General features: G+C 39.5%; 6 protein-coding genes across 13 annotated transcripts; 4 read left to right on the top strand and 2 right to left on the bottom strand.

Moving 5' to 3' along the window:
* Positions 1-23,554: 23,554 nt before the first annotated feature.
* On the bottom strand, positions 23,555-27,202 carry LOC109175453. The gene is made up of 3 exons (XM_019324714.1): positions 26,756-27,202; positions 23,811-25,858; positions 23,555-23,720 (listed from the first exon to the last, which is right to left on the bottom strand). The coding sequence occupies exons 1-3, from the start codon at positions 27,200-27,202 to the stop codon at positions 23,555-23,557; spliced, it is 2,661 nt and encodes an 886-aa protein (XP_019180259.1).
* A 9,575-nt stretch (positions 27,203-36,777) lies between these two features.
* Positions 36,778-43,178, top strand: LOC109174991 (PTI1-like tyrosine-protein kinase 1). 5 transcript variants are annotated; one of them, XM_019324260.1, is made up of 9 exons: positions 36,787-36,888; positions 37,272-37,342; positions 38,361-38,543; positions 40,883-41,136; positions 41,237-41,363; positions 41,477-41,750; positions 42,163-42,295; positions 42,418-42,504; positions 42,613-43,178. In XM_019324260.1, exons 3-9 carry the CDS (start codon positions 38,438-38,440, stop codon positions 42,739-42,741), a joined length of 1,110 nt encoding a protein of 369 aa, XP_019179805.1. In that variant the 5' UTR covers positions 36,787-36,888; positions 37,272-37,342; positions 38,361-38,437; the 3' UTR covers positions 42,742-43,178. The 5 variants fall into 5 exon arrangements, with proteins under 5 accessions (XP_019179814.1, XP_019179787.1, XP_019179805.1 ...); XM_019324252.1 differs by having other exon boundaries at positions 37,272-37,360; XM_019324279.1 differs by having other exon boundaries at positions 36,791-36,888; positions 38,361-38,531.
* An 8,604-nt stretch (positions 43,179-51,782) lies between these two features.
* On the top strand, positions 51,783-56,710 carry LOC109174977 (U3 snoRNP-associated protein-like EMB2271). Of its 2 annotated transcripts, none has more exons than XM_019324231.1 (7): positions 51,783-52,287; positions 52,984-53,326; positions 54,300-54,524; positions 54,839-55,052; positions 55,150-55,325; positions 55,880-55,945; positions 56,290-56,710. In XM_019324231.1, exons 1-7 carry the CDS (start codon positions 51,875-51,877, stop codon positions 56,365-56,367), a joined length of 1,515 nt encoding a protein of 504 aa, XP_019179776.1. In that variant the 5' UTR covers positions 51,783-51,874; the 3' UTR covers positions 56,368-56,710. The 2 variants fall into 2 exon arrangements, with proteins under 2 accessions (XP_019179776.1, XP_019179770.1); XM_019324225.1 differs by having other exon boundaries at positions 55,132-55,325.
* A 13,746-nt stretch (positions 56,711-70,456) lies between these two features.
* Positions 70,457-76,010, top strand: LOC109174966. Its single transcript, XM_019324217.1, has 7 exons — positions 70,457-70,530; positions 70,901-71,906; positions 72,423-72,607; positions 72,795-73,018; positions 73,583-73,913; positions 74,630-75,366; positions 75,948-76,010. The coding sequence occupies exons 2-6, from the start codon at positions 71,108-71,110 to the stop codon at positions 75,071-75,073; spliced, it is 1,983 nt and encodes a 660-aa protein (XP_019179762.1). The 5' UTR covers positions 70,457-70,530; positions 70,901-71,107; the 3' UTR covers positions 75,074-75,366; positions 75,948-76,010.
* Positions 76,011-76,070: 60 nt separating this feature from the next.
* On the bottom strand, positions 76,071-89,997 carry LOC109174949 (ABC transporter C family member 2-like). 3 transcript variants are annotated; one of them, XM_019324205.1, is made up of 28 exons: positions 89,903-89,997; positions 88,925-89,168; positions 88,764-88,786; positions 87,169-87,347; positions 86,208-86,247; positions 85,878-86,034; positions 85,610-85,724; positions 85,395-85,475; positions 85,230-85,254; positions 85,056-85,112; positions 84,332-84,397; positions 84,077-84,151; positions 83,881-83,988; positions 83,621-83,755; positions 82,803-82,909; positions 82,612-82,705; positions 81,939-82,106; positions 81,560-81,700; positions 81,246-81,446; positions 80,760-80,858; positions 80,115-80,656; positions 79,689-79,869; positions 79,234-79,557; positions 78,266-79,022; positions 78,052-78,173; positions 77,353-77,598; positions 76,575-76,992; positions 76,071-76,421 (listed from the first exon to the last, which is right to left on the bottom strand). In XM_019324205.1, exons 2-28 carry the CDS (start codon positions 89,094-89,096, stop codon positions 76,324-76,326), a joined length of 4,731 nt encoding a protein of 1,576 aa, XP_019179750.1. In that variant the 5' UTR covers positions 89,097-89,168; positions 89,903-89,997; the 3' UTR covers positions 76,071-76,323. The 3 variants fall into 3 exon arrangements, with proteins under 3 accessions (XP_019179750.1, XP_019179733.1, XP_019179741.1); XM_019324188.1 differs by having other exon boundaries at positions 88,764-89,168; XM_019324196.1 differs by lacking the exon at positions 89,903-89,997 and adding an exon at positions 89,800-89,817 and having other exon boundaries at positions 88,764-89,168.
* Positions 89,998-104,925: 14,928 nt separating this feature from the next.
* LOC109175444 lies at positions 104,926-107,920 on the top strand. Its single transcript, XM_019324706.1, has 5 exons — positions 104,926-105,322; positions 105,413-105,970; positions 106,294-106,620; positions 106,705-106,906; positions 107,053-107,920. The coding sequence occupies exons 1-5, from the start codon at positions 104,926-104,928 to the stop codon at positions 107,918-107,920; spliced, it is 2,352 nt and encodes a 783-aa protein (XP_019180251.1).
* Positions 107,921-144,179: the final 36,259 nt, after the last annotated feature.

Genomic DNA, 144,179 nt, shown 5'->3' with positions numbered 1-144,179 from the left:
GATGCGGTATGGCCCTTCCCACTTGACCGCGAGCTTGCCTCCTTCGGTAGGCTGGCTGGCTTGTCGATCCCGTAGCACCAGGTCGCCAACCTGGAAGGTTCGCGGGCGAGTTCTACGGTCGCAGTATCTTTTTACTGCCTGCTGGTACTCAGCCATTCGCGCACTCGCGGCTTCCCTTCTTTCTTCTAGAAAATTTTTCTCAATCTGCAGGCTCTCCTCATTTGCTGCGTCCGAGTAGGTGCGAACCCGGTGGGTGGGTTCGACCACTTCGACAGGAACCTTGGCCTCAAAGCCGTATGCGAGCGAGAACGGACTCTCTCCCGTCGCTCGCCGCTGGGTAGTGCGATAGGCCCATAGGACTCGATCAAGCTCGTCCGCCCAGTTTCCTCGGACGTCTTCGAGTTTCTTCCGGATCCCATCGACCAAGGTTCGGTTCACATTCTCAACCTGCCCATTTGCTTGGGGGTAGGCCACCGACACCTTGGTATGCTTAATGCCGTGTCGGCGGCAGAATTCGGCGAATGCCTGGCAATCAAACTGTCGCCCGTTATCGCTGACGATGTGCTCGGGCAAACCGAAGCGACAGATCACCTTTTTCCACAGAAAACGTCGACACTGGTACTCGGTGATGGTAGCCAAGGGTTCCGCCTCGACCCACTTTGGTGAAGTAATCGATGGCCACGACGCAAAACTTCAATCCTCCCGGGGCGACGGGTAATGGTCCCAACAGGTCTATTCCCCATTTGGCGAAGGGAATGGCAGTGGTGACCGGTGTATAGAAGGTGGCTGGCCGAGTGTCTTTCCTGGCAAATGCCTGACAAACGCCACATTTGGACATCCGTTCAACACAATCTCGCATCATGGTCGGCCAGTAATACCCTTGAACGACCAATTTTTGGGCGAGCGTGTGAGCACCCTGGTGCGCAGCGCAAATGCCTCTATGAGCTTCATCCATTACCTTCTCGGCCTCAGGCTTAAGTAGGCATTTCAACAGGGGTCCTCCGAACGACTGTTTATATAGGTCTCCGTCAACGATCCGGAAGGAGGGGGCTTTCCGCTGAATCCTCGCTGCGACTGCTGGGTCAGTTGGCAACTCGCCCGTTTCCTTGAATCGCCGGATGTCATCTATCCAGAACATCTCTGGGTTTTCCTCTCGATCCCACCCTTCGACGTTTACTTGCTGGACATCTAGCGGCGCCTCTTCGACACTCGGTCGACTTAGCTCCTCCTTCTGGCAAATCTTTATTAAGCGGTCAGGCACCCCTTCCAGGGCGATTTTAGACAAGATGTCGGCCTCTACATTGTCCGCCCGGGATATGTATTCGATTTCATAAGCTTCGAACCCCTTCAACATCTTGGTGGCACATTCTTTGTACAACGCCATCCTCGCGTTCTTAGCTTCGCACGTACCCGAGATCTGCCCGACTACTAGTCGAGAGTCGGTTTTGACTCGTAGCCGTTCGACTCCTAGATCCTTGGCGAGTCGAAGGCCGTTCAACACTGCTTCGTACTCGACCTCGTTATTCGATGCAGAGAACAGGTACCTTAGGGCGTAATACAGCCGAAATCCCTCCGGAGTGATGAGCACAACACCGCCTCCGCAGTGCTGTCGACTTGATGCTCCATCCGCATGCATCTCCCACCATTCGCCCGGATTGCTCTCCGAGGCGTGTTCCTTCTCCTCCTCACTCGCGGTACACTCGACCAGAAAGTCGGCCAAAGCTTGGCCTTTGATGGAGGGCCTGGGTTGGTACTCGATCCCGTATTGAGTCAACTCGACGGCCCACTTTACCAGCCGGCCGGAGGACAAGGGGTTCCGTAGCACACTCCCGAGTGGCTGATCCGTCAGGACCCGGACGGTATGGGCTTGGAAGTAAGGCGCCAACTTGTGCACGGTGACCACCAAGGCATACACGATCTTTTCCAGGGCGGTGTACCGTGTCTCGGCAGCTTTCAGTGAGCGGCTTACATAGTAAACCGGGTGCTGGACTCGGTCCTCCTCTCGAACCAACACCGAACTTACCGCTTTGGCCGAGGCGGCGAGGTACAACAGTAAGGGCTCGCCCTCCTGGGGGGTAGACAGTACTGGGGGAGTCGACAGATATTGTTTTAATTCCTCGAACGACTGTTGGCATTCGATAGTCCAAGCGAATCCCTCTTTCTTCTCCATGGCTTCGAAGAAAGGCACAGTTTTATCCGCCGATTTGCTCAAAAAACGGCTGAGAGCAGCCAGTCGTCCGGTCAGGCGTTGTAGGTCCTTGATAGTAGTAGGAGGCTGCATGTCGAGGATGGCTTGTACTTTCTCTGGGTTAGGCTCAATGCCTCGCTTGGTGACCATGTAGCCCAAGAACTTACCGCCCTGGACGGCGAACGCACACTTCTTGGGGTTCAATCGGAGGTTGTACTTTATCATTACTTTAAAGCAGTCGGCTAAATCCTCCGCGTGCTTGTCCTCCTCTCGACTCTTGACGAGCATGTCGTCGACGTATGCGGCCATCGATTTTCCTAGCAGGTGGTGGAACAACCGGGCGACCATTCGGGTGTACGTAGCCCCGGCATTTTTGAGTGCGAATGGCATGACTCGATAACAATAAACTCCGTCCGGAGTTAGGAAGGCGGTCTTCTCCTCGTCCGCCGGGTGCATGAATATTTGATGGTATCCTCTGAAGGCGTCCATAAAACTGAGCAGCGCCGACCCGGCCGTCTCGTCGACTAACTGGTCGATTCGGGGCAGAGGAAACAGATCTTTTGGGCATGCTTTGTTAAGATCAGTGTAGTCTACACACATTCGCCACGTCGGAGGCTTGGGCACGAGGACCACGTTAGCCAACCATTCCGGGTACTTGACCTCACGGACGTGCCCGGCTGTTAACAGCGTGCTGACTTCTTTCTTCACAAACTCCCTCTGGTCGTTGGCCAAGTACCGTTTCTTTTGTACGACCGGCCGGTGCTCCGGGTCTACGGCGAGTCGATGCGATATGATCGATCGATCTACGCCAGGCATATCTTCTGGGCCCCAGGCGAAAATCAGCCGGTGCTCTTGGAGCACTTTCGTGATTTCCCCCTTTAACTTCTCCGAAAGGTCGACTCCGATTCTCACTCGCCTGCTCGGCTGTGCTGGGTCAATCTCAATTACCTCTAGCTCGACGGCCGGCTCTGGGCGAGGTATCACTGTTTTCTTAGGGGGCCTCTCGGTGATCTCATGGACCTGCATCCCGCGCTTGCCCATTCCTCTACATGCTTGCAGATAACAGTCGCGGGCGACCTTGCGGTCACAACGCACCGTTCCTATTCCGTTCGGCGTGCGAAACTTCAGGCATAGATGTTCGATTGAGATTAGGGCCCCGAGGTCTTCTAAACCCGGGCGGCCGAGTATGGCGTTGTGTGAACAGGCTAGATCGACCACGATAAACTTCATGCTCAACTGTTGTACGTCCGGATAGCTGCCAATTTCCACAGGAAGAGTGATGGACCCTTCCGCCTCCACCGAGTCCCCGGTGAAACCGGCGAGAGGGGTGTTCACGGGTCTGAGCTGTTCTCGGGTCAGCCCCATCTTGGTAAAGGTCTCCAGGTACAGTACGTTGACGCTGCTCCCGGTGTCGACCAGGATTCGGCGAACGACCACACCGTTGATGTCCATGGCGATGACCAACGCGTCTCGATGCGGGGTTTCCCCGGCTGGCAGGTCCTTATCGGTGAACACGATGGGCTCCCGGCATATCTTTTTGGAACTCTCTTCTCGACCATAGACTGTTCCGACATATAGCTGCCGAGCCCAGGCTTTTCGGGTGTTCGCGGAATCGACGCCTTCTGGCCCGCCGACTATCATGTTAATGACCGGCTTCTGGCGCCATTGGGCTTCGTCTTCTTCGGAAGCCGGCTGCTTGCCTCGGCTGTTTTCTGCGTCGGCGGTGGGTCCCTCACCTCCCCGACTGGTCGACCTTCGCTTCCATTGGTTAGGGGGCGGTGTCCCTTGCTGGATGATCCCCTACATGATCTTCTTTAGATAGTAGCATTCTTCCGTGCTGTGAGTATAAGTTTTGTGATAGTGACAATATTTAGAAGTCTTACCCGTATCCTCGTCTACTGCACGGTCGTCAATCGGCGGAGGCGGAGGCGGGGCGACCGCCTGTACTTCGTGGACCGGTCGCTCTGGAACCGGTCGATAGGTGTGAACGACGGGGCGGTCATACGGTTGCCTGACCTCAGGTCGCCGGGCTACATCCGAGCGCCTCTCTCTCGTCTCCGCCCGCGTCCTTTTTCCGCCGGCGAACCCACCGACCTCACGCTGCCGTTTATGCTTCATGGCCTGCTCTGTGTTGGCCCTCTTGTTGGCCATCTGAATAGCCTCCGCGTACGTCGCCGGGCGGTTGTCCCTTAGGTCCCGATACAGCTGTCCGGATCGCAAAGATTCAATGAAGAAGGTGAGCGCTGTTTGGTCCTCCACTTCTTCTATTGACTGGATCTCCCTTTGCCAGCGAGCAAGATAGGCTTTCAAGGACTCGCCTTCATCCTGATGGATGTCGCCTAAGTGTGTCAGATCCTTCTGTGGCTTGATGTTAGCGGCATAGTGGCTCATGAAGCGGTCTGCCAGTTCCTCGAAGCTGTGAATCGACCCTGGGGACTGACCTACAAGCCACCTTTGGGCGGGCCCCTTCAGCGTGGGTAAGAAGGCACGACACATGACCGGATCCCGCACTCCTAGGACTTGCATCTTAGCTTGGTAACTCAATAGATGTTCTCGCGGGTCGCCTGATCCGTCGAACGTGGCTTACTCCGGGAACTTAAAGTCGCCCGGTACCCTGAAGGCCATGATCTCAGCGAAGAAGGGTAACGCGGTTAGCAGTGCTCGTCCGGGGGCCTTAGTCCTTCCTTCTACCTGCTCTTTCAGATTCTTCACCTCTTGGGCTAGGTTGGCCATTTCAACCCTCTCTTGGGTGTGGTTTCCTGTCGATTCCGCGCTTTCGCCAACCCCTGACTCGGCGGGTTGTCGTGGTCTCGGGCGGGATGCCCCACGCGGCGAGCCACCGTCCGGCCTTTCCCCGCACGGTTACGCTCACGTGTGCTCTGCCGACCGTGAGTTTCTACCGGAGCGCGGAGGGGTTCTCTTCGTCCCAGCCGTTCTCTCGCCGACCGTCGCTCGACCCCGGGGCCTAGCCGAGAATGAACGGACTGGACGGGTTGGCTCACCGCCCGGCGTGTTGACTGTCGATTGTCCGGCCTTCGCGGCGGCGGGGGGTCTTGTTGCGGTATCCGAGTAGCGGATTGCTCCCGTATTCCCCGACTTGCCTCGGCAAAAGCGCGTCCTATCGCGTGTAGTTGATCCGGGGTGAGTGGTACCGCAGTCGGCTGTGTATTTACCTGCAGTGTTGGTGGTGGTGTTGCGTCGTCTTCCCGGCTTCGGGTGCTTCTTCGATTCAATTGATCTCTTAGGTCGGCTCCTAGCCCATTGCGTTGGCTCAATGGCTCTTGGCTTCCTGTCATGGTAAAGTCTTTCAATTCCCCATGCCCAGGACTCTTCTTGATGATCTCTCGGACCCGCTTTGCTCAGAAGGCACGCGACTCTTCGTTCGATCCCCACAGACGGCGCCAGTGATGGTTTTTGGGTTTTCGGGCCCCAAGGAGGTCCAACACAACCTTAAGCTGGAGGATACACCTTTCACAAAAAGTCTAGATTTTTAGTGGAGTATGATGCTCGATAGTGCTTTCTATTTCCCTCTCCGAGTTCTCCAATCTGCCTCTTACAAGGGTGGAGGAGCCCTCTTTATAGTGGCTCCTCCTCTACTGACTTAAAGGCCCATGATGGCCGACTTAAAGATTACATTCAATGTGTCGAGCCGTTGGGCGACGTTACGGACTCTGCCAACGGCTCTCTCTGGCTAGTAACTGGCGGACCGAGTCCGACTTTTAATGCCTCAACGGCTCCTTGCCTTGACTGCTCTGAAGGCTCCCTCAACGGCTCTCTGGACCGAGTCTTCTCCTGGGCCGGGCCTGGGCCGACTCCTCGTCCCCGTTTGGCATTGGGCCGTCCTTCCGGGCTCTGAACTGGGCCTCCTTCTTCGGACCTGGGCCGAGTCCTGGACTCGGCCCATGCATTCTTTCTGAGCCTCTTTTCTTGGGCCGGGGTTCTCACCCCGCGGGTACAAGGCCCTGTGGGAATGTATTCCCGCGGGCGGGACCACGGGTGGGGCACTACCCGTGGGTCCACCCACGGGTACACGAGTGGAGTTGGATCGGGATTTGTTCCACGTGATTTGTTTAACTCGGTATTTGGTCTTTTGACTTCCCGATGTTCTTTTGTGGAACAATTTGAGTGTCTTCTTGATGTTTCGTATGTCTAGAACTATATGGTAGGTATCCATGTAGGACTTTGGTGTCTTGTATCGTGCTAAGTGTTCAACATTGTGTTTCGTTGGGCCAAGAGGTGTCTTGTGTGTTCCTCGGAACTAACTTGAGTTTCCCCGTTGATAAGCATGCTAGGTTGTTGTCTAAATGCTAGCGTGTGTGTGGTTTGTACCTTCCGTTTGGTTGATGATAACTTGTGTTATCCATCGTTGTTGCTGTTGGGCTGTGACCCGTTCCTTGATTGAGTATGTTTCATACCTTCGTTGTGATCCGTTGTTTGACTCTTGTTGAGTTGTGGTGCGTGTGTGGCTTTACCTGGATTGCACGATTAGTTGTATGGGACACTAGTCACTAAGGTATTGCACGATTAGTGGCCGTGACGTGATTATGGAGTTGTGGCCTGAGTGATGGGTCCACGTTTTTGGGGGATAACATGTGTTATCCGGGCATGTGTCGCCGTGAATTGGTGGTCTCGTTGGTGGTCGTTGGTGGGGGACGACGGTCCCGGGGGAATAAGGTTGGACTAAGAAGTACAGGGGTCCTGGAGGTAATGGTTGGAAAGAAGATACAAGGTTGGGGGTAGCCATAAGGTTGGAACCGGGCATAAGGAAGGCATACCAACTCGTGATGGGTGATGTTGCGAGGGCTTGTAAAGCCGGCGTTGTGTGTTCTTCTCTTGTTATGTGTGTAGTCACGGAGGCATGTGTTGCTTTGGCATGTGTTGCCGTTGGGTGAGTCTTTATCCTTTGCGTGTGGTTAACCTTTGTGGTTTGGGATGTGTTCCCGTGTTATCTTTGAGAGTGATGAGTCCTGTGTTGACTGTTGATCTTGGTTTTGACTTATATATATGTATTCCGTTTCGGAAATGGTTTTTATGACTTATATCTATCTACATATGATACTTAACGGTATTGGTGGGTTACCAGCATTATTCGCTGACCGGGCGTCGTCCCAATGTTTATCTTTGTATCTTTCAGGTGATGTTTAGACGAGCGCGATGTCTAGTGACTGGTAGCTTAGTGCCCTCATCCCTGTTTTGTGGCCTGTGTGCCCATGTAGTTGTCGACTGATGTTTTTGGATAGATGTATACACTTGCAGATTGTTTGCCGTAGCATTTACCGTGTTTGGTAGACGTGGCGTGACACCCCGTTCGAATTTCTTTTATCCAGTTTCGTTTTATCTTCCGCTGTGCTAGTTTTGTTGTTTAATCTGCATGTGTTAAGGCTTTTATATAGGTTTTGTTTGGGAGGTGTTACAAACTGCATACGAATAGGATGGCCAGCAATCAACATTGTGGATGAGGAGTCACGCTGATTATGCCAGAGGGCTTCCGACTGTATTACGTTTTGGAATATGAGTTCAAAGCGACGAACAATGAAGCAGAATACGAGGTTGTGCTAGGAGGGGTGAGACTCGCCAGGGCTTCGGGAGTCGCTCGATGACGCATTAAGACCGACTCCCGTCTAGTGGTTGGGCAAGTCACGGGAACGTGTGAAGCCAAAAATGATCGATTACTATGATACAAAGAGAAGACTGAGGGGCTCCTGCAGGAGTTCTCGGCCTATGAAATTGAACACATCCCCAGGGCTGAAAACATGGAAGCACATATCTTGTCCAAGGTGGTTTTAAGGGGTATGCCAGATCACTTGGCGAAGATATGTCGAATAGAAGAAATCCGTCGGCCAAGCATCGAGGACTCGGCTGAGCTGCAACACCCCCGATTTTACCATATTTTTAAAACTTAAAAGCAAGAGATAAACAATCTAATCATCCAATATCATAAAGCGGAAGCAAGTCTATACGGGGGCATTATGCCACATCATAAATACTAAAGATGCACAGGCGGGAAAACTAAACCATTCATCAAAGTATAAAGAGTCAAGGCACACAGGCCGCTCAAAAGGCTCACAGCCCAACAACAAAACGTCTAGACAAGGACAAAACTATCTAAAGCTCCAAGTCTAGCGCTCTCGGGTCTCTACTCAAAACCTATAGAACAAGGAAAACATAGCATGGGGATGACACCCGGTCAGCGAATATTGCTGGTAACCCATCAATACGCGTTAAATAACATATATAGATAAGTATAAGTCAAAGCCATTTTGAAACGGAATACAATATATATCATTTCAAAAGCCATAGAGAGAAGTCAACTTCAAGGACTCATTCACACTCTCAAAAGGAAAGGAAATCAACATCCTTACGACATTAACAAGACAAGCATCATGAAAGAAACAACTCGAGATGCATTCTACGGATCACAAAGTAGAATACATCAAGACATGCTCAATAGCAAGGAATACACATTCACACATTGGCAACTACATGCCACAGTGACAACTACATGTCACAAGTATCATAGTTCCAAATTCCAACCTTATGCCCTGTTCCAACCTTATGGCTACCCCCGGCCTTATTTCAGTTCCAACTATTACCTCGGAGTGCCACCCTGTACTTCTGAGTCCAACCTTATACCACCAGGGACCGTCGTCCCCCCTCCAACATACCACCTACATTTCAGTACACGAGGGTACTATTCATTTCATTCACACAACCACCTACATGTGAGCAAAGCTCAAGTAACAACCACCCACATTTGATCATAGTCACACAAGTCATCATCATTACCAAGAAGACTAAGGTTCCAAAATAACCTTAATCAAGTATCAATCAAATGGTACAACGATTACATACGGTCACATCATAGGAATCAATCAATGGATCACAACAAAGATAAGAAATCATACTCAACAACAAAGGATCACGATCCGACACCAAACGATGGTCAACAAAAGTTGCCAATCCCATTAAGAAAGAACAAACCTCACATACTAGCATTTCAACATCAAACTAGCATGCTTATCAAACGGGTAAACCAAAAGTAGTTCCATAGAACATTCAAGACTCACAATAGTCCAACGAATCACAAAGTCGTACCCTTAACTCGATTCAAGACACCAAATCCTACATGGATTCCTAACATACCATTCTAGACATATGAAACATCAAGAAGACTCACAAATAGCCCAATAAAACAACATCGGGAGGTCAAAACATCAATACCGAGTCAAAAGAATCACGGGGAACAAATCCCCGCACATCGCCAACAATGTTCCCCACGGGTGGGGCCACAGGTGGACCTCCACCCGCAGTTCCACCCACGGGTACACAACCCACGAGAACCACGTTCCCCGCAAGTGGGGCAACGGGTAGGCCTCTGCCCGCGGGTACACCCTGTACTCCAAAATAATCCTTTCGGAGATTTTCAACAACAAGTCCAAATTCAAGTCCAAAACACCCAAAATCTCACACAAACAACAATATGACTTGAACCCAAGAAATAGCCAAGCAATGGCATTCAAGAACCCTAAGAACAAGCTCTAAACATGCATCACCACAAGACAATGCATCAAATCTCACATTTCAACACAAGAATCACAAGTAGAAGCCAAGAAATCATCATATAAGTAAGAAAATAGGTTTTGTAAAGCATGGGTTACCTTTGTAGCCTAAAACTTCACTTTCTCACCCTTAGAAAGCCTCTCCTAAAGATCTTCCTCCACAGCAACTTCAAGCACAAACCAAAAGACAACAAGGGTTCTAACTTTAGAAAAATACATCTAAAAGGAGGTTAAAAACACCAAAAGATCAAGGATCTTACGCTCCCCTATGCTCAAGGTAAGGAAAGTAGGAATCTTGGGAGAAAACTTGCAAGATTTAGGATGCCCAAATTTTAGCTTGGAGAAGAAGCTACCACTTCTTAGAGAGAAGTTAGAGATTTTGTGTTTAGATTGTTGGTGAATGAAATGAAGAGATGTTGCTAGGTTAGCTTGAACCACAAACCTTAAGTAGAAAGACATCTTTACCCTTACTAAAGTTGAAAGAATAAGGAAACAAGGGCACAACCCAAGAAGCATAAGGTACAACCCTTTGACCTTGAATGACTAGTCAAATTCTAGTCCTTCGACTATTGAATTTTCAGGATTTTTAGGAATAAATTAACAAGGAGGCTAGGATTAATTCTCTAATCCTTTGGGGCCCCCTCTTGAGATACTTGCTCCGACCCGAAGCAGAGGAAGTGATGGGCGAGGCACACCGTGGGATATGCTGTGACAACCCAAAATTTATTTTCCTAATTCTATTTTATAAAATTCCAAAATAATTATCTTTACTTCTTCAAAAATTTTCCCAAAATAGGTGTATGAATTAAATATTTTAAATCGTGATTTTTATTAATTCAACACCAAGTAGTAGCCTATTCCGAAAATCCTAAGTATTGGGTATATTCATGTATCAAGTTTTGACCCAAAAAGTCAATTTGAGTGGAACCTGATAGGAACCTGTGAAATTGATAGCCATGTTTTTGGACCTAAACTTTCAGCCTAAATGTTTTTATTCGGCAAATTATTGGTCCACACAATTGTGTGGACCATGAATATCAGGTACATTTGTAATATATTAAAAGTACATTATTTTTGTATTGAAGGTACATTATATAAAATAATGTACCCTTAGTATATTAAAATGTACTTTCAAAAAATATACCTTACGTACATAAATAATGTACCCTTAGTATATTAAAAATGTACTTTTTATTTATGATTCACATAATTGTGTGGACCATGGTCCATGCAATAATGGTTGTTTTTATTCTCTAAAGTCCAAATGACTTTGTTTGAGCCCAAGGGTATTCATGATCCAATTCCCTAACCTAAACTTTGGACCAAATTTCACATGTTATAAAATTATAGATCTGAGTGTTAAGAACCAACCCTAGCTACACTATTCATTCCTTAAAAATCAGCAGTCAACATCCTCTGTCTCTCTCGTATATCTCCTCCTCTATCATCATCTTTTTCATTCCTTCAACTAAGAACATCTAGCTAGCTTAGGAGACTCAAGTTTTGGGAGTAAGCTTCTTCTCCATTTTCTCCTTTCTTCTTCTCTTCCATTTCCCTTTTTCCTAGCTTCTAATCACAGTGAATGTGCATGTCTATATATGTTGTTGTTTGTGTGGTCTTGGAGTCCTAGATGATGAAGAAGGAGACCAAGCTTGAGGTCATAGAAGAGAAGTTCTTGAGGTAGAGGATAGCAAGCTCAAGGTATAAACCATGGATTCTCAAATCTATTATTTTAGCCCTATGTTGTTAGATTTATTGAGATTTGATGTTTAGAAATGAATGAGAATGCATGATAATATGTTTATTGTATGTTGTTGATGTTAGATGATTGATTCATGGTTGTTTGGAAGTGTTTTGTTGAGGTCTGGGTTGAGAAAATTGGAGATGGAGGCATCTGGTGCACACAGGGGTGCACACTGCCTGGTTCACTAGTCGGCCTTGCGACCCTAGCCAACGGATCTGGGAGAGACCCATTGGCTAGACCCATGAACCAACGGACCAGAGTGACGGATCCAAGCGAGATCCGTCACTCCAGTCCGTTACTTAGCGGAGCCAAGTGACGGGGCCTCTCAAGGCCCATCACCAAGCCCCGCCAGGTCAAATCAGGAGAGCCCGGGCCCTTGAGGCTCAGCTATGTGCTGTTTCGGACTGGGATTCGTGGGCCCGTGAAGCTTGGACACTCGGGCTCGTAACGACACGCTAGTGTGAGTTGTATTTATATGATTTTTGAGTAGAAGCATGTTATCCAGACAAAGTATGAAATTTAGTCCCTCAGTATTTGATTGAGTGTTGAGTTCAAAATTATGAAGTATTATGTTGGCATCTTCTTTCAAAGTTATTTGATTAAATGTGCTAATTGCATTGTTTAGCTCATGAATAGAAGAATTAATGAGATTATTGAGATTTCTTGCATAAGTCCCTGTTTTCCAAACTTTGCATTGAAAATTCTATTTTGCCACTTTTAAAGATTTATATACAGTAGAAGGCTTAAAGTGAAGCCTTAAGCTATTTTCAAACCCTTATATCTATTTTGAAAAATCTCTGTCTATTTGCATTAAGAAGCTTGCATGATATTTAGATTTCCAATATGAGAAAGAGAAGTTGCATGAGATATATATTTGTATTCAGAAGCTTGCATGATATTCAGATTTCCAATATGAGAAAGAGAAGTTGCATGAGATATATATATATATATGTGCATTGAGAAACTTGAATGATATCCAGATTATTAGCATGAGAAAAAGAAGTTTCATGTGATATATATATGCTATTTATATAAACTGGGGAAAATCTACATTTTGGAGGTTCCCGTTAAGACTATGTCCTTTCAGAAGAAAAGAGAAAGAAAGAAGTTATGAGAAAAGAAAGAAACGGTCACAGAGGACCAACAGTTTATTCTAGAAGTAACTTGGAAGAACAATCCCGAGTTGCTAGGTTCGATACTACCCTCTAGGCTTGGAATCCTAGTTAGGGGGTGTGCACACTAAAGGTACGATACCTGATTCCACAGAGATTAAGAACTAAGAGTACCAGTTCTGTGGGCGAGATGAGTATTAGGCCGGCCAGATTTGTCGAGCCCGGATAGGTCCATTCACAATTCGTGAAGTTCCTACCTCCCCACGAGTTCAGAAAGAAAGAAATAAAGAAAGAAAGAAAGAATAGAATAGAAAAGTGAGTCAAGTGACTCAACAGAGATCCTCCACAGAAAGTATTCTTTTTAAACAAAGAGCCCGAGTATAAGTATGTATATATAGTATCATATCTTCATTTGTAGAATTACATTCATGGCATAGCATATGTCTTATCTTGAATATATGAGAAGTAAAGTATCATTCATGGCATAGCATATGTCTTATCTTGAGTATTTGAGAAGTGAAGTATCATTCATTGCTTGAGTAGAGCATGAAAGCATGATCTTACTTGCTAGTTAGATCTCTCGTTCATTATCTATCTTGGAAGTATCATCATGATTGCAAGAAGTGCATAGTAGCTTAATAGAAGAGTTGTATCACAGTTTCCAGTACATGTTATATGCAGCAGTATTATTTATGAATTGATATCTGTTGATATGAGTATAGGTTATTGAGAATATAGAAGTATATAAAGTATTCTTATTTGAGATCTATTGATTGAGTATCTTGATTGCTTATGTTCATACTTGAGAGTGGCTTTATACTTAGCATTAAATGCTAACTGGTTTATTTTTCCTATGTGTTTTTATAACCCTTTTCAGGTGGACCCATTGCATGATGAGAGCGTGCATTCTTATAGTAATGTGTATCTCTAGTATCCATGTAGAGGCTAGACTAGTATTTTCCCTCCCGTTTAGACTTTTGTTGACTTTAGTTAGCTAGACTACAGATGTAACACCCCCGATTTTTGGCATATATTTTAAAACAATTAAAGCTTACGAAATAAGGACAAATCTATCATTAATACCAAAATAGAGCGGAAGCTAAACATAATAGTTTGGGGGTGCTATGCCACATCTAAGCTTGAGAACCTAGATGCACAGGCTACTAACTAACTATTCATAATTCATAAACAATATCTTAATACAAAAGCGGCTCACAGCCCATCAAATTAAACTAAAGCTAACGACCATCTAAACTAAGAACCGCAGCTCCGACTTGCGCGCTCACGAGCCAACTAATCTGTACCTGGAAAAACATGCGGTGTAGCAACCGTTAGCAAATAATGCTAAGTAACCCACTCCCACGCGTTGAGTACAATAAGTATAGATATAGGAAAACCATTTTGAGACTTGGGAATACATAAATATAGTCCTAACAACTCTAGCTTTAAAATCAGGATCAGGACTCAACAAGGACACACACGTAACAGTATAATCAGACTCGAGACATAACATTGATGTTGACACCATAAAACCACATCAAGATACAAGCATGCAAACCATGACCACAAGACTCGACAACAACAACAGACCAAGACCACATAACATGTCCATGTTTTAACCTTATACCAAGTTCCAACCTTTACTCCTCTCCATCTTTATATCAGTTCCAACCTGTACCTCCAGGCCACCCTGTACACCACCAGCCTTATCCCTCCGGAGCAATGTTCCCCGCCTATCCATCCGCCAATCTATTCCGCCGATCCAAAGCACACTCAGTGCCAAAGGTACCGCAGCACCATAACACAAAATAAATGCACCACAGCGCTTTATTCCACCAATCGATTTTTATACCGCTAATATCATATCTTTTCATCACCCATGGACCTCAACACAAACATTCCAGACTCAACAACAACTCCATCAAGGGATAATCAGGGAAAGGGAAGATCATACTTACCGACTCTCAACGACAAGTGACACCAAGACAACCATAAGACTCATGGGGGAACATTATAGACCATACTTTGAACCACGAGACAGAAGTTTAGACCACATGCATAAATCACGACTCACAAACCTCAACACGGTACTTAGGACATCATTCTAGACCCACAAACATCAAAGAAAACACCTCGGGGTACGGGGTTCAACCTAATGGAGGCCGACAGACCACCGCACGTCCGTACCAGCGGGAGATACGACGGGTGGACAACCACCCTGTGACACCCCGGAAATTCATTCCCTAAAACCCGAATTAATTCCTTAATTAATTCCTTGTGGCTTTACAATTCTTATCCTAATTTCCCTTTAAAATTAGTTGAGGGGCCAAGTTTGACCAAATCCCTTACTCTTTTAATTTGGTCAATGAGTTGTACCTTGTGTTTTAGCCCTTGTATCCTAAACTTTGTCTTTCTCCTAATAAGTTTTGGGAGGAAGGGGCCCTTTTGGTCATTTCACACAATGTTAGCATTAAAACCCTACCCTAACCAAGGAATCCAAATCATTTTTCAGGATTCCCCTTCTCTCTACATCTCTTTCTTGCTCCCTACTCCTCCTTCTCTCTAGAAAATCCTAGAGTTGATCTTCATAAGTTCTTCAAGAAATCCCAAGCCAAAAATTCCAACTTTCCAACACTACAAGGCTAGCAATGGTAAGATCTATCCTTCCCTACCTTTTCCTTACAAGATTCCTCCATCTTTTCTCTAAATCTTTCTTCTACCTTGTGGGTTTTGGGAGTTTGTAGAAGATCTAGTGGTGGGTAAAGTGCTAGGTTGATCTAGAGGAGCTTTGGTCTTGCTTTGAGGTTGAAGAAGGTGTTCTTGGTCTACAAGAGGTAACCCATGCTACACAAAACCTATTTTCACTTGATAATAATGATTATTAGCTTCTATGTGATATTCTTGATGTGTTTGAGTGATTGATGTAATGCATGTTTAGAGCTTGTATTTAGGGTTCTTGAATGCTATTGTATGAGCTATTCATAGGTTCAAGTCATATCTTTGTTGTGTGGAAGATTTGGGGTCATTTGGACTTGAACTTGGCCTTGAAAGTGAATTTTTGCGAATGCTGATTTTTGGGCCCTGATGTACCCCGCGGGTACTACCACGGGTGGAGCCCTACCCGTGGCCCCACCCGCGGGGTACCTGTTTGAGAAACGGTGGCGGATTGTCCGGCCACTGCTTCGTACACGTGTGTGATAATTTGGCCCCCGTTTGATTGGATTGTTGAGCTTTTGTGTGTCTCCTTGATGTTACGTATGTCTAGAGCAATGTCTTAAGTATCCATGTTAGGACTTGGTGTCTTGAATCGTGCTAATGATCCAACCTTGTGATTCGTTGGATTGATGTTGAGTCTTTGTGGTTCATTGGAACTATTTTGGTTACCCGTTTGATATGCATGCTAGTCTTGGTGTCATTAATGCTAGTATGTGTTGTTTGTCCCTTTCTATTGAGGATTGGTAACTCGTGTTGCCAATCATGTTGATATTGGATTGAGGTCCATTGTTGTTGTTGAGTATCGTTTTATGTCCTTCATTGAAACCCCTTGATTGAATCCCTTGATGTGATCCCGTGTGTATGATTATTCCTTGATTAAGCTATTGTTGAGCTTATCCATTGTTGTACACACTTTGTGTGGAATCTAGGTGTTGTTGAATCTCTAGATTCCGTGTGTATTGACGCTTGTTGGGATGATGGATTGATGTGATGAGATGATTGAGCTGGTAAAGTGGACAGTGTGGGGACTTATGTGTGAATGCATCCGGTAGTGGGTTTAAAGCTCCAGATTGCCGTTTGGTTACTTGTGACTTGGGGGCAACATTGGAAACTCATTCCAGTTGCCAGAGATAGTAGCTAACCCGTTGAGCTTGGAATCTCAATAGGGGTGTATACACTTAAAGTTGCTAGCTCTACTTCCATTGAGCTACGGTCCTTGTCATTGCGATGACAGTATAGCATGTGATCCGGGTTGTTGCGATGACTACTTGATACATGATTGATGATTCGGAGCCCTCCACACTGATCCACTATGAATCGAGCCGTGGTGCTGACTCCACGGTATATGACTTGGTGTGATTGTGTCCTATGTGGACTTGGACTCGTTACGGTGTGAATCTTGCCTCTCTTTACTTAAGAATATGGCTTTTGTGAATCCTTCTTTGTGTGTCGTACGTTGTACCTTGTTGTTGAGCTTGTTGCTTGTGGTTCTATTGTCGTGTTGAGTATGATGGTCTTTGACCTTTGTTGTGAGTGATTGATGAGTCTATTCATGTTTCCCCTCTCTCGGCTTTAAAATGATATATACTGTATTCCCAGTTTCAAACGCTTTTGATTATATCTGTAAACGCGAAAAACTTGAATTGTATATATTCAAAATTCAAAGTATCGGTTACAAGTAGTATCAAGTATATATCAAACGGGAGGGGTACAATCTCTGTATAGGAGAAGTCCTCTGATTCTCTACTACAAGTATGCATATTGGAAGTGTGCCAAATTTGGAATATGCCAAATTGGAAGTGTGCCGAGTTCAGAGTATGCTGAACTTGAAGTAGTTCCTTGTTCCTTGTTGGAGGTATGCCGAGTTCAGAGTATGATGAACTTGAAGTATGCCAAGTTCAAAGTATGTTGAACTGGAAGTATGCCGAGTTCGGGAGTATGCCGAACTGGAAGTATGCCGAGTTCGGGAGTATGCCGAGTTCGGGAGTATGCCGAACTGGAAGTAGTTCCTTGCTGAAGGGCCTCCGGAATTATGTAGCTTGTTCTTCAATGAAGGGCTAATATGCAGCTTGATCTTCAAAGAAGGGCTTCCGGTGTTCAAACGGCGTATTCCTCAGCGCAATATACGCAGTAAATATATAACTGCGGGCGTGTTCCAGACGATATCCTGGCGAGATTTTGGCAGAGCTTCGTTATACAGATTTTCAGAGCCACAGTTCTTGAAAATGAAACCACTATTTATAGTGGTGAGAGTGAGGGAAAATCTCCAACCAACTCTTAATTCCTTATTTAATTTAATTATTTTAATTAAATTAAGGAATGTATCGGGACACCATTGCGTCCAGATTCATCATTTCATTAAATTTCCAAATAATATCAAATATTCAAATTCCTCAAAATTATATAATCCAAATATCATTTTAGTGGGCCAAGACCAAGTCAAGCCCGCTAATTAGGCAACCCAATTCATACAAGCAGCCTGGTCCAACTCAATTAAATATTTCATCATCTCGGGCCGAACAATCCAACATCCAATTACATTTAATTAATTATTCAATGGGCCATTTAATTAACCCAATTAAATAAATATTAGTCCAATTAGCCTAATTAAAGTAATTAATTTAACAATTAATTATCCACCACGGTCCAACAATATTATTTAAATTTTTCAATGCTTACAAATTGCCCCTTCGAGACTTGCTTGACGTGCCTTAAATGCAACGGAGAGGTGGTCTTGAAATTAACCATAGTCCAAGAGTCCAATTTTAGAGATAGTAGCCCAATTATATTACAAAAATCTCCAGTTTGTGCACGTACAAGTCCAACAAGAACCATGTCCAAGAATGTCCAAATCACATTAAAGGCCCATCTTAACCCTCTTAACTTCAGCCAAATTTAAAAAATTAATTTTCCCTCAAGCAAGGAGAAAATTGAACCACGGCTCATGCACGCCCAACTTGGTCAAATTCACTTAAGAGGCACAATTCTTATCCCATCGTGAGTTGCAGCAACAGATTATATCCATGCAAACAAACAATTCCACAATTCCATCAACAACAGGATCCCAACCACATAATGGGAAATTAATTTGGATGAAATAACAAGAATTTGAGTCACAAGCATACTCAAACTCTTCCATATCTTGACATTCCACCACTATAAATAGCCTCCAACAATTCTTTTTCTTCAAACCAAGAATCGGAGCTACATGCGATTAATCTTCATCCAAGCTGCAACCTCTTTCATAAGGTAATTTTAATATTTTTTTTGTGCAGTATACTATCCTCTTGATTTTTATACAGCTTTCACCACAAGATGGAGGACAAAGAAATCAAGAATGGAGGCATTGGACAAGAAACACCTGGAAATTGATTTTTCGGGCTTGTTTCTACCTTTGCTTGGCTCGCCATCTTCACCAACAGTGGACCGAAACCTTCCCGGAATTGATTTCCCGGCTGTTTTCACCACTGTTTGGATCTGCTCTTGCTACCGGACGGTGCCTCTCCATTCTCACCGTACTTGGTGATGAAGAAGAAATGGAATCAAGGTAGCGATCTAGTATCACATTGGACATATGCTGAACTCACCGGGCATGTGCTTCGGCACGTTGTCATCATCCTACGGTATAGCGATGCCGTCGAAGGGGAGATCTCACCAAGCTTTGGACTTGATTCCATAACTATTCACACCGGCACGCCTCTGCTGCTACTACAGGCACTGCTCGCCATTGCCATGGAAGAGAGACCACAACCACTGCCCAAGATAAAAGAAACTATGTTTTGTTTCTTTTTTTCTTCTTCTTTTCTTTGGTTTGAAGAAACTCTCTCATGCTCCAGGAGTTCGCCGAGCATCATAGAACTATCGCCGGAGGACCCCGATTACTTAGAGAGGCGAAGTGTCGCTGGTGAACTCGTCAGAGAAGAAGGTTGAGGCCTCGCTGGGTAGAAGAGACCGAGGTACCAATGATGTGCCTTCCTTTCTTTTTCCTTTGCTTTAATCTGCTTAGTCCACAACTGAAGTGAAATAAGATACGCATATTTCTTTTACATAGCCTTTCACGCATCCCCAGGCATATTTCTTTTACTTTGCGTGTGGAAATATGCTATATGCACACATAACGTGTCCTTTGCTCCTTTCTTCTTGTTGCTCCACGTACTAGCAGTCTAGCAGTACATATATATAATATATACACATCCACGGTCCACAGGTTGCGTTGGGTGCATGTGTATATATATATAATAATATATATGTAATTTGATATGATTTGTATGTATTGTGGCTATGCATATATGGGGTTGTTTTTGGGCGGTGTGTATGAATACATTATGCATATTTAGCATGCGATTTGCCTTGCATGATGTGGGTGTATGTATATACTATGGCTTTTCCTTTTTAATATGTATACTCCACTTGGCGTGAATGTACACATGCATGGTCCACTGATATTTGCTTTGAGAAGTGTGCAAGAACATGTGTATATATGTAACATGTGATTAGCTTCACTATTTCATGGCCATTTGCTTCATACACCTTGTGTAGATGTGTATATACGTATATAATAATATATATTTATATATGCAGTGCACTTTTATGTTGTGCGTATCATATAAATATATATAACATGTACACACACCATGTAGCATAATTTATATATATAATATCCTTGTTGCATATATTGTGGGTATATTTCCTTTGCCATATAATATATGTACTCACTACACACGCATATAATATGTAATATATGTACGTGGTAAGTGTATACGCATAATGTATATTATATGGGTTGCCTTGTATGTGCACATATTATGACATGAGAATTTCCTTAAACGTTCTTATGGCAATTTTCTTCAAACTTTTAGTCTCATAATATTTTCCTTGCTTTATAAATTTTGGACAACTCTCGGACTTGACATCTCGATCCTTGATGCAGACTCATACATCACGAACCATTATTGCACAATGGTAGTGTTTGGGGAAACCGTGGGAGCCGATCAGAAGAGGAGGCTCAAAGTATCAAGCAATGAGACTGAAAAAAAAAAAAAAAAAAAAAAAAAAAAAAAAAAAAAAAAAAAGCATGTCGTTCATCGTTTACCCACCAATGACGCCAAGAACCCTCCTTGCCCCAACACTGCCTTATCGAGTGGAGGAATGGACCCGTAACGCCGAACACCAGCCATCCAAAACATGGGTTCTAAAAACCGGGCTAGGTCATACAGAATACTCAGACCCACTCCCGACCCTAGGGAGACGGATCCTTAGGGGTGAGGCTTCATGGAACCAACATCCCAGCTTCAGAGCCGAGTTCAGCTTCACACCGGGATATTGGGAATGGACTGAGACTATACTCAGTATGCACCGTGAGCTCCTGGAGGCCGTGACGATCTACGATGGCATATACGCCTCGTTGTTCACCTACGACCGCTCGACGCATATCATCCAAGCGTTCTGCGAAGCGTGGTGCCCTATGACCAATACACTGCTTACATCCCTCGGTGAGCTCTCAATCTCACTTTGGGATGTGCATGTGCTCTGCGGTCTACCAATATCTGGCGACATCTATGACGAGTATGTCCCAACCGCCTCAGAATTAACGGGGGAAGACGCCAACCCTAACTCCACTCCTCAAAGTTGTAAGTACTTGTTCCAAGCATATTGCTACATTAGTAACCGAAACAGGCAACGAGGAAGTCGTCGTGAAAAAAACAATAATGACCGTTCAGTTCACATTGTTGACTGGATAGAATTTTGGAGTAGAAGACCGCCAGTTTATGACAAGACCAATGCCAAGGAAAGAGGACAAGAAGAAAACTCGCCCAAGGAACACCCAAAATCCAAATGGCAAGATCCCAGCATTCAAGGGATGGACTAAAACGACCAAAGCACCCTTTGCCGAGCTTGGAATTCCCCCTGAACATGAAAATGAAACTCACTTAGCGGCATACTTGAGTTGCTGGTTGTGCGTATTTGTGCTCCCCATTAAAATGACGCGAGTCATTCGTTTTCAGACATTCAAAATGGCTTGCTTAATGGCGACAGGCAGAACATTGAACCTTGGGATCCCTGTGCTTGCGAGCATCTACACTGGATTGAACGTGATATCCCAATCTAATACCCCGGGGCTAGCCAATAGTCGTTTCCCCATTCACTATGTGTATGGATGGTTGTCGCTTTATTTCGACACTCATTTCGCAAAAGACCACACGTCAGCTTCTTCGTTGATGATCGCTTACTCGGGGGAAGGTGGTGCGAGATATTACGGACCAGTGGAGGCTCGTCGCAAGATTTTCAAAGCTGACAGTGTCAACTGGCTTTGCACGACACGCCACTTAACTAAGGATCTTCACTTCCTTGATGACGGGAATGCCCACGACACCGATGACGATTACTTCATGTGTCTCCGTTCTAACTACCTCGTATTACGATGGACAGATGCATGTCTCGCCGAGCCTTACACTCCCCATCGGTTTAGCCGACAATTTGGGTACTATCAGGACGGCAGTTCTGGCATATTGGGCAATGACGAACGTGAATTCACACTTTCGGAGGGTTTCCAACGTTGGCGCCACTTTACACTTAGGGGCTCAGGGTCGCGAGTGACATTCCCCGCGACTCGAGTCACTGCCACTATGAAGAAGTACTTCTCGCGGAGTTACAAGGATTGGTGGGCCCAAGTCCATGGGGACTACCTTGAGCGCAGCATTAATGATTTAGTTCCTGAGTATCCAGCCGATATGCGGCATGAAGCCGGTACCTCCCAGAAAGGCAAACGTCCAGTCCAAGAAAGTAAACCGTCACCCAAGAAGAGAAAGGAAAACATTATTCCACAAAAGGAAGTTGATGTGATACGACAGGACTCGGATGATGAAGATAGCCGCGACCACCACTGGAAACGGCGACGAGACAGACGTTCGCCTTCCCCAGTGGAGGTAAACCACTGTTCTCGCTTATCCCAATTATTATTGATAGCGTTTAGTTTACCCCCCTTTTACTTCTTGACAGGAAAATGTGGCGATACCCGTTAGGGGAGGAGCTGAGTCATCGAATCAAGGGGGGGCTGCAAGCAATCTTGGAGAAAGCGGACATTCAAACAATGCCTCAGCCTCGAACACGCACCAGTCAGGGAATTCCTTCGACGAGCCACGCGTAAGTCAGCAAGATAGACCTAAGGTCTCTGTCTTTGATGGAAAAGACCTCGTGCTCGAAGAATTTAAGGTAGTCGTCATAAATGTCTGGAACAAACTTCGCAAAAAGTTGGACGAAACCTCGGTAGAGCACGTCTCATCTTTGCAAGAGAACTTTACGGATGCTTTTGCAAACCTCCGGAAGTTAGACCTTGACATCTCCCCTTTGGAAACACGGGTTGAAGAGATTTTCACAAAAGCTCAAGCCTTTGATAACCTAAGGTCCACGATTTCTGACAAAACATCAAGCGAGTCCTAGTCTTTATCTTCGGCGAAGGATGAGCTCAAGAATGCAGAAGACGAGTTTAAGAGACTCAAGAAAGATCTATTGGGCCAACATAAGATGCTTAAGACTGCAAAAGATCGGGAAGAGGAACTGGAGAAAGAACTGAAGTTAGTTCGCGCCACGGTGGAGGAATGCGACACTGCGGTTGCCAAAACGACGGACGACCTGGGCAACGCCAAGACTGCCATTTTGGAGGCTAAGGCTGAGGTCACTCGTATTAAGGAACTAACTGTACTGACGCCAGAGGATGAAGCGAGACTAAAGGAGGCAAAGAGAGGCTTAGAAGCCTGCAAAGACGATATGCTTAGCTTTAGGCTTTTTTGTTGACTGATGCTCTTTGTCCTTTAGTTTCTCTTTTTGATTGCAAGAACTTTTGTCATTTCGTTCTAACTTCTGATAACTAAACATTTCTCATTTGTCCGTTGGTCTTCTAGCAATAACATCTTTACTTTGATTTATTGGATGATTGTCTTGATACAACATTCTTGCAACATGAGTTGGATTTGTTTTGTTATGACTGAACTTAGATAATTTGATTTCTAAGCTGCCTACGTACTCCTATGAAGGAGATCAAGTCAAACGTAGTTCAACTGATTTTGTTTTTATAAAGTAGAGCCGTTCACAGTTTAGACTCATGCGGGCCAGGAGCGTCTATGATTTGGGCCCACCCATAGACAAAGCGAGATGCATTAGCAGTTTAACCACATGCTGCATTTTTTGTGGATCAGTCATTCATCACATCTTCATGACTTGTGTTGACACCCCAAGTTTAAGGGTGGTAAAGCTTTAGGAACCTTCCATTAATCGGACCGATCTTCAAACCATCTTCACTAATTAGCTTATAAGCCCCGCCTGTGTAAACTTCCAAAATCACGTAGGGACCATCCCACCTTGAAGTGAACTTGTGGCCAGTTTTTCTTGTGACAATGATGGGCCTGCGAACAGCTAGGACTTTGTCCCCAATTTGAAAGGAACGGGTCCTAACCCTTTTGTTAAAAGCTCTAGACATGCGAGCTTGATAGCACTCCAAGCTTTGTTGCGCTTGCAGACATTTTTCGTCCAAGGCTTCCAACTCAGACAAGCGTAACTTAGCATTTTCTTCGTCAGTAAGCCCCTCTTGTATAGCCAACCTTAAGGAAGGTATTTGGCGCTCTAGAGGCAAGACCGCTTCCACACCATACACCAAAGAATATGGAGTGCTTTGAGTAGGTGTGCGGTATGTGGTTCTATACGCCCACAAAGCTTCTTCCATTCTGTCATGCCAGTCCCTTTTCGATTTTGAAACCACTTTCTTCAACAAATTGCATAGGGTCTTGTTAAAAGCTTCAGCAAGCCCATTCGCAGCTGCATAGTAAGCTGATGAGTTTCGTTGCTTAAAGTCAAAAAGCTTGCAGATCTTGTCCATCAACTTGTTGTCAAATGGCTTCCCGTTATCTGTTAAGACATATCGCGGGATACCAAATCGATAGACGATGTGGACACGGAGAAAGTCTGCAACATTTTCTTTCTTCACCTCCTTCAATGCCACGGCTTCAGCCCATTTTGAAAAGTAATCGGTGGCAGCTAATATGTAGGCATGCCCTGCAGATGACTTAGGCGTAATTGGGCCAACCACATCAAGTCCCCAAGCATCAAATGGCCAAGATGCAACTGTTGGGTGCAGAGGTTCTGGTGGTTGATGGATAAAGTTTGCATGATATTGACAAGCTTGGCATCTTCGAGCATAGTCTATGCAATCCTTTACCATTGCAGGCCAATAATATCCCATTCGCTTAATGTGGAAGTGCAACTTGGGACCGGATTGATGTGCACCGCAAACCCCAGAGTGAGCTTCTTGCATAGCTTGTAAAGCTTCCTCTTCCCCTAAACATCGGAGAAAGACTCCCTCGAATGAACGACGATACAACATCTCTTTATAGTAGATGAAGCGAGGAGCTCGACGCTTTATATCCACCCTCTTACGTGAATCTTCGGGTAACTTTCCATCAGCGAGGTAGTCAATCAGCGAATGCCTCCAGTCGTCTTTGCCAATATCATACACTGAGGCAGTAGGGAGTTCAACAGTTTCATCAACTGAGCTGTCTTCATTGAAGATTGGTGGAACCACCCACTTTTGACATACCCGCACTCGGGCTGCAGGATGAGTAATAGTTGAAGCCAATGCGGCTAAGGCGTCAGCTTGCTTGTTTTCCTTCCTCGGTACATGTTCAATTGTGACGTCCCCCAACCATTGCATTAGTATCTTTGCATAGTTGTTATATGGGACTAACTCCGCCTTTTTCACTTCATATAGACCCAACACTTGGTTTATGATCAACTTTGAATCTCCATAAATGTTAATTCTCAGTTGCTTCATGTCAGCCGCTATTTCGAGCCCGAGTATCAATGCTTGATACTCAGCAACGTTGTTTGAACATTGCTCGGTCAAGGTGAATGAATATGGCAACATCTCACTTTCTGGAGTGACGAAGACAACTCCAGCACCTGCCCCTTCTCTATGTGAAGCTCCATCAAAGTACATCTTCCATGGGGGTAGTATTTCAATGACAAGCACATCTTCATCAGGCAAATCGTCAGACAACTCCCACTCAGCAGGTATTGGGTGGTCCGCTAGGAAATCGGCCAAGGCTTGCCCCTTTACAGACTTTTGCGGCACATATACAATTTCAAACTGTTGAAACAATAAGTACCACCTTGCGAGGCGGTCGGAGAGAACGACCTTCGCCATAACATATTTCACCGGGTTCGCTTTGGAAACAAGCCGGATGGTATGAGCCTCGAAGTAGTGCTTAAGTTTTTTGATAGAGAACACAAGTGCTAAACATAGCTTTTCAATTGGGGAGTACTTTAACTCGTTCGGGGTCATCATTCTGCTGAGATAGTAGAGAGCATTCTCCTTCCCCTTGTCATTTTCTTGAGCAAGCAAGGCGCCCACAGAACTGTCTTGGGCGGAAATATAAAGGATCAGCGGGCGGCCATGAACAGGAGCAGTTAGCACAGGCGGCTTCATCAAGTATGACTTGATACTCTCAAATGCGTTCTTGCATGCCTCATCCCATATGAATGAGATGCCCTTTTTCATCAACCGACTAAAAGGTTGACATCTTCCTGCTAGGTTTGATATGAACCTTCGGATGTAAGCCAACTTCCCTTGTAAGCTTTTAAGCTCATGAAGGTTTCTCGGCTCAGGCATCTTCATTATGGCGTCAATCATTGCTTGTTCAATCTCGATGCCCCTGTGTCGAACAGTAAACCCGAGGAACTTTCCAGCAGCAACCCCAAAAGCACATTTCAGGAGGTTCATTTTCAGTTGAAACTTTCGTAGGCGGTCGAAGACTTGCCTTAAATGCACCAAGTGATTTGTGCGCAATTTTGACTTCACAACCAGGTCGTCTACGTAGCATTCGACCATTTTATGGAGCATATCATCAAATATTGTCTGCATAGCCCTTTGGTATGTAGCACCTGCATTTTTCAAACCAAAGGGCATTACTTTGTAACAGTAGATGCCTTTCGGCGTTCGGAATGCAGTTAAGTCTTCATCTTCCAGCGCCATGCAGATTTGATTGTAGCCGGAGGAGCCATCCATGAATGACAGGATCTCATGCCCAGTCACGGCATCTATCATTAACTCCGTGATATGAAGCGAGAAGTCATCTTTCGGGCATGCCACATTGAGGTCCCGAAAATCTACGCAGACGCGGATCTGGCCATTCTTCTTGCGCACAGGCACAATACTGGATATCCAGGTTGGATATTTAACTTCACGAATGAAGCCAGCCTCAATAAGCTTATTAACTTCTGTTTCAATCGAGGGAATGAGCTCGGGGCGGAAGCGTCGTTGAGCTTGCTTAACCAGGCGACACCCCTTCTTCACTGCTAAGCGGTGCACAGCTACCTTTGGGTCTAACCCTGGCATCTCCTTGTATGTCCATGCAAAGACATCAATATATTCTTTCAGCAATGTGACATAGATTTCTTCATCTTCATCGGATAGGAGTGCGCTAATGAAGATAGGACGAGGATTTTCAGGCGTTCCCAGATCAACCTCTTTTAATTCGTCCACCGCGGCTCGTACCCCTTCTTCTAACTCATGGGGTGCCTCTTCTGCATCTTCTCCCTCAATCGGGGTTTCATCACATAACGTGATATGGAACGACGATGCCACCTCTTCCTGAGTAGTTGGTGGTACGTCATCACTTGAGCCTACGCTTTCCTCATTTTCTTCTTTATGTACGCGAGTGTGTACAATGGTCTTCGGTTGGACTTTCAACACTTCACCGCATGAAACATGAATATATGTTTCTCGTCTCATCCGAGAAGGAATCATGCTTCTAAGCCTTTTGGGAGGTTCCACTTCAACAGGAACATTGGCACTGTCTTTAATAACTTGGACAGCTCCAAGTCGATCATGCATTGACTTTCTCTTTAAGGCTTTAGGACTTGACCCCAGTCTATCAAAGACTCAGCGTCGAGAGTCCGCCTTACCGATTCGGTCGAAGACTGACTTCTTTTTGTCTTGCCCATTATCATTGGTAGGAGTGATTTTTGGATCATACTTGCTTCCCTCCGCGGAGATACAATTACTTGCAGCCCTGTTTATAAGAATTCGCACTGGTTTAGGGGGAACATAGCCCAACCCTTTGCGAGTTTGAGGTTCTTGGTGACTTGCCTTGCTTATACCACCGGCTTCTGGGATAAGCTTTCCCAACTTCTGTGGCTCGTTGGGGTTATAGCCAGCCTTGGCTAGAAGCTTATAAGCGTTAGGGTCGAAACCCTCGGTACGTTTGGCGGGGAATATTTGGCCCACTTTATCACCACATTTCTCTTCAGATGATTTTGCTGCATTTGTTTTGAGTGTATCAATCCTTGCAAGCGGGAAGATGAGTTTTGTGTTGTGTTGATCTCCCTCTACAACTTGTTTTCCCTTTGACTTTGATTGGGAAGGTGGATCGTCATTGCTTTCCTCAATATCTTCAACAATAACTTTCCTTTTAATGTAGAACTTTGCATCCGCAAAGTAAGACTCAGCCTCTGTGAAAGGGCTTTCATCGGCGACAACCTTTTCAACTACGCCGTTCTTTTCAAATATGAGGCATTGATGCCAAAACGAGGGTACCACCCCATTTTCATGTATCCATGGCTTTCCAAGTAACAAGTTATAAGATTTCCTTGCATCTATGACATGGCAGAGGACGCCTGAACTTAGGTTTCCAATTCTTAAGTCAAGTCTGATGATGCCGATTGCTTTTTGCCCTCCCTAGTTGAAGCCTTGTATCATTAGACGACTTTGGGCAAGCTCATCTGTAGATATACCAAGGTCCTTCACAGCTCGGAGGGATAGGATGTTGACAGCTGAGCCTTGATCAACCATAATTCTTTTGAGTTTTTGCCCACGGGTATAGCCTTCAACAAATAGTGGGCGATTGTGTGGCGTGCCTCCAAGTAACAAGTCTTCATCCTTGAAGGTAATTTCTGTGGAGTAGGAAGTAGCCTTATGCATTAACACTTCCTCATCCTCGATGTGTTTAGGAGATGAACATTCCCCTCCGTCTTCTCGCTTGTCATTCGTATTTAGGCAGGAGCTAAAAGTGCCTGCCCCTTGAAGATCAAATCCCTTTGGCATATATTGAGCCAAAGGAACTGGTGCACGTGGTTGTTTGACATGGCCCTTCGTCTTTGATTTGCGGGCATGAGTATTTTTTGAGGTTTTCTCAAACCAACTTTTCACTATGTGTTTTTGATGCTTCACAGGCTCAACTTTCTTCTTTCTATGAGTGACAATCACCCATTTTCCTCCGGATGTGTTATCATTTTGCTGTGGTTTTGAACTTTGACCAGCAGCATGCTTAACAATGAAGGGGAGTGGACGCTTCCGTTGTTTCCCATCTTCCTTTTCAGTACACAGCGGAGTGAACCGTCCGGGTGTAATCGAGATTTGATTTGAGCTCACTTTGGCATCGGCAAGCTCAATTTTCCCATCCCTGGCCAGTGCCATTACTTTATCTTTGAAGATAAAACACTTCTCAATCGGATGACCAAGAAGACGATGGTACTTGCAATAGTGTGGATCATCCACCCTTGAAGCTTCCTCAGGACGTCTCATTTCAGGCAACTCAATGAGCCTAAGTTTGAGTAGCTCATCAAACATGGGAGATACATCGGAATCCATGAAAGGATAAGTCTTCTCCTGCCTTTCTTCAATTGTCGGCCTTCTACCACCCCTTGACGGGCCAGAAAATGATCTTGACCTAGGCCTTTCAGTTGCCTTAGTGAAGACTGTCATAGGAGTAGCCTTCACATTCATCACTTCTTTCTTTTCCTGCTTTGGAAAAGGTTTGTTCTACTTTTTAACTTCTTGTTTTCCAGGTGCATTGGATGAGCTAGGCAAGTTCAATATGTTGTGCCCTCCGCTGGCTTCGATGCTCAATTCCATGTCGTGAGCACGACTGGATAACTCTTCGAAGGACTTTGGCTTAATCCCTTGTAGGATATAGGAGAGTTCAAAGTGCATTCCTTGGATGCACATCTCAATTGCAGAACTTTGGGATATTCTTTCTTTGCAATTCAGGCATAGTTCCCTCCACCTTTCGATGTAGGCACCGGAACGTTCACCCTTCCACTGGTGAGTAGTGGTGAGTTCCAAGAAGCTAACCGTTCTCCTTGTGCTATAGAAACAAGTTAAGAACTCACGTTCCATATCATGCCAGCTATCAATGCAGTCGGGCGCAAGGTCAGTGTACCAATCAAACGCAGTTCCCTTTAATGAACGGACAAACTGCTTTACCAACAGATCGCCATAAGTCCCTGCATCATTGCAGGTCTCCACAAAGTGAGCAATGTGCTGTCGGGGATTTCCCTTGCCATCGAATTGCTGGAACTTAGGAGGTTGATAGCCGTAGGGCATTTTCAATTCCTCAATTCTTTGTGTGTAGGGCTTAGCATAGGAATATGAAGGTTGGCCTTCATCCAACTTGCCTTTGATGGCCCCCATTATGTAGTCCTTCAACTGATCCACCGGTATCATGCCTTCGGTAACTGGAATTGTTTTCTCAGTTGCAGGTAAGTGGGAAGCAGCTTCTCCTACCACATGGCTAACATGAGGTGGTGGTGATTGCTGACCAACCTCTTCTTGCCCTTCAGGTTGCTTTCCTGGAGCACGGCTTCCTTGCTCCTCCATGATGCTTCCTACCCTATTATCGAGGGTGTTAAGCCGTTTCTCTTGATTTTGGAGAGTGACAGCCATTCCTTCCAGAGACTTAGCAATTCTAGCTAATTGCTCCTCCACAGACTCTGTGTTTGTCGCCATGGCCGGCATGACGTTGTAGACATGCGACCACTCAGGTGCAGCCTTCCATAATGGATGTGGCGGAGTTACGGGGGAAGTGGTCCCGCTAATAGCGTTCCCTTGCATAGAAGTTGGACTACCACCATCGGTAGCTCCCTTGGGAGAGGGTGGACTTCCAGCAAAAGCAATTGCCTTTGAGGCAGCAGGGGCCTTGTCGAGCCTTCGAACCACCCGTCGTGCCATGGACTGAGGTTCAGGCACTTGGACCCCCAAATCCTTTGCACGGTTCCTTGTCAGCGGACCTTGCGTTATCTAGGTAGTGCCAGAGCTAGCTACGGGCGTAGACTTGGTAGCTTGGGCATAGGTCCTCCTGAACATGGGATTGTTCGATGCCATTTGATGCGCAGGTAGAGATATAGTAGTAGAGAGATGAGAGGCAGAGCTGTCCCACTGGGCGTGCCAAAATATGTAAACGCGAAAAACTTGAATTGTATATATTCAAAATTCAAAGTATCGGTTACAAGTAGTATCAAGTATATATCAAACGGGAGGGGTACAATCTCTGTATAGGAGAAGTCCTCTGATTCTCTACTACAAGTATGCCTATTAGAAGTGTGCCAAATTTGGAATATGCCAAATTGGAAGTGTGCCGAGTTCAGAGTATGCTGAACTTGAAGTAGTTCCTTGTTCCTTGTTGGAGGTATGCCGAGTTCAGAGTATGCTGAACTTGAAGTATGCCGAGTTCAAAGTATGTTGAACTGGAAGTATGCCGAGTTCGGGAGTATGCCGAACTGGAAGTATGCCGAGTTTGGGAGTATGCCGAACTTGAAGTATGCCGAGTTCGGGAGTATGCCGAACTGGAAGTAGTTCCTTGCTGAAGGGCATCCGGAATTATGTAGCTTGTTCTTCAATGAAGGGCTAATATGCAGTTTGATCTTCAAAGAAGGGCTTCCGGTGTTCAAACGGCGTATTCCTCAGCGCAATATACGCAGTAAATATATAACTGCGGGCGTGTTCCAGACGATATCCTGGCGAGATTTTGGCAGAACTTCGTTATGCAGATTTTCAGAGCCCCAGTTCTTGAAAATGAAACCACTATTTATAGTGGTGAGAGTGAGGGAAAATCTCCAACCAACTCTTAATTCCTTATTTAATTTAATTACTTTAATTAAATTAAGGAATGTATCGGGACACCATTGCGTCCAGATTCATCATTTCATTAAATTTCCAAATAATATCAAATATTCAAATTCCTCAAAATTATATAATCCACATATAATTTTAGTGGGCCAAGACCAAGTCAAGCCCGCTAATTAGGCAACCCAATTCATACAAGCAGCCTGGTCCAACTCAATTAAATATTTCATCATCTCGGGCCGAACAATCCAACATCCAATTACATTTAATTAATTATTCAATGGGCCATTTAATTAACCCAATTAAATAAATATTAGTCCAATTAGCCTAATTAAAGTAATTAATTTAACAATCAATTATCCACCACGGTCCAACAATATTATTTAAATTTTTCAATGCTTACAATATCTATGTATATTATGATACTTAACGCGTGCTGGTGGGTTACCAGCATTATTCGCTGACCGGGTGTTATCCCTTATCTTTTACAGGTTGAGTAGCTTTGGAGAGCGCGCTAGTGGCCTGTAGATAGATTAAAGGCATTGTCCTAGGGTCGAACTTATCCTAAAGGCATTGTCCTAGGGTCGAACTTAGGCTCTGATACCAACTGTAACACCCCAGAATTTTAAGATATTTAAAACTTATAAAATAAAGGCGAATCTAACGTTTAAATCCCAAACAGAGCATAATCTATCCATAAGAGTCGGGGTGTTATGCCACACCTAGGTTTGAGAACCTAGGTGCACAGGCTAAACTAACCAAGCATGGTCAATCCATAAGTCGATATTCAATTACAACCCAAGGCACATAGGCCATCTACTATGCTAGAACTAACTAAACTAAGTCCACGGTTCCGACTAGCGCGCTCCGTAGCTAATGCTCATCACCTGAAAAACATTCGGTTTAACAACCGTCAGCGAATAATGATGGTAACCCACTCCAACGCGTTAAGTATAATATAGATAGATATAAGAAACTCATTTTGAAACTGGAATACATATATACTTACGAGACTCTAGTTTAAATCCAAGATCAAGACTCAAGACACGTTAACAGACTCAACAGTATAGAATAATCATAAAGACTAACATGCATCCTAAGAACGCAATACAAGACATAACGGGCAGATAAGCATATAAATAACAATTAGAGGCAACCAAGGCATTCAAAACAATCAATTAGCAAGTAGTCATCAAAGCACACAATTCATCCTCCAACCTTATACCAAGTTCCAACCTTGTAGCTCCCCTCCGTCCTTATATCAGTTCCAACATATACCTCCAAGCAATTACATGCCCCCACCGACAAACCACCAATCAACCACCAACATATCAAGATAGTGCCGTAGTGCCATTCACATGATCCGCACCTCTAGTACTAATATCAAGGGGTTAACGCATATAGCTCTAACATGACACCGCAGCACTTATAACCTGACTCATGCTCAAAGGCAAGCAAGTCTAAGGTGGATTTGTGCCTTCAGCATAGTAACCGCTATGGCCTGTACCTTTAGTACAATGACCGGGCACAAGTGGTGCCAATCTCCAACAATTCATTTCCACCAATCACAATCTCATCATCATCATTCACACCAGCCATTGCGCAACAACCACAATACTCATCATCATTCAATCAATTAACACATAATCAAATAACAATCAAGACACAACACAATGACATGTGTTACACATGAATTCCTAGAATGATACCCAAAACACCAAACGAGACTCATACACGACAACGGGGTACAATGGGACACGGGGAAATATCAAACGGGAAAAACACCACGAACCACGCCGAGTTTCCAGCGGGTGGGTGGCGGGTGGAGGACCATCCGCCGGCCACCCGCCGGCGGCGACACCCCATTCCAGCGGGTTCCTGGCGAGCAGTCGGCTGCCCGCTGGAATAATAGACACGGGCAGCGGGTAGGTGGCGGGCACCCCTGCCCCCACCTACCCCCCACTGACTCATAGGCAACTTTCGGTCCTGGGATCTCTCGTGGAACCCGAAACCATGTCCAGACACATTCAAACACATAACGACAACACCACGTATTCAATTAACAGAAACAAACCAAGAATCATACAAAATACATTTTAACACGATTCCTAAACATGCCAAGACTCAATATAAATCATATAACGGTTCAAGAGCATCCTGAACTACAGGAATATTAAGAAATCTATATGCAAAGTCCTAAACACAAGTCCTAGGCTAGACTCCACACCCGATCATGCATAATCCCACCCAAACATACCAAGGGCATTATAATACAAAATTCATGATATAAACCCTAGGGCTCTAGACATAATTAAAATACGAGATCATACATATAATCAATCACAATATCAAGAACATCAAGATTATCAAATAAGCACAATATAAATCCTTTGCAAGGGCTCTATCAAGACTCAATCACAGAATTACACATACGATTATCAAAGGAGCCAATGAATAAGATATAGCAAGGAAAATAGGTTTTGTTGAGACATGGGTTACCTCTTAGCCCTAATCAATATCCTTGGCTACTAAGGTTCTTCTCTAAGATTTCCCTCCAGTGGATATCTCTACGTTTGGTGGCAGAGGAATTCCTTTGTAGGTTTTCCCTCGGGAATATCTTGTGTGGTAGAATTAACTGTGGTAGGGTTTCTAAATGCTCCCTAAGTCCCTATATATAGATTTATGAGTCCTAACTAGGGCCCGAATGGTAAAGGTCCACTTTTCCTATTCCTTATAGAATTAAGGACTTGGTTAAAGATAAGGGTTCATGGTCCACCGTAGATCACACTTAATTGATTAATGGAGATTCTAGTATGATTAAATCTTTTTTAATTATATGATAACAGAATTAATTAAATAATTAATCCTGATACGGAGACCGTAACACGGGATGTTACACCCTCCCCCCTAACAAAGAGCTTCGTCCCCGAAACTCGGGCACAGATTGCTCCCTTTGTCCCTAGGGGTCATGCTATGTTCTCTCTCTCTCTACACATAAGTATATGTTCTTATCACTACAATATGCATATATAATATATGTAATATCCGTTTCATCATTTTGTGTTAGTGATTTGAGTTTTTTTTAAGTACACTCTAACTTATTAATCCTGAACTGTGATATTTTAACTTACGACCTTCCTATGAAAAGCAACAGTAATACAATCTTCCTTAAGATTTGAATTAGTATTCTATATTTATATATGTATATATTAAGTGTATGTTAGAAATTTTAAAAAAAAAAAAAACAAAAACAAAAAAAAAAAAAAGAGTTTTCGGAAAATTTAAACGAATCAAAGGTTTAAAATAATTTTACAAATAATTTAAGTATGATATTTTCATGATAACACCCGACATGTTAATTAATTTTCCAAATAAGTATATTCCATGTAATGTGTGTGTGTGTGTGTGTTCAAATGCGGGTGTAAACACAAAAAAAAAAAAAAAAAAAAAAAAAAAAAAAAAAAAAAAAAAAAAAAAAACTTTGTATATATTTCACAAAATCAGTTTACAGTGTGTATAATTCAAGGTGCGGGTACAAAATCTCTGTGTAGTCATCTGATTCTTCACTAACGTTATCTACTAAAGTGCCTCCGGGATTCAAATGGCGTAGCTTCGGGGATTCAATTGGCATAATCTTCAACAGCAACCGCCAAGTTTCAAAGCAATCAACCCTGCAAAGTTTCAAAGCACCTGCAATGGATTCAAATTTCCTTAAGATCTTCAAATGCCTTCAAAAGACTTCAAGATCTTCGAGACAATCAACTCTGCCAAGCTTCAAAGTACCTGCAATGGATTCAAATTGCCTTCAAAATCTTCAAAACTTGCAAAATGCCTTCAAGTCTTCAAGCGTTCTTCAATGCCTTCAAAGCCTTCAAGTCTTTAAGTTCTTCAAATGCTCTCAACTCCTCAAGTCTTCAATTATTGTGTTTTGGAATGAAAATGAAAGCTCTATTTATAGTAAGAGCCTAACCAACATTCCTCAACAAACTCCCCCTTTTTAATTAATTAATTAGTTAATTATTTATTTAGGAAAATGAACCTTGCCCGAAATCAAGTCTAGGTTCATTATTCGATAATCTAATCCAAATTTAAATTAAATTATAATTATTTAATTCAAATATAATAAAATTATATTATATTTAAATTATTATTATAATTATAATTCAAATATGAAATGGGCTTGGGCCAATTAACTAATTAATTCAACAGTCCAAGTCAAATTTAATTGAACTAATCAAATTAAATTAATTTCTATGATCCAATTAATTAAATTGGCCTAGTAATTAATCTCGACGTCGGTCCAATAACCATTTATCAGTCCATTTGTTGGATTCAAATTTTTGGTGTCTACAACGGTCATGTTCTCAGGTGCGGTTGTGCAAATATATTAGGATCGTAAGATGAGATCATATCAGACGAATGGAAATCAATGAAGCAGAGAAAAAGCGCGGGAAAATTTTGTAATTTTGTCGACCTTGTATGTTTCAGTGGTGCATTAAGTGCTAGTGTATGGTGCACTGATAAGAGGTATGTGGTGCATTACATGATGATCTGTGGTGCACCACCAAGTGGCTGAAAGTCGATCAAAGCGGAAAATGCACCACACACTAGCATATAATGCACCCTGTCGACGGGTTTGAAGACCCTCGTTGAGTGGTACAATACTAAGTGCAGTACAAATTAATGCACTATGTATCACTAAAAAATACACCACAGAGCACTCGAAAATGCACCATAGAATACTAATAAATGCACCACACACTAGCATGTAATACACCCCGCTGACGGATCTATTAACCCATCGACGGGGTTTGACACGCCCGTTGAGTGGTGCAATACTAATAGATCAATGCACCACGTATAACTTAAAAAAGCATCACAAAACACTCAAAAATGCACCACACACTAGCACGTAATGCACCTCGGTGACAGGTCTATTGAACTTGTCAACGGGTTTGACACCTCGTTGAGTGGGGCAATACTAAGTGCACTACATATGAATGCATCACGTATCACTCAAAAAAAACACCACATAGCACTTAAAACGCACTACACACTAGCACGTAATGCACTGCCGAAATACACATGATGCAAGAAATTATAAAATTACCAGCGCGTATTTTCTCTTCTTCATTGATTTCCATCCGTTTGATCTTAGTTCATCTAACAGTTCTAATATATCTACATGACCGCACGAGAAAGTAGCGCTGCATCAGAGCATGAACACACACACATATATATAAAGTATAAGTCAAAACTTTAATGATGTGTTTGGTTTATGTTGGGTTCTTGTTTAATTTTTAAAAATGTGATATCATAAAATGTTATTAAAAAAGTTTTTAGAACTAGTTTTGTAATTTTTTTCACATTTCTTGATATTACATTCTTCAAATTTTTTGATATTAAGAGATTTCAAAAATATATTGTAATCTAAATCAAATGCACCTTATATATATGTAAATGTAATTATATGTGATTATAAATTTATAATTAAGAGATGTAAAGTAAAACAAGTTTAAAATAAAATTAACAAAATACCGGCCCGGGGGGCCCGAAACAGCTAATCGCCTAATCACATCCACTGGGACCACACTTCCATTTCCTCTCAAAGACTCGAAAACGGAGAAACCGTAGGGCTGAAGATTCCACCGGAAACTACCATCTTTCAGATCTTCCAGGTTCCTTCTAATTTCTCCTCCGTATTTTTCGTCTGATTTTGTTCTTATTTCAATCCAATTCCGTGTTTTCTTTCGCCAATTTGTGCTATAATGTTTTCTTACGAAAGTGAAATTCATAGCTCGTGTTGATTTGTATTGATCAAATTTGGGTTAGATGATATTTCGCTGAGCTCGTTAGGTTGTTCTGGTGCTCGATTTTCGTTGAGATTTTAGTTGAATGATGAAGAGATCTATCCGGTCTTTAATTTCTTCAATCTTCAGCATGTAGATTTTACTTGCTTTGTAGGGAGTTTAAACTTGGAACTGGTTAATATAAGGAATTGCATTAATAATCCTGATAGATTCATACGTGTACTCGCAATTTGCTTGACTACTGTTTTCAGATGTTACAATGCGAATCTGAAACATTCACAAGACAATGAATGCAGGGGCAGTGGAACTTTGTCTGACTTGGGTAAATTTTGTCTGGAGGGTATTTAATGCTGTACTCTGCTACAGAGTTTTGCTCTTTAAGGGGATTTAAATGTTCACTGACACTTGATCTCTTATTTAAGTAGATGTGAAATGGGCTTGACGGTTGTCATTATATCTTTCCTTAGAAAAAGCTCCTTCATAACATTAAGTATCATTTCCATGGATATCTTTTTTAGCATTTTGTGTAAGATTCCTGAACCTGATTCATACAAAAACAATTCACAAATCTATTTCTGAATTGGTAGAGTGGTGTGCATTGCTAAGTGCAGTGGGTAAGAGTGGAGACTAGATGCCTAGTGTGAGTGCAAGAGTAGTTAGTTTTATTAAACACATCAACAGGGACTTGGGACTCGTAGCTATAGAATAAAGATTATAAGCAAAAGAATGGCGAGGTTCAAACATCAAAGTCCATGAGCTGTGACTTAAAGCATACCTTTTTGCAAAACAAAAATTATATATAAATATAAATTGAGGGAGCCAGAGAGGAGAGGGGGGTATGGAGGAACAAAAACTGAAATTGGAAATGTTTTAAGGGCTTTACCACAATTGATTATGTTTGTAGACAAATGATTTGTGTTCACAGTTGTATTTACTCTCCTTAGTGCTACTATTTGTGAAACTAATGGTAGAATTTTAGGCACTTTTATAAAATGCCGTAGGAAAGCACTGATAAGCTTCTAAGCTTCAGAAAAGCTCCCTCAAATTCTATATCTTGTGGTGTTTCTTCTGCCCTTTTGCTAATAATAATACTGATGAGAGTGTGAATGTGTCCTCCCCTATTCCATCCTCTAAACCACCCACCCCCTCCTGCCTCCCAAGCAACCCAAGCATCCAAAGCAAAAAAACAAAAAAAAAACAATATGTTGCAAGCTTTATAGCAAATCATCTCTATCTGCAAATGTTAAAGTGTTCTTCTTGGGTCACGGTGTGACCATACTTGATGTAGTTCATTTGTGTCTTGGCTGGAACTCTTGCTTATGTTTTGAATTACTGTGCAGGCACATGCGTCTCCTCCTGGTTGCTTTTTACAATTGGGGAACACAAGTTAATATTTTAATTAAGTGAGAAATCAAGGATGCGGAAGTGGCTGTGTTGCACCTGCCAAGTAGAGGAATCCTACCCATCTCATGAAAGTGAGGCACTAAAAGGCCCCACAAATGATGCTGATGGTAAATTTGGCAGTTACGTCTTTTCTGATTTATTTCTTTGCATCCTTCAGCTAGGAGATAGTTTTTTCTTTATTCTTTTGTAGTGAAAGTGTAAAGTGTTAGATGCTTGTTTAGTTCATTGAATGATTTAGAATTTAGATATTCTAATTGATGCCATCATAACCTCATGCAAAATCATACTTCTGTCCACAAATTGCTGTCTTCCTTACTATTTTGAGATATCTAACAAAACTGTCATCTATCATAAATTTAATAACAATTAATTACCAAGAATTTCTTTTAAATTGAAAATGAAGTAAAAATAACTATGCATTTAATACATTTATGATGGGAGAAAATCAGAATTATACCTACATAATCAATTCTCCAAATTGCTTTAAATATACTATTCTAAATCAATGTGTTTTTGCCTAGAGGGTGGTTATTTGTGGATGAATGGAGTATTTGCTAGGTTGCATAGAAACTGAAATGGGGAAACGGGAAACACAGAATACGAAACTCATGGGAAAAGTAGAAATGTAAAAAATATAACTGTATATTTGGAAAAATGTTTTCTTCATAAATGTTTCTTTCTCCCATTTTATGTGTGTGGTTTGGTTACTGAGACTTGGCTGAAATTATTTATAATTCAAAATTTCAAAATATTAAGTTTAGTATTAGTATACAAAATTTATATTTATATATTTAGAAACTATAATAAAAGTACTATTAAACAAAAAAAAAAAAAAAAACCCACATTTAAAAATAATCAGAAAATAAGCAAAGAAGAAAAAGTAGTTTGACCAATGAATAGTAAATAGGATAGGTAAAATGGGAAAGAGGGAGTAATTGTTTACTAGTTTCTGTTTAGAAAATGTATCCCTAATTTTTCTTCTTTTTAAAAAAATAAAAATAAAAAATAGGTAAACAACTTTGAAATGTTTTATGAAGTTTCTATAAATTTGTGGGATGAAATGTTTCCAAAACATGGAAATACTAACCCTTGAGAGTTTCCGTGCAACATAGAGTATTTGTTTTGCCGACCCGATTGCGAGTCCCTGGAGATTGAAGAAGCACAAATGGTTGATTGATATTTTTAATCATTATATATTTATTTGCTACTCCGTATAACATTTTAAGAACTAATTGAGCAAATAGCCATGGACCATAGTGAAATGTCAACTACAAGGTTGGCATTTCTTAATTGTCTGGTTGGTATTTTTCTCTAACTAAACTGCAAAATCTTGTGAAAGGACTTTAGATGTCATTAGGAGTGCATATGTGATGTTCAGAACTTCAGATTTTTGGATTTATTGCCCCTGGGAAACTTAATAAAGGGTGGCTGGAAGGTATCTGCGAATGAAGCTTATAGTACATGACCTTCAAGGCTTCAACTACAGTTATTTATTGTATGGAGAATATTTTTGTTTGAGACTCTGAGGAAGCTCTAGTGAACATTACTGTTGTGAGACTTGAGAGAGCTCATGTTGTTGCCACTGGAAAGTTAAAAAGTTTTCCTATCCTATTCCTAGGGAGTTTAAGAGAATGAATCATGAATGTATTACAAGAAGATAGTGGAAGAAGTTGCTATGGAAAGACTTCACCCACTTCCTACCTGCCATCTCATATAAGAAAAAATTGATAAAATCGTACATATTGCCATTTTGCACATGGAAGTTTATATTGTTGACTTGTTGTTTATTATACACAACTGAAATAGACATTGTTTGTTCTTGTTTTCTGATCGTTCAACTTCTTAATGCCTTTAGTACTTAAACTTTTTGTTGTAAGTGATGTACATCAATCACCATTGACTATTAGAATACCATTTGTCGAATGTTTTCTTACTCGTCTTTATATATATATATATAAAGACTAGTAATTTAGAAAATCAAGGATTCACCCCTTATCTAAACAGTGATTAAAATTTACTTCTCTTGAAGGACTGATAAAGATGCTTGATTGCCTTTTTTTTAGTGGGGATTTTGTTAGGCACATGCTCCTTTACTCACATCCACTATACTTGTTACCTTTCTCATGTTAAAATTGAAACAAGTGGGAAAACCAAAAATGAATTGGTATTCTTTTGCTACTTATCTGTAGCTTCAAACTATGTCTTTTAATCTTATTACTCTGTATCCTCAGACACCATATTAGTGTATTAGTGCAAATAAACTTCAAAGGACACAATTCTAATTGGGACCTCATTTTGTAGCATTTTACTAAGACTTTTGTCAAGGGATTGTATTTGTTGAAATTAGTTACAATTCAATAGTTCCTGACTTCTTTTAAATGATGTATTCAGTATTCTTCTTTATTTATGGATCAATTAGATTTGTTTCCTGATCTACTCTCTCCATACCATATTTTAGGGTATGAAAAAGGCACGAAGGTAGCAACTCCTGTCAAGACTGAAGTGCAAAAAGCAATACCATCAATCGAGGTGCCAGAGTTGTCTCTGGATGAACTGAAAGAGCAAACTGAAAATTTTGGGTCAAAGGCTTTAATTGGTGAAGGATCTTATGGAAGAGTGTACTTTGCGAATCTAAATGATGGTAAATCTGTAGCTGTGAAAAAGCTAGATGTTTCATCTGAGCAAGATTCAAATGCTGAGTTCCTGACTCAGGTTTTTGTGCAACTCTACATAATTTTTTTTTTTAGCTTCATGTTTATGTGGCATATTCCATCAAATATCAATCTATCTGTTTCCTGTTTGGCTTTTAAAGGTTTCTATGGTTTCCAAGTTGAAGCATGAAAATCTCGTTGAATTGCTTGGTTACTGCGTGGAAGGCAATCTCCGTATATTAGCTTATGAGTTTGCAACCATGGGGTCTCTACATGATATACTACATGGTATGCAAAAAAATTGTCACTCAATTTAATAGAACTATACAAGATTGGCCTAAAGGCTGCTGTATTTTAAAGTGATTTTTAGTGAAATTCCATAAAGCGCTTGTATGTTTCAGGAAGGAAGGGAGTACAAGGGGCACAGCCTGGCCCTACGCTTGACTGGACACAGCGAGTAAGGATTGCTGTTGATGCTGCAAAGGGACTTGAATATTTGCATGAGAAGGTCCAACCACCTGTAATACACCGGGATATCAGATCCAGCAATGTCCTTCTGTTTGAAGAATTTAAAGCAAAAATTGCAGATTTTAACCTTTCAAATCAAGCTCCTGATATGGCTGCCAGGCTTCATTCTACTCGAGTTCTGGGAACATTTGGTTATCATGCACCAGAGTAATGCTTTACCATTTCTTTTCCAGAATGAAGTTTTTCCATTGTCTTTTACGTTTCACATATTTACCAAGTTACAAGGTTCTTTTAAATGGTATTGAAGTTAAAGATTCTTGCCTACACTTCTTAAGCTTAAATTTTCAGTTGCCTAAGCAAATGGAAAATGCTTTGCTAGAATTAAATTATGAACCTACGAGTACTTGTGAACATCACTCATATATGGCTGCATATGCATAAGATGTATAAAAACAAATCACTTATTCCTTATATGAAAAAAAAAAAAAAAGAATAATAATAATAATAACAACAACAAGAAATAGCACAGAAAATTTGGACAGAAATCCTTATATCACCAAGTGACTGTATCATTAATGTGTTTAATCTAGTTAATTTCTCCAAACAAATGTCTTTGCAGGTATGCAATGACTGGTCAGTTGACGCAGAAGAGTGATGTATATAGCTTTGGGGTGGTTTTGCTTGAACTTTTGACTGGAAGGAAACCTGTAGACCATACCATGCCTCGTGGACAGCAGTCACTTGTGACATGGGTGAGTATTATGCTGCTCTTTTATATTTATCATCTTCCATGTCCCTTAATTTATTCTCGGTTTGTTCTGTATCAGCTATTCTTCTTGTTACTAATTACTACTTGCTGGAACTTGTTACTCAGGCCACTCCTAGGTTGAGTGAAGATAAAGTGAAACAATGTGTAGATCCAAAACTCAAAGGAGAATATCCTCCAAAAGGAGTAGCAAAGGTCTTTCTCTTTGCCATCGAGATATAAGCTCTCATAAACTAGGATGAGTATAAAAAAATGTTTCCAATCATATCTAACAATATAGTTTTTGTAATCTTTGGTATTCAGCTGGCTGCTGTTGCAGCATTGTGTGTACAGTATGAGGCAGAGTTCCGTCCAAATATGACCATCGTTGTGAAGGCCCTTCAGCCACTCTTGAAGTCTTCTGCCCCTGCTCCAGAATCCCCAGAAATATAATCCTAAAATACCATTTATTGCTTGGTCTGAGGGAATTTCTACAACCTATTGCACAGTTTAGTCGTTTGCAGGAGAATTGCATCTAGTATTTAAAAGTTAATATTTGTTTTCGTTTTTCTTCAAATAAGAGATTGCAGTTGCTGGTTTAATTCCTTTGGGTTCACTTTGTCGCGGTACTAGATTGTTACTGAGGTTTTCCAAGTCATTAATCAATTACGGATGAGCCGTGAGATTGGTTTGCTGTGGTTGTTTCCTTCAGTATTGACATTGTTACTGAGAACCGAGATGTTCTAAGGTATTAATCATTTATCAACGAGCTGTGAGAGGTGATATTCCCTTCTAGAACTCTGATGTATATTTTGTAAAATTATTTTGAGTTTATGGATTTGGTGAAACTTTGTTTTGATGAATTTATATTTGTTGGTGTTTTACAAAAATGTCAAAGTGCTCATAAAAACATGTTCAAATGTTTGTAGAGAAATGTTCATTTGATTGCAGGGAGGTGTACAATTTTTCAAAGCTGTTTCAATATAGCATTTTCAAATGATTATGCAAAGGTGAAGGGTAACTGCAGAGAGTCCTAAAGTTCAATGAATTTTATTGTTACTGTATAGTGAAGTTTTTTTTGGTTTTTGAGAAGTTTTTGTAAGTGTGATTAGGAAAGAAAAGAGGGAAAGAGAAAAAGAAAAAAGAGGAAAAAAAATTTTGATCTGACACCTTTAAAAAAAAAAACATATGCTTAATGCGCTAGTGCACTGCACGCACCCGGCTTGGCTTTGTTGTGCGCGAAATGCGCATGGTAAAACTCATTTGTTATAGAGTAAACAAAATTTTCTCTCTTGCCTTCTCTCTCTACCATGTCAGCACTCACTGTTTCAAAAATCACAAAATATGCACTGATAATGATGTTCTTATTAGTTTATATGTAGAATTTTTGAAACAGGCGGAGCGGGGCCCACCAAAACCTGCCATATGGTGGAGGTGGGCTAAAAAGCCCAACAAAATTCGGGCTCATGGGAGGTTGGCCCATCTTGTCCCGCTTTAGGCCCATGAGTCTTGGCAGGGCTTGCCAAATTTAAAAAGTTTTAAATTTAATTAAAAATTAATATGAAAAAGTTAATAATTGTATATTAAAAGAGAAAATTTCAATTTTGGTCACACGACTATAGGGGCATTGTTAATTTTAGCACATGACTTTCAAAAGTGTCAATTTAGTACCTTGACTATGTAATTTTTGTCAATTTTGGTCATTCCGGTCAAATAGACGGTCAAATTTGACCGGAAAAATTTAATCCAACATTTAATTTAGGAATAAGGTTCAAATTGGCCACTGAACGTAACCTGAAAATGCAATTAGGCCACTGAACGAAAAAAAAGTGCAATTAGACCATTGAATACTCCAAAAACGTGCAATTAGGCCACTGAACTCTCCAAACGTATGCAATTTCACCGAATAGCAGGTTACCATCAATTTTAGCAGGTTACCTGCTTACGTGGCAGCTTAGTTGGCATTTTTAATAATTTTTAAATAATTTTTAATAATTAATTTTAATAATAAATTTTATAAAAAAATTGGAAAAAAATTAAATAAAAAATAAAATAAAGTCGTTTTTATTTTTTTAAAAAAAATTTTAATAAAAATTTATTATTAAAATTTATTAAAAATTAATTAAAATTTATTAAAATGCCAACACAGCTGCCACGTAAGCAGATAACCTGCTAAAATTGAGGGTAACCTGCTATCAGGTGAAATTGCACATTTTTGGAGTGTTCAGTGGCCTAATTGCACTTTTCTTTCGTCCAGTGGCCTAATTGCATTTTCAGGTTACGTTCAGTGGCCAATTTGAACCTTATTCCAATTTTAAATTAAGTGCATAACTAATCAATTTGTATTACATTTGGTCCTTGATTATTAACATTTTCAAATTAAATGCATAATTATTCAATTTGTATCACATTTGGTATTGTCGTTAAATTTTACAGGCAAGTCATCAGTGACCGACTAATTTATTTAATTTTTATTTTGAAAATTATTTTGACTATTCAATTTGTATCACATTTTGTCTTGCCGTTAAATTTTTCGGCCAAGTCACCGGTGACCGGTTAATTTATTTAATTTTTATTTTAAAAATTATTTTAATATTTTTTAAATTAAAAATACAAAAAGAAAAAAAAAATGTCAGCCACCCCCACCCTCCTCCTTTGTCTCCGTCAGGAGGGGCAGTCGATCAATTATAGACAGTATAGGTTGGTTTACCTCATTGTGTTCTTTTGTCCACTAGAGTGATAAAGTGAAATTTACCAAACACACACTCTTAGGTAATGGACTAATGGTTACAAATTTCTCCCATCATTTAAAAATATATTTAAAAATAAACAATTGCTATAAAAAAACAAAAAAAAAAAAAAAAAAAAAAAAATTGCCCATGCCGCCACATTACTAAAAATATAGTACATAAGCGAAATTTCATATCATGATATGTATTGCCGTTAAAACGGATTTAGCCCGCCGATAGTGGCGGAGGTAAGTGTATGCCTTGAGGGGCCTTGGCCCCCTCCCCCCTCACCCCACCTCCAATTGTTTAATATTATATATAATATTAATTTTTTATAAAATTATTAAATAGAAATAATAGAATATTAAAATTTTATTATTTTTTCAAAATATTTGGCCCCCATCCCTCTTAAATTAATCTTATAGTTAAGTTATATATTTTTTCATCTTATGAACTTCTCAAGTTTTCTCCCATTTCAAATTATGTCTTTCCTATATTGTTGATTCTCATCCAAATTAAACCTCATTTAACATATCTACTAGTTTCTCTCTCTAGAACCATACATATAGTGGTATATACGCTATAAGATAATTTGTTATTATTAAAATCTATGCATATTTTTCAAGTTAATTTTTTGTTTTTGGTTTTTGTTTTTTTAGTTTTTTGTTTTTTGTTTTTTTTTTTTTTTAATTTCTAAGTACTTGTTTGAATAATTTTTGTTTCATATTCTATTGTTTATTTTAAATAGTTGTTTTGTTTGATTTTAAATAATAGATATCACGGTGCATTTGTTTGGTTAATTATGCAGATTTGTGTTTATGTGATAAATTTTGTATTTAATTTAACATACATAATAATGTAAAAATTATGTAGTATATGAATTTGAGAAAACAATGTTATGTTGTGAAGATGATAGTTTTCAAGAAATAATCAATAGTATTTTAAAACATATGTGATTGTTTTAATTCTTTCAACCGTACAAAGCAATGTGCATTGAAAAACATATTACAAAATAGTTTAATATAAATTCAATTATAATTGATTTATTCTAAACTTTATTAAATTTGTAATGTAATGATTATTTTTGAAATATGTTAACTGGATATCAATGTATTTGATTTAGTACTTCAAGTTTTCAACTATAATTAGCCCCCCGCATTATTCAATTCTGGCTCTGCCCGTGCCCGACGGGCTAGCCCATCCAACCCCACCAAAAAGGCAGGGTGGGCTTTGAATTTTATGGCTCATATCTAGGCTGGTTTTTTAGCTCGCCCCACCAAAATGACAGACTTTAGCAAAGCGGGCCAGCAAGGTCTCGCCTAGTGTGTATATATATATATATATATATATATATATATATATATATATATATATATATAGAGAGAGAGAGAGAGAGAGAGAGGGATGCACTCAGGTGCGAATAAGTGCCCAGGAAGGAATATGCGAACGAATCAGCACGCGACACGTGTCCAGATCTAATAGCTTAAAAAAACGCGGTGGCATTTTCATAAATAATTGAACATCGAAGTGCAAGTAAAATCACTTACAAGTGCACCTACTTTCACCTATAAGTGCATGTAATTTTGTCTTGTTAACATTCACTTCCCGCAAACATTCATGCAACTGGGTGCACCTACTTATAACTATATGTGCAACTATTTATAACTATAGGTGCACCTATTTTCACCTATAAGTGCATGTAATTTTTCCTTGTTAAAATTCATTGATCTGAGTTCAGCGGGTAGTAATACCCTTGAAAACCACCCGCAAACATTCATGCACCTAGGTACAACTACTTATAACTATGTGTGCAACTACTTAGAACTATAGGTGCAACTACTTATAACTATAGGTGCACTTAGTTTGATGCTTAGTGTAAAGTTTTACTTGCACCTGTAATACATTTTACATGCACTTGTAATACATTTTACTTGCACTTCGATGTTCAATTATTTACGAAAATGCCACCGCACTTTTTTTTTAAAAAAAGCAGTGTTTCTCATCCATTAGATATGGACACGTGGACGGACAGAATCCATTCTTATTTCGCGCCTGGGTGAAGCATTCGCACCTGAGTACGATTATATATATATATATATATATATATATATATATATATATATATATATATATATATATATATATATATATATATATTGTATATAGAGGGCTACGTTCAGGTGCGAACTATCCGTCTAGGAGAGAAATGAGAATGCATGTCATCCGTTCACGTGTCCAGATCTAACGAATGAGAAATACTGATTTTTAAAAAAATCGGTGGCATTTTCGTAAATAATTGAATATCGAAGTGCAAGTGAAATGTATTATAAGTGCAAGTAAAATGTATTACAAGTACAAGTAGTAGTTTCATATAGTCCACCTTAGTGCAAATAAAATGTATTACAAGTGCAGGTAAAATGTATTACAGGTGTAAGAAAATTTACATTGAGCATCAATACTAAGTGTACCTAACGTTATACCTAGGTGCACGAATGTTAAAAATGTAAAATTACTTGCACTTGTAAGTGAAAATATGTGCACTTGTAAGTGATTTTACTTGCACTTTTTACTTACAAAGGTGCACCAGATACTTGCACTTATAACACATTTACTTGCACCAAAGTTCAAGTTATTTACGAAAATATCGTTGTATCATTTGTTTAAAATTACATCTGATTTATTGATCTAGACACGTGGACAGCTGTAAATGGTTCTTATTTCTCTACTGGACAATCGTTCTCACTTAAACGTGCCCATATATATATATATATATATATATATATATATATATATGTGTGTGTGTGTGTGTGTGTGTGTGTGTGTGTGTGTGTGTGTGTGTGTGTGTGTGTGTGTGTGTGTGTGTGTGTGTGTGTGTGTGTGTGTGTGTGTTTACTCCGTATTTATTTATTTATATTAAAAAATTATTAATAATTAGTATTAGTGATGACAATTGAACCCGCATCCAACAGGAAAAACTGACCCCCGTCCCGTTCGGGGATTTATTTCGGGGAACGGGGGCGGGAATGTGGGGAATTTCCCATTCCCCACGGGGGACAGGGTCGAGGATGGGGATGGCATTCCTCGCCCCGACCCCACCCCCGACCCCGAACCCCCGACTAATATATATATATATATATATATATATATATATATATATATATATATATATATATAAACAAAAGATGCAACCCTATTACAGTATTACCTTAAGTCTGCTCTACTGTCTCTCACTAATTAGTTTGTAATCTTACTGTTTAGTTTAGTTTAAACTAAGTTTGAAGGAGTTTGAACAATTTGAATATTTGTATTAATTTATGTTTAGTATTTTTTTTAAAAAAATTAATTTTTTATTTAATAGGTATAATTGCATAAATCAAAAACAGGGCGGGAATTTCTCATTCTCGAAAAATTCCCGCAAGGACGGGGATGGGGAATAATTTTCCATCCCCACCGGGGAACGAGGCGGGGATGGGGACCCCATTCCTCGCCCCCGCCCCGCCCCGTTGTCATCCCTAATTAGTATATTGTATAAATTATTTGTTATTGGCTTATAGATTAACAAATTATGTATTTAATTATTTATTAGAACCATGATTGAAAAAATCGCTAGGCGCTCGGGGGTGCCTAGAACTATTTAATACTTTAATAGTTAATATTAAAATATTAAATATTAACCTAAAAAACATCTAAAGTTTGAACAATTTAGGGTTATTTCAATCAAAACGATGTCGTTTTGAATGAAGTAATCCATTCAAAAAATAAAGGAACAATAGCTAACCGGTCTACTAGGCGACCTAGTCGACGCCTAGAAGGCCCTAAGCGGTGCTTAGGCAGCCTAGTCGGCTGCTTAGCCGGCTAGCCGCCTAAACCACCGATTATAATGATTAATGATACGCTAGGCAACCCGGCAAGTGTCTAGCGTCGATTAATGGATGCCTAAGCGAGATTTTTGCAACACTGATTAGAACTTATTACTTTATTAGTTATTATTGTGTTTAACAAAGAGAAAATTTCAATTTTGGTCATACGACTATAGGGGCCTTGTTAATTTCAACACCTAACTTTCAAAAGTATCAATTCAGTACCTTGAGTATATAATTTTTCTCCATTTTGGTCATTCCGACCAATTTACCGGTCAAATTCGACCGGAAAAAATAATAGGCACAAAACTGAGGGGCAAATGAGTCTTTTCCTCCTCCTCCTCTCGGCTGCTTCATCTCGGCTTCATCTTCTCCTCCGCCGTTGCCGACCACGACCGCCCTGATCATCTTCTCCTCTGCCGTGCGCCGCCCATAGCCTCTCCTCTTCCTCCTCCGTGAACGCCTTCGTGTTTATCCTCGGGTCCAGCTGGTTGAACCACCTCAATCTGCAGCTCTTCCCTGTTCCATTTCATTTCCAATCTTAACTTAATCAACAAACACTTAACCAACTAATTATATATGATTCCTTAATTGATCATCGTATCTACGTACCTGATCTCCTAGGAATCTTTTCAGCAATCAGGTTCCAGTTCTGCGGGCCGTGCTTAGCAACGAGCTCTCGCAGCCTGCCATCTTCGTGAGGTCTCCAATGCCCCCTGGCGCAAAGCCTGTGCGTTTGGTCGACGCTTCTCTTCTCCGGTTCTTCTAAACCCAACGCCGCTCCGAGAGGAGGAAACCGGAGGTCCGGCGGCGGGGGAAACCGGAAAGCAGCCGTGGTCGGCGACGGCGGAGGAGAAGATGAAGCCGAGATGAAGCAGTCGAGAGGAGGAGGAGGAAAAGACTCATTTGCCCCTCAGTTTTGTGCCTATTATTTTTTTTCCGGTCGAATTTGACCGGTAAATTGGTCGGAATGACCAAAATTGAGAAAAATTATATACTCAAGGTACTGAATTGATACTTTTGAAAGTTAGGTGTTGAAATTAACAAGGCCCCTATAGTCGTATGACCAAAATTGAAATTTTCTCGTTTAAAAAATTACTAATGCATTACCATATGTTTAAGCTATCTAAATTATTTTAATATAGAGAAAATTTCAATTTTGGTCACATGACTATAGAGGCATTGTTAATTTCAGCACCTGACTTTCAAATGTGTCAATTTAGTACCTTGACTATGTAATTTTTGTCAATTTTGGTCACTCCGGTCAAATTAACGGTCAAATTTGGCCGGAAAAATTTAATCCAACATTTAATCTATAATCTGAGGGGTAAAATGGTCTTTTGATCCTTTCTCCTAATTGTGAAAATGTGGTTCGAAATAAGCACAAATTTTTTTCGGCAAAATAGTTAATCCTTCATGGTCGGCAATTTGGCGAAAGGATTGAAAATTGCCGGAAGCCATGGAAATCCTTCATTTGGGTCGCAATATGTCGATTTTCAATCCTTCATGGTCCGAATCCTTCATGGTCGTCGAAAGCTACATGGAATATGACGATTGACTACGCTGGAAGCCATGGAAGATGACGATTAATGAAGAAACAACAAACACAATGGCAGTCATTGATAGTAATATATGGAAAGTCTTTTTAGTTTCCGATGCTTAACCATGTCAAGCACTGGTATTAATTTCAAATTTCAATGTTCAAAATTAAAAAAAATCCCATTGCCAAATTCAATGTCAAGCTTAAGGGAATAACCCAAAAAACACTTCATCCGTTGCCAAATTCCTACGGCGTTGGATTCTCCATTTCCACTGCTTCGTTGCCATCGTCTTCTTGCGGCCCGTCGAATAAAGAAGCAGTGAGAGCTTGCTTGGCAGGAATGCGATAGCTGGCGCCACGAATGACGTCGACGGAATCGAAACCTGTGGCGTTTGATTCTCTATTTCCTCTGCTTGGTTCCCATCTTTTTCTTTTTCTGTTATTCCGGCTGCTTCGTTCCTTTTTGAAGTCTTTGCCTGCGGTGCCACAAGTGACGACGTCGACGTCTCTCTATCGTCTTCTCTGGCAAGGTATCGGTGCTTTGACCACACATAAACACACAAATCGGGTCAACAACACTTGGGCTTAATTCGGACCATATTTTCAAAATTAGGAGAAATGATCAAAAGACGATTTTGCCCCTCAGATTATAAATTAAAGGAATAAGGTTCAAATTGGCCACTGAACGTAACCTGAAAATGCAATTAGGCCATTGGACGAAAGAAAAGTGCAATTAGGTCACTGAACACTCCAAAAATGTGCAATTTCACCTGATAGCAGGTTACCCTCAATTTTAGCAGGTTATCTGCTTACGTGGTAGCTGTGTTGGCATTTTAATAAATTTTAATTAATTTTTAATAAATTTTAATAATAAATTTTTATTAAATTTTTTTTTTTAAAAAATAAAAACGACTTTATTTTATTTTTTATTTAATTTTTTTCCAATTTTTTTATAAAATTTATTATTAAAATTAATTATTAAAAATTATTTAAAAATTATTAAAAATGCCAACTAAGTTGCCACGTAAGCAGGTAACCTGCTAAAATTGATGGTAACCTGCTATTCGGTGAAATTGCATACGTTTGGAGAGTTCAGTGGCCTAATTGCACGTTTTTGGAGTATTCAATGGTCTAATTGCACTTTTTTTTCGTTCAGTGGCCTAATTACATTTTCAGGTTACGTTCAGTGGCCAATTTGAACCTTATTCCTTTAAAATTTTAATACTAATAATTAAAATTGATATATGTAGTATAGTCGAGGACTGGAAATGATATTTTCTTTGCATATAAGTTAGGAAAATTAAAAAAACCAAAATATTATGGATTTATGGGTATATATATAATGCGAGCAGGCCGTAATGGTCCACAATAAACCCTAAACCCAGTAAACCCTGGGTTGCATAAACACATACATATTTCGACACTTATAGAAGTTCAGTTCAACCAAGGGCAGAAGCATGAAGAAGAAGAAGAATTTTTCAGCTCCTTCTCAAAAGAAGAAGAGATTTTCTGATCCGTTTTTCGAGTCGGAAGGAGGCGACAACAAGCGCCGCCGCAAGTTTGCCGGCGACGATGATATAGAGAGCAGCGATGACGACGAGGCATACTTGTCCGGAGGCGAAGGAGGAGGGGAGGAAGATGAAGAGGATAACGAAGTTGAGGAAACCGCGGCCGAGAAGAAGAAGCGGCTGGCGGATGCGTACTTGGAAAAGATCAGGGCTATAGCCAGTAGGGATGAGGAAGACACACAGAGTGGGGACGAGATAGATAGAGAGGAGATTGAAGGAAAGAGAGATTCTTTGGTTGCCAAGATTTTGCAGCAGGAGCAGCTTGAAGAGAGCGGCCGCACCCGAAGAGCCATTGCTTCTAGGTATACATATATCTCTGTGTGTGTGTGTGTGTGTGTTTTTTTTTTTTTTTTTTTCTTGGATTAAAAATTGAAACTTTTAGGCTACTAAAGAGAAACAAGATGTTCTTTCTCTGAATATCCATTGTGAAAGGAATTTGTTCGGTTGGAGGTGATATATTATGTGCTACCTTTAAAAATTTTGACAAATTTTCATGATTGAGAATCCTAGTTTTCATATGATGATGTATTCATATTCAGTTGTAAAATTTTTCCAGCTAATCATTGTGTTGCTTCCCAGTGGGAGTAACAGAATATTGCTCCTTCAACCTTTGATCTTAGGTCAGGAGCGGGTTATGTAAATTCTAGTTAGTAATTACAATTGCTTAACTGATATAACTGATATTGTAGTTTAAAAGGTATTGAGCTTTTTACTTTAGATTTGAGGCATCAGGGACACCATATCTAACCCATGTTTGTTTCTAGTAGAACTATTGAGCTTAATGTAGATACTTAGTTATGTTTGTTTGACCCATACCTTTTCCCCCTTCCATATTTTCTCCTGATATGGGTTTTGGAGGGTATGGTTTTATCATGGACTCTTCAGAACAAACTCTTCTATCTATAGTCATTCTTTCTTGAGATGGACTGGCAAGTTATATATGAGAATTGTTGATTACAATGAATTTAGATGCTTATGACATTTATGTGGTCATGTAGAATTCAGGCACCAGAACCTGGAGAAGGATTTCGAGTTTTACTAAAACATCGCCAAGCAGTTACTGCCGTGGCTCTATCCGAAGATGACTTAAAGGGGTTTTCCGCATCCAAGGATGGCACTATAGTTAGCTGGGATGTACAGAGTGGGAAGAAAGAGAAGTATTCTTGGCCTAGTGATGAAGTTTTGAAGTCTCACGGAGCAAAGGATCCACAAGGTCGAGCATCGAAGCATAGTAAACATGTTCTAGCATTGGCTATCAGCACTGATGGCAGGTATATGGCAAGTGGGGGCATGGATCGTCATGTTCATTTATGGGATGTTCGAACACGAGAGCATATTCAGGTACACACTTGAGAGATTCAATAATATATATGTTACCTATTACCTATATTTTTTAGAAATTTTTCTGTCTGGAGACACTATAGTAATTCCTTTGATTGAAATGGTCACGTCTTACTTACATTTTTTAATCAAGTGATTTGTGAGATAGCCTAAAGAGCTCCTCAAATGGTGAAGCCTTGAATAGCTATGGTTATTGAGTGGTGCAGGCAGGCTATTAGCGCTGCATTGCACACCCACAAAAGCATGTTGTCTTAGGCAATGTACTAGTAACCAGCCCAAATTGATTATCACCCCTACTCCAACACCCCAACCCCCCACAAAAAAATGCAAAAGAAGTAGAAACTGTAAAGAGAGATTCATCAACCACTAGCAAGCACCAATACATACTTGTCACAAAATTTCTCCCTTGCTTCCCGGACAGGAGCGGAGCCAGGAAAATCATGCCTGGGGGGTGGTGGGGTGGGGAGCAAAATTATTGCGAAAGTTTACAATGCAGTCAATATCAATACTGATTATACTTGATATCATTATATATACCAAACCATATATTATCAATAATAATTTTTAATGATACTTTGTGAGTTTGTGTAATCATGTATGAACTACATAATTGTACAAAATACGATTGGCATTGATGTCAATCAATACTTTATATAATTTCTCATAACACAACATATATACAATAATAAATGTACTTTTATTTTAATCTTGCTTGTCACTTTTTTATCAAATAAAAGTTGTCAATTATTTTGTTGGCAACATTTTTTTTTAGATAATTAACTGATATTTATTTTATGATTGACTTAACAAATTCGCCACTGTTCCTGGACTTGCATGCCTTTAACTTGTTCTAACTTCCAACTCTACATTGTGCATTGATGTATTTATGTGTGTTTATGAGATATTGCTTAGTTTCTGATCTTTCATTGTGTTTATACAATTGCTATTCTGACTTGCAAATGAATGGTGGCAGACTTTTCCTGGCCATAAAGGACCTGTTTCATGCTTAACATTCAGGCAAGGAAGTTCAGAACTGTTTTCAGGGTCATTTGATCGATCGGTCAAGATCTGGAATGTGGAGGATAGAGCTTATGTAAACACACTATTTGGGCACCAAGCTGAAGTCCTAACAATTGATTCATTGCGGAAAGAGCGAGTTTTGACAGTTGGTCGTGACAGAACCATGCACTTATTTAAGGTTATTTCTACCTGAATTACTTTCTTGCAAATATGATTATTATGAGAGTTTATTGGTTTCAATTTGTTAAATTACAGTTAGTGGTGTATTAGAAATTTAACCCCACTGAATTCATTAACTTTATTGCTGAAATTTTTTGCTCAAATGAGATTGAAAAGAATCCAACTTTAGTGTTTTCTTCCCATGCCACTTCTAATTTTCCTTTCCGGTCGTGGTGAACAGCAGTATTAGGTTCTTATAAAGTTTCGTTTCACAAATGTAAGTTATTACAAACTACTTTTCCGCTTACACCACCCCTACTCTCTGGTGAACAGGTTCCTGAGGAATCACAATTTATATTTCGTGCTTCTGCTTCTTCCCTAGAATGCTGTTGTTTCATCAATAATGATGAATTCTTATCAGGTTCTAGTGAAGGAAGTATAGAACATTGGACTGCAAAGAAGAAGAAACCCATTCACATTGTGAAAAATGCACACACTTCACTTATTGAGCAGAGAAGTACAGGAATGCTGTCAAATGGTGACATAGGTAAGCTATGGTTCTGTGAAACACACTTAACTAATTCTGAATTGAATTCACTGTTACACCAACAAAAACCTGAATTTAGAAGCATCAAATTGTGCAGGACATGTTGCCTTAAATCCTGAGAGTGTCTCTTCATCTGCACTCTCCTGGGTCAGTTCAGTGGCTGTCTGCAGAAGCAGTGATCTTGCTGCCTCAGGAGCAGGCAATGGTCTAATTCGTCTTTGGAAACTTGAGGGTGAATCCAAGGGAATCTGTCCTTTGTTTGAGCTTCCATTGGTAAGAGCATGTGTGCATTTATTGCTCGTGGTTACTATTGCTGTGCTATATTCTCTGTAATTGTGTAAATTGAGGTTCAGTTCACCTAGTATGTTTCAGGTGGATATTGATCATGAAGAATTTAATAGTTGGTAATGATAAGTTGATAACTCTTGAGTCTTTGATGTTATTATCAACACAATTCCGCATGTGCTGACAACTCACCATAATTACCTCCTATTTTGGATTAGTTGTAGTATCAATAAAGGAAGATTCATTAAATTTGTAAATGTCATATTATCAACACATTTTAGCATGTAATCAGTTCCATTTGGTCAATTTGGCATCTAGGTTTCATTGACTAAGTTAAGGTCTCAGCTTTGAGTCCCACCTTATAAAATCTATTTGTTTCGGTATTGTTTCAATTTTAAAAAATGGTTTTGGTATCAACAAGAACAATATTTGTATATTCTCCTAATCTTCTGCTGGCTTTATTTGTGGTTATGTGTTCTTTCTTATCTTGATCATCTCTTGATATGACTGTTATTTGCTTATGCAATAATTTCTCAATGTAGGCTGGATTTGTAAATTCTTTAGCTTTTGCAAAATCTGGACGCTTCCTTGTTGCCGGAGTTGGAAAGGTGAAGTGCTATCATTTTCCACCTTAATTTTTTTTTCTTTGGGTTTAGATTTTAAATATTCTGGTATACGTCATTGCCTCAAATTGTATTCGAGTTATACTAAGCGTCTAAGCATGCACTTATATAGATATAGATAACATCCAAGATCCATACTGCCTCCTTGACAGGGTCATTCTTTTTCGAAGAGGGGCGGGTTTGATAAGGGGAGGGGCTGTTGCAGCATAACTGGCTTTCCCACTTTACTCAACTATAATTTTCATCGACAACTTTTGTGGATTAAATATAAACTGCCATTTTTGCATCTTCTTAGGTTGTTATTAATACGAGTTCCATTTCATTCACAGGAGCCTCGCTTAGGAAGGTGGGGTCGTATCGCTAATGCTCAGAATGGAGTTGCTATACATTCTTTCAAGCACACGTGAAGTTGGTTGACGGTTTGCTTGCTGCAACTTCGTCTCAATACTAAAAAGGGTGTTCTCTCTTCGATGGTAACTCTTTTGGATGCACGGGAGCAAGATTTCCCACAGAAGTTAAGTACTCCATTCATACCTAAATTTTGTAGTTGAAAGTTAATCTCGTATTCAATATAAATTAGGCCCGATATAATGCTGAGAGTGCTGTTGTAAGATGGACAATAGTGAATCAATCAAAATTTTCATCCCAGAGAAGCCATTGTGTTTGCCATTCATTGTAGTTGTATTTTTTGCAAGAGGATTTCTTGGATTATGAGGCTCAATTTTAATTTTCTTAACTCCATTCCTCTTTGATCTTTTGTTAGTATTCCCTCTTTAGCTGATTGTGGCAAATTATTATGTGTACCTGGGTCCAAAAATATATAATTTACATACTAAATGTTCACAATTTACATACTAAATGTTCACAATTCAAATTATAAATATTTAGTATGTAAATTGTATATTTTGAACGTAGGTCTAACTTGCAAGGTGGACCTTGATATATATGCTGGCTTATATTGTATAACAAGATTATTTGATTATGTTAAATTGATCAAGTTTAATTCGAGACGTGATTATCTTTTTAGAAGTTAGACTCACATGTGTTAAAGTTTAAGAATTTTTACTGTGTCGTACATAATACCATACGGAGTATATATCTTGATAAAGTTATATCTTTACAATATGGTAGTATAAAATTTTCATCATCGTTCACTTCTTACATTTACTGTCTTACTGATATGAACTCAAGTCCTAATTATGCTACAAAACCGTGTAGGTTAGATGTAAGTTTTACTCTATATATTTTGTCAACTGACTCTTTATATTTGGCTAAGATTTTCCAATAGTTATACCATGATCCTGGGTCTAAAATACACAATTTACATATTGAATGTTCATAATTTATATACTTAATGTTCACAATTTATATACTAAATATTCACAATTTACCTTTTACAAAATTGTGAACATTCAGTATGTAAATTGTGTATTTTGTATTTGGTGTTGTGCAATTTGTGAAAATGTCGTAGGCTAAGCTATGGTTAATGTAGGCTGGAAAGTGAAAGTTTAGGAAGGGAATTTCTGTGACGTGTGTGAGACATTGCCTTAAAAGCGTATTGCCGGAGACTGTGCGGTCTTTGATCCGGGCGCTTTCGACTAGCTAACACAGAAGAACTCACGCACTCACTTGCACTAGAGAGATACGCACTTACGGAAGGCAGAGCTTATTTTTTGTAGTGTAAAGATCGAAGTCTGGGAAGGCAGGTATTTATAGTGTTGAGAATACATGTCGTCCCTATTCCAGCCACAAAACTCCGCAAAAATAGAGGGAGAAACGCAACTAGCGTTCTATTGTTGTCCACTAACTTTCTAGTTAGTCTCTTGGTCACAGAATTAATTAGTCTCTTGGTCACAGAATTAATTCTGGACGTGTAGAATAGCGAAGTGTTGAGAATACATGTCGTCCCTATTCCAGCCACAAAACTCCGCAAAAATAGAGGGAGAAACGCAACTAGCGTTCTATTGTTGTCCACTAACTTTCTAGTTAGTCTCTTGGTCACAGAATTAATTAGTCTCTTGGTCACATAATTAATTCTGGACGTGTAGAATAGCGAATAACTCAGACAAAATATAATTGGTCACTTGCACTAGAGAGATACGCACTTACGGAAGGCAGAGCTTATTTTTTGTAGTGTAAAGATCGAAGTCTGGGAAGGCAGGTATTTATAGTGTTGAGAATACCTATCGTCCCTATTCCAGCCACAAAACTCTGCAAAAATAGAGGGAGAAACGCAACTAGCGTTCTATTGTTGTCGACTAACTTTCTAGTTAGTCTCTTGGCCCCCTATTCCAGCCACAAAACTCCGCAAAAATAGAGGGAGAAACGCAACTAGCGTTCTATTGTTGTCCACTAACTTTCTAGTTAGTCTCTTGGCCACAGAATTAATTATGGACGTGTAGAATAGCGAAAAATTCGGGCAAAATACCGCGATGCGCGAGCCGAGCGGCTTGCACATGGGATTCCCCCCTTTCCTTCCCTTGAAAACATTTCAAAGACTCTAAATAGAATGGTATTTAAAAGGTGGGAAAAGAGTCTAGGAAACCAATGTGGGACAAGCATTTAAGACAAAAACACATCTTCTTGAATGTTATCTCCAACATCTGGGTCTACGGAATAACTTGCCAAGATTTTTAGTATGGGTGGGATGCATCATCCCTACCCTAGCCCCTCAATTGGCGTTACTCTTTTAATTAATTAATTTATAAATAATGAATATAAAATGTTATCGGAAGTGAATGAATATAGTAGTTAGGGCATAAGTTAACATTTTGAAAGCCATTAGAAGTGATCCAAATGATGTTTGAATCACACCATGGATAAATGGTTTCTACATTCTACCAACCAATGACTTATCCATATACACTAGGGAAAATTATGGAATTTTCGACCACCTGAAAGTGATCTTAAATCAAGTTGATATTAAAAAGTGATCGGAAATAGCAACAAAGGTTTTTCCGGATGCCAAAAGTGATCGGAACAAGACTTTTGACTTGATTTAAGATCACTTTCAGATGGTCGGAAATTTCATAATTTCTAGTAGTGATAGTTCCATACTATAAAATTTCTTGTTATAAAGTTTTTCCATGCACAAATAATAATTGTTTCTCAACTTATTCATTCCCACAATGATTTCTAGTCACAAGTTTAGCTTTCTCGTTGATAAGTAATTCCAAATTATCATAATGAATTTTATGATGTACAATATTAATTATAATTTTGACCAATAATGGTTGTCAAAATTTAAGACAATAGCATGAGAAGAAAACTAAAAAGGAAAATGATAAGGATTTTTTCTATAAGATACTTCTTGATGTGACACATTATGATTAGTCAATTGTCAAATACGAATGTCTTTAGATTAGGTTTGATTAAACATTAATTAATTACAATGTGTCGCGTTAGATAACCAATTTTATGATAATATTAATTATAGTTTTCACTAATAACGATTATTAAATTAAGACAACAGTGTGAGCAAAAAGCTTAAGAGGAGAATGATACGGTTACACCTAGAAGTTAAGATACTTCTTGACGTAACATATTATGATTAGTTAAGTGTTAAATCAAATATCTTTATATTAGATTTGGTTAAACAACCAATTAATCATAGTGCGTCATGTTAGGATACGGTAACAAATTTTATGATAATATTGTTTATAGTTTTTACCAATAATAGTTGTTAAAAACTTAAAATTAATACCACAGTGTGAACAAAAAATCTAAGGGTCTGTTTGAAAACCCGGAAAATGATTTCTGAAAATCATTTTCCGAGTTTTTGGTGTTTGGCTAGGCTGGAAAATGAAAAGTCAATGAAATGACCTCAATTTTTCGGAAAATGACTTCCCCTCTTTTGGGGGAGAAGTCATTTTTCGGAAGCTGCTTTGGGCGTAGAACTACTATCTCTGGTGTCTGGTTGGCCAGACACCAGAGAGTAGTGCTCTCTGGTTTCCGGCCAGACTGCTCTTTGGTTTCCGGCCGGAAACCATAGAGCTTTTCTCTGGTTTCCGGCTGCGGTAACCGTAGAGGGCTTCTCTCTGGTTTCCAGCTGCAAAAACCAGAGATGGCTTCTCTCTGGTTTCCGGCGGGAAACCAGAGAGAACGGCGGGGAACCGTAAATTTTTTTTTTTTAATTTTGTAATTTTTTTAATCTTTTAATAAATAATATTACTTGATTTAAAAAATAAATATTATTATTTATAATATTATTATAACTTTTTTATATTTTAAACAAAATAATTAATTCTATAAAATGTTTAATTATAATTATACAATTCTACCTCATTTTCCAGAAAATGAACCAAACACACAAAGACAATTTTCTGTTGTGCAACCAAACACAAGAAATGAAAATATTTTCCAGAAAAATGACTCATTTAATCAAATTTAATCATCAAACAATTGTGGAGTCTCACAAGAATAACGGATTTCCCTTTTAATTTGATGCTTTAATATCAGGTGGTGTGAATGACAAAGAATTAATTGGTAGGTTATCTAAATTTTTAATAGTATTAATTTTATTGTACAGTGTTTTTAATTTTTTTTTTATATCATTTAACTTTATTTTAATTGTAGATGTTATTGGCAGAGTAGTTGAAATTTACTCCCCAAAAGATAAAATCATCTCTTGGAATCCATCTAAACTGGTGGACTTTTTGATTGAAGATTCCATGTAATTATTCAATAATTATAATAGTGTAGCAGTTGGGTTCTTATTAAGAAAGTCGGTTTTACGTAGCAGTTTCAAGGGTTAGTTATCCAACTGGTCTTAAGGTTCTAATTTATGGGGAACCTAGGGTTTTTTTTTGAGTACTACTCAAAATGTAATTTACAAAGAAGTAATTATATTGTAATAATTTGTAATTATATTGTATTTCTGTTTAATGTGAAAAATATTATTTTTTTCATTTAGTATGTCTTGAGCATTCAATATTTTTTAATTATACTCTAACAAAATGACCATAGACTTAGAAAGACCATGTAAAATCAAGTGAATTAAAATCTTCCAGTGACATTGACAATTTGATCAGACTAACTGAAATTGATAAAAATTGAACAGTTAAAGTCTTAAATTGACAATTTTAAAACTTGTGAATTGAAATTAACAAAACTCAAATAGTCATAAGACCAAAAGTAAATTTTTTTCTATGTTTAAATATAGTCATATCTTTCACTTTGTCTAAAAATATGGGAGTACAACAATTCTAAATCAAAAGCTTCACTTTTAGTTCGAGTATGACCGCATGACATAATATCTTATAATGTTAAAAAAAATTACATTATAAAAAAAATCATTTTTTTGAAGTATGACATGGTATTATAGATCAGTTTAGTTTATTTATAATTCAAAATTAAAGTGAAATGTTCTTTTATGGCCAATTCTTACATTATACCTTAATTAATTCATATTTATTTATTTTGATTTAGGATAAAGTCCACGATCATCACTCTAATGTGCATTATGAGTGAAACTTGTGTTGTGACTTTAATCGACAAAAGACTAAAATACAATAAATTAATTTAAGTTGTACATAGTTAATTAATAAGTTCAAATTGAAAAGATCAATAAACAATTATCACAATAATTCAAACTTAAAACTTTATAATTATCAACCTAATTAATTTGTTCACCAACTCGGCTGGATTGTCTCATAATTATTTCTTATCTATTAAGCAGCCTGCAATAGTGGTGCATGCTTGTAAAGTGCTTATGCAGACTAGACTAGAAGGAAAGAAAGACATTTGGCTTTTATTCTCCTTTCTTTCTTTACTTTATCAAACCTTTTAAGGCTTTTTTCTTCATTGGGGAGTGAGAAAATACATTTTTTTTGGTAGACAAAAGAAAGGAGAAAAGTGCATATATGATGTTGATTTTGACAAGGTGTCAAAATCAACACCATATAGTCTCCATCATTTTTGTTAGGAAATAATTTTTTTGGGGGGTAACAATTTTTTTTTTTTTGGGGGGGGGGGGGGGGGCGGCGTCATTTATTCAATTATTAAATGTGTTAAAAGTGAGTTGATCAGGTATGTGAGTTCATGCTAATCTACCCTGCAATGAAGTGAGTAGATCCTTTATACGCACAAAATAGATAATAAATGATTTAAAAATTGATTCTCAAAATATACTCACTTGAATAGGGAAAAAAGAAATTGGAAAAGGCTAAGGAGTCTTTTCCACATTAGAAAAGGGTTATAATTTTTATTTTATTAAACCACGAGGTGTCTTGAGTATACTCTAATTATAAATCAAGAGGCATTTTTAAGCTCGTTTCATACTCAGATTAAAGAAAAGTGATGTGAGTTTGCATTAATAAATATATAATTTCTTTTTTGATGGCTTTTGAATTGTATAGCATAAAACATTTTTATTGTGCACAAAGAGGCTCAAAATGAGCCTTCGTGTGCACCCATGATCGCTTGTAATTTTTTTTATATAAGAAATTCCTACATAATAAATATTAGTACACTTTCATATAAAAATAAAGTGCAAGTTGTGATTATGAATAAAAAATCATTATCTATTAAAATTTATATTTTTTCTATTTATATATATTAAAATATAGTAAGGCATGCAATATATGCATTTTATTTTTATTATTTTATTAAAATTTTAAAATTGATCATAATCCAACCTACGAATTTGAGAAAATGTTAACGTACTTGTGACGGAGCAAGCCAGCCTACATGGACACCCCTACCGCCCTATGTACTAATTACACCATTATGTCTTCTTTTGCCTTTTCCATACCCAAATACTTATTTTACACACAATGACTTGTATTAGGTGTGTTCGATCTTTTCTATATAATTTATATTATTTTGATATATACATCCTCTAGTGTTAATTGATCTTTTTGAATGTTATCGGTGTCATTTCACCTAGATGGCATTCTAAAAGTGTTGAATTGTACCCGCATGGACAGCTCAATTGGTCATAGAGGTGAAAGTTTGGAAGAATGACTAGAGATCGAGTCTCACCAGTGACAATGAGGGGGTTCCTTGTGCGCAGTGAGCAAATGTCTAGCCTGGGGTTCAACCTTTGGAAGGAAAGATTAATTTAATCAAATGTAGCAATATCAGTAAAATTATGAAATTAAATATGATTAAAAAAAAACTAAATTTTGTTTGAGATCATAATTCAAACAATGTGATGAGACTTAGACATGTGAAGTTATAAGTTCAATTCAAAGTTAAAAGTTGTTAAATTATCTTATTGATCGAAGCTTTGGCAAAATTAATAATTGTTAAAGATATTAGGACTATTAGGACTCTATTATCCATATTAGACTAGGACTATATTATTCGTGTTAGACTAGGATTCTATCTAGCATCTCTATATATTTGCTCCCTGTACTCTCAGACATTATCATTGAATACAACACAATTATATTCTCATCTGGTATCAGTTAACCAGGGTTTTCTTTTCCAACATCCATGTTCCTCACTTCGTAGCAGTAGCCGATGGCATCAAACCAAGATACATCGTATCAGAAGCGGTCTGGTCAACGACGTGACGTTGATGATCGATGTCAAATTTGTAATGGTTTCGGCCACACGGGAGCCAATTGTGTTTGGCGTTATGATGATCGTGTCAAATTTGTGACCGTTTTGGTCACACGGGAGCCAATTATTTTTGGCGCTATGATGATCCGTGTCAAATTTGTAACCGTTTTGGTCACACGGGAGCCAACTGTTTTCGGCGTTATTCAGGGGCTCCGGGTTTTCAGGCTAATGTGGCCGTCTCTGGTGATAATGGTGATTCCAACGGTCCTCATCAGTGGTTCCGTGACACTGGTGCTACAAATCATGCAATGCATGATTCTTCTTTGATGACTTCTGCAACAAGTTATGATGGCCCGGAGACTCTGCGAGTCGGCAATGGTACAGGTTTGCCTATTGTTAATGTTGGTTCTGCTTCGTTAGCCACTGATTCTATGTCTTTTAAGTTACATGATGTTTTGCATGTCCCTGGTCTCTCTTCTTCTCTATTATCTGTACAACGTTTTGCAAAGGACAATAATGTTTTCTTTGAGTTCCACCCTCTTTGTTTCTATGTGAAAGACATTTTGACCAAGAAGGTTCTTTTTAAGGGACATGCGTCTGGGAGTCTCTACACATGGCCTGCGTCTTCTGCTTCCCCTGCTGCATTTGTTGCTGCACGATCCTCTTACGTTTGGCACATGCGGTTGGGGCATCCTCATTCTCGAGTCTTACATAAAATTTTAGCGTCTTCGTCTGTTGGTACATTTAATTCTAGTGATCTTCCCAATGTCTGTTCCTCTTGTCAATTAGGAAAATCTTCTCGTTTTCCTTTGTCTCGTGTCGAAACTACTAGTACGCATCCTTTGGAATTAATTTATTCAGATATTTGGGGCCCTGCGTCTGGCTTTAAATATTTTGTGTTGTTTGTGGATGATTACACTCGTTATATGTGGTATTATCCCATGCGTGCTAAATCTGATTTGTATGCTATATTTGATAAGTTTCGGTCACTAGTTGAACGTTCCTTTTCTCGCAAGATTATTTCTTTTCAATCTGATTTAGGGGGAGAATATAAAAAGCTTGGTTCCACTCTTGCGTCCTTAGGTGTTCGTCACAGACAATCATGTGCGTATACTCATGAACAAAATGGCAGGGTAGAACGTAAGCATAGGCATGTTGTTGAAACCGGACTAGCATTAATGGCTCAATCCTCTGTTCCGTCTCGTTTTTGGGATTATGCTTTTGAAACTGCGGTTTATCTAATCAATAAAATGCCCCTCCTGTCTTATATGATAAATCTCCTCATTATCTTTTGCATCGGTCTCCTCCATCTTATTCATATCTGCGTGTTTTTGGGTGTTTATGCTTTCCAAATCTGCGTCCCTATAATCGCAACAAACTACAGTTTCGATCATCCCCTTGTGTCTTTCTAGGATATCTTCCATCTTTTTGTGGCTATCGTTGTTTAGACACTAATACTAACAAGGTTTTTATCTGTCGCCATGTGCGATTCGATGAGGCTGTCTTTCTTTTTGTTGCTTCTGTGGATTCGCAGGTTCCAAAACCACGCCCGGAGCCGTGAGGTGTTGCACCAATTGTTTCTGGTGGTGATCCGACTATTGTCACGGCTCGTGACCCTCTTGCCGCGCCCATAGCCGCTTCTGACCACCACCGCCAGCAGCCTGCTACTGCGAGCCCGTGACCGAGTCCGAGCGGACAGTCATGGACCAGCCGGCTCCTCGGCCAAGAGGCCGGCCTCGTGGTCGGTCTAGTCACGCGCCCTCACCCGTTCGCTCTCATGGAATGAATACGAGAAGTTCAGGACCACATGATCATGTTGCTTTATCTGCTGCTGCTGTTACTCCTGAACCTACATGTTTTACTCAAGCGGTTAAATTTCCTGAATGGCGGGATGCAATGGATTTGGAATTTAATGCCTTGGTGCACAACAATACATGGAGGCTTGTTCCCTTTAAATCAGGTATGAATGTAGTTGGATGTAAGTGGGTGTTTAGAACCAAGAGAAAGGCTGATGGTTCGATTGAGCGTTACAAGGCTCGGTTAGTTGCCAAGGGATTCAATCAAATTGCCGGCAAGGATTTCTTTGAGACCTTTAGTCCCGTTGTTAAACCGACTACGGTACGTCTTCTTTTATCCTTAGCTATTTCTCTTGGATGGACTATTCGACAGTTGGACATACACAATGTTTTTCTAAATGGCAATCTCGCTGAGATGGTTTATATGCGCCAGCCCCCTGGTTATGAAGACAAAACGATGCCCGGGCACGTTTGTCTCCTTCAACGTTCTTTATATGGGCTTAAGCAAGCTCCCCGTGCTTGGTTCACTCGTTTGCATGATTTTCTGGTTTCTGCTGGTTTCTCACCTTCCAAGACGGATGTCTCTCTATTTATATATTCACATGGCAATACTCGTCTATATTTTCTGGTTTATGTGGATGATATTTTGGTTATGGGATCTGATCCGGCTCATGTGACTGCTCTTATTGACAAGTTGGCCCTTGAGTTTAAAGTTCGTGATATGGGTGTGCCCTCGTTCTTTCTGGGTATTGAGACCATTCCGTTGTCTGATGGCATGCTTCTGTCTCAACAACGGTACATGAAGGATATTCTAAAACGAGCAGGTATGGTTGATTGCAAACCCGTGGCTACTCCGGTTTCAACCACGAAAGCCAAGACTGATGCTGTGGTACCATACGCTGATCCCACTCAGTATCGCAGCTTTGTAGGTGCTCTGCAATATCTTACGGTAACTCGGCATGATCTTTCCTATGCAGTCAATCGTTTGTGTCAACACATGCACTCTCCCTCTACTGCGGATTGGGCGGCTCTCAAGAGGGTGTTATGGTATGTAAATGGGACACTGCATCTTGGTCTTAAGATTACGTCTTCTCCTTCTCTAGATATTCATGCATATTCTGATTCGGATTGGGCTGGCAATCCTGATGATCGCAAATCTACTAGTGGTTTTGCTGTATTTTTGGGGACCAATCTTGTCTCATGGGTTTGTCGAAAACAACGTACTGTGGCTCGTTCATCAACTGAGGCTGAATACAAAGGACTGGCTGATGTCTCTGCAGAGGTTACTTGACTCGTCTCTCTGATGAAGGAAATCGGGTTTGCGCCACCTTCTGTGCCCAAACTCTGGTGTGACAATCTGGGAGCTACTTATCTGTGTGCTAATCTGGTGTTTCATGCTCGCACCAAGCACATTGAGATCGACTACCACTTTGTTCGTGATAAAGTCGCGAAGAAGGAATTACAAGTCAATTTTATTTCTACCAAAGATCATATAGCGGATATTTTTACTAAGTCTCTTTCGTCTGTACGTTTTAATTTACTCCGTTGCAAGCTCAATGTTTTGGCTGACCAACCTTGTGCTTGAGGGGGGGGGGGGGGGGGGGTATTAGGACTATTAGGACTCTATTATCCATATTAGACTAGGATTCTATCTAGCATCTCTATATATTTGCTCCCTGTACTCTCAGACATTATCATTGAATACAATACAATTATATTCTCATCAAAGAAATTGATAAATAATGTTCAATATCAGTAAATAAATTATGAAATCAAATATGATTAAACTAAAAATAAAATAAAAAAAAAAAAACTAAATTTTGTTTGAGATCATAATTCAAACAATGTGACGAGACTTAGACATGTGAAGTTATAAGTTCAATTCAAAGTTAAAAGTTGTTAAATTATCTTATTGATTGAAGCTTTGGCAAAATTAATTGTTAAAGAAATTGATAAATAATGTTCAATGATAAAAGAAGAACACATGGTCCTCTTGTAAAAGTGAGGACGAATCACAGCTATCCATTAAAGTTTATCAATAGTTGATAGTTTTACTAAAAAAAAATCAAATAATTTTATAATTATTACAATTTTTTAATTTATAATACTTATAAAACCTGGCCACTCATTTTTTCATTATTATTAGTAACTCTCAATCATTGATCTATCCAAATGAATAGATCAAATTTGTTATCACTTTTTACTTGAAAGTTTGTTCTCATTCGAATTGAACTCTCTCCTGTATATTCACTACTGGAAATTATGGAATTTCCGACCACCTGAAAGTAATCTTAAATCAAGTTGATACTAAAAAGTGGTCGGAAATAGCAACAAAGGTTTTTCCGGATATCAAAAGTGGTCGGAACAAGACTTTTGACTTGATTTAAGATCACTCTTAGGTGGTCGGAAATTTCAGAATTTCCAGTAGTGATTGTAAAATATTTAATAAAAATAAATATTGTATTAACTATACAATTGGATTTTTTAACTACACATGTGACATGCTAAACGTTAATTTATTTGTGTTGAATAAAAAAAAAAAAGAGAGATATAAATGGTATTTTTTTTAATGAAAAAACCTAGATTCAATAGTTGAAATTTAAGTTTTTGATACTATATACATGTCAGTTCGTTTCGAGTAAAAAACAACAACAACAACAAGAGCAAATACCAAATTTGGTCTTACGAGTATTAACAAAATAACAGTTTTGGTCTACATGTTTAATTCGTACCAATTTTCATCCACGACTATTGTTTTAGTACCAATTTTCATCCACGACTACAATTGTTTTAGGGCTAAAATAATCACGTCGGTCACTCCTTCGTTTAAGACATGGAGAAATATGAAATTATTAAGAGTATTTTCATCATTTTCAAATTATGATCACAACTTGAGCATAAATAAAGGAATTTAACTGCGAATTGAAATCGATAATAGGGTTTAAATCCATTTATTCATGCTCAAAATGGAATCTTAAGTAAAAAATAACAAAAATGCCCTTAAAATTTTTAGATTTTAGCATGTCTTAAATGAAAGGATGACCGGCGTGATACTAAAATAATAGTTGTGGATAAAATTGGTACTAAAACAATAATTGTGGATGAAAATTGATAGTAATTAAACATGTGGACCAAATCGTCATTTTGCTAATACTCGTAGGACTAAAATTGGTATTTGCTCACAACAAGTCAACAACAACAACAATATAATAATATAATAATAATAAATGCAATTTTTATGGGTTTCCATTTAGTTGGGATAAGAGGTTATAGGATTGTCATATGAAAGGCAACTCGAATGTCGCTATTAACAAGATTGGACACGTATAACATGCTAGGGCCATCTAATCATAGGCAAATTATGTTGTGCATCCGGTGCACATGGGTGTAAAAACGACGTCATTTTGACTAAAAACACGCGTCTAACTTATAAAAATTTAGTTTCAATTCCCGTCAACTACATTATGTTGTGTATAATTTCTGAATGTATAATTATAAAATTATGGATGTATAAGTTATGCAATTTTGGATTTATAGTTATGAAATTATGGATGTGTAGTTATGCAATTCTGAATGTATAGTTATGAAGTTATACAATTCTGGATTTATAGTTATGAAGTTATAGATGTGTAGTTATGCAATTCTGGATGTATAGTAATGAAGTTATAGATGTGTAGTTATGCAATTCTGGATGTATAGTAATGAAGTTATAGATGTGTAGTTATGCAATTCTGGATGTATAGTTATGCAATTCTGATTTTTTTAAGTCGACGTCAAAACGACGTCGTTTTTGCATCTGTGTGCACCATCGAGCTAACTTGTCCTACCTAACAAAAAGGGCAGGCTTTGGTGGATGGCGGGGCTTGCTAAGCCCACTTGGTGTGTGTAGGCAAATTTTACTATGGACCATGATCCATGTAGTTGTGTGGTCCATAAAGTAAGTATCATTCTAATACACTTTAATTTCATTTGACAATATTGCTCTGTTTTTCAGTTTCATTTTTCACACACTAGTTTCATTATAGCAATACCAAAATATCATTTTAAATTTACTACAATTTCATTTGGCAATATACATTATTGTATGAGCTTGATTTTGTAGTTTTATTTTCCACACACACTAGTTTAATTATAATAATGCTAAAGTATTATTTTCATTACACTCCACGTTCATTTGACAATATATGTTATTGTATGGCTCTGCATTTTAGTTTCATTTTCCACACACACTAGTTTCATTTTAATAACATTAAAGTATATCATTTTAATTATACTACAGTTTCATTTGACAGTACATATATATGTTGTTGAATGAGTTTTATTTTTTTGTTTCATTTTTCACACACAGTAGTTTCATTTTAGCAACACTAAAGTATCATTTTAATTATACTACAGTTTCATTTGACAACCATAATCCACATAGCACTATGACCATGGTCCACTGTATAACAATTGTGTGTGTGTGTGTGTGTGTGTGTGTGTCTATATATATATATATATATATATATATATATATATATATATATATATATTAGAATTTCACCACTTTGGTCATGGACTACCAAAGTTGCTCAATTTAGTCCCTATGCAATTTAGTCATAAAGCTTTAGATTGACCACGCATGGTCCTTCGACTTTCAAATTGTTACCATTCGTGGTCCAAGTTAACCACTCATGATCTTTCAACTTTTAAAAATTAACCAGATGTGGTCATCTTGAAAGGACAATGACTGGTTAAAATTTGATAGTTGAAAGACCATGAGTGATTAACTTGGACTACGGATGGTAACAATTTGAAAGTCGAAGAACTACAAGTGGTCAATATAAAAGTTTAGAATTAAACATCGCAAAAGCACTATACTCGTAGAACCCTAAATGATATTAACTCTAAAAGTAACTTCATATATTAACAAAATATGACAACTATATAAAACTAGAGACTACAAATATAATATTATAAACCACCGATGGACTAAATTTGTTCAAATTAACTCATAAAGATCAAATTTTCAAAATAAGTATCATTTTCCTTTTTTTATTTAAAAAAATAAAATTTCTTACAAAAGACCGGAGAAGAATATTTTGACTCATGTCAACCTTTTTATTAAATGCAAATTTTAAATTTAAATTAAAAAAACAATCTATGTAAGTAACATGGTCCTTGAATCCTTGGGCCTTGCTTCCACCATTAACAATGCTGCTTTCTCTCTCTAACTCGTGAACAAGAAATTACACTCTTTTCTTCTGGAAGATCTTCCTTGTGGTACTGGTATATTCTTCTTTTCTTTCGACATTTCAAGAAAACAAACATACAAACATATGTTCTTTTAAAGTTTTTTCAAATATATTATACTTAGTGTCATTTGCAGATCATCTGTCTCTGTCATTTTCTTCGAAATGTCAGTACCATTGTCTTCTTGTCTCATTATATGTATCCCCACAAAAATATAAATAATATGTTGTTTGATGCACACTTCTTCTTGTTTCCTCCTTTCTTGGAAATCCTGGGTTTACTGAGCACCCACTTGGGTGTTGTTTGTTCAAGCACTTTTTTTTTTTTTTTTTTTTTTTTTTTTAAATTTATATTAAAAAATGTTAATGGGTTTTTCCTTTTTTTGCTGTTTCATTGTGGGTTTCAGATGATTGGATCAGCAGAAAATATTAATGCATGTAGGTCTGTGCAGACTGTAAAATCCTGCAAATTTTAACTTTGAGGTGTTCATCAATTTCTGCATATATATTGGTAATAGTGTGTGAAGTGTTGTTACATTTGGGTGTATAGAATCAAGATTACTTGCTTGGGCATATTGGAAATTTAAAGAAGTGTTTTTTGATAAAGTTAAGAAATGGGGTGTGTAGAATCAAAAATTGATAAAGAAGAGAGGGTGAGGAATTGTAAGGAGAGAAAAAGGTTGATGAAACATCTGTTGGGGTTTAGGAGAGAGTTTGCTGAAGCCCAATTAGCATATTTGAGAGCACTGAAAAACACAGGAGTGACATTAAGGCAATTTACTGAATCAGAGACACTGGAACTCGAGGACACCAATTTTCGAGTTGCATTGCCACCCTCACCTCCACCCCCATTACCGCCTTCGCCTCCACCTCCACCGCCTCCAAATTTTAGCCCTGATTTGAGAAAAACGTCTGATAAACAGGGATCAGCATCTGTGCAAGAGGATGTCATAGAGATAGATGATGATGATAGTCACACCCCGCCTCCACCTCCAGTAGCTACGAGTGATTGGGAATATTGGAATCTTTTTGATTCTCAATATCCACAATGTGGTGAGCGGAGAGAAACGATTGAGCAAGGGGAGGAGGAGAATTGGGAAGAGACAAACACCGAATTCTTTGAAGAAGATGAGGACAAGGATGTTGTTGATGGTGGTGTTGTGGATATGGATCCCGAGAAACAGCAAACTGTTGAATTAGTTGATGATAATTCGTCGATGGCAAGCTGGTATGACAAAGGCACTTCAGATATGGCCATAGTTGTCTCCAGAAGCAGTAAGACTTTGGCAGGTATATTCCGGGATTTGGATGATTATTTCTTGAAAGCTTCAGCTGGTGTAAAGGATGTAGCTGTTCTTATTGATATCCACATGGGGGATGGTTTCCTTTACCAGAGTATCAAAGAGCAAAAGAGTAAGTACTCCTTATTGCTAGTTAAATGTTTGAACATTGTTATGGAATATATATTTGATATATAGAATCTCTATATATTAGGCAGTTTAGGGTGGTTTTAGGTAGGTAGGACATATGGAAACTTGTTTCCTATTCGTAGTCTTCTAGCTCCTATTTATAGGACTTTGTATTCTCTTTTCTAAAAGACAGTTTGAGACAATATACGACAGCACATTAGAAACTCTCTCTCTTCACTTTCGTAATAAACATAAACTTAAATGAACATTTTGTGTGACGTAGTGATGTGCTTGTTTGTTTCACCACTTTATGATAGTGTGACATGCTTGTGGATACATTAAGCATGTGTTATTAATTTATTTTACCCTTTTGCTTTTTGTTTTGGAAATTGCAATTAATATCCCCAAATAGTAATTTTCTCATCGAATATTTGTTTTTAATTGAACTTATGGTCGCCCTGAAATTAATGCCTTACATGGTATATCTATTGGAAGCTGATTTTCTTTTTATTGTGCACAGGGAAGAGGCACAATTCTGCAAAGGCCTTAAGTGCATTCACTTGGAGTTGGTCTTTTAAGCCAATTAATTCTACCAGAGATGCTGGAGATTTTTTGGGCCCTTCTGAACCTTGCAAACCGGGATCACACTGTATAACTCTGGAAAAGATATATACGGAGGAGCAGAAACTGTACAAGGATGTTAAGGTTGTTACAGATCTTCTGTTAAGTGTTAACTGTGTTTCAGGTTACGAACCACAAGAATGGATCCTTTGGCCATCGTTCAACCACCTTTCACCTCCACCCGACTCAAGTTTTCTTCCCCTATGTGTATTTCATTTTGTTCTCCCGGAATTTTGGTGTCCTTACCTTGATGCAACTATGATCTTTACAGGAAGAAGAGAGCACCAAGGCAGAACTTGAGAAGAAGTCGTTGTTGCTCCAGAAACAAGAGGAAGAAATTCATGACTTGGCCAAGACGGAGAAAATCCGGCTAAGGGTTGAAAGTTTACAGTCTCACATCTCATTGCTACAACAATCAATCGGCAAATCCTGTTCAACAATAGTGAAGCTCATAGATGAGGAGTTGCACCCTCAGCTGGTTGCAATAGCTTCAGGGTAATGACACGATAAATGAAATCCTAAGTCCTAACACATTTATGTATAACCAGCAGTTTTATGTTGCCATATCATGCATCTCCAAGACTTAAACTATGCATCAATGGGGGTGTTTGGTAAGTAGCTGATAGCTGTTAGCTGTTAGCTGATTGGGTTAGTGGATTTGACTAGTTGATAGTATTAGCTGATTGTAGAAAGATGTTTGGCAAATTATCTGTTAGCTGATATCTGATTACATGCAAAATGACTTTCTCAAAAAGTTGCTTTAAGGAGCTTTTTGAATTTTAGCGTTTTAGAGCAATAAGTTGTTACAAAAAGCTAATTAATCAAACACTTATATTGGCTGTTTAACCAAGTCAAAAAGCTAACAGTGATCAAATAAGCCAAACTTGGCTGATAGGCTAACTATGTTACCAAACAGGGATAATATATTCTCAATTTCTTGCTGGGATTATGATCATAAAATGATGAAAGAACCAAAGTCCTTGTTGTGCTATCAAATGCTGCCAACATGATAAATGTTTGTATAAAGGCTAATCCTTCTGAGGACTGTTTATTTTTCAGGTTAAGGCACATGTGGCAAACTATGTGTGAGTGCCATAAAGTGCAGAACCATTTATCACAGCGGCTAAATCATCTAACGAGCCAACAAAGCATCGACTGTACTTCTGAGTATCGCCGGCAGGCTGCGATTCAGCTGAAAACCGAGGTCACTTCATGGTATAATAGTCTGTGCAGAGTCATTACTTCTCAGCATGAATACGTAAAGACCCTCTGCAGTTGGATCCAACTCACCAATTGCCTCAGAGATGGTGATCAACAGAGTCGTTTTTCATCAGTGGTGTATTCACTCTCTGAAGAGTGGCTAACAGCTCTTGAAAAGTTGCCCGATAAGGTATCTTCCTTTCCCTTCCTCTTGCTCTTATTCTTCCCTTTTTTGATTTTGTTTTGTTTTTTTCGAGTCCATAATTCCTTTCCCCTCTTTTATTAGAGAACATGTATAACGCTCTCTCTATATCATTTATAAGGAAATATTGAACATATATTGAAAGGAGAGTTTGGTTAAAAAATTAGTATAATATGTTGTGCAATGATGGTCAGTTTTCCTTGGCAATAGTATACTCTGTAGGTTGATCATGTTAGAAAAAGAAAACAAACTATAGTTTCTTGCTATCTTTTTAGTTTTAAAAAGAGTTAATGCCATATAGGGTCCTCCGGGTATTGTGGTTCTGTCACATTTAGTCCTAAACTTTCAAGTTAACCATCCATTGTCCTTCAACGTTCAAGTTAACCACCTGTGGTCCTTCAACTTTCAAATTTTAACCAATTGTGGTCCTTTCAGAAGGAAAACGACTGGTTAAAATTTGAAAGTTTAAAACTAAACGTGGCAAAACCACTATACTCGGAGGACCCTAGATGGCATTAACTCTTTAAAAAAATAATGATATTACCGGTTCTTTTCTTCTCCTCTTGGTGGCTCCCTCAGAAGTAACCAAGCAAGTTTACACGTATTTAGATTGTCAATTTGGAAAATAATCTCATAATAATGGGAACATGTGATTTTTTGAATCTTCATTTTGATATTTTGTGGTTGCTTATTTTGCTTTGCAGATGGCATCAGAAGCCATTAAGAATTTCCTGTCGGTTATCGATTCCATAGTTTCACAGCAGGAAGAGGAACTCCGTTTACAGAAGAGGGCTGCAAAGCTCGAGAGAAAATTGCAACGTGAACTAGACTCCCTTGCCGAATTGGAGATGAAATTCGAGGGGAGCTTTACTGCAGGAGACACAAACTCAGCTTTGAGCTCTAAGCATCCTTTGTCAATCAAGCGCGATAAACTTGAAGCCTTGAAAAAGCGAGCGGATGATGAGAAGGCCAAGTACACAAACTCAGTTCACACAACACAGGTCATGTTTCTGAACAACCTACAGACAAGCCTGCCTAATTTATTTCAAGCTTTAGTGGAATTATCCAGCTCTTATTCCCAAACCTTTGAAGCAGTTCTTAATCGCGCCACTCCATTAGAACACGAAAATGGCTCATTAAGCTCCTAACTTGAACCCACAATCGCAAGTTACTCGATCATCCTAATTATGATACTGCTTAGCTTGCCAAATGCCAAGTTTGTGGCAGTGAAAGCTAGGAAGTTGATTTATCCACAAGAAAGATTTTGAGAAAGTTTGCTACAAACTAGTAGCTAAGTGTACTCTCTCCTCTATTTTCATCAGTAAATTTAGTACTTGATCTATTCTGCAGCTGTCTTGATACTTGTTTTTCATATCTTATTGTGCCTGGTTGATGATACTTATCAGGGAAAAGTTCTAGACTAACACAATTTTAGTTTATGGTGTGTTTGGAAACCTGGAAAATTTAAAATCAATGGAAAATAATGCTTTGGTCAATAGAAAATAGACATGTTTTTCAAGAAAATGACTTTCCCTTTATTTTTTTATTTTTGGAAAAGTCATTTTCCACGCCTCTCTACCAACAGACCATGCCTCATCTACTCTCAGCTTCTTCTTGCTACACCAGCCGCTTTTTCTTTATCTTCTTACCACCAAAGTATGGTGATTTTTTTTTCCAGTTATGAATTTTTTTTCTCCGGTGGCAAATCTAACAGATCTTGGCAATCTGAGATGATTTCCAACTGTGGGGACGAAAATCCATAGTCGGAAACTTCCGGTAACCAGTCTGGCCGACTGGTTTCCGCTTCAGAAACCATAGACGCCAGAGTTATGTTCTCTTTTTTCCATGGATGAGTTGTGATTATCTGTTCTCTTTTTCCATATTCTTTGATTTTCCAGAAAATGAACTAAACACACCAAGACAATTTTCTGGAATGCAACCAAATACTAGAAAGGAAAATTTTTTCTAAAAAATGACTCATTTTCCTGAAGTCATTTTCTGGTTTCCAAACACACCCTTAAGGTAAATTATGGATTAATTAGAACCCATGATTGCAGGCAATATTTAGAATTTGCATCTGAATTCAGAAGCAAATTATCAACTTCACCTGCTCTTCAGGAAAAGCACATTTAAGTAGCTCATACATATTTGGTATAAATGAAAACAAGAAATGAGCTTTTTTCAATATCTTTAGTTTGATGTGTACTGCAAAATTTGACCTAACAGAAAGATTGCATCCACCCCTTCAGTTCCTTTTCAAGAGGCACATAAAAACTCTATCTATAGGTATTGAAACGCAGAATAGCGTTGTTTGAACTAGTCATTAAACTTGTAATGTGAAATGTCGAGGTACATTATAAGCAAAGTCTTTGATGTGGTGAACAATGGGATTGCCCTCCTACATTTCAGCCTGGTCCCAGTCAATTGCTTTGCCCTCGAATTCATATTCACCATGTTGAATCCTGTTTGGAGCCAGCCTACTCATTGTTGCAAGACCTGAGAGAAGAAGAGTGTTAGATTGTTATCCTTAGAGAAGATATTAAACCATTTTGAATTTAACCAGTTGACCACTTGAAATTGGATTGGACCCTCCCCTCGAATGGCACTAGAATGAAATCAGTGAGATTGAGACTAAAATTATGTGTTTACCTTCAATCATTCTGTATAAAGAAAACCACCATCTATCTCTGGACAACTGGTAGTTATCCAGTGTCTCTTCAATTTCTTTCGTGTGTTTCCCCTCCAAAACCCCTTGCAGAGTGACTACAGCGTCCTTTGTTTTCCGGAGGATATTGACCTCGTCTTCAATTTCCAACTGCAAAAGGTCATTCTGCGATGAAGTCAGACTAACAGCGAGTGCATATTGTGCAGCAGCAGCCCAACGAGACGAGGCTAGCCATCTCCTTCTGCCATCGAGTTGGTTTTCCTTCTCCGATTTCTCTCCTCCCTCCCTAAGCACTAAGCCCCGTAGATACTGGGCGTTTGCAGCTCCTGTACTCTGGACCATCCTGTAAAACGCGCTTTCTTCATTCAGTAGCAGTGCTTCGGGTGTGTTATACTCTAGGACCTGAAGCAAGAATGCAGAAGAGACCAAAATGAAGTAGGGTATAAAGAGTGAAAAGTGCAAAACCACAAGTCATTGGCCAATTTTATTGTAACTAAGGTATTAGCAGTGTTGCAAAAATCGCGCCTAGGCGGTCGGCCACCTAGGCGCCCACCTAGGCTCTCTAGGCGCCCTAGGCGGTCCCCAGGCGCCTAGAGAGCCTAGGTGGGCGGAGGCCTGTAAAGGGCAAGTTCAGAAATTGGTGGCTAGAGAATTATTGGACGGAGGACGGTGACGGGCCAAGTCCCGAAAATTTAGTGGCGGTATATAAGGAAATAAAGTTGGGTCTTAACAAGGTCATCTAAATACCATTTGGTTTCATACCTGACCAGAATCAAGCAGAAGAATGCGGTCGCAATCAATGATTGTATTCAAACGGTGAGCAATAATGAGCATCGTGCACGATTTGAACTCCTCTCGTATCGTCTTCTGAATAAGAGCATCGGTTCTGACATCAACAGCAGCAGTCGCTTCATCCAGAACAAGAATCTTTGATCTGCGAAGCAATGCTCGAGCAAGACTCAATAGCTGCCTCTGTCCAACACTGAAATTCTCCCCTGCCTCTGAGACCTTTACACATCAATCAATACAACCTAAATTAGCATAGCTTACAATAGCCAAGACCTTGTGGTCTAATGGCACCCAGGTTGGACTCCCATATGGGAAGTTGTGAGTTCGAGTCTCAGTGGAGGTGTTATTGGCTCTTTGTGCTTCAGTGGGTTGAGAAAGTAGCTATGAACAGATACTACATTGTAATAGAGTCAGCCTGTCTCTCAGTGGGAGCGGCCTATTGGCCTTCCTAGTGTGGCCTATGGGCAACCTAGGCTAGTTTACCTCCTTGTGACCCTGTTAGAAGTGAATAGGTTAGGGATGTGAAGGACCATGGCATATGAAAAGTCCGGGCCTTCTACAGTATGTTTAGCATGTATATATATGGCAGCGGCTACGGTCACAAAGCGGGATTTACCCAGTACACACCCTCGAGTAGTGACTGCGGGGCAGTATTGAAGATATGATATATACCTCAGTATCAAGACCTAAAGAACTCCTCCTGATAACGTCTTTTAGATGCGCCCTTTCTAAAGCTTCCCAGAGATCAGCATCATTATGTTCACTGAATGGATCAAGGTTGAATCTCACACTTCCTGGCAAATATAAACCAAACTATGTTGAATGTACTATTTGAATCAGAGAAATCGCCAAAGTCCATTCCAATGCAAGTATCTAATTGGTGTACCTGAGAAAAGAACGGGTGATTGAGGGATGATTCCAAGAACTTTTCGAAGGTCTGTCAATCCAAACTTGGAAACATCACAATCATCGATTATAATCCTCCCGCTTTCCAGTCCCACGAGCCGAAACAAAGCATTAAACATGCTAGATTTTCCTGCCCCCGTTCTCCCGACTACTCCAACCTTATCACTCGGGGAGATTTTAAACGATATACCATGCAGAACAGGAGGAAGCTCGGGCCTGTAACGTAAGACAACGTTTTCAAACTCAACAGATCCTGCTGAAGGCCACGCAGGAGGAGGGCGGTTGCTTTCAATAATGGCGGGCCCTTCTGAAGGCAAATCGATATACGTGCCAACTCGCTCAACGGCATTCAAACTATTCTCAGCCAAACTTGCGAGCCTGAGAACAGCAGTTAATAAGGACGTAATATTTAAAGCGTAACTGAGAAGCAAACCCATGGTAGAGGCAAATGCCTCCTGGTTTTCTGCCTTTCCGTTCTGCATCACAGCAAACGTTGCAGTAAGCCAAATCATGAGGCCTCCTAAAGTCTCGAGGCGGATTGCAAGCCAACGGTTCCCACTCATTGTCACGAGAGTGTATCTAATATTATTATCCATGGATTTCCCATTGATCATGGACATTCGGTCATAAGCTTTATATGCACGGATTGTTGGGAGACCGTTCAGAGCTTCTCCAAATTGTGCATACACCGGAGATCTGGAGATTGAATCCAAACGCTTCACTTCACGGGCAGTGCTCTGTCAGAAACAAATCAATCTCGCATAAATACTAATTACCATAAATGAGGAAAGCAAGGTTGAAAAAGTCGCTAGGCGCCCTCCAGGCGCCTGGGGACCGCCTAGGGCGCCTAGCCGGGGGCCTAGAGTGATTAGGCGCCGATTAATCGGCGCCTAGGCCCGATTTTTGCAACACTGGAGGAAAGCAAGCGGTGCTTTGAAGTTCACATACCTGATAGTACAAGTAGGCGCCATAGAACAAAACTAGAAGTGGCAGTATGACCCATAGAGACATTGTGCTAACAATACCAATTAGCACGAATGTTGAAAGAAGTTGAGCGATTTGGCCCATAAACATATTGGCAAATGGTGCAACATTGCGATCTATGTCCCCCAGATCCTTAGCGAACCTGTTGATAATCCTTCCGAGCGGATTTGTGTGAAAGAAGACCATTGGAGCTCTTAAAATCGAGTTCAACATAGCATCATGCAACCTTCTGGCAGCAGCAAGGCTCGACGTGATCAGCCAAAAGGAATTGACGAGTGTTACGAAAACCTGAAATGCAATTGTTTTATCAAAGACAATTTAATTCCCCTATACCCCTTTAACTTTTCCAAGCATATATACTAGCTATAAGCCTATAATTTATTCAAAATTTCAGAAGCGAAAAGTTGTGCATGACATACTTGAGCAAATGATAGAACCGAATAGATCACATTGTAGAAACTCGCACTATATCTTGTTGAACTGCTTTCATCAGTCCAGAAGCTTAACCACATGCTGCTTGCAACCCGAAGAACTTCTGTTGAGACATAGCACATTAATAGTATTAAAACGGCCCAGGCACCTCCCAAAGCATTCTTGTACCTGCACATCAAATGAATCAAGGAAAACAGGTGAAACGAGTATTATTTTTTGTCTTAATTAACTGTCACGAGCCAAACCACACTAAAAGACTGAATCCAATCAATTAGCTAGTCTAACTCATGGCCTTATAAACCCATATATTTCTCTCTTATTTTTCAATGTGGGTCTCTTAACAATAGGCAAACGTAATCCTTATACAAATCCCAACTTCTACTATGTCATATATTCAAAGATATCGTCTTTACCTTGCTAAAACGTTCCAGCTCACGACACCTGTTTCCCGCTCTTCCTGTTTAATAAGAATGGATTTTCCTTCCTTCTTTTTCTTTGTTTCACCCGCATCTTTAGATGATGCATTTGTCTCACCATTAACAACAGGCTTCGAGGTTTTGTCACCAACCATGTCAATGAATTCATTATTATCATCTGCATACTCCTCCATTTTTCCCGCGTTTTCCATCAGTCTCTGAAATATCGCACCATTGTTTGAGAGATATTCAAAGGTACCTTCCTCTTTCACTGTACCATCATGGACCACTATAATTCGGTCTACTTGTGAAAGAAAATGCAGCTGGTTTGTAACTAGAACTCTCGTCCTGCCTCGTAATTCTCCCCTGATGCATTTCTCGAAAACCTGACGGCCCACATCAGCATCCAGTGCACTTAAAGGATCATCAAATATGTAAACATCGGAATTAGAATAGACAGCTCGAGCCATGGACACTCTTTGCTTCTGCCCCCCGCTAATGTTGACTCCCCTTTCACCAATTTCAGTAAGATCACCACCCTAGAACAGGTGAAGTTAAGGTTGAAAAAACATTCTGGTCAAGCTAGAATATGAAATAAAGGAGAACAAACAATAAACGTAGCAATGTAATAAAATGGCTTACAGGAAGCAATTCAAGGTCATGTTCTAATGCAGTCACATCAATTGACTTGTCATATCTTGCACGTTCAAATTGAGAACCGAATAGTATGTTTTCACGCACCTGTAAAACACAATAAGCATCTCATTGCGCCAAAGAAAGTAGGAAATGGCGAGCCGAGCTCGAGCTCCATATTTCGAGCTCGAACAAGCTCGAGCCCCCCTGTTACTAATCGAGCTCGAGCTCGACTCGGCTCGTTTGCACTCCTAATCGCAGTCAAGCTGGCTAAGGATACAAACTTGTAACAACAAGGTCACGAGTTCGAATCCCAGGCTCCCAGCCTTCTTGGTTTGAGCCGGTCAGCTATGAGCAACCTAAGCTGGTTTACCTCCTTGTGGTCCTTTGCCGGCTAGGGTTACAAGGCGGGGTTTACCCAGTGCACACCCTCGAGTAATGGCTGCGGGTTTTCCTCGCCACCCCCAAAAAAAAAAAAAAAGTGTAATCACGTACTGTTGCATTGAAAATCCAAGATATTTGCGGTACATATGCAACTGTTCCTCTGATGACAACGCTTGCATCTGTAACTGCAGGAAGCTCCCCAAGCATTGCTGAGATGAGCGATGTCTTGCCTTCTCCAGTCCCACCAACAACTGCTACTAAGCTACCAACCGGAATGTCCAAATTGATATTTGATAATGTTGGTTTCTCTGCCTGGATTTGAAAAGGAAAAATAAAAATAAAGAAATCCCTTTGATTCAGAAAGACGGAATACAAATTTTGAGATTTGCATGCATGTATCACTACTTAGCTTGTCTCAACCTAACCTTTGATTCCCACGAAAAGCTTCCGTTCTTGATAGAGATGGCTGGAAGTTCAGGCTCAAGAGGTGGATTAGGCAGCAGTATTCTATCTTCAGCTAAGAGAAGCTCCTCTAAACGTTTCAAGGATACATTTGCATTAACTACCTGTAAAATCAGTAAATAGTTGCTTGCTCACTTCCAGGTTATGAATATGAAAACAAAAATATAGGTACAAGGCGTTTTGACTTGTCACTCAAATTTTGCATTAACTTTGTATTTGGTGGGTATAGATTCAATTCAACAATACCTAAAATAGATAGATCAGTGAAGTGACGATCTCTCAATTCTCAACAAATAAATTTACAACAGAATAAAACACTGACGCATTTTAGAAAAAGAAAACCTGTGTAATAATATTAGGCAGCATGAAGAGCGGAAATCGCAGCACTGAAAACAAGGAGAGAGATGTAAATGCCCTTGCTGGTGTTAGATCCCCTCCAAGTAAAGTGAACACCCCAAATGAGATCACAATCACAAAAACTGGAATACTATTCAAGAAGAACATGTTCAACTGCAAAAAACAATGGAGAACGTTAAATCAGGCAAGGAGAAAAAGGGAAACTCATAAGCACCGAGTATGGTTACCCCAAACTGAATGTTCACCACAACTACAATGACTGTTATCTTATAATGTTCATTGCTACCGCTAGACTAACAGGAAAAACTAAAAGAGAGCAGAATCCATCTGCATTCTTCCACTTATTTTTGGGTGACGAGGAAAACCCACAGCCACTACCCGGGGGTGTCACTGGGTAAACCCCGCCTTGTGACCCTAGCCAGCAAAGGACCACAAAAAGGTAAACCAGCCTAGGTTGCCCATAGCTGACCAGCTCAAACCAAGAAGGCTAGGATTCGAGCTCGTGACCTTATGGTTACAAGTTTGAATCCGTAGCCATCTTGTCTAGCCAAGAGCACATCCCCATTATGCTCCAGAGAGATAATTATGGAATCAAATATTTCCATAAAACCTTAAACTGAACAAATATTTAGGAAGAGAGTGATTGTTCATAACGTACTGCTCCTAGCATCTGTGCTTGACGAAACCAATGGAGTTCCTCATTCCGAACTCCCTGAACCTTTGATTGGAAGCTGTCCTCCCATGCATAAGATCTGAAGCATAATATTAAATGAAGTGTCAACTGAATCATTTAGGCAAGCCATTTTAGTTGAGAAAGTTAAAATACACGCTTCGATTGGCTAAACATACTTGACTGTGTCCATTGCAGCCAATATTTCATTCATCAGCCCAATTCTCTTATCTGTTCGCTGTAATCCTTCTTTTGTCATTTTCTGCATCTTGCTTATGACAAAAGTCTGCTTGCAATGTTTCAAAGTAGAAACCTCTCATTAATACAACAAACAAGAAGATAAAATGAACTGTAGACAATATTGAAACTTGTAGAGATCATGAAAAATAAAAAAACACTGAATAACCAGAAATTAACATAATAACTAATTTGGTTCATTTTCTATTCCACGGAATTAAAAATATCTATTCTTGAGGAGACCCTGGTATTAGTTATATCTGACTTATTAGGAATAACTGAATTTTCATTACATAAAAAATAACCCTTTCATATACAAAAACATACATGCTATTCCGGGTATGGGCATTTTTGTCAGTTGATTATTTGTTCCTTTTCCATTCCTTAAACCAACCAAACAATGGAATAGTAATCTTGTCCTATTCTATTTCGTCTAGAATCCTATCCCTATTCCCTATAGTTTCCTTTTGTAACCAAATATCATGTCACGGTAGAAATAAGCCCGCTACAAAACAGCAAAAAAAAAAAAAAAAAAAAAAAAAAAAAAAACATTATCCCCTGTGGATTAGTAATATAGACAGCTACACGTGGAAACAAAACTATCCTTTTCCATAAATTTTCCTCCTCTACTAAGCGTTCTTCAAGATGAATTACAACAGGATTGCATACACTAATCCCAAGATGAATTACAACAGAAAAGAAATATTTCCATGTAAGCCAATTAAAATAAAACACATTAATGAATAACAAAACTTCAAACCTGAAGGGGGAACATGAGAGCAAGCATAATAGCACCAAGCAGGGATGCAACCCCCAACTGCTCGTATAGAAGCACCAAGGCAATAACAATCCTAAAAGGGGCTGACCATAAAGTGTGAAGGGATTGACATATTTGCTGTAAGAGATGAATAGTAGCAAGTAAGTCACTAAGCAACATGTTGAGAGTATTATGTTCGATTATCATAATTTTTTTTTTTTTTGTGGGGGTGGTTGAATATTTTTAATGCAAAGTATACATGCCTGAAGAGATTCAGCATCAGTTGTCATTAAGTTGGTTATCTTTCCAGTTGCAAACTTCTTTCGACTCTCATGGGTTAGCCTCAAGGACTTACGAAAAACTGCAGCAACCTATAAAACATCACAGATCCAAAAACATAAGAGACATTCTAAAAATTAAAGCACAGAAACTGTAAATACTACAGACAGAAAAAATTACCAGAGTTGAGCGCAGGCGATATCCAACACGCATGACATTCTGAAAATACTGAGCTTCGCACAGCACACCAAATACCTAATTGATTTTAGTATAAAACAAGTCATTACAGAATCTCAAATTTAGATACTGGGGGAGAAAAAGGAGTTTTATTTTATTTTATCTCAGCAAGTATTAAAAAGCTTCACTATATTGGACCTTACAGAAAAAAAAAAAAAAAATGTGATATTTACACGAGAGAGGGCACTGAATTCATACCACTCCAAGAAAAATAGCAAATGCATAGATGTAGCCTATCCATGCTGGATCTCCTCGTTGCATTGACTGCAGGATGTGGAAGAAATATGACGATGAGCCAAGATACTTAAACAATAGATTGTATGTCACAATGAAATAGGTTTTTCAATCCAAAGATTAAAAAATCCCACAGATTTGAAGCATGTTAAGAACACCAATTAAACCCCATAGGTCTCTGGTCATTCCACTCCCCAGAAAATTCTAAACTTACACTCCAAGCATTGGAACTTATCACAAGTTCCATCCTTATCTCTATAATAAGATCCATATAAAAGTGAAACCCCATCAAAATTTTTAACTTGAGAAAAAAAAAATGAAAAAAAAAAAAGCATTTGAAAATGATTGCACTATCAGAAGAAAAGGATTAAAGGTTAACTATATTTAAAAACCAATTTAAATGCCAAAGTTAGAAGAGCAGAATTATGAATAACAACATATAAGAGCGATGAAACTTAAGTGGTCAAGTTCTAATTTTTCACTAGATAAATAAATGAATCAGAAAACTGTATTAAAAAAAAAGTGTAGCAAATCAATTCCTTTACACACTCAACAATTTCACAAATTACCCCACTAATATATAGTATATTAATAAAAACTATTAGAGGATGCAGAGAGGCTCTAATTTTCAGCAACAAATAGAACAATGTAATAGTACAGAAATAACATCTACACATATACTACTGACCTGTAAGAGTTCATTCAGTATAAGTGGCCCAACAAACTGGGAGAGATCGTTGAAAATCTATGTTTAAAGAAAACAAAATATAAGGTCAAGGATATTAAGTACCAGAGTACAAACTCAAGACAAGAAGCCAAAGCATACAGTTTTATCTTAACAATAACTAGATTAGTCAATTACCTTCCAGAATCCACCCCACCAAAACCTGCAAATTTTCAAAGAAATGAAGATAATTTAGAGAAATCTTCAAGCACGTATTCATCTAAAACCATATTCCAATAAAACTAAGCCCATATGTCTAGAAATTTCTAAATCAATCTAAAGAAAAATTATCATAATCATTACCGCCCCCCAAGGCTACGATTTAATGCTCTCAAAAGCCATGGTCGAGGTCTTTGAGATTCCTCAGCCCAACACTTCTGAAACCTGAAGAGTCAAATCCATACCTATTTTGTCACAAATTACTCCTTTTGAAATATGTCATTCTAACAGAAGCAGTTAAAAAAAAAAAAAAAAAAAAAAGGATAATTCTATCTAAACTAATCTAGTTCACTGCTTACGCATCGTTGAGCGTTTCTGTCCTATCCCATGTGTCCAGTTTCCAGACATCCTTTTCCGTGAGAGGTCTCTTATAACCTAGTTGCATAAGTGGGTTCATCCATGCAAAAGTTATTGCTGCAAAAGAAACAAAGTGATGGATATTAGTCTAATGGAAGCAACAAAAAACTAAGACATGATTTTTTCCAAGGAAAAATGTAGTTAATGATTTGGAATTATTCAGTAAAAGTCTAAATAAAAACCATTCACACTCAGATAAGTTATACATACCTGAGAGTATGTTGGCTTTCCTCTCAGGACAAATCTGTTCTGCTTCAGGAAGTTCTTCATATGCAGTGTTATCAATAGATTCAGTTCGCACTGGAGAGTAACCCGGATAGGGATCCAAATCAGGGGCATAAAAGAGCAAGAGCATTCCAAACAATACCTAAACAACAAAAAAAAAAGTTTTAAATTGCACAATTTAGTCTAAAGAGAATTTAGTTTTGTGACTAGAGTCAATAACAGATGTGCCCACTTTCAATTTTGATCAAGTCATTACTTATTTAAGATGAACAACCTCAATTAACATTTTTTGAGAAAGGAAAAGGCGCAACAAACCTGGACAGCAACCTCACTGACGTACAAATACAGTACAGACCTGCACAGAAATTAATGAAACAACACATTTTAAGCGAAGAAACAACACTGTTGCAGTATTTTCACATGTCACATAAAGGTATTTCAGTAACATTTTCACTTCTTATTTACTTGTCAAAATAACAAAAGGAATTGGAAGGTTAATAGTAACATGCAGTGTTTCTACATATATGCATATAACAATTGATATTTTCTGCAGTGGCAGCAAAAGTTTCAGTAAATTGACTAGAGAGTTAAGAAAATGAATATTGCTAGGAATATGAAGTAATTTAGAGGTATAATAATGTGAGGTAGTCCGAATTGTACAAACGCCCATGTGTCTCCCAAAGCGAAATACAGAGTATATAAAATAAGCTCTCTTCTTCCTATCTGCCACTATGACCTGCTCTAATACCAACCACTCAACTGGGTTATAATGCACATGGGCCAAACCACACTAAAAGACTGAACTCAATCAATTAGTTAGTCTAACCCATGATCATTTTGTATGTAATCAGCTATCAGCTAACAGCTAATTTACCAAACATCTTTCTACAATCAGCTAATGATATCAACTACTCAAACTCACTAACCCAATCAACTAACAACTAACAGCTAACAGTTATTTACCAAACACTCCCTTAGTCTAACCCATAATCCCATGATCTTATAAACCCATATATTTCTCTCTTATTTTTCAATGTAGGACCCTTAGCACATAGCAAATGTGCAAACCTTGGTTATGAATATGGATTGTGAATAATCCATAATCTACCCCAACTTATGGAGTACTTTTATTGGCTTGGATATGCTAAAATGTATTGTACTATCTGTAATCCATAATCCTTGAGAAACGTGTAGAAGCTGGATAAAAATAATTTCAATTATCTAATTAAATAAGTGTTACCACAGGCACAATATACTACGGAGTAAGATGACCAACCTGCTGTAAAACTCTGAAACAGCCATTATGAGGTTGAACATCACAGAGTCCCCTACCAATGCATAAATTACTCCAAACCTAACAAACCACCGAGTCTCTCGGATGTAGACTTTTGTTTCGATGCCAATCATCACCACCATAGAGAGCCATGCAAGAGCTTCAATGGTTAAGGAAATTATCTACAACATAACAATTTGAAAATCGTCATTACTGATCTTACGATAATTGAAAATATTAGATTATTAAGAAAAAAGAACACATATCACATTTTAGGTGTTACTGTATTCTCTCTTCTACAGAAAAAATATAAGCAGGCTTTTAACAGCTCACCAATTTCTCATTGCTTATTCCTTTTATTGTATGGATGCCATACTTATCACTAATTTCTCATTATATATTCCTGTTTTATGCAGATGCCATACTTCATTAATTCCTAAATACTTAGAATAACAGATGATCTTAGAGGATTTGGGTCCATTACAGAGTTGTAAATTGTAAAATGTACTCCAAAGAAACTACAGAAAGGAAGAATAAACTCCAAGAGATACAGCACAGCCTTAAACAATAAAAGTGTGAGACATATCAAACCACTACATATTATACGAAGGCACACCACCTCTAAGAAACAATGACTTTCAACTACTTAAACTACAGGTGATAGCAACCATGTATGCTCAACCACTTTAAAGCCTTAAAAATCCAAAACGGCATCATGTAGTTTGGGAACCGTAAAAATCCAAAACGGCAAGCAAGTATGCTCAACCCCTTTAAAGCCTTAAAAACTCATCAGTCCCTACTATAGGACATTCTAACTGATTGACAAAAATACCTCGTTCCTCTTAATTACACAAAATAGAAAGCAACTAGCCATTTTTTAAACCAGCCCCTAACTAAAAACAAATTGGAAGCCCCCAACCTCTAACAGGCCACATTAAGCACCATATTATTTTCCTTTGCATTTTAGTTGAACCAGCCAGCCCCTTCCACCACCACTCAGCTGGAAAAAACATTAAGTTCTTATTTTTATTAAAAATAAAAAATAAAAAATAAGCATCAATGAGACTAGTTCACTTCTACCCATCAACAACTATCTTATCACATGCCTAAATCAATATGGTACTTTGGTTTTTGAAGCATGTTCTCCTTTTCGTTGTAGGTAGAGTACTATTCTACAACTCCCTCAAACCAAATATAACAGACATATTTAGAAAATAAAATAACAACAACAACAGTAATAATAGTAATTATTATAATTATAATAATAATTAGAAACGTCAGGCAATCTACTTTTTTATAATGACCTTCAGGCACTTCTATTAGTGGAAATAATGACATTTAATGTTAATACCTTTATTGGTGATGGGTAAACTTTGAAGTTTACAACTTAATGAACTTTCACTTTAGGAAGTGGAAAATTATATTTGGGCATTTAAAACTGGAAACATGGACAATTATATCAATAATCAATAAATGAAAATGTTTCAAATTTTACCAGTAGCATCTAGGGCATATAATGCAGAAATACCACATTTGTAATGTGTTTTGTGCCCAGTAATTCTAGATAAATAGCATATGAAAGAGTAGGAAGCTGATACCTCATATGGAGCGATACCAGTCTGCCCATCAACATTTAAGACAGAGATTCCCATGACCAATCTATATAAGGGTTCACCGGTACAATAAGCAGCCAGCAAACCCAACACATAGTTGTAGTATTTCGACTTTAAACAGAACCTCTGGACCGTGAAGTCTTTCTTTGTCTTCCATATTCGGTATAGGCACAGCACCAAAATCAGAAGATGAGAAATAGATATCACCAGAGTGTCGGTTACACATGGGGTGTAAACTCCAAATGCATTCTCCACCGCGGTTGACCACACCCCATTCTTCACTGGCTGACAATACCAATCCAATGGCTTGATAGCCATCTTTAGTCACTTTAACACCACTACTGTACCCTTTATGGTCTCATTGACAGTATCCCAAATCCTTATTTGCTTCTGCAAAAATCATAACCCAAAACTATCCTCAAAATACTAACAAATTCACTTTATCTGAATTATCAAAAAAAAAAAAAAAAACAAAAAACAAAAGAAAAAACAAAACAAGACAAAAAACAAAAAGTATAATTCTAATAATTGAGCACTGAAGTACTTGCATCTTCAAATACTCTTTCCTATAATCACAACCTCATGAAAATCTTGAAAGTCCACCAGACCCCCATCCCCACCCTCCACCACCACCCCCCCCCCCCCCCCCCCAAAAAAAAAAAGAAAAAAAAAAAAGAGAGAAGTTAAACGTTTGCCCATTGGATTTCACTTGCATCCCTGAACCTACTTTGATTCTTGAAACAAAGATCAGTACTAAAATCCTGTATCACAGGCACTCTGCTCTCAACTCTCGAGTGTTTATAAGCAAAGATGCTATTGATTTAAATAATAAAAATATAACTGGAGGAAAAAAAAAAAAAAGAAAAAAAAAAAGAACTAGAACTAGAAGAACAGAAATGGGAAAATGTAAACAGATCTTAAAATAGAACACCAAAAAAATGCATTGCAATCTTGTAACTAGCATGACGACAAAGCAAGAAAAGCGTAGATTCCACCAAAAGAACCAAAAAACAAACATAACTTTACAAAGATTGTAGTTTGATGAAGTATGCATGAAAAGTGCTGAGAGTTGAGCTGAAAAAAGTAGATTTTCTGGTAAAGATGGGAGCTTTAAAGAGCTTTACCTCTTCCAGTGAAGCGTTTAGAGAGAAGAAACGTGTATGAATCTTGATAGGTATAATATAGAGAATCAAAGTACATATTTTTATGAGTTTTTGACATTTTCTATAATTGTGGACTTGGCGGCATCGTCGTCGTGGGTCAGTGGTTGTTCAGATTAGATTATTTCACTTTGCCCCTCCAAGTTTCCTAATTTTTACACAACCCCCTTCCTACCTACTCAAGTACTCATCCCAAATTCCCAATTTGATTGAACTCCCACAAATATCCCCATATTCATTTCTTTCCAAATTAAACTAATAACCTAATCCTAATCCTTTCAAAAAAATAATAATAATAATAATAACCTAATGTGTTGTATGCCACTTTGTGTTATCTCTACTGCATCATTATGGGATAGAAAAGGGGATTGATTTTCATTGTATGGGAATGGAACCAATGAGCCTTTTTAAAAAAAAAAAAAATTATTTTACAAACGATATTGAAGTATAAACTTCTTAAATGAATTTATAGTTAATTTGTTCTTTTTTTTTTTTTTTTTTTTTGTGATGAAGGAAATCAACTGCTATTACTAAAAAATGTGCATTAAGTAAATTTTACTACTGTGTAATAGTTTGCAAGAAAAAGTCAACGGCCTGTGGTCAAGTGACATGGAGTGACTCTCTCAAATGGGGAGTCATAGGTTGAGAAGTTATATATGAACATATACTACATTGTAATGAGTAGTACTCAAAAAAAAATGAAAAGAAAAAAAATAGGTCAATGAAAATGGAAAATAATCTAAGTGGAGTAAGTATAAAGAAAATATCAAGTTGATAATTAACATAGAATTTTAATGTATGTTTACTAATTGAAGAATTCTCCATTTTTGTAAAATATAAAAAGGAAATAGAGATTTTGTTTATTCGTACATTTCTCCTATGTTGAAAACAAAGTATGGGATTGAACAATTAGATACATGAAAAATGAAAAATGAAACAAAATAGGACAATGCTAAATGCCCTACATGTACAACTCACAATAAAATCAATTCCTAATGTAGTAATATGGAAGTTCTAATATGTTGAAATTTGAAATTAAAATGAAAAAAAAAAAAAAAACTATTAGAACTTGTCACATCACGGAGTGACTTTGGTGTGAATAGTAAATATATGATTTTGCATTTTTCAAAAAAAAAAATTATATAACTGAAGTAAATGTATTCAAAGTTTTTCTATATACTGAGAGTATTTTGAGGAGTAAAAGTTAAATCTTGAGGTGTAAGGAAGACTAGGAGGAACTAGGATGATAGGATTTGACATCTAAAAATTGTGAAAGGTCAATTTTTGAAAATAAGAAACTTCAAGGGCTAAAGTGCAGTTATATATATATATATATATATATATATATATATATATATATATATATATAATATTATAGACACATGATGTGATGAATTGATGATAATTTATTCATAATTTTTTTTATAATAAGACTTTCCAATTTCACTGAATTTTATCATGAATTTATAAATCTATCCCCAAATTTATAAAAATGTAAATTAGAAGAATTTAATCTCGAAACTCAACACTAAACTAGACATTTTTATGCAAAAATAATTTAACCTAAACCTCAATGTTGGTATTATTATTCATAGTTATAGTTATAATAACTTATAATTACGGAGTATTATAGTGTTTAAAATAAAACCAAAAAAAAAAAAAAAGACTAGGAAAAGGCCGCTGCCTCTACGTCACCACTTACCTCAGATTCCCCAAACATATAGTAAAATGTCCAATCACGTAAAAGAAGATAAAATCAAGAAAAGAGAAAAAGGTTTTTAATTCAAATACTAATTAAAAAATTAGAAGGTGCAACTTTATATATTCCGTATGAATCTAGTGAGATTTTTTTTTTTTGAATAACTTTAATTACTCTAGTGTCCTTTTTTAAATGTAAAAGAATATGAATAAAACCAAGGACCTTCTGATCCAATGGTATCTGATTGCTTTCCTAACTGGGAGGTGATAGATTTGAGTCTCAGTGCAGGTGTTTAGTAGTTTGAGTGTCTCCCTTCCTTTGTAATAATTAAAAAAAAAAAAGAATGCAGTAAAAAGGTAAAAATTTAGTTATAGATATATCAAGCGAGTGGATAAAAGGGAAAAATGATAAAACTTGAGTATGTGACAAAAATATTTTATTTTTTGACATGAAAATATTATATTTCATTTGTTTTATTTTATTTATCATGTTTATTATTTATTGGTTGACGATAATAACGTTATCGGAGTATATTTGGAAAGAAGTAATAAGTAAACAAGTAATATTGTTTGATGATTCTAAATACAAGTTTGTGAGTGTGTCCCTCCTTATATGGGCTTAACTTTTATACTATATAATGGTAACGGTTACAATAATAATAACAACGGCCTCCTAATAAGTGCAACATTTTCCATCATAAGTGCTTCGATTTTCATAACTGCTAAGTGCATTGGCTATACGTTTAATACTTAATTAGCTCTTGGTCATTATTGTTTGCCTGCCTTACTCCCGAGATGCGACCATAGCGAAGTCAATTATGGAGTAATAATAGTTAGTTTTTTTTTTTTTTTTTTTTTTTTGGTATCTTCATGCGATAACATTAGCACGTGCCCAGCTCAAAATTGAAGAACTTGCGACCGAAAAAATGAGTTTCGGGACGGTCGAGACCGTGCACAGCAGAGGACAGACCTCGACTACAGCCTTGGCCAACTAAAGTCGAGGACACGACTTCGACCGACTGAGCCCGAGGGCATGGCCTCGACCATTTTTTTTAAACTTATGCTTTTTGTTGTTGTTTTTTTCTTGGTTTCGCCACCGAGGCAAGTCGCGAAATTCTAATTCGAATTGATATAGGTTGAACTCTGGTGTAGGTACGCCAGGGATGCCATCGAGCAAATCGCCAAGTACTATTTCTCAATGAAATCTACTACTCGTTGGCATGATTGAAAAATCACTAAGCGGCTGACCAGCGCCTAGGCGTCGATTAATCGCAACACTGCTCGTTGGGTGTAACAGTCTCATTAGAGTTGTGGGCAATATTAAACCCCTACTAACATATCGAGTGCTCTTGTAGCTAAGGAACCACTACTTCCCTTAGATGAGCGAGGTCTGACCTCCCACATCCTTAGGGCATGATTGATCTTGATTTTTTTTTTTTTTTTTGGAGGACATGACCTCGATGGCTGGGAGCTTAAAATTGCTAGTAATATTGTTTGTGATGATTCATAATACAATGGTAACAATTACAATAATAATAGCAACGACCTCTTAGTAAGTGCGACTCTCTCCTACATCTGTACTCTGGTTTTCATAACTACTAATTGCATTGGCTATACATTTAATGCTCAGCTCTTGGCCGTTACTATTTGATTGCCTTAACTGCCTTGACGGATCTGGATCGGGTGTAGCTGCATGTCATATTATCCTATCAAATTGATGTGACGTATTAATAATAATAATAATAATAATAATAATAATAATAATGATAATAACAATAACAATAACAATAATATTATTATTATTAATATTAATATTAATAATTATTGTTATTGTTATTGTTATTGTTATTGTTATTGTTATTGTTATTGTTATTATTATTATTATTATTATTATTATTATTATTATTATTATTAATAACTCGATCAATAACAACATAATGTAAGGGAGTTCTATAATACCTTTTTACTACTTCATCCGTCCCATTTTATGTGTTTGGTTCGGTTAACAAGACTTGACTGAAGTTATTTTGAATTCAGTTTTTCATAATTTTAAGTTTAGTATTAGTATATACAATTTATATATTTAGAAACTACATTAAAATTAAAAGTACTATAAAACACACACACACACACACACACACACAAAAAATCAAATTTAAAATATTAAAGAAAATAAACAAAGAAGAAATAATTAATTTGACATAATAGGACATGCAGCTAGAAGCCTAGAACCAACCCAGACCCGTCAAGGCAGTTAATTAAGGCGGTCAAACGGTAACTACCAAGAGCTGAGCATTAAACGTAGAGCCAATGCACTAGTTATGAAGACCGGCGCACTTATGAAGGAGAACGCAACACTTATTAGGAGGTTGTTGTCATTATTGTAATTGATATCATTGTATAGTATAAAAGTTGAACCCATGTAACAACAGGGGGGACACGCTCAAAAACTTATATTCAGAATCATAAAACAATATTACTTGTTTACTTGTTACTTCTTTTCAAATATACTCCAATAATGCTATTACAGGAACAATTGGTGAGGGAGTTATTCATGCAATTACAAGGTCAAATGATTTGACTTTGATATATATAGTAAAGAGTGTATGTTGTATTATGGTAAAGAGCTCTTGTCAAGTTTTTCTAGCTTTGAGTAACAAGTAAACTCTAGTGGCATTTTTCCGACAAAATCTTAATTAGTTTTACAATGAAATATACTAGATACTATATGAAAAAAAAATGGATGAAAGAAAAGCAAAAGAGAATCTAACTTCTAACTCTATAATAAAGCAAGAAGTTTTGCCAATCATTGTTTCCCGCCCAATGAAAACGACACAGTTTTGGTGGAGTATGAATATCGAATTAGTTCCTTCTTTATTGTGCGCGTGTAATGGGATTCCCTCTTGGGAATATGCCTAGCCGTTCTTATTATTATACAATCCTTGGTTCCCAAGGAGTTCAATTAATGTAGAACTCTTTGGTATTGTAAACAAGATCATTACTATAAATATCTACAAAGCATAATGAACTGCTACGGCCTACGAGAAAGAATTATATATATTACATACATTACATATATTACATAGAATATGCAGAGTTGCAATATTCAAATTCACATTAATTGAGATGTGCGATTTCCCAAACATAGAATGCCGGTATCTTCTTTTTTTTGAATCTCCAGTATGTATAAATACCGGGCTTCTTCATGGCAGAACACTTCAGAAAATTCTTACACTTTACAGCCTTTTCGAAAGCCACTTTTGGTGTTTCAACATGACTTCCATGTTCATTGCTGTCAGAAACATTAAGCCGGAACACCAGCAAAGGGCAATACGAGTGAGAGCAGTTCGTGTGTATGAAGTTCCTGAGAAAAGGGGAGAGGGGCAGGTCAGTAAGAGCATGGAAGTTTTGTTCCATGATGAAGATGTGATTTTATCTATTTGCCAATCTGATTTTGTCTACTAATCATGCCATGTTATCTAATAATCTTAGTGTGTTTTGCAGTCTATAATCTTCTCATATAATGGTCTTTCAATTAAGCTACTTTCATGCCATGTTATCTACTCATCCTAAACTGTTTTGCTGTCTAAATTTTTTTTCCTATTGTATTCGTAGGGAGACTACATTCATGCGAGTATCATCAAGAAAGACATTGTAAAGTATAGAGATACAATCAAGGAAGGGAAAGTGTTTGAAATAAAGAACTTCATGGCCTCTACAAACTATTATGTCTACAAGATTACAGAGCATTGTTTCATGCTCAAATTTAACTACAGAACACAAGTGAAGGAAATACATTCTACTGGCTTTCCTTGCAAAATGTTTAGATTAAAGAGTTTTTTTGGCTTTGAAAGATCCTGATGATGTGAATGACAAGGAGCTGATTGGTACTAAATTTACCTTTCCTAACTGCTAATATGTTCTTTATTCTACTTTTAGTAGTTCTTGCTAATATTTTGTTCATTTTGCAGATGTTATTGGAAGGGTAATTGAGATTTACAATCCTGTGGACAAGATTGTAGGGGAAGGCCACCAAACTAATCGACTTTCAAATTGAAGACAATGCGTAAGTTTTTTAAAATAAAATTGATTACATTCGAAAATGATGCGTTTTTTTTTTTTCATACTTTTGTGTTTTTTTTCTGTTTCTAATCTAGTGATAACACCATGATGTGTACACTCTGGAATGAGCATGTTTCTTCCCTGATGCCTTTTTACAATAGTGATTCGAAAGAACCACTGATTGCTGTCATTCAATGCTGTAGGGCCAAAGTTGTGGGTGGTGAGTTTCTATACTGTTTTCTCTTCTAATTTATAGGTTCAAATACTCTATATTCTATACTGTATATATATCATACTATATATCTTAAAATGCATGCATCTATTCTATATTTTTTTTTAGGTGAAGTGAGAATAACTAGTTCCTATGATGCGACGAAGCTGTGGTTTAATGAGAATTGGGAAGAGTTTAAGTCAAAGTAAGTTCATCTTTTAGATTTCTCCTATTTTTTTTTTTGCATCTTTATTAATGTGTGCTCTACTTTGTATTTCTGATTTTAGTTATGCCATATATTTTTTTTTAACATCTGAATACTGGATTAAAAAAAAAAAATACACTGTACTGTGTATATATATTGAAATACCATGCTGTACAGTGTATGCATTTCTTCAACTTTACTCAACTACCAATCAAAAAATAAGATAGATATTTTAAATGTTGTCTACTGTATTGTTGTAGGGTGTTTTAGACACATCTAACCAAGTTTCTAATGTTTTTGAAGCATGAAAGCTCAGGGTACTCCAATGAGGAGTCTCAGTACTGGCACACTGCATTCCAACTCTACAGGCATTAGTGATTTTAATAATGCTGTTGTTATTGTCACTAACTGTCATGATATTAAGAAGGTGAAAGAGGTAATCCACACACTAAGCTAGCAATTCTTTCTTTTATTTGATGTAACTGAATTTGGTAAGTGCAATATATACTTACAAAATTATTTGTATAATATAGGATGGGGACTACTATGTTGCTGCTGAGATTCTTGGGTTAGATTTTGAGGATGGTTGGTACTACCTATCGTGCCTGAAACTTGGATGTAATAAGAAGCTTAAAGAACAGGAAGGGACTCTTTTTTGTACTAAGTGTAAAAAGACTTGTATGATGGGTACAGTTAGGTACAAAGTAGTTGTTATTGCTCTTGACAAATCTGGAGATGCTCCAATGTTGCTTTGGGATAGGGAAGTTACAGAGCTTGTGGGTATTCCTGCCTCTATTTTGTATGCAAAATACAAGGAGGTAAATTCTTATAATTTAATGTCTACATTTTTTTTCCTAAACTGTTTATATTATATGTTTTTAATTTTGTTATTTATCACCTATCTAAACAGCTTGATATTGAAGTGCCACCTGAATTGGATGCTATAGTTGGAATGAAGATGCTGTTTAAGATCAACTTCAAACTGGCTCAAAAGATGGGCCCCAATTACCCATTCAATGTTGTTAGGGTTGTAAGGGATGAGCACTTGCTTAAGACCTATGCTGACAGGTTTGTGGAGCATGAAGAGCAAGACTTAATGTCAAGGATGATTGAGGAGGAAACTAACACCGATGCAGTTTCTGGAGTAAGAATTATAAACCCTAAAGTCTATGAGTTTTTTTTTTTTATTGGTTACTAATAGGCTTTTCTGCTTTACTTACTAATAGGAAGATTCTATTGGAGTTGAAGTGAATAGCCCTGCCACTGTCCAGCCCTCGCAAAAGGAAGGAGAAGAAAATGCTGAAAACTCTGGGGCTATTAAAAGGTCACTTTTGGATGAGTTTTCATCATCCAAAAGTAGGAAGAAGTTGAATGACTCAGAAATCAAAAAGGAAAAGTTGTAATTGACATTGATGGTTGAAAGTGTTTGTTGTTGGCCGGACATTATCCAGACATTTTTTTTTTAATTTTCCTAAGACTGTGATGTGAAACTTTCTTATTTTCAGTTTTTGGGATGTTTTACAACTTTTATCTAATGTTTTTAGTTATTGCCTAACTGTTTAGTACAATACATTGGTGTATATACTGCTATTAGAACCTGTTTTGCAGTTTTTCTACTTTTCCTTTCAGGTTATTAAGAGTAAGGATGAAAGGTGTCCAAGTTTAGCAAGGATGCCAGGTGGCCAAGGTTTTAGAAGGCAGACAGGATGGAAATAGTTTGGCAAGCAACTTAGACTTTGTAGTTGTGTTTTTTTATATGTTCAATTACATGTTAGAGTTTGTAAGTAATATTCCAATTCTAAGACTTTATATCTAAATATATTGTGCCTAAAAAATTGAGTTAGTTCCAATTACCTATTTGCACAATCTTCTTTTACTCTGTTTGCAATTCTAAGACTTTATATCTAAATATATTCTGCCTAAAAAATAGAGTTAGTTCCAATTACCTATTTGCACAATCTTCTTTTACTCAGTTTGTAATTCTAAGACTTTATAGCACGGGATGCCGTTTCTGTGTCAGGTCCTGGGGAGTGGTTGGATTCACCACCTCTATTCCTTGTTTCTATTCTTGCTGATGATTGAATGAATTAAGTTCTCTTTTTCAAAAAAAAAAAAAAGACTTTATATCTAAATATATTCTGCCTAAAAAATAGAGTTAGTTCCAATTACCTATTTGCACAATCTTCTTTTACTCAGTTTGCATCTCTCCAAAGCACCTGATGTCCAAGCTGGTATCCATCAAAGTTTTCTAGCACATTTAAAAAGAAATTAGATAACAGCAACTAAAAGAAGATTTTTGTAAAGTCATTTACATTACTGTGTTAACTAAAAAACCAACAATCTCCTTTAAACGGAAAAATGTTTTGATCGTACACAAATCTGACTTTTATACTGATATAGAATAAAACAATTGAACAAATTCCAGGGGTCAAATAGAATAGAAATACAAATAGATTAACAGTGTCGATACTCGAGGACCATTTGTTGAACAAAGACATTTTATTCAATGTGTCTATTATTAATAAAACAAAGTTGTTTCTTCCAATAAAAAACATTTAAAGAATATTATGATACATAGAAGAACATTATACCAGTTTTAAGCAAAGAGAAAAAAAAAGTAATTTAAATTTTTGTTTTAATAAAAAAAATGAGAATCTCCTTAAATAATAATAAAAAAAAAAAACAGAAAAGTATGATCCTACACAAATGGCACTTCTATACTTATATAGAATAAAATAATGCACCAAAGTCAAGATATCAAAGACACTAGAATTAAAAATATATGAAGTTGGTCGATAGTCGAGCACCATTTCTTGAACAAGGACATTTTACTGAATGTGTCTAATATTAAAAAAACAAAGTTGTTGCTTGCAATAAAACACATTTAAAGAATATTACGATATATACAAAATAGTTATACCAGTTTTGACCAAAGAGAAAAATAAAAAGTTATTAACATTATTGTGTTAACATTAGTGAGTTCTATACTTATATAGAACCAAACAATGCACCAAAGTGAAAGCCAGTAATGGAAAACTATTGCCTTAGAAAGTAAAGTGAACAAACTTACAAACGGTGCAAGTATATGCATACAAACTAATCTAAATACAGCCAAGTAAAGAGGAAGTCTTAACCTATTTGCTTATATGACCATATTGCTTTTAGTGGTCTTTCATTGATTGGTTTTTTTTTCTGCCGGCTGCTCTTCAATTTCTTCAAAGCTTGAATTGTTTCATTCTAATAAGAATAACAACAAAAAAAAAATTGGTTAGAAGTTGTGTTCATAATATTTAATAAGAGGAAAAGGATACACTAAAATAACAGAGAATTGAATATGAGTAGAATCAAATAATAAATGTATGTGTTCAATGTTCTTACAACCTCCCTAAACAAATTAACAAAAATGAAATTAAAAAAATAAGAACTTGGTCTATACTTGATGACCATTTGTTGAAAAAAGTCTTTTTAAATCAAACTGTATATTGCCTTACAAACTAAAGTGAACAAACTTACAAACTATGCAAGTATAACAATACAAAGTCATCTAAAGTAAGGTAAATCAAGATAGAGTTTTAACCTGATTGCTGATATGGACATAGTGCTTATTTTCTGCTTGCTGCTCTTCAATTACTCCACAGCTTGGATAATTTTCTTCTAAAACGAATAAAAAAACAAATAAAAAAGTTAGAATGATCACGTGTTCAGAATAAATAATAGAAGAAATTTGCTAGCACATTTAGAAAGAAAGTAGATCACACCACCTAAATTCAAGATTTTAAATGTAATGAACATTACTGTGTTCACTAAAAAACTGAGAATGTCATTTCATTAGGAAAATAATTTGATAGACTGGCATAACAGAGAATCTTGAAGAGTTTTAGAACCAAAGAATCAATCTGTGTGTTCCATGTTCTGACAAATTATCTAAAGAAATTTAAGACAATGGAATTATTGGCCTGTTGAGTAAAAGTTAATCATTCTTAGGAAAAGAAACACATTCCCTAAACATTAAATATAATTGATGGACAACTATCATTAATATTAATAGAAAACTCTTCAGTTCCAATCCTTTTTTCGAAATCAAGGCAAAAAGTTAAGTAAACTACAATCAACCCATCTAAAGAAAGATGCCCCATCTAACTACCAACACAGTTCTCTAGTTTCAGACCCCAACCAAATAGACAATTCACAGAGACATTTTCAAGTACACACAATAGACAGTGCAATGAGGAAAATCACTAAGTCAACAATTATAGGCATCAAAAGGAAACCAAGTGAAGAAAATAAAGGTAAGTTCGAAACTTATCTTTTTGTTTTTGAAATGAAGCTTCATTGTAGTATCCCTCTTGCCGTGCGATTCTGTTTGTCTTCTCCATCCCCTCAAATAATTCCAGTATGTCCATGACAAACAACATGATAAAGTAGACTTATTGGTTAGGATTTGTTTGTACCAGAATATAGCTATAGCATTTTGAACATGATATTTACACAGTTAACAGTAATTTCAATTGTGTGTTTTTATAGCAACACTACAAAGAAGACGACTTAAAACCCTAATTTTTATGAATCATACAAATCAGAAATTAAGAGCTTTTATCTATGATTCTCGATATGCATGCTTAGATCCAGTAAATTAGATCAAGTTTAGAACAAACAACAGTGATAAATCCGAACTCTAATCAAATTGACTGGAAATTAAATGCACACTAACCTTAGTAGTTCGAAATTACCTTCACTGCAGCGTGATTTCCACCATTTACTGTTGTTGAACACTACAATCTTTCACGGAAATGAAAGATCGCGATTATGTACTGAGAATCGGGGAGATGCTCATCTAGACCAGTCTAAGATTTCTCCGGAAACAATGTTCAGTAAGAACAGTTGAAATCCAGATTTCGACTAAGCACTAATCTAGATTTAGGAGAGACAGAGAGAGATCGGAAGTGAGCGGTGAGAGGGTGAATAACTGATCTGTTCAGACAAAGGGGAAGGAGAGGGGTATTCACCCTTCTTCCTCTTCTCATAATATTCCGACCGAACAAACATATACTCCGTAATATTATATATTAATATATATATATATATATATATATATATATATATATATATATATATATATATATATTAATATATATATATATATATTTTGTTATATAAATACATAAATAGATTTAAATAGTTTATAGATATAAATTAATAAATATATATATAGTCTTCATATTATTTAATGGTGTGATTGTTATGTGTAATTAATTAGATATATTATTTTTCATGGTAATGATATTGATTGTGCACATAATTTTGTGGACCATGTTATACCTAAAAATTTGTCCAGTAAACTTGCGGCAGGTTATTGTTTATATCAATTACAATTTCAGGTTATAGGCTACCATAAATATATTATCCGTTAGGTGTGTTTACTGTCACACCAACTACTTTCGTCAGAAGTGTTACGCAAATCTTTAACAATTATAAATTATTGGTGTACTCTGAACTATGTTATGTGTAATTCATTTTTACGATTTTTTTTTATTTGAAATAATTTTTATTTTAATGTTAGATTCTATATTACAGAAAATGAATTGGGCAACTCATCAACAAGGAATAATTCTGCTCAAGGAAAACAACAGCCTTCGGCAATAAATCCTTCCCGCATTCCTTTTGGAGGGTGTTTGTCTCAAAACATCACACCATTGAGTAACATTACTAACGGTAAATGCTCTTAGTTGAATTCATATACCTTCATTTTTTTTTTTTAAAAAACCTTATCTTTTTAATTAGGTGCACAAATTGACTGTAAAATTAAATTGTATAATTATAATGTAAGTAATGTACCATACCAATGTACATGGAATACTTTAGTATCACAATAATACTTTGATTGGTATTAATGGTATTTATTGTGCACTAACTTATGTGGACCATGGTCTACCTAATAATTGTTCCACTTATTAGGTAACTCTTATTGATAGCAATTACAATTTCAACTTATAGTCTAACATAATTAATAGCGTTAGGTGTGATTAATTTATATAATTTTAACTGCTGTAATTACTGTTGTTATTACTGTTGTTATTATAGTATTCTATTTTTTTTTTACATCACAGCAAATTATGTAGGCAACTCATCATTAATGACTAATGCTGGTCAAGGTAAAGACCAACATACGGCAAATATTCGTTCCCAAATTTCGGGGGGCGGTTGTCCGTCGCAAGATATCACATCATTCAGTAACATTAGTAACGGTAAATCCCCGAGAATGAATTGATATACATTCATTGTGAATTTAAATATCCTTATAGTTTTAATTGTTAAACGATGTTTGTAAAATTAAATGTTATATTTTTAATGTAATTTATGTTGAATAATATAAATTTGTAATTGTTCTTTACAATAGTTACATTTTTTTGGTTATGTGTAATTAATTAATTAGATTGTACTTAACGATATATACTTTTACATTCTAATTCTATTTAGTTTGCACAAATAGATGCGGACCATGGTCTACCTAATTCTATTCGATTACATATTAATGTCGTGCAATTGAACAAATATTTATGTTATGTCTACTAATTTGTTTCGAGTATAAATTATTGGAATTATTTCTTAATTTAATGTTATATTTTATATCGCAGCAAATTATTGCGGCAACTCATCTTTTACGAATAATGCTGCCCAAGCTACAGATCAACGTACGACAACTACTCCTTACTCAATTCCCCTTGGAGGATGTTTGTCTGAAAATATCACACCATTGAGTAACATCACCAACGGTAAATCCCCTAAGATTAATTGATATACATTCATTGTGAATTTAATTATAATGTAACTCATGGTCCATAGAACTCAGTGTGGAATTGTAATTTCACTAATTTGTCTTCATATGATTTACTTTTTAATATCAATTTCTAATTTTTCTTTAAAATAGTTAAATTTCTTTTATTATGTGTAATCAATTTGTTGGTTTGTACTTAGTGAAATATACTTTTTCATTCTAATTCTATTTATGGTGCACAGATTTTTGTGAACCATGGTCTACCTAATAAGTTTTTCACTAAAATAGAATACTTATACCATCAAATTACTTTTTTCATTTTCTAGGCTAGCATAATGTAGATGTTAGGTGTACTTAATTTATAATATTAAGACTTCTATAATTTATTTTGTTATTATGTGCTACCAACTATTTTTTTTTTTTATAGTCCACTAAAATGTAGTGGTTTAAATTAAATGTGACTTTAAAGGTTGTTATACTTTAAATTTGTCTAATATTCCGTATGTGTACAGTACGTTCGTCGAATACACAGATCGGTGCAACCAATTGCCAGCCATTTGTTTTGGTAGATAAAGAAAATCCTGCATCGACGATAACACAAGATGAATTGTCAATTCGTAAACCATTACATAAATATGGAATTGCCGATGACCATGTAACAACAAGAGACTTGCTATCTGCCTTTGAAGGTGAATGTAACCCTACAATGATCGACGCACCAAATACGTACATAGTTGGTAAGAAGATACTCTAGCGGTTATTGAAACAACTATAAGTAAAGTACATATGCAAACCTTAAACTATTAAAATTGATTTTTAAATGTATTTCTAATTTCAGATGCAAATATATCGAGAAACGATGATAGGCAAAACTTCGATATGGGGACATCCTCTGATCCACAACATGGTATGTAGATTTGTTTTATAACTCCTTAAAATATCAATCAGTATTTCATTTTGTATATATTTTGTTTCAGGTCAATACTGTGATTTTGGTGATGCAACAAATAAATGCGTCCATTGTGGGGCTTTGTTTTGGTTTGAAGAAAGGAAAAAGAATTTGTCAACAAAAGCATCTCCACTGTTTATGTTGTGTTGCAACAATGGGAAGATCAAGTTGCCGGAGAATAAGTTGCCACCAAAAGGTATATTTGATCTCTTTTTCGGCAATGACGAATTATCAAAAGAATTTATACACAACATTAGGACCTACAACAACATGTTCTGCTTCACATCCATGGGAGGTAAAATTGACAAGAGCGTGAACAAGGGGGGAGCACCTCCAATTTTTTGATTAAGTGGTCAAAACTATCACCTAATGGGCACTCTACTTCCAGAACAAGGCAAATAACCTCAATTTGCCCAGTTATATATATACGACACGGCAAATGAAAAGATCAACCGTATCAATGCTGTGAGGTACAAAAGTTTGCGTATTAATACTAATCATTAGATACTAGTTTTTATCTTGACAACTATATACATCAAGTTTATGTTGTTGTAGGGGTAGTGGTGAGAAAGATGACATTCATGTAGAAATAGTGAATGTCATTCAGAAAGACCTCGATGAAAATAATGTTTTGGTTAAGTCTTTTCGGATGGCTATGTCTGAGTTGGATATTAATCCATGCGCCGAGGTCAAAATCAAGTTGTTGGGAAAACGAAATAGAGATGCGAGGACCTATAATCTGCCGCAAGTTTCAGAAGTAGCAGCGTTAATTGTGGGAGATCTGGATACCAGTATTGGAAAGCGTGATATTATTGTTCAATCGAAGGGTGGCCACCTACAGAGGATAAGTGAATTAAATCCTTCATACTTGCCGCTGTAATACCCTATTTTGTTTCCATATGGCGAAGACGGTTACCGGGAAGACATTTCATTCGCTGACGTTTTAGGCAAGCGCTCCTCAGGTGGTAGACAGAGGATTAGTCCCAGGGAGTTTTTTTGCTACCGCATACAGTCTAGACCGTCAGCTCCGAGTACCATATTATTTGCAAAGCGGTTGTTCCAACAATTTGTTGTAGATGGCTACACAATGGTTGAGTCTGGAAGACTGATTTATATAAGGACACACCAAAAAAGCCTAAGGTGTGAGAGTTATAGTGGATTGACTGATGCTTTGACAAGGGGTGAATTAAGCCCTGCAGCCCAAGGTCGCAGAATAATACTACCTTCAAGTTTTACGGGTGGTGTTAGATACATGATACAAAACTACCAAGATGCAATGGCAATATGTAGATGGATTGGATACCCAGATTTATTTATAACCTTTACATGCAATCCGAAGTGGCCTGAGGTGCAACGCTTTTTAAAAGACCAAAGGTTGAAGCCAGAAGATCGGCCGGACATAATTTGCCGGTTATTCAAGATTAAGTTGGATGCTTTGATAGCTGATTGTCGAAAGAATAAAATATTTGGCCCTGTGGCTGGAGGTAATATTTTGTCCTTTTATTTTAAATCAATTTTGATACAATTTTATGTAATTACTTAATCTTATGATGTTTATGTCTATGTTGTTGCAGTCATATATACAATTGAGTTTCAAAAGAGAGGTCTTCCGCATGCTCATATATTACTTTTTTTGGAGAAAAGTAAAGAAGTTAGGCAAGTTCTTACTCTAGACAACATAATTTACGCAGAGATTCCAGATGAAAAGAAAGATGCAGAGTATTACCAAGCGGTAGAGGAATTTATGATGCATGGTCCATGTGGAAAAGCGAGGACCAATTCTCCATGTATGGTAAATGGGCGATGCTCTAAACATTTTCCTAAGAGATTTGTTGATAGTTCTACATTTGATGACGATGGTTACCCGGTATATAGAAGGAGAGACAATGGCAGTGTAGTTACAAAGAACGGGATCGCCTTGGACAACAGGTATGTGGTACCACACAATAGATATTTATTGCTCAAGTACAAGGCTCATATAAATGTCGAGTGGTGCAACCAGTCACGGTCAATCAAGTACCTGTTCAAGTATGTTAACAAGGGTCATGATCGGGTAACCGCCGAGTTTTACAAAACAGGCAATGATGACGAGAATGACAAAGCAATAGATGAGATAAATATGTACTATGACTGTAGGTTCATATCCCCGTGTGAAGCGGTCTGGCGTCTGTTTGGTTTTGATATACAACTTCGGTGGAAAGGTTAAGCTTTCACCTTCCTAATCAAAAGAGTGTGATATTTGCAGATGATGATGCTGTTGAGAACATTGTGAATAGATCTACGATAGCACAGAGCATGTTTTTAGAATGGTTCGAAGCTAATAAAACATACTCCGATGCGAGAGAGCTTACTTATGTTGAGATGCCAACAAGATTCGTTTGGAAGAAAGATCTTAGAAAATGACAGCCACGAAAGAAAGGGTTCTCAATAGGACGTATATTCTATGTCCCGCCAGCTACTGGTGAAATTTTCTATTTGAGGTGTTTGCTGAACAAAGTCCGCGGCCCTAAAAGTTATGAAGATATTAGGACTGTAAATGGGGTGCAATATGACTCATTCCGAGATGCGTGTTATGCAAGGGGTTTAGTTGATGATGACAACGAATATGTTGATGCAATAGATGAAGCAAGTCATTGGGCGTCAGCAAATCAATTGAGGAGATTGTTTGTGACATTGCTAATGAGCAGTTGCATGGGGAAACCGGAAATAGTTTGGCATGCCGTTTGGCAACATCTATCAGACGATGCACAATTCAACGTCCGTAGACAATTGCAGAACAAAGGTAATCGTACATTTTTTTAAAAATATTCAGTCAAGTTTAACGTACTTATGTTATAACATCAAATTTTTATATATATTTATGCAGATTTTGTGTTGACCGATTCGCACAAAATGAACTTTGCTTTAGTAGAGATTGAGAAGCTATTATCTAATCATGGTAAGAGTTTGAAGGACTATCCTGAGATGCCAACTGCAAATTTTGGTGCCTTAAATGTTATTGCAAACAGATTTATTCAAGAAGAATTAGCATACGATTGTGCGAACATGAGAAAGAGAATCAAGAATTGGTAAGGCAGTTAACAGACGAACAAAAGGCAATATACAATGAAGTGTTAACTGACGTGGATCGCCAGGAAGGGGGGTTATTCTTCGTTTATGGTTATGGAGGGACAAGTAAGACTTTCTTGTGGCGAGCACTTTCTTCCGCATTAAGGTCTAAGAGTCAAATAGTGTTAAATGTAGCTTCTAGCGGCATAGCTTCGCTGTTATTGCCCGGTGGCAGGACGACACATTCTCGGTTTGCTATTCCGATATCTGTTAATGAAGATTCCACATGCAACATACGTAACGGCAGTGAACTGGCGGAACTTCTTGTGCAAACAAAGTTGATAATATGGGACGAAGCCCCCAAGATGCATAAATTCTGCTTTGAAGCCCTGGATCGAACTATGCGGGATTTGATGCGCTTCATAAATCCAATGAGTTCTAATATGACATTCGGTGGTAAGACAGTTGTTTTGGGGGGCGATTTTAGGCAAATTTTACCAGTCATTCCAAAGGGTACTAGACCGGATATAGTTAGAGCGAGCATTAGCTCATCCTATCTATGGAAATCCTGTAAAGTCCTAAAGTTGACTAAGAATCTACGTTTGAAGAGTGTTCAATCAGAAACCGAGTGCAAGGAGATCGAGGAATTTGCAAAATGGATAGCTAATATAGGTGATGGAATTATTGGGTGTCAACTTGAGGGGGAGTCAGAGATTACTGTTCCAGAAGATTTGTTGTTGAAGTGCGAAGATGACCCTATTGCTACAATTGTTGATAGCACTTTCCCCAATTTCCGACTGGGAATTGCCGATTTGTCATATCTTAATCATAGTGCAATTTTAGCTCCAACATTGGATGTGGTAGATGCTGTTAACCAATACATGAATGATCATAATCCTTCTGAGGGTAAGACGTACTTGAGTTGTGATTCTGTGTGTAAGTCAGATGCCAATGTTGATATGTTAGCGGATTTGCACACTCCCGAATTCTTGAATGCCTTGAGATGTTCTGGAGTACCAAATCATGCATATTGAAAGTCGGATCACCTGTTATGCTATTGCGAAATATTGATCACACATTAGGGTACAAGGTTGATTGTTACAAGGTTGGTTGACCATGTGTTGGAAGGCAAAATCATGTGCGGTACAAATGCAGGAACCAAAGTATTGATTCCTAGGATGTCACTTACACCGTCAGATCCAAGATTGCCTTTCAAATTTCAACGAAAGCAATTTCCTTTGATGCTATCCTATGCCATGACAATCAACAAAAGTCAAGGACAAACGCTTGCTAAAGCTGGGTTGTTGTTGAAAAAACCGGTCTTTAACCATGGACAACTATACGTAGCTGTTTCAAGAGTTAGTAACCCCAGGGGTTTGAAAATTTTGATTTGCGGGGAAAGTGTACCATGTCTTAGTACGACTAAAAATGTTGTGTACAAAGAAGTCTTCAATAATGTATAATAACATTCAACAATTTATTATTTAAAATTTAGTATTTGTGCAAAATAATACGTTTCTTATTATGTTTCTTATTCTTATTATATTATACGTAATATTCTATGTAATATATAGGTAGTGTCCCTTAATGTATAATAAAACTACTATATTCATCAATGTGTAATAAAATCACAACTTTTCATTTCACATTTTTACAGGTTCAAATAACTATATTCTATACTGTATATATATCATACTATATATATAGCCGCGCATCGCGCGGGTGCACCTACTAGTACTTACAAATGGTGGCAATGCTTATACTGAAGAAACTATATAAAAGAACATTTAAATGTATTATAATAATAATTCAAAAATACATAAATTAGCAAAAAAAAAAAATACAAATGAATAATTATATTTTTAATCCCTAAGTTATAAGGCAAGTAAAATTTGAATTATTAAGTATTATTATGAGTTGTAAATTTAGTCTTTAATCTTACTTATAATAAAGCTGTATGGTCTGGGGAAAAATAAATGCCAAATATAATATTACGACACCGTTTTGGTTGGTTTTAACATAATGAAGCTGTGAACGAGTGGCTTACATCCATTGGCGCATAAGGTAACTGATTTTATGAATTTTAGCGATCTGATAATTATTACACTCTAATTATAAGCTAATTATTACACTATAATTATAAGTTTACAACCTTTCGACTGGGGCATTTATGAATTCCCATTCGCAGACCCTAGAATGAACAGTCGACACAAGATCTATATAAACCGATGGAGAGAAGAAGAAATTACATCCAACGCAAATTCAAAGATTACGCAGCATCAGAACTTCAAGTATCATATCATGGCTCCTCTGTTTGTCACGGCCAACCAACTTGCACCTCAGAGAACTTCCAATGCCATCAAGTTAAGGTGTGTTCGAACATATGAAATCCTTGACCGAAAGGGAAGGGAGAGTAGTATCAAATGCAAAGAAGTCGTTTTTCACGACAAGGAGGTATTGTTTTCTATAATGTTATAATATTATTATCAAGTTTCAAGGCATATGTAATGGTCTCTAATGTTTATAATGATTTGCAGGGAAGTTATTTGCATGGACATATACCTAGAGAATACATTAGCAAGTTTCAAAATACTTTCAGGGAGGGCAGAGTGTATTGCATAAGGAACTTCTTGGTCATAACTAGCTTCTACACCTACAAGACCTGCGCGAACGATCTTATGATCAAATTCATGTATTACACAGAAGTAAAGGAGTATAAGCAAATAACATTCCCTAGAGTTATGTACCGACCTATTTCGTTTTCTAAATTCAAATCTGATCAAGGTTTTGATGACAAAGAACTTATTGGTAAGTTTTATTTCTCCGTTTATTTTTTAATTTTTTCCTATTTAACAATTTCTAAATATCTTCCTATTCTTGGTTTATTAGACATAATAGGTCGCTTGGTTGAGATCAATTCTCCTATGGAGAAATTGGTTGGTGGAAAACCTTCCAGATTGATAGACTTCGTGCTTGAAGACGATAAGTGAGCAAATATATACATTATATGTATAACATACTATTTACTTGATTATTAACACATAGAAACACTGTGTATCTAGGGGTGAACAAATGCAATGTACAGTTTGGGACAACCATGTCTCAAAGATGGAGCCATGGTTTAATCGGAACTACAATGGTCATGTTATTGTTACCATGCAGTTTTGCCGAGCCAAGCGGGACCTGAACAGTCAGTATTATTCTTATGTATTATTACCTATCATCATCAAGATAGGTAATATTAACTATAGTTTGTTATGCAGGTGGGGAGATTAAGCTCTCAAGTTCATATGATGCAACTAATATATTGGTCAACGAAGATATACCTGAGATCATTGAGTTTAAGGAGAGGTAGATTTGAAAACCTTTTTTACTTTTTTTTAGTTTTTATACTGATGTACAGTCTTTTCTTTTAGACTCGGTGATGTGCACACTCCATTGAGGAGTGTAAACACTATTTCAAGTCTATCACAAGCAAATACATTTGATGAATTTACGAGTGGGTCAATGGTTATTTATACTATTCCTGAGGTTTATTCGTTGGGTCAGGTAATATTTTGAATAATTAAATATTCAAAAAATTTAAGAGTGGGTCAATAGTTACTAACTAAAATCTTACACTATTTTTCTTATGTTAGTGCGGTGACTTCTGGGTTGTGGCCCGAATTGTTGAGATCGAAAGTAATAGAGATTGGTGCTATAGATCCTGCAAAACCCGTGGTTGTAATAAGAAACTGGCACTCAATGAGAAAGGCATTTTAGAATGCTATAAGTGTAAAAAAACAGGGGGGGATGGAGTGTTGCGCTATAGATTGAGGGTTAGAGTAGTCGATAGGGCAGGAAATGCGCCGTTCATTATATGGGATAGGGAATGTACTGAACTCATCGGAATAACAGCAACCGAACTGTTTGAAAAATATCCTCAGGTATTAATAATTAACCTCTAATTATTATTCTCTAATTGCAAGGCATGCAACCTTCTTAATTTTTTTCATTTTAACAAATTGTTTTGTTATTTTAGGGTATGCCCACTTTGCCCGATGAAATCCTGGCCATTCGTGGTGTCGTTATGGTTTTCAAAATAGCAGCACGCAAAGAGCAATTCGACAATCTTCATAATGCTTTCGCAGTTATGAAGATTATAAACGATCGTGCGTTGATTGATGCATACTCCCCTGATCTACTCGAGAATGGTGACCATGATAAGGAAGAACTCATAGCGGAGGGGGACGATGAGGTAAATAAAATAGACATTTTTAATTTTAAAATAAAAGTTCTTATAATATTTATACTAACGTATATGTTTTGGTAATAGGAGTTTGTTTCTGAAAACGAAGTGGAGAGCTCAATCTGTCACCAAGGATCTCCCAAGGAGTTCACTGACACAGGTAGCAGATCATTGAAGAGAAGTTTGTTGGATGAATTTTCATCCACACAAAGCTCTAAAAAGACAAGGGATATAACTATCAAAAAAGAAAAGCTGGCTTGATGTGTTGTTTTACGTTTGTAAACATTTTGAACTCTTTGTGTCTTGATGTTTTGGGTATATGTAGGTTGATTCCAATAATGGCACACTATGACTTTGTGCCAAACTGAATTTCTATCTTTGACTTTTACGCAAGAAATGGCATGGTTTCTAAGGTTTTGAGGTTGGCTGTTTGGCATCTAATAAACTTTATGATCTATTATAAACATAACATATTTCTATGCAGGTTACGTTGACTGAACAGGTCTCATGTTGACTGACCAAGACCTGTTGCTGGAAAAATCTTCAACAATCAATCCTAGATAGACTTTGAGTTTTTTGGTTTACTATGGGGTATCAAGAAATGTACCTGAGTTTCTAGCTATGTGATGTACTAAGCTAAGATTATGATCAATAAAAGCATCTATGTTTCTATAATTTGTAAGCCAAGACCACTTGCCTTAAATGTAGTGATTCATATATTAATTAGGCTGGATCGAATTACCTATGGATCCATAGCAATCTTCTTGGCTGATCCATCATAAGATCTTTAACACAACATGATTGCCCATTCTCTTAACCTGTATGTAGTTAAGATTATAAAAAAAAAAGAGTTAATCTTACATATTAACAATCAAAGTATTAAATTATGTATGACTAAAAGTAGGATTAAAAGTGGTACTATTATAATATGTGAGATCTAAATATACAAAATTGTTTTGTCAGGGACTAAAAATGAAAATGTCACTAAAATAGGGGAACCAAAATGATAATCAATTATAATGATTCGTTAATAAGCTCAAATGGTACAAAAATTCTTTTGTGCCCTTTGAAGGATGCTATATGGGAACGTTTGGATCAGTTTACAGTCCTTATTCCCATCTTTCAAGCTTGATATGACAATCTCTATCTGTAAGGTTTTGAGGTTGGCTGTTTGGCATGTAATTAACTTTATGATCTATTATAAACATAACATATTTCTATGCAGGTTAGGTTGACTGAACAGGTCTCATGTTGACTGACCAAAACCTATTCCTGGAAAAATCTTCAACAACCAAACCTAGATAGACTTTGAGTTTTTTGGTTTACTATGGGGTATCAAGGAATGTACCTGAGTTTCTAGCTATGTGATGTACTAAGCTAAGATTATGATCAATAAAAACATCTATGTTTCTATAATTTGTAAGCCAAGACCACTTGCCTTAAATGTAGTGATTCATATATATGCAACAACAATTACATTCAGAAATGGTATGAAAACAAAGAAACAAAGTGAAAGCATGGACCATGTGGGGCTGCACGGAAAAAATCACCTTGCATGGTCAATGGCCGTTGTTCTAAGCATTTCCCAAAAAGGTTTGTTGAATGTTCAAGTTTAGATGAAGATGGCTACCCAATTTATAGGCGACGTGATGAGGGTATGACCGTAACAAAGAACGGTATGCAATTGGACAATAGATATGTCGTGCCACACAATAAAGCCTTGCTTTTAAAGTACCGAGCACACATGAATGTTGAGTGGTGTAACCAATCCAGGTCCATAAAATACCTTTTCAAGTATGTTAATAAAGGTAATGATCGTGTAACAGCTGAATTCTATAGAAGTACTGTGGATATGGATGGGAACGAAGTAGTAGATGAGATAAATATGTACTACGACTATCGCTATGTTTCTGCATGTGAAGCGACATGGCGCCTACTCAGCTTTGACGTTCAGTATAGGACACCACCGGTTGAAAGGTTAAGCTTCCATCTGCAGGATTGTCAGTCCGTAGTGTTCAATGACGACGATAGCGTTACAGAAGTTCTGAACAGGCACACTGTCGGACAAAGTATGTTTTTAGGATGGTTTGAAGCGAATAAAACATATGGGGATGCCAAGGTGCTGACTTAAATTGAGATGCCAAATAAGTTTGTTTGGAAGAAGGATATTCGAGAGTGGCATCCTAGGAAAAGGGGATTTTCAATCGGTCGTATTTTTTATGTTCCTCCTGGGTGTGGTGAAATATATTATCTTAGATGCCTTTTGAATATAATACGTGGCCCTACATGTTTTAAAGACATTCGTACATTTAATGGGGTTGAGTACATCACATTTAGAGATGCATGCTATGCACGGGGTTTGTTAGATGATGATAAAGAATACATTGATGCGATTGAAGAAGCAAGTCATTGGTCATCAGCTCATTCGATGCAGAAACTTTTCGTGACATTGTTGATCACCAATTCGTTGAATAGACCGGAGAATGTTTGGAATGAAGTATGGCACCATCTAGCGGAAGATGCACAATTCAACCAACGTAGGTTGCTTCAAAAACCAGGTATGTTATTTGATACATCTTATGTTTGTTAAATATTTCCTTTGATATAGTTAACAGCCCTACATTCAATATATACATGTCGCAGATCTTATCTTAAGTGATGATGAGAAGAAGAACATTGCTCTGATTGAGTTGGAAAAGTTGCTACAGATGCATAATAAATCATTGAAAGAGTTTTCACCTATGCCTTTTCCAGATTTGGAGCAATCAACGTTAAATGGGAACCGTTTATTGCTTGAGGAGTTATCGTATGATCGTGCAGCCCTTTCTGAAGAGAGTGCTCAATTGACAAGCATATTAACTGATGAACAGAAGAGTGTATATGACACCATTGTTGAAGATGCGTTGACAAATAATGGGGGACTTTTTTTCGTATACGGATATGGTGGAACAGGTAAAACTTTCCTTTGGCGAGCATTATCTGCGACATTGCGATCTAAAGGTGAAATAGTTCTTAATGTTGCTTCGAGCGGTATAGCATCATTACTCCTACCGGGTGGAAGGACTGCACACTCTAGGTTTGCAATTCCTATCAATATTACTGAGGATTCAACATGCAACATTACACCTGGTAGTGACTTGGCTGAATTGATTCTCAAAACGAGATTAATAATTTGGGATGAGGCACCAATGATGCACAAGCATTGCTTTGAAGCGTTAGATAGAACGATGAGAGATTTGTTACGGTTTGTTAACCCGAGGAGTGCACATCAAACTTTCGGCGGGAAAACAGTGGTGTTAGGTGGTGATTTCCGCCAAATATTGCCCGTAGTACCAAAAGGCACAAGGCAAGACATAGTTGCTGCCACCATAAATGCATCGTACATGTGGGATAATTGCAAGGTTTTAAGGTTAACTAAGAATCTTCGCTTGAAAAGTATGAGCGCCGGCACTGAATTGCAACGGCTAGAGAACTTTGCGAAATGGATCGCAGGAATTGGTGACGGGACTATTGGATGTCTAAATGATGGGTCAGTAGAAGTTGATATCCCACCAGAAATGATGTTACCGAGTTCTGGAGATCCCATTGCAACTGTAGTGGAGAACACATTCCCGATGTTTTCGACTAACAACAGTGACAATAGCTTTTTAGAAAACCGCGCTATTCTAGCACCAACTCTAGATGTGGTCAATGCTATTAACCAATATATGAGTGATATGCATGTTGCTGAGAGCAAGGATTATTCGAGTTGTGACATGGTCTGTAGTTCTGAATCGAACGATGGCATTCTAGCAGACGTCCACACACCTGAATTTCTTAATGTCATACGAGCTTCTGGCATACCTAATCATTCCCTTACCTTGAAGGTTGGTTCACCTGTGATGTTGTTGAGAAACATAGATCACTCTCTAGGGTTGTGTAATGGTACTAGATTGATAGTCACCAAGTTGGCAGAACACGTTATAGAAGCAAAAATATCAACTGGAGATCATGTAGATACTAGGGTGTTGATTCCTCGAATGACTATGACACCCTCAGATCCAAGATTGCCATTCAAGTTTAAAAGAAGACAATTTCCATTAATGCTCTCATATGCAATGACCATCAATAAAAGTCAGGGACAAACGTTATCTCATGTTGGTTTGTTGCTCAAGAAGCCCGTATTCGTGCATGGACAATTATATGTAGCGGCATCTAGAGTAAGTAATCCTAAAGGTCTCAAATTTTTGATTTGTGGTGATTTAAATAATACATGTAGTTCAACCACTAATGTAGTTTATAAGGAGGTATTTAACAACCTGTAATTTATATTTCGTTCCCATTTTATTTCTTTAACAGTTATTACTTTTTACTTTGCTTACATTTCAAAATGAAATTATTTACAAGAAGATACGCTCAAATGACAATTTTTTAATTTATAATATATAAAACGTAAATTAAATATTCTACAAATTATTTATCGTGCATCGCACGGGTAAGTTACTAGTTAGTAACAAAGGTAGCACTATCTATTTTCTCCCTTCAAGAGCTCATCAGACATGACAAGTTGGGAGCAACGTTCTTTAGACGTATTTGATTCTTGGGTATCCCCCTCCTTTATGATCCAAAATATATATATATATATATATATATATATATATATATATATATATATATTCTCCCTTCATAAATATATTAGGAACCAAAATTACAACTCTCACAAGTGACAAAAATAGCCATTTTATGACTAATCAAGGGCCAAAATTGCAGCTCGTGGTAGTTAAAGATTAACTTACACTTAACTTTTTTTTTTTTTTTAATAAGGGTCAAATAGACCATCCAACCCAGGTACCATTAAACCACATAGTCTTGGTAATACACTTAGACTGAATTTAACTTATATAACTTAATAACAAAAAATGTAATTATCTCAAATACAAATTCTAGATAATATTTGGTTCTAACGCTAGTTATATTCCCAACATTAAACACAATTACCCAATATAATACACATGATACCCTTATTCACAATTATACCCAATATAATACACATGTTACCCTTAAATAATGATTGCGAGATTCTCCCGTCATTCAAAAAATGAAATAATTAAGTACAATTAAATACACAATGAATAATGCTATTTTTCCATCATTATTTTACTTTATGACATGACAATAAATTTATTTGTAGTCATTTTGGCTACTAGCCTATTGTTAATTGGTTAATTCATCCAACGCTTAAAAAAACTTATTAATTAAATATAAAATTAACTAATCAAATATTACTACATAAATACAAAATTATGAGATGAAATCATGAAGGCAATGTAAAATTAGTCATCTAAAACATATAAAACTTTATGGTAAAGCGGTATTAAGTGACTCTCTCAATTGGGAGGTTATGAGTTCAAGCCTTAATATATAAGAGTGGTATTGACTTTATTGGGTTTCAGTAGGTTGAGAAAGTATTTATAAATAGATACTATTGACTTTGTCATGCTTAATAGTACTCGAAAAAAAAAAAATCTTTGCCCTATTATTATTATTATTATTATACTCGCATAAAAAAAAAAAAAAAAAAAGAAAAAAGAAGACGAAGATTCCAACGATAGTGTAACTCAACTTTTTCCCATTGGCCGTTGAAGTTGAATTGATTGGGCAGTCAAATTATGAAAATGCTTTTAAAATATGATTTGACTATATATATTATAAATAATCATATGGATATATTATATAAATTCTCTTATTTAAAAATATAAAAGATCCAAGCGCACAAATGTGAATTGATTTAAACTTCTTTGTCTCATTTTACCGGTTAAGAGTTTTAAATTATTTACAATTAAATTTTTAATATTAATGAGTAAAATTTATATATTTAAAATTATATTAAAATATTTAATACAAATTCAACTGTATAAATTATAAAAAGATTACTAATAAGTAATATGTTCGAATCTTCGTGGTGGGGACTTAAATTCTTTGGACTGAAAATGTTTGAGAAAGTATAGAACAAATACTAACTTGTAAAGAATCATGAGTATTTAAAAAAAAAAGTAATAAGTGAAGAAATAACAATTTTTACTTAGCTATAAAATATTTAAAAATTATACAATGTAAATCAATTGTAACAATGTTAAATACTAAAAATAGTAAGAGACTTTGTAATTTGATCAATTTTGTCAAATTAATAAATATTGGGAAAAAGGGCTTGTAATCTGTAATACATTTGAGATACAACAATAATACAGAATACAACAGGGAACAAAAACTGGATCATTTGATATCTTCAGGCGTGTAATCACTTTCCTATAAGCTTTAAATCTCCCTCTATAAAAGCAACAAGGTTTAAGATTTAATCTTATGGGACAAGAAGATGAATGAAATTCTAAAGTTGCTTTGTTTGAGAATTTCCTGTTGAAATGCAATACTGTGAAATATCTCAGTCTTATTCAAGTTTATTGCATCTCCTTTTTTTTTTTTTTTTTTTTTTCCAGACATTTCTCCAAGTATATATAGATGCAAAATATATCTGTTTGGAGAAGTTACATGGAAGTTGCTGTGTTAGGAATATAGCGGAATAATGCGGAAGCGAAGAATCGAAAATTGAGAATTATAGGAAGTTAAATAATATAAATAGGAAAAATATATTAAAATGACATAAGAATTGGGAATAAATGAATATATATATATATATATATATATATATATATATATATATATATATATATGTATACGTGGGGACAAAAGAAAGAAGAAGAATCAATTCTAAATTGATGTGTTCATTACAAACAAATGCAAAGGCTATATATACTACAAGGAAAGCAAGAAATACGACAATTCTGTAGAGTTCCTTGGAGCTCGGCGAACATGCAAGAAGAGATGGAGTGCAACGTGAAAAGTGCTTCATGGAATCTTGGTCTTCATGCATGAATTAGAATTTGAGCCACACATATAATTTATTTCTTAACAATCTCCACCTTGGATCAAATTCACTATAGGAACTAACTGGAACAGTCGACTAAACTCAAGCACTGCTTGAACTTAGCAATAGGAAGAATCTCAGAATAGTAGGATGGATCACCATCAACCTCCTATGTGACTGAAAGAGCATAAGCAACCAAGTTGGTTTCATCATCACTAGCATACCTAGCAGGTTTTTTAATTGTCCTCCTAGGACGATCCATAGCAATGGAATACTCTCGTTGTAGCTCGACGAGAGGTGCGGTGCTAGTAGATGCATCCTTTGTAGTATTACCATCAGCAGTAGTAATACTGTCAATAGGCCTGAACTCAAACTCCACCTTCTCACCAATACTTTGCGTCTCATCTGTACTGGGAACTTTTCCAGAAGAACGTAGTGCATTTTCATCAAAAGTGATATCTCGACTCAGAATGATTTTCCGAGAATCAGGAGACCATAGACGATACCCTTTTGACTCAGAGGCATAACCAAGGAAAATGCGTTTGACAGCTCGAGGGTTTAATTTACCTGTACTGGAATGAGTATAAGCAGGACATCCAAAAACTCTTACGATAGAGTAGTCAACAGGATTACCTGACCAAACTTCCTCTGGAATTTTGAAATCAAGGGATGAATGTGGAGATCTATTTACCAAATAGCAAGAAGTAGAAACGGCCTCGGCCCAAAAATCACTCCGTTTCCATAACCCAGCATTAGAGAGCATACAACGAGCTCTTTCCAATAGAGTCCTGTTCAAACGTTCGGCAACACCATTTTGCTGGGGTTTACCAGGCAAGGTCTTGTGCCTGGCGATTCCATTTGCCGCACAAAAGTCATTGAAATCTGACTCATAGAACTCCAAGACATTGTATGTCCTGAGCTTCTTGACTTTTTTACCTGTCTGAGTCTCAACAAGTATTTTCCACTTCTTGAAAATAGAAAATGCCTGATTTTTATGTTTCAGGAAATAGACCCAGACCTTACGAGAAAAGTCATCAATAATATACATAAAATATCTACAACCTCCCATAGACTTGAATTTAGCTGGTCCCCATAAATTAGAATGTATATATTCCAATACATCTTTGGTACGGTGTGTAGCAGTAGAGAAACTAACCCTCTTTTGTTTCCCAAAAACACAATGCTCACAAAATTGTAATTTACCCGTACCTGAACCAACAAGGAGGCCTTTCTTGCTTAGGAGATGCATGCCTTTCTCACTCATATGCCCCAGACGCATATGCCATAATTGAGTGCGATCCGCATCAGACATCGATGAGGATACCGCTACTGAACCTGTCACAGTACTGCCATGCAAGACGTACAAGCTTCCAAAACGAGAAGCTTTCATGAGAATAAGAGAGCCTTTTATGACCTTCAGAACTCCACCTTCAGCTACCTTCAGTGCAGTTGAATGTTTATATAAATGACGCACTCACAGTAATATTTGCACAGCAGCATCATCATAGTTCTTAACCACAATAGCCCACTTCCGCATCATCATCATCGGGGAGAGAGCAATGACTACTTGGGATGGGGAAGAAGCTGAAATCCATATTTTCTGCTGCATTTTACACATTCACGCATATTAAGTACAAATCTCAGGCACATTAGACACAACACTCACGCACATTGAGTACAAATCTCACGCACATTAATAACCGCACAACCGCACGGGAAGCATTCAATCGCACGGGAACCTTTCACTATATATATATATATATATATATATATATATATATATATATATATATATATATATATATATTGATAGTGTTAATTACTACGTAAGCAATAATTGAACAAACACAAGACCAATTAAAGCAAGTAAATATCTTTATTGATCACGGTGAAGGCCCTAAGTACAATCTACTTGGTTGCTCTGAGTACCGACTGACTGCGGTCGGGATTCTCTAATAACAACCTATCGATCGTCCAAAAGTCCCTCACACTGTAGCTACTGTGGGTATTTATAGCCGCTGCGCCGGAGACACAAATCCGGTCGTTCGGCATGCTCTCCACGTAGCCACAACGTTTCATCCTCCCGGGTGCCCTGTCTGTCGTCGCAAGGAGCCGCCACGTGTCCTTTGTCAGCTCTCTTCGCCAAAGGGCTACCGCTCGGTGGTCGACACTGCCGCTCGGGCAACTCCCGGTCGGACCCCGACCGGGTTCTTCGCAAAAAGCCCGACCTGCTACCTGCAAAGACAAGAAGGAAAGGACGAAGGCACACCGGTCGGGGTAAAGCTATGTCAGTCAGGATATTCCCTACCAAGAGCCCCCCAGCCCGGACCTTTTTGACCGTCCGGGAAAAAACGGAACGGGATGAAGAAGCTCAACCGTCAGCCATCAAACCGATCAGCCAGCTGTCATTCCTTCCCTCGCCACGTGTCGGCCACTGCCGGCCTCTGCGACTGCAACGGTCGCCTCGGAATCAGCGCGGGTCGTGTCATGCAAGTGGACTCGTTTCCCGCTTAAATGTCCTCTTATAAATAGGCCCTTGAGGCCCTCATTTGAACTTTCTCCAACCTACTGCTTCGATCGGTACCCTCAGAGAGTCCCGAGCAGAGCACTTTAGCAAGGCAGTCGAGCAAAAGACTTCAAGACTCTCTTCACAAAGCACTTTCAGTCGGTAAGCTCTCAGCCCCCTCTCTTACTTAGCATTTACATTCATACGTAGAACTGATAGGTCGCAACTAACTGTCCCGGACATCTCGAGTCCTCTACTAACCCGACCGACCTTTAGGTAGATCGAAATGACGGACTCTGACAGCCAAAACGCCTCGATCGCGGACTATGACGAGGAAGTCGAGCATCTCAGTGATGAAGAAGTGGACATCATGTCCTACTCTCCCGAGGTCGTCCACCGACCGGTACAAGCCCCCGAGCGGGCCCCCGAGCGAAGAGAAGCATCAAGCTCATTCGGGTCATCGAGCCCCAGCTCAAGCGGGTCGGGGAGTTCCAGTGAAGAAGAAGAAGGAACCTCGACAGGCGGACGAGATTCCCCGACCGAGGGCGTTAGGGAAACGCCAACCCGGGTGATTGGGGATCACCCGGAGGCCATTCCTCGAGGAGATGACCGAGAGAACATTCCCGAGCCGACCGAGGAAGATACAACCGGTCCGGCCGCACCAGCAGCCGAGGAGTTCGAATTCTTGAACAGCGAGAATGTCGAACAGCAAATGAGCCTACTGACCAAAGGTGAGGCGATTAGGATCGCCGAGAGGCTCAGGGGTCTGGTAGAGTTCGACACGAGCCGGAGGCTCGGGAATGTCATTGACCGGCATCGGGGCAAATGGATCGGGATGCACTATGACTCCCTGATGGCCCCAATTGCTATTCCCTTCCCCCCTCTCCTGACAGCCTTCTTGGGGTACTACCGGGTCGTTCCGGTCCAGATATGCCCCAACTCGCACAGGATCATTGCTTGCTTCCCCCAAATCTGCGCTCGGCACGAAGCAGCTTGCACGATGGAGTTATTCAACTACATCTACCAAGTAAAGGTTCTCCCGGGCAACTACGGAGGCGGCTTTCTGATGTTGCAGTCCCGAGCAGACATGTGCGCGATCAAAGGGCTGCCCGGGAACAACAAGGGATGGAAAAACCGGATCTTCTGCATCAAGTATGATCCTTGGATCCTCTCGGTTGACCGTGCTTGGAGCACTCACTACCGGAAACAAGTTGTACCGGCCGAGACGCAATCGCTCAAGGACACTGTCGCTCGGATCTCGAGCGAACTGCACGAGTATACGATTTTCCGGACAGCCGAAAGTCTCGAGGCGGCTAGGCTCCCGCCCCCTGTGTACGACCTGCCGGAGAAATACCTGCCCGTGCCGATGGGCGTGACGGTCGCCAAGCCGTCCAAACGGAAAAAGAAAGGTCTAACACCAACTAACTCCTCCCGACCGTAACTTCCCGAGCATTGCTTTAATTTCCCGATCTAACTAACTTTCTTCTTTGTTTGCAGCCATGGCAGAGTTCGGAGATGACGACGCTCCTCTTCCCCCACCCGCTAAAATCTCACTTGGCAAGAAGAAACCAAGAGTCAAACCAACCGGGCAGAAGGAAGTCCCGGTGGCCCGACCCATCGGGACCTCGTGTAACACCCCAGATTTTCAGGATATTTAAAACTTATAAAATAAAGGTGAAATCTCGTTGAATCCCAAAACATAGTACAAGAGTATAGGGTGCTATGCCACACCTAAGCTAGAGAACTCAGGTGCACAGGCTAACTGACTAATATCCTCAAATAGTATCAGTACTAAATCATGGCACGCAAGCTGAAAGGGAAAAACTATCTAAGCTACGTCCAAGCTTCTAGCGCGCTCCAGTGAACTACTCGTCTGTGCCTGAAAGCCAAATATATCTGTTCAGCGAGAGATGCTGGTAACCCACTCCAACGCGTTGAAATACAATACGTATAGAGATATATATAGATATACGAAAACCATTTTGAAGCATGAAGATATATCCTACGAACTCTAGCTTTTAAGACCGGGAATGACTCGACAGATAAGGCTAGACACAAGCAGCAATTATAACAAGCGTATACAATCCACAACAGGTAAGACAGATAAAGCTGAGCATAATTAATAATCATAACCCAACATAAACAATCCCCAGCATAAATCCCTTAGTCACATCCCCCAATATACTCATAAACACAACTCCTCCATATCTCATCACATAGCACACTTTGTTGGCGCCACAGGACCAATCGCATGCCCAAACATGAGGGTCAGCGCATATAGCTCTGACACGGCCCCGCAGCACCCTGCCCCGTCTCGCAATACGGAGGAGCCGATCGCAACCGACTGATGGACCTTTGTCCTTCATAATATTTATATACCTGACCGGTCTTTACCAGCCTGGTTAACAGTTGGGATGGTTCTCAGCCCATTCAACTGCCCGTATAGTGGACCTTTGTCCTATATAATATTTATATACCTGACCGGTCTCAACCAGCCTGGTTAACAGCCAGTATGGTTCTCAGCCCATCCGACTGCCCGTATAGTGGAGCTTAGTCCTATATAATATTTATATACCTGACCGGTCTCTACCAGCCTGGTTAACAGCCGGTATGGTTCTCAGCCCACCCGACTGCCCGTATAGCCCGATTGATCTTAACCAACTCGGGGTTACATGCACACATAACACATAGCAAGTACATGCAACCCACATTAACACATTGGGAAGGGGGAGAAAACGTATAACAAAACCTATGCGTGATCCTTCACATACTAAGAATGGTCCTAAGGGGTTCATACTCCTTTCACCTAGGTCAACGGGATACCAATTCAACTAGCATGCAATATATATAAGACTCATACAACCTACGAACGGTACCCGAAACATCAAACTAGACATAGGCACGATAGACGGAGTCCGTTGGGACACCTCGGGGGTCGGGGAAACATCAAACGGGGAAGCCGAGATCCCCAATTGGGGTGCAAACCAGCGGGTAGCCGGTGGGTGAGGGATCACCCGCCGGCGGTAACAAGACCGGGTAGCGGGTGCCCGGCGGGCAGCTGCCCGCTGCCGGCGTTGCCCAAGGAGGCCGCGGGTAGGTGGCGGGTCCCCTACCCCCCACTGACTCTTTTCATCAAGAAACGCCCCGGGAACCTTTGTGGAACCCGAAACCATGCTTGGACACTTTCAAACGCAATTGATAACACACGTAGACAATTAACGGATCAAAATCAGGAAACAATCAGCACATAACCTATCATGCTTTTCTAAACATAATAAACACCCAATCATGCGAATTCCCACCCAATATACCAAGAATAATTCCATACGGTACAACCTAGGGTTCTAATCACTTTTATGCCAACAAGAATTCGATTCGTCTTCTAATTACAAGATTCGGTACAAATAACACATAAGTATCAAGAACGCCATACAATTATCAAGAACAACATACAATTATCAAGAACTCAACGTAATCGTTAAGAACACCATAATTATCAAGAATCTCCCGATATCAAGATCACCCATGGAATTATCCCATCAGTCATCAATAATAACATCACAAATCATCAATACACAATAATGTGGGGAAATCCTACGGGGGAAATCATAGCTACGAAAATAGGTTTTGTTGAGACATGGGTTACCTCTTAGCCTTAATTAATTCCTTGGCTATGAAGGGTCTTTCTTTAAGCTTTCTTGCTTTCTTGATTTCTTCTAGGGGGATTCTTGGAGCTCTTTGGGGTGGTGGGCGTTATTCTTGTGGTGGGGGTTTCTAGGTGCCCCTTAAGTCCCCTATTTATATATTTAGGTGTCCTAGTTAGGAACTAATATTATGGGCTTGCTAGTTCTATTTCTTTTGGGACTAAGGATTGGGTTTAGGGATAAGGGCCCGTGAACTATGGTGGGCCTTCCTAATTAATTATTGTGATTTAATTCTTTCTTTTGGGTAATTTATTAAATGATTTAATTGATCTTAGGGGTCGTAACACGGGGTGTTACACTCTCCCCCCCCTTATGAGGAGCTTCGTCCCCGAAGCCCGGTGTGTTAATCCACTCTTTCACCCCCAGGCATCCCGCATCTTGGCCTCCTGGTTAGGAATGTGGCCCCACGTTTTTGCCTTAGCTGGGGTAGACTGGGTTTCTGGTGGTTTGTGATAGAAGGGTTTTAGGTCTACCTTGGTCTCCTGCTCCTGAGCTGGATGCCCCGCGAGCGCCCAAGGTGGCCTCGATTGCTGCCACCCTCTGATCTAGTGCGTGTGTCGTACGAATCAGGGATGAGAATCCTTCCTCCATGATTTGGTTTTGTCGGTTGAGCTGCGCGAGTATGCGTTCATTGATTGAGCCCTCGTTTTGCTCCCTTGGATTCCCTCCTGATCGTGGTTGCACTGTTGGGTTGGGTTCGTCTTCCTCCTCCTGGTCCTCATGTCCCTCCAAACCTCCGCAGTCTTGCATGGCTCGTTTGAGCTTCTTGTTGGAGATGTCCAGCCGGTCGACCAATTCCCTTCGCTCTTCCTCGGGTTTTTGGCAAATTTCTTCGAGGGTGAGGTAATGTCCCCCTTCGGTGTAGTAGATGTCGTTGCGGTGGAGGTTCTGGGCGTTAAAAACCATGCCATTGGCGGTCTTGACCTCGGTGTGGCTTAGGTCTACCCCCTTTTTCTCCATGATCCAACTTAGGATCATCCCGTAGGGTAGGCTAAGCCGGTTGTTTGACTTGCAGAATTCTATGTGTTTTAACATGAGTGCCGGCAGGTTGAACTTGATTTTATGTTTCAGGAGGTAAGCAAAGGTGCACTCCAAGCTTCCCACATCCTTGCTTTTGTTATTGGTGGGCAAGAGGCTATCGGTTACAATCATAACCAATATCTTTTGCTCCGCCGATAGCCACTTTCGGTTTGGTCGAGTGGCCGAGGTGAACCCGTCCTCCTTTCCGAGTAGGTACCCGAGGTAGTCCTTGTACCCCGTGGTTTGGGTATCAATCCACCCCTTCCGGTCATAGTTGGACACACCCGTGGTGGTCAATTTCAAGAGCTTGGCCAATCGGCCTTCGGAAAGCATAATTTCCTTGCCACAGACCTTGGTGGTGATTTCTACTTTGTCACCTCGTTTGGTGGCCACAAGGTGTTGGTAGAATTCTTTCACCAAGTCGGGGTATGTATCCCCTTTGATGGTGAGGTAAGTATCTAAGAGCCCTTGATGTTTAAGCATATCAACCAATTCCGGAGAGAATTGGTCGGGTTCAAGTGCTTTACCTCCGATTACGGTGTAATCGGCATTGCTCCACTCCGGGGTGCGGATTCCGAGGGGTTTCTTTGGCATTTCGAGGGGCGTCACTTTTTCGACGACTTTTTCCGGTGGGTCTCCGGCGTGATTCTCCGGCGAACCTTTTTCCGGCGATGGTTTTCGCGACTTTGCGAGGGCGGCGACGGTGGGGCGGAGTCCAGGCGTCGGCTCGGTGAGGTGGGTGAGGGTCTCCGGTGGCGTGGGGCGTTGGTGGCAGCGGGTGGAGTTTGGGCAGGTGGCGGGCGGCGTTTTCGGCGTCGTGGGCGATCTCCGGCGGAGCGGCTGGGTGGTGGCGCGGCGGCGCTAGGCTGGCGGGAGGTGGTCGGACGGCGACGGTGTTCGGCTGGTGGTGTCGCGGGTGGCGGGTGGTTCTTCCGAGTAGGGGGTGGTGAGGTGCGTGATAGGGGGAAGGGGAGGAAGTGGGGAAGAAGAAGAAGAGGAGGAAGAAGAAGAAGGGTTTTTGATTTGGGGATTTTGTGGGTTTTAGGGATTGTAGGGGCTTTAACAAGGGAGTGTTCCCTTGAGGTTTCAAGAAACACCTTTAGTCTAGTGGTCAAGACTTTAGTCTTGTAAGTGGGAGGTCAAGAGTTCAATTCTCATTGGCAACACTAGGCTCTTTGATGATGGGGCCTTTGTCTTTTTCCTTATTTCGGCTTCTAGTGGTGAGGTTTGGCTAGTTTGTAAATAGAACCGAATTATGAACTAATCTTTTATTTATAATATTTCCAAGTAATTAAGCTAAGTAAGTAATGCTACCACGAAGGTGATTACAAGAAATTGTCAACCTAACCTAGGCAGAATTCGTCTTCTTGGCTTTCTCCCACGGGGTTTGCGTGGTCCTCGTCTTCTGGGCTTAGGTTCCCCTCCTCGAGATCGCCCTCGTTCCCGAGGTCGGCTTGAGTGCGGCTCATGACGAATATTTCTCCAGGAGTGCCGTAGTTTCCTTGATGAGTGGTGCCCCCATGTTGTCCCATGGTGGTAGTGCGTGGCCTTTGGGGTTGGGTGCAAAGGAAGGCCTTGTGTCCTTCTTCTCCGCAGTTGAAGCATCGCAAGGGTTTGCCCATGCAATCCTTGCCTCTATGGTTCTTGTTGCATTTCGGGCAAAGAAAGCCCCTGGCGCTAGCGTCGTTGTTCTCCCGAGGTGGCCTTTGGTTGGTCGGGTTGCCGGGTCTCGTGTTGGTGTCGCTTCTTGTTCTTTTTACTGGTGGCGCCCCTCCTCCGGGGTTCCTCTCCCGCATTTGCTCCTAAACCCCGCGTTGGAGTAGTTGGATTCGGTAGAGATTGGCGGCACTGGAGTAAGCCTCGTTGAGAGTCCGAGGTCTGCTTACCACTAGTGCTTTTCGGGCTTCAAAGTTGAGGCCCGATACGAATCTCTCTATTTTGGTTACCTCGGTGGGGACAAGTTCGGGTGCGAAGCGTGCTAGTTCAAGGAATCGTTTGTGGTATTCCATAACGGTAGCTGTCCCTTGTTTCAGATGGAGAAACTCCTCGTACATGGACGCTCTCACGTGTGTTGGGTAGAACCTCTCTCGTAGTCGTGTTTTGAGTTGTTCCCAGTTGAACCCCGGTTCTTGTTGGTAAGTGGGACCCTCGTGGATCCACCAGAGATCGGCCTCGTGTCCGAAGTAGAACGAGGCTATCTCCACGCGGCGTTCTTCTGGGCATTCCACTAACCCGAGGATTTTGTCAAGGGTTCGGATCCATTCTTCCAGAATTACGGGATCCTCCTCTCCTGAGAATGTGGGTGGTCGGTGGTTAGAGACTTGTCGGGCGAAGTCGCTGTTCGCGTTCGACGGAGGTGGTGGGGGCCTGTCGCTGCGGAGAGCTACGTTGCTTAGTGCTTGGGCGACTTGTGTTAGTTGTTGTAGTGTTTGGGTCAGGGGGTCGTGCGCGGCGGGTTCTGGAGTCCTTGATTGTCTTCTGTTGGGTGCCATGATGTCGTCTTCCTGGGTCAATGTTTATAAGAACGTTAAATTGGGGCTTGGTGTCCTTCTTTGTGATAATGGGGGAAAGATTTCTCCAGGTAAGGGAGTTTATGTGTAGGTTTCACAATCTCACCGCGTGTCCTAAGTTTCCTGAATCTTATGTTCCTAGATACTTAGAGTTCGAGCCTATTGTCTTAAAGTCCGGTCTCAAGAGTCTTATCCTAGGGTCAAACTTAGGCTCTGATACCAACTGTAACACCCCAGATTTTCAGGATATTTAAAACTTATAAAATAAAGGTGAAATCTCGTTGAATCCCAAAACATAGTACAAGAGTTTGGGGTGCTATGCCACACCTAAGCTAGAGAACTCAGGTGCACAGGCTAACTGACTAATATCCTCAAATAGTATCAGTACTAAATCATGGCATTCAGGCCGAAAGGGAAAAACTATCTAAGCTACGTCCAAGCTTCTAGCGCGCTCCAGTGAACTACTCGTCTGTGCCTGAAAGCCAAATATATCTGTTCAGCGAGAGATGCTGGTAACCCACTCCAACGCGTTGAAACACAATACGTATAGAGATATATATAGATATACGAAAACCATTTTGAAGCATGAAGATATATCCTACGAACTCTAGCTTTTAAGACCGGGAATGACTCGACAGATAAGGCTAGACACAAGCAGCAATTATAACAAGCGTATACAATCCACAACAGGTAAGACAGATAAAGCTGAGCATAATTAATAATCATAACCCAACATAAACAATCCCCAGCATAAATCCCTTAGTCACATCCCCAATATACTCATAAACACAACTCCTCCATATCTCATCACATAGCACACTTTGTTGGCGCCACAGGACCAATCGCATGCCCATACATGAGGGTCAGCGCATATAGCTCTGACACGGCCCCGCAGCACCCTGCCCCGTCTCACAATACGGAGGAGCCGATCGCAACCGACTGATGGACCTTTGTCCTTCATAATATTTATATACCTGACCGGTCTTTACCAGCCTGGTTAACAGTTGGGATGGTTCTCAGCCCATTCAACTGCCCGTATAGTGGACCTTTGTCCTATATAATATTTATATACCTGACCGGTCTCTACCAGCCTGGTTAACAGCCAGTATGGTTCTCAGCCCATCCGACTGCCCGTATAGTGGAGCTTAGTCCTATATAATATTTATATACCTGACCGGTCTCTACCAGCCTGGTTAACAGCCGGTATGGTTCTCAGCCCACCCGACTGCCCGTATAGCCCGATTGATCTTAACCAACTCGGGGTTACATGTACACATAACACATAGCAAGTACATGCAACCCACATTAACACATTGGGAAGGGGGAGAAAACGTATAACAAAACCTATGCGTGATCCTTCACATACTAAGAATGGTCCTAAGGGGTTCATACTCCTTTCACCTAGGTCAACGGGATACCAATTCAACTAGCATGCAATATATATAAGACTCATACAACCTACGAACGGTACCCGAAACATCAAACTAGACATAGGCACGATAGACGGAGTCCGTTGGGACACCTCGGGGGTCGGGGAAACATCAAACGGGGAAGCCGAGATCCCCAATTGGGGTGCAAACCAGCGGGTAGCCGGTGGGTGAGGGATCACTCGCCGGCTGCCCGCCGGCGGTAACAAGACCGGGTAGCGGGTGCCCGGCGGGCAGCTGCCCGCTGCCGGCGTTGCCCAAGGAGGCCGCGAGTAGGTGGCGGGTCCCCTACCCCCCACTGACTCTTTTCATCAAGAAACGCCCCGGGAACCTTTGTGGAACCCGAAACCATGCTTGGACACTTTCAAACGCAATTGATAACACACGTAGACAATTAACGGATCAAAATCAGGAAACAATCGGCACATAACCTATCATGCTTTTCTAAACATAATAAACACCCAATCATGCGAATTCCCACCCAATATACCAAGAATAATTCCATACGGTACAACCTAGGGTTCTAATCACTTTTATGCCAACAAGAATTCGATTCGTCTTCTAATTACAAGATTCGGTACAAATAACACATAAGTATCAAGAACGCCATACAATTATCAAGAACAACATACAATTATCAAGAACTCAACGTAATCGTTAAGAACACCATAATTATCAAGAATCTCCCGATATCAAGATCACCCATGAAATTATCCCATCAGTCATCAATAATAACATCACAAATCATCAATACACAATAATATGGGGAAATCCTACGGGGGAAATCATAGCTACGAAAATAGGTTTTGTTGAGACATGGGTTACCTCTTAGCCTTAATTAATTCCTTGGCTATGAAGGGTCTTTCTTTAAGCTTTCTTGCTTTCTTGATTTCTTCTAGGGGGATTCTTGGAGCTCTTTGGGGTGGTGGGCGTTATTCTTGTGGTGGGGGTTTCTAGGTGCCCCTTAAGTCCCCTATTTATATATTTAGGTGTCCTAGTTAGGAACTAATATTATGGGCTTGCTAGTTCTATTTCTTTTGGGACTAAGGATTGGGTTTAGGGATAAGGGCCCGTGAACTATGATGGGCTTTCCTAATTAATTATTGTGATTTAATTCTTTCTTTTGGGTAATTGATTAAATGATTTAATTGATCTTAGGGGTCGTAACACGGGGTGTTACACCTCTACCATCACAACGGCCGAGGGCTTCGTGGTCGAGCCGAGCGACGTATTGGTCACCCGGGTAGAGGTCGCCCGGGGAAAAGAGAAAGTGCCCGAAAAGGGCGTGACCGAGGTGGGCGGCATGAAACGCCGCAGGGAGCAACGTAGCCCGAGCCCTTCAACCGGGGGAAGCAAGGATGGTTCGTCCGTCCTTGCCCGAATCGGCAATGCAGGGCCAGCTCGGGAAGATCTTAGCAAATTGACCCCGACTCAGGTGGCCGAGAAGATCGGCCTTGACTTGGCCGAGGTAAGCTTATTCTTCACTTAATTTTCATATGTGTCTTTGATCGGAGTACTCTGACCATCCTTGATTATTGCAGATCTCCCGAGCGGCTCAGCTCTTGCAGGGTCGGGCTATGCTGGCCGACGAAGCCGACCGGCACAAGAAGGCCGCTGCTCGACGCCTTCAAGAGGTCCGGGACATCCAGGCGGAGCTGGAGAAGGTCCAAAAGGACCTTAAAAAGAGCGAGGAAGATCGGGTCCTGGCCGAGAAGGTCGCCCAACGGGCGATCGGGGAGGCCAAAGAGCTGAAAACCCTACTCGATAACCCGAACGAGCTGGTCCAGTCCGTCTTTAAGGACAATGAGACGGGCTCAGCATTCCTTACGGTGACCCGGGGAACGAAGGTCGGGGAGGACCTGATCCTATCGTTCGGTCGGTGGGCCTTTAAAGCCGGGCAGAGGAAGATGCTCGAGCGGGCCCGGAATCGGATGTAGCAGGCCTTGGAAGGGGACGACCTCCAGCTGGTGCTTTCTGCACTTCCTCCGGACTTGGCCGACCCCGGTCCCTCTCCCTTCGCCCCGAAAGACAAGGCGGCTGAGCCCAGCGGGTCCACGGCAGCCACTTCAAGCAGGAAAGAGCCTTCCGAGAAGGGCGGAGCCCGGGAAGCGAAGAAGTAGGAAAAGTTGTACTTCTTTTTTGTAATGATATTAATCGGGAGCCCGGTCCCGAATTTGTACCAGGCGCTCTCTTTTTTACTCAATGAAATTGGTTTTTTGTCCAACTTGTTGTGCTCGTTCTCTTTTTTCGCACTTTTATTTTTAGTCATGCGTGTGCCGACCCTTAATGCTCGACCTCATGGCTTTTTGGCCCGGTCCTGCATTACTCGACTCGTTCGACATCCGACCTTATGGCCTTATGGCCCGGTCGTGCATCCGAGATTTCGACGTCAAACTGGCCAACCCGATCAGGTTTACCCGATCTCCAGGCCTTGTCAAAATTTTAAAAATAGGTAAGCCCCCACGGTCGGGATTGTCCTGAACGACGGGCCTATAGACACTTTTAAGTAAGCCTCCACGGTCGGGATTGATTGTCCTGAACAACGGGCCTATGGACACTTCCTTCATCCCAGCCCCCACACTATTGTGCCCTCGAGGCACGAGTGAGTGCGATAGTGGAAAGAAGTTGGACGGATCGGGGAATTGTGCTGAGAGCTCCTGGCTTTCCCGATCAGTGGCGTGACCCAAATGTCCGCCGAAGAGGAGCGTATTTGACCGGTCGATAGACTCGCCCGGTCGATGTAACTTGATGATGGATTGATCTGCGCGCAATGAAGGTAAAGGAAATAACCGACTGGGCCGCCGTATGCAAACGGTCGAGCAATCACCGATCGTATATACATTAAACCTTCCCGCTCGCAGGCGGTTAAATAAATATTTACAACAATAAATTTAATTACAAATGACGACCGGGACTAACTCGCAGGTCGAGTCCCCACTTCATCCAAAGATTACAAAAAATAGGCTAGTGCCTAAACATAACGAGGTGCTCGGAATTCCAAGTCCCCTCAATTACCCGACTGGTTGTTGTCTCCAGTCGATATGTCCCCGGCCGTATGATAGCGCTGATGATGTACGGCCCTTCCCAATTTTGAGCTAGCTTCCCTCCTTCCAAAGGTTGACTGGCTTCCCTTCGTCGTAGAACGTAGTCTCCCACCTGAAAGTAACGAGGGTTGACCCGGACGTCCTTTGAACTCTTGACTCGCTTCTGATACTCGGCCATACGCCGAGCGGCTAGCTCTCTCTTCTCTTCAACCCCATCGAGATCCACGACCATCGCATGTTCGTTCTCCTCCGCGTTATAAGTTCTCTCTCGATCGGTCGGGATCCAAGCCTCGATCGGGAGTCGGGCTTCTGCTCCATAAACCAGGGCGAAAGGGGTCTCTAAGGTAGCCTCCCTCGGGGTCGTCCGATAAGTCCACAATACATATGGCAACTCATCGGCCCAACTACGACCGGCTGAGTGTAGCTTCTTTTTTAGACCTTCCAAAATCGTCCGGTTAGCATTTTCAACCTGCCCATTCCCCTGCGGGTAAGCCACCGACGACCGGACGTGAGTCGTCCCGATCGTGGCCAAGAAGTTTTGGAAATACTGGCTTACAAATTGGCGGCCGTTGTCGCTAATGAGATGCACGGGCACACCAAAGCGGGAAATCACATTACGCCAAAGGAACCGAGCACACTGCTGAGAGGTGATCGTGGCTAAGGGCTCGGCTTCTATCCATTTGGAGAAGTAATCGATGGCGACAATTACGAACTTTCTCCGACCGGAGAGCTGAGGGAAGGGGCCCAAGATGTCTACCCCCCACCTAGCAAAGGGAATTGCAGTCGTGACCGGTTGATAGAAGGTTGCCGGTCGTCCAGGCATCCGGGCAAACAGTTGACACGTCTCACACTCCCGAGCTAACTTTTCGCAGTCTAGCTGGAGGGACGGCCAATAGTACCCGATCAGCATGATACGACGGGCTAGCGATCGGCCTCCTTGATGTGAAGAACATATTCCCGAATGCAATTCCTTCATGACCAGATCGGCCTCAAATGCGGTCAAGCAACGCATAAGAGGGCCTCCGTATGATCGCCTGTAAAGACGACCGTCCAAGACTTGGAACCTCGGGGCTCTAAGCTTGGCCTTTCGAGCACGTTGGGGGTCGTCCGGTAATCGACCGTGCTCGAGGAACTCCTTCAGATCAGTGATCCAATTGTCTTCTACCGGCTGGATTGGATTGACCGGTAAGCGATGGATGCTGTGTCTCGGGATCACCAGAATCCGAGCTATCTTTGACATGTGTTCCGGGGCGTCTTGAGCCAATTTAGACAAGATGTCCGCGTCGACATTATCCAATCAGGGTATATGCCGGACGGTATACCCCCGGAACTGAGCAAGCTTCTCCATGGCTAGGTCTCGGTATAGTTGCAGACGCTCACCATTGACTTCATAGTCCCCGAGAACCTGCCCGACCACGAGCGCGGAATCTGTTTGAGCACGAATGTATTCAGTCCCCAAGTCCCGAGCGCACTGTAAGCCATTGACAAAGGCTTCGTACTCGGCTTCATTGTTGGTTGGATGGAACTGATACATAAGAGCAAAATAAACTTTGAATCCTTCCGGGCTCGTGACCACCACTCCTCCTCCTGCTCCTTTCTTGCTACTCGACCCGTCAGTAGCCAACGACCACCACTCAGCCTCAGGATCCGCAACCTCAGGGGGTCGGGTATCCCGGGCGGTGCACTCGACCAAGAAATCAGCAAGGGCTTGACCTTTGATGGCTGGTCTCGGTCGATACTCGATCGCGTACTGGGTCAGCATTAACGCCCACTTGACTAGGCGACCAGATGATGAAGCAGTTCGGAGGACTGGCCCAATCAGCTGATCGGTCAACACGCGAATTGCTCGACCCTGGAAATAGGGAGCCAACTTCTTCGCGGCGATGTACAAGGCGTAGACGACCTTCTCTAACCGGGAGTACCGGAGCTCGGGACCATGTAGCGCGTGGCTTACATAGTACACCGGTCGCTGGACCCCTTCCGGATCGGTTCGGCATAATACTGCGCTTACTGCGCGATCGGAGACGGCGAGGTACACGTCTAGCTCTTCTCCGAGCTCGGGCTTTGAGAGCACGATTGGTGACATGAGATACTCCTTCAGCTCATCAAAAGCCGCTCGGCATTCTTCGTCCCAGACGAATCCATTAACTTTCCGCAATACCTTGAAGAAAGGTAAAGCGCGCTCGGCTAACTTAGAGAGGAACCGGCTGAGAGCTGCCAACCGACCGGTCAATTGCTGGACCTCCCGAACGGTAAAAGGTGGTTGCATGTCCAGAATTGCTTTTACTTTGGCCAGGTTGGGCTCGATTCCCCTCTTGGTCATCATGTAGCCGAGGAACTTGCCGGTCTGAACCGCAAATGTGCACTTGGTCGGGTTCAGCCGCAACTGGTACTTCCTCATGATCTGGAAGCACTCCCTGAGATCCCGAGTGTGGTCGGATCGGTCTCAACTCTTGACCAGCATATCATCAATGTAGGCCTCCATCGTTCGGCCTAGTAGATCAGCGAAGAGCATATTAACCATCCTCTGGTAGGTCGCTCCCGCATTACGGAGGCCGAACGACATCACTCGGTAGCAATACAGCCCGTCCGGGGTCACAAAGGCTGTCTTGCTCTCATCTTCATGGTGCATCATGATTTGATGATATCCCTTGAATGCATCCATGAAACTCATCAACTCGGCCCCGGCCGTCTCGTCGACCATCTGATGGATACTCGGTAGAGGATACGGGTGGAGCGGACAGGCCTTATTGAGGTTGGTAAAATCAATGCACATCCTCCAGGCTGGGGGCTTAGGAACAAGGACAATGTTGGCCACCCACTCGGGATAGATCACCGGTCGGATGTGCTCGATCGCCGCCATCTTTTTAACTTCTTCCCTGACGAATTCGCGGCGATCGGAGGAAAGGTGCCGGGTCTTCTGCACGACCGGCTTGGCCGCGGGATCGACGGCTAGCTTGTGGCAAATTACCGATCGATCGATCCCGGGCATGTCTTCAGGCCCCCATGCAAAGATATCGGCATACTCCCGAAGTATGGCCAAGATCTCCGCTCGGAGCTCGGGGGTGAGAGCCCGGCCAATCTTAATCTTCCTGTCCGGTCGGTCCTCGGACAGGGGAACCTCTTCGATTTCCTCGGAAGGCTCGGGTTGTTCCTTTCAGTCTTTAGCCTCTTCTTTGGCTATGGTGTTCACCCGGGAAGACTGACCGGAATCGCGTCTGTTGACGGCTCGGGTGTAACACTTTCGGGCGGATTGGACGTCGCCGCGGACTACGCCGACCCCATTGGGGGTGGGGAATTTCAGGCACAAGTGGGGCATAGAAATTATCCCACCGATCTTCATAATGGCGGGTCGGCCTAAGATAATGTTGTGGACGCAATGGAGGTTGACCACAACGAACTCAAGCTCCGTCTTGATCGACTTTGGGGATGTGTCGATCTCAACCGGGAGCGTTATTTTTCCCTCGGGGTACACAAGAGCCCCGGTAAAACCCGACAGTGGTACACCGACCAGAGTCAGCTCCTTCCTGTCAAGTCCAAGTTTCTCGAACACGTCCAAATAAAGGACGTTCACACTGCTGCCAGTGTCCACCATAACCCTCTGGACATCCGTCCCTTTCACATCAATCGTGACCACGAGCGCCTCCATACCGTGGTCCCCGCTGGTGGGTTGATCTTCGAGGGTGAAGGTTATGGGCTCCATCCTTTGCCTCTTCCCGGTCTCCCGGGAATCCACTATGGCGACCCGGCAATTACTCCTCGGTCGAGAAGCGTCTTCCAATCCACCAAAAATGACGTGGATGGCCGGCTGCTAGACGGAGGATCAGGGTCCCGTCGGTCATCGCGACGATCGTCTCTTCGATCATCTCTTCGGTCCTGACCTGACCGATCGGAGCGTCCATCACGATCAGAGCGATCGGACCGGTGATGGGAACGCCGGTAATCTCTCCGATCGGTATTCCTCTTGGTGTCCTCTCTCTTCCCCACACACTTGTCCAATTTCCCAAGATTGAGCAAATCCTCCAACAGTTGGCGCAAGTGGGTACACTCCTCAGTGTCATGCCCGGCACATCGATGGTAAGCGCAATGCTTACTCTCGTCAGGGCCGTCTCGATCGGGATGGGGGAGTTTGATGAGATTGCAGGACTGAGCGTACTGCATGGCCTCCGCTGCGGATCGGTTCAAGGCCGTAAACTCACCAAGCCTGGTGCGGGATCGGGGATGGTCATCACCCGATCGGTGTTCCGCCCGGCTGGCCGGTTTACGGGACGAAGACCCGACCTCCTGCAAGCGCTTTACGGTATTCGCCTCGCCGGCGTTGGCATAATCTGTGACCCTTCGAAGGACCTCCTCATATGTGGCCGGGGGGTGTAGAATGAAGTCTTGATACAAATAACCCGCCCGGAGGGAGATGTGTAGCATGTGGGTGGCGGTCGCATCATCCATAGGCTCGACCTCCCCGACCGCCGCCTTCCATTTAACAAGGAAGTCGGTCAAGCTCTCCCCTTCAAGCTGCTTGGCCTTCTCCAAGTACATATAGGACTTCTTCACCACCTTGGAGGTGATGAATTTCCTCACGAACTTGATCGCTAAGGCATCAAAATTGTCGATCGAGCCCGGCTGCAACGTTCGGAACCATTCCACCGCTCGACCGGTAAGCGTGGAATAAAAAGCCCTATACATTACGGCGTCTGATACGCCCTTCAGCATCATATTGCCGTAGAAGTCATTAACATGGACCTTAGGGTCCGTACGACCATCGTAACTTTTCTCTTCGGGGACCTTTAAGTCGAGCGGGTAAGGCTGAGCCATCACTGCCGCTGTAAAAGGCGTCCGGAGTAAGGTCGATTGGTCGACCGGGGGTGTTGCAGGGTGCGCGTTTCTGAATTGCGCAAACTCCGCCTGGAGGTTGTAGAGCAATCCTCGGGTCTCGTTGAGCTCGGCGGCTTAGGCAGCTTGGGCTGCGTCCCGAGCGCGTCGTCGGCGATGAGATCTCGACCCGCTATGCCCAGATGAAGCCTCCTAGCTGGCTTCCTGCATCTGTACGTCTTCCGGCTGGCGGTTCGGGTCTTGGGGCCCCAAACGTTGCCGCATCTCCGGTCGAAGACGATCAAAAGCTACCGCTCGGGCAACTTCTTCGGGGTCCTCCACTTGGGTGGGAACCTTGGCTGCTTGCTGGGCCTGCCGTGGTGCCTCCATCGCATCAGCACCCCCCGACCCCAACCGCGAACGAGCCGAGCGTCGAGCCCGGGAAGCAGGCTGATGCTGCGGCTCTACTTGTGCGGCCCGGTAAACTGGAGGGGCGGCGGCTGGAGCCGTGTACGCAGGCGTGTATGGTGGATAGCCAACCGGGGGCGTGTAGTACATCGGTTGGCCTGGCCAATATCCGTACGGCTGAGGTGGGACCAGGTATGGATACTGGCCGGGATACATCATCGGCTGTTATGGATATGGCTGACCGGGTGTTGGGTACCCCAGTTGAATGTAGTTCACCGGCTGTTGGGCGGCCGGGTATGTGTTGGATGGATGTGGTGGTGAGAGATTGAGGTTGAGGTCCATCGTCTGACCTTGTTGTTGTGTTGCCTGGTGGTCGGATGAGCTCGCTGCATCCGCCTGGTCGTCGGCAAAGAGGTTTTGTGCCCACGGATACATTGTTGATGAAGGACCGGGTGCTCGTCAAGACGTTTGCTTTCTTGCACGGATCCCCACAGACGGCGCCAAAATGATAGTGTTAATTACTACGTAAGCAATAATTGAACAAACACGAGACCAATTAAAGCAAGTAAATATCTTTATTGATCACGGTGAAGGCCCAAAGTACAATCTACTTGGTTGCTCTGAGTACCGACTGACTGCGGTCGGGATTCTCTAATAACAACCTATCGATCGTCCAAAAGTCCCTCACACTGTAGCTACTGTGGGTATTTATAGCCGCTACGCCGGAGACACAAATCCGGTCGTTCGGCATGCTCTCCACGTAGCCACCACGTGTCATCCTCCCGGGTACCCTGTCTGTCGTCGCAAGGAGCCGCCACGTGTCCTTTGTCAGCTCTCTTCGCCAAAGGGCTACCGCTCGGTGGTCGACACTGCCGCTCGGGCAACTCCCGGTCGGACCCCGACCGGGTTCTTCGCAAAAAGCCCGACCTGCTACCTGCAAAGACAAGAAGGAAAGGACGAAGGCACACCGATTGGGATAAAGCTATGTCAGTCGGGATATTCCCTACCATATATATATATATATATATATATATATATATATATATATATATATATATATATATATATATATATATATATATATATATATATATATATATATATATATATATATATATATATATATATATATATATATATATATATATATATATATATATATATATATATATATATATATATATATATATATATAATAAAGTTCAAATGCGGCGGGGGCTTCCCGTGCGGCGGAATTCCAGAATACACCAACAGTGTTAACAATATGCACCAACAGTGTAATAAAAACACACCACAATGAAATGCAATAAAACATCACAAAATGCACAACAAACTCAAAAAAATACACCATATAACTCACCACCCCCAATGGTGTATTTCCTAACAGTGTATGGTATTTTTACTCACACCTAATGGTGTGTGTTTGGTGATGCAGGGCTCTGTTTACTCTGTTTTGTGTGGTGTATTTTCCTAACGTTGATGGTGCATATTTGTTGAACTATTGGTGTTGCCGCACCGTAAGAAATCGTCGCACCGTAAGACACTGCCGCACCTGAACTCGCCTATATATATATATATATATATATATATATATTCATGGATGTATTTAAAATTTTTTGTAATTTGATATTTTAATCGCACTTTTCTAAATAGTTGAAGGATTATTATACCCTTAACTTTATATGTTTGACAATTCAAATTGGATGTGCTTACAATTTATACTTTGATGGTGATGATGTGATCAATGAAGCAACATCATTCGTTTTCTAATTTTGGAATTGTGGGAAAAGCATTGGCTTTTTTTTTTTTTTTTTTTTTTTTTTTTTTGTGGTGGCGGACAGGTAGGTCAAAAGAGTGCAACAAAAAGGAGAAAATAACATGCATACATGTGTGTTGGACTACAAGCAATGAATCATTTAACAATAATTACTCTTTTTTATTCCCCAAAAGAGTTTTTTTTTTTTTAAATAATATTTTTAATGATTAATATTGCCATATTGGTGTAATAATCAAATCAAGATATGTGGCTCAATATTCGAAAATGGAATTTTTAATCAGTCCATTGTGGGATCAGTTTAGTGGCTGGATCTAGAGTAAGCAAGTGTAGAGGATTTGTCCTATGAAGCTTAATCATATCAACGCAGGTGATTTGGAATCAAGACTAACTATTGTGGAATTGTTACTGTACTTGAAGATTTAAAGAGTTGAAACTGTTATTGATATTGACAAATTTTATTGTGGATTATGGTCTATGTAGTAGCGCGTGAACCATAAACTAAAACGACGTCATATCTGTATTTTAATTATACTTCAATTTTATTTGACAATATACGTTATTGTATATGTTCTGTTTTTTAGTTTTATTTTTCACATATATTACTTTCATTATAGTAACGCTGAAATATCATTTTAATTACACTTCAGATTAATTTGACAATATACGTTATTGCATGAACTATGTTTTTTAGTTTCATTTTCTACACACACTAGTTTTTCATTATAGTAACGTTGAAGTGTCATTTTAATTACACTTCAAGTTCATTTGACAATATATGTTATTGTATGAGCTATGTTTTTTAGTTTCATTTTCCACACACACGTTTCATTATCGTAATGTTGAAGTATGTATCATTTTAATTACATTTCAGATTTATTTGATAATATACGTTATTACATGATATCTATTTGTTAGTTCTATTTTCCATACCACTGCTGAAAATTAATGAATTTCCGGCCACTTTTCCGACCACCACGAAATATGGTCGGGAAATCCGAGGGCCCGTTTACTAACAGAAAATTATTCTCTGTTTTCAATTCTCTGTTTTCAATTTTCTGTTTTCAATTCTCTGTTTTTGAAAATTGAAATGAAAACTTGTTTTCAATTCTCTGTTTTTGATTAATTGCAATAATTATCGGAGTTGGCTTTTTATTCTTCCCTAGCTTGATTTCTTTGGTACCTTATCACTGGGTTACCTTATATCTGGGTTACCATCGTCGATAAGCTCGCGGTGAAGCAGAGACACCAGTGACTTAGAAACAACACAAGCCTTCAAAACATATGCATACGTAAACCTATCAGATGTGATGCCAACCTTAATCATCCGTCTATATAAGCCCAAGACCTCATCACCATGACCAGCGAAAGATAACACATGGAAGAGAACATTCTAGACATATCGTTCTGTTGCAAATTTTATCAAACACATGGTGTGCGTCATTGATGCAGTCCAAACCTGAGTACATATTTATGAGTTTAGTCGCCAAAAAGGGCTCTTTCGAGAGCAGATGAAGGGCTTGTTTCAGTTGGCCTTTCTTGCATAGAGATTGTATCAAGGAGTTGTGGGCTTGTGGCTGTTAGCGCCGACGGCGGGGCTAGTGACGGCGGCGGTGGTGCGGTGTGAGTGAGAAGACGGGCGAATTGGATTGGTGAAGAGGAGAGGATGGAGACGTGAGGGTGGGTTTTCCGGCGTGGTAGCGAGAGGATGGCAGGGATCGTTTCTCCGATAGAAGCAGGTAGGCAGCGATGTTGAGGAGGAGGCAGCACCTCTCGTTGATGAAAAGCAGGTCGACAGCGATGTTGAGGAGGAAACAACATATCGGAAAGAAAGAAGAAAGAAGAAAAAAACGTCGCAAGCAGAGATCGAAAAAGAAAGAAGAAATAAGAAAAAAAAGGCTGGCGGAATTGATGGGTAGACCTACTTCACGCGTGTATTCTCAAATTTGGAAACAACTTTTTATTGTGTTCCAAATTTCTTTTAAAAAGGAAGAATAGTTTTCAATTTTGGAAATGGGAATAAAACATGGTAAACACCTAAACTGTTTTCAATTTTCAATTTCCGAAAATTCTTGAAAATTTCCTGTTAGTAAACGCCCCCCGACTTTTTCTCATTTTTCCGGCAACCTCAAAAGATGGTAGGAAAGTGGTCGGAACTTCCAACCACCAACGTGAGGTGGTTGGAAATTTCTGACCACCATCATGAGTGGTCGGAAAATGTCGGCAGCTTGCATTTAATTTACTTTTCTTTTCCGACCACCTACAAAGGTGGTCGGAAATAGCTTTATATATATACCCTTTCTGCGTATTTTCAAACCATTTTCTCTGGTTTTTTTACATCTTTCTGCTCATTTTTTTCTTGTTGCAGGTATTCTTTCACAAAATCTTCTATAATAGTGCTAAAATCAAGTTCTACTACATCATATCAAGCTAAACTAAGGTATCTGTGTATATTCTTAGATCTACCATTTAGTAAGACTTTTTTTAGATCTAGGTTTGATTTTTGTGAATACTTATTTAGATTATTTATTTTATGATTGAATAATGTATAGTGTGCATATATGTATATGTTTTTGTATGTATGTATGTATGTATGCTTATAATTATTTGTATATTTATATTTTTTTAATTGCATTTTATATGTGTGTATATTTATTAGTGTGATTGTATATAATTATTTAAAATATGCGTATTATTTGTAATATATTTATATATGTGCTTGTATTGTATATATATTTTTGCAGTAGTTTTACATGGCTAATATACCTGAACATCGAAAATGGATGTATAACCGTTTGTTACCCGAAAAAAGGGGGTACACTGATGAGTTCTTAATGGGCGTTGAGGAATTTGTAAAATATACAAGCACGCTTCCTGTATACGAGGCTTCAATGAAGATTAGGTGCCCATTAGTAAGTGTAAGAATAGAGTACACTTATCTGCAGATGATGTTCGTGTTCATTTGTATAAGAAGGGTTTTGAACCGAATTATTGGATTTGGACGTGTCACAATGAGCTTCCCCCCTCAATACAACCGCATATGAATGAGGGCCCTAGTGAAAATAATTGGTATGAACAAATGGTTTTTTATGTATCTGGTCCATCATTTTTTCACTAAATGCCGAGAATGACCAAGATGAAGAGCCTCATAGTACTGCAAAAAACTTCTATGATTTGTTAAATGCTGCGAGACAACCTTTATCAATGAATGTTAATGAAGAAACAGAGCTGGCATATACATTGAGGATGATGAGTATCAAGTCAACTTTTAATATACCACAGCTAGCAATGGATAAGATATTTGAGTATATTAACCATTTGATGGGTCATGATAATCGAGTACCTACCAGGTATTATGATGCAAAAAAATTACTTACAAAGCTTGGTATTGGACATGAGAAGATTGATTGCTGTGTAAACAATTGTATGTTGTACTATAAGTCTGAAATAAATGACAAGCACTGTAAGTTTTGTGGTGAGCCAAGATTTAAACCTTGCCTATCTGGATCTACTCGTGCAAAAGAGGTGCCTCGCAAAAGAATGCATTACCTTCCTCTCATTCCTCGATTTCAACGTTTGTATGCATCACATAGCTCTGCTTCACACATGCGATGGCATTATGAAAATCGCCGCAAACCCGGTATTATGTGTCATCCCTATGATGGTGAAGCATGGAAGCACTTTGATAGAAGGTTCCCTGATTTCTCAGCAGATCCTCGAAATGTAAGACTATGCTTATGTTCTGATGGATTTTCTCATTTTGGTTTCAATGCAAAGTCGTACTCTTCTTGGCCTGTTATGGTTATTCCGTATAATCTCCCACCTTCAATGGTATGAGGCAACCGGTGGCCTCTAGAAAAGAGGGAACGTTTTTGGATTCGGATCAAATACCTACACTACTTTCCTGAGGTTGTGAGGCAAAAGAATTTAAAATCCGGGCAATCATCCTCACACACAACTTGTGATGAAAAAATTAAGCAACTACAAGAAGAGAACAAGCAGTTAAAGGACAGATTTGCATGCTTGGAAGCTCAAATTGCTGCATTTTGTGGTTCAAATCAGCCGTGTTTTCAATCTACAAATCCAGTCAGCCATGAAAGTAGTGGTGTTAGGCTAGAGGATCTTGGATTGAATGATGGAACACAATCTCCTATGCAAGAGCAATAGGTCAAGATTCTAACTTTTTTGTGATGCTACTTGTGATGTACAAACTATTTTGATTTGTGTAGTAGCATTTTAGTAGGTCAAGATTCTAACTTTTTTGTGATGCTACCTGTGATGTACAAACTATTTTGATTTGTGTAGTAGCATTTTAGAATTGGAAAACTAGTTTTTTTGAGAGTAGATGTTACAATTGAAACATTATGTATGTTACTAAACTTGCTATTGGAATGTATAATATTTGTAGTGTTATGAAATTACTAGTTTTAAAATTGTGAAAGCAGTGGATAATTTGTAGTAAAATTAGCAACAACAAAAAATTGTACTTTTTTTTTAAAAAAAAATATTTACTTGTTAATTTCCGACCACCGGGTGGTCGGAAAGTCTGGAACCAAGAACATTCTTCGATCTTGATTTTCCGACCGCCGGTTGGTCGGCAATTCCAAGAATATTCTTGGATCCTATTTTCCGACCACTAAGGTGGTCGGAAGAATAGGATCCGTCCCATTTGCTAGACCGTCGTTTGTTTCCGACGGTTCTATACAAGGTGGTCTCTATTTCCGACCACACAAGACAGTGGTCGGAATTAGCGACTGGGCCTTTTCCGAATCACCCAAATGGTCGGAAACAGTGTTATCGACCGGATTAAGGCCAATTCTGACCACTTTTGGATGGACGGAAATATTATGATTTCCAGCAGTGTACACACTAGTTTCATTATAGAAACATTAAAATATTATTTTAATTATACTATAGTTTCATTTGACAATATACATATCTATAATGTGATGCAACATTGGT

This window comes from Ipomoea nil, unplaced genomic scaffold (assembly GCF_001879475.1).
Source record: "Ipomoea nil cultivar Tokyo-kokei standard unplaced genomic scaffold, Asagao_1.1 scaffold0164, whole genome shotgun sequence".
Classification (NCBI taxonomy): domain Eukaryota; kingdom Viridiplantae; phylum Streptophyta; class Magnoliopsida; order Solanales; family Convolvulaceae; genus Ipomoea; species Ipomoea nil.
Note: the sequence above shows the minus strand (reverse complement) of the source record. Positions and strands in the feature narration are given on the sequence as shown.

Excerpts from the sequence above, each read along its gene's own strand:
- LOC109175453 (XM_019324714.1), bottom strand. The coding sequence starts at position 27,202 with ATGCATGATCGACTTGGAGCTGTCCAAGTTATTAAAGACAGTGCCAAT. Across the intron at positions 25,859-26,755 it reads ATGAAGATGAAGAAATCTAT|GGCATCTCATTCATATGGGA; the intron begins GTCACATTGCTG and ends TTGATGAAAAAG. Across the intron at positions 23,721-23,810 it reads CAAGCGCAACAAAGCTTGGA|GCCCATCATTGTCACAAGAA; the intron begins GTGCTATCAAGC and ends AGCTGTTCGCAG.
- LOC109174991 (XM_019324242.1), top strand. The coding sequence starts at position 38,438 with ATGCGGAAGTGGCTGTGTTGCACCTGCCAAGTAGAGGAATCCTACCCA. Across the intron at positions 41,137-41,236 it reads ATGCTGAGTTCCTGACTCAG|GTTTCTATGGTTTCCAAGTT; the intron begins GTTTTTGTGCAA and ends TGGCTTTTAAAG. Across the intron at positions 41,364-41,476 it reads TCTACATGATATACTACATG|GAAGGAAGGGAGTACAAGGG; the intron begins GTATGCAAAAAA and ends TGTATGTTTCAG.
- LOC109174977 (XM_019324225.1), top strand. The coding sequence starts at position 51,875 with ATGAAGAAGAAGAAGAATTTTTCAGCTCCTTCTCAAAAGAAGAAGAGA. Across the intron at positions 54,525-54,838 it reads GAACCATGCACTTATTTAAG|GTTCCTGAGGAATCACAATT; the intron begins GTTATTTCTACC and ends TCTGGTGAACAG. Across the intron at positions 55,326-55,879 it reads CTTTGTTTGAGCTTCCATTG|GCTGGATTTGTAAATTCTTT; the intron begins GTAAGAGCATGT and ends TTCTCAATGTAG.
- LOC109174966 (XM_019324217.1), top strand. The coding sequence starts at position 71,108 with ATGGGGTGTGTAGAATCAAAAATTGATAAAGAAGAGAGGGTGAGGAAT. Across the intron at positions 72,608-72,794 it reads AACTGTACAAGGATGTTAAG|GAAGAAGAGAGCACCAAGGC; the intron begins GTTGTTACAGAT and ends TGATCTTTACAG. Across the intron at positions 73,019-73,582 it reads CTGGTTGCAATAGCTTCAGG|GTTAAGGCACATGTGGCAAA; the intron begins GTAATGACACGA and ends TTTATTTTTCAG.
- LOC109174949 (XM_019324188.1), bottom strand. The coding sequence starts at position 89,096 with ATGGCTATCAAGCCATTGGATTGGTATTGTCAGCCAGTGAAGAATGGG. Across the intron at positions 82,706-82,802 it reads GCTGCAATGGACACAGTCAA|ATCTTATGCATGGGAGGACA; the intron begins GTATGTTTAGCC and ends ATTATGCTTCAG. Across the intron at positions 77,599-78,051 it reads CTTTAGGTCTTGATACTGAG|GTCTCAGAGGCAGGGGAGAA; the intron begins GTATATATCATA and ends TGATGTGTAAAG.
- LOC109175444 (XM_019324706.1), top strand. The coding sequence starts at position 104,926 with ATGGTTGAGTCTGGAAGACTGATTTATATAAGGACACACCAAAAAAGC. Across the intron at positions 105,323-105,412 it reads ATTTGGCCCTGTGGCTGGAG|TCATATATACAATTGAGTTT; the intron begins GTAATATTTTGT and ends ATGTTGTTGCAG. Across the intron at positions 105,971-106,293 it reads GATAAATATGTACTATGACT|CTACTGGTGAAATTTTCTAT; the intron begins GTAGGTTCATAT and ends ATGTCCCGCCAG.